This window comes from Hippocampus guttulatus, chromosome 19 (assembly GCF_054856545.1).
Source record: "Hippocampus guttulatus isolate MCC_2025c chromosome 19, RoL_Hgut_1.0, whole genome shotgun sequence".
Classification (NCBI taxonomy): domain Eukaryota; kingdom Metazoa; phylum Chordata; class Actinopteri; order Syngnathiformes; family Syngnathidae; genus Hippocampus; species Hippocampus guttulatus.
In genome coordinates this window covers 5,441,321-5,563,216 of record NC_141279.1, presented here as the reverse complement: position 1 = coordinate 5,563,216, position 121,896 = coordinate 5,441,321, and the positions used below count along the sequence as shown (strand labels likewise).

Below are 121,896 nucleotides of genomic sequence, written 5' to 3'. Positions count from 1 at the left end.
TATGAGTTATAAATCAATTCAACGTACACATAGTGTGGCGGTTTTTGACGCAGGCGCAGTATCTAACATTGCCGCGCTCAGTTTTATTTGCTTGTGCACCTCAGCTCCGAAAGTAGGACTGGCAGTTTGTGTTTGAATGTGTATCCTGGTTCAGGGAGGGTGTTCTAAGATGTATGAATGTACGCCCTTTTGATTCTAGGTGAGGACATATTTAGTTAGATGGTGAAAGCTGTATTATTATTATTATTATTTTTTTACTGAGTTCCCACTCCAAACTCCTCAATTGATATTCTTCCCATACTCCATCATTCCCCTCATCCGTCATCGCCACGTGCACTGACCTAAGCAGAGGCCGCAAAGGTCAAGACCGCGCTGTCCATTGCTGCTTCTCCGCTCATGAATAAACAAAGGCTAGTGTTTGGGTGTACACGTCCGTCAGGGCGATTACACACAAAACATACACATACTCTCACAGCCTTGGGCCGTCTCCACTGGCATAATTAGAAACATTTGGGATCATTTGCAAAGGGAGCACAAGTGGTGATGGGATCCAGATGCACTACTGGCTTTGGCTGTAATACAGGAACCCCTTATTTTACGACGATGGACTGGCTCCTCCTCACCCAGGGAGGTGTGCGCCAGTGTCCTCCCTGCCCAATTTGTCTTCATATTTAACTTGGGCTTTTTTTTTCTTTTTTTTTTTAGGAGGGGGAATCATCCACATTGAGGTCAGATTTTGGTTCAGGTAGTTTTATTTTGCATTGAAAAGAGTAGCGTCCACAAACAAAACCTTCAACATATATACTGTACCTGTATATTAAAAAAACAACAACTCTGATATCAGGATACATATTCAGAAGCAAAACCCACGGTATTATTTTATGGTCCCAAGAAGCACAGGTATCCTTAAAATAATGTCGTCTTTTTGGTAGATATTCCAGTTGCCTGTGGATGAAAAATAAAAATGACACTATCAGCACCTCCTGGCTAGTAGGTGAAATTAAAAAAAAAAAAATATATATATATAGAGATATATATAGATATATTTAAAGGGGCATCTGACTATTTTAAGTACACGTCTGCCATCTAGTGGCAGATGCTTGGAAATATTTCCCACCAACCCAGTTTGTTACATTTGAGTGAGGATGATTCAAATGTTTTATGCGCATGTGGCCGGTTATTACCTTGACCCAACTACTTCTCTGCTCAGATTTGAAAATTCAGATACTGTATAATTTGCGCAAGACTCAAATATGTATCGATACTGTTAATAATCAGTTTCTCACCTTTACTTTGGTTCATCTCGCCGCAAACAAACTCCCGTGTTTCACCTGCAGTCAGTTCATCTGTTTCTTTCGTATGCTGGGAACATAAAATGAGATGTGAATGAAGTAAAAATGAATCAGGCTGTCATGCACGCTTTTTCCCCGATAGCCTATTGTAAATTCAGCAGAGCCATCATTCCTCGATCACTCCCAAAAAAACCCCATCCCTCTGAACATGTAATTCCCTGTCCGGAAACATCTGTCTCAATCCCAAGTTAAGCCTCAAGAATTTAGAACTCCAGCTGTTTGGTCCATAATATTCGGTCACACAGCACTGACCTGCCCTCTTTGAGCAAATCCTCATATGTCATCTCCGTCTGATCAGGATGCAAAGAGAACTGCCTCCAAATGTTCTTGGTAGCCGCTGTGTGACACACGACTGACTCACGCGCCCCCTGTAAGCTGATGGATCGACGGAAGGATCCCTGAAGAAAACACAAATTGAGAAACCTGAATGTAAAACGTGCGTCTATGGCCACAAAGAGGTGTGTGTCAATACCTGGGAAAGGCCTACAGAGCGTCAGTCGGACCTCGGGGCCTGACGTCTTGAACAACTTTAGTACTTTCTAAGAAAAAATACAAAATATGAATTGTGAATAATGAAAACGACGCCAAATATGAGCTACATGAGCAAAAACATCTCGAGCCTATCCTAGGGTAGTGTCTGACATGGACGTGCACAACAAAGCCTCTGGAGAACCACTTTAGTAGTTTTGGTCAATATCACAAAGCCAAATTGTGTCCATCGCACCGGTGACGGTTGTCAGTCTAAAAACTGCAGTTATGATCAAACGTTGAAAGGTAAAAAAGATGAACTAGCAAATTTAAAAGCCTAATCCACATACTGGATAAGACAGCTCCTTGAGCGACTGGCCGTCGATGGCTAAAAGTACATCCCCCTCATTGATCCTGCCACTCATTTGGGCCGGTTGGCCGGGGAAAAGCTGCTTTATCCGGATCAGGTTGCCCAAGTCCGGAATGGGCGGGTCCAGCTCACACATAACGAAGCTGAAGCCCAGACCGTTGGCGCTCTTAGTCAGAGTCACTTCCTGTGTATTGTCTGAGGAGTTTTGGTGAGAGACGATGGAGATGCAGAGAAGATGGAGAGAATAACACACAACGCTGGTTAGTGCATCAAACGTCACACCACTCCAATTGGGGTTGCGGAGTGACAACTAACTTGAGTGTGAGGAGGGCCCGACCGATTAATTGTTGATATTAGCGCTTTTAAAATCAGTGCAAATGCGAGTAGAGATTTTTTTTTCATTGGTTGGAGTAACACACGTATATACTGTTAGTATTAAATTACAATTTCCAAGTAAAGAAATCATTAATTGCGCGTCCTCACAGCTTTTGAAGACACAACGAACGCCGAGAATAAAATGCAAAAAAAAAATAAAAAGACTCCATCAATAAGCAGGTGACAGATTACGAACGGAAATGGCCACAGGACAAATTCGCAGAACTCGCTCATTTCTATGTTAAGCAGGAGGGATGGCAGACCTTGAGGATAAGGGAGGCCGGAGGGATAAGAAGTGGAAAGGGCAGGGTCAGAAAGGAAGATCAGGAAGAGGAAGTGTGTGAAAGTTCATCTTCATGCAGTCCATTGAGTTTGCTTTTGAAACGTGTGGCTTAGTGACAACCGCCGTTGCTCTCACAAAGATATATCTTAAGCGGCGTTCCATCCAGTCTTTGCCGTAAATTGTATTGCAAAATATGTCACGACAAGTTGCGAACGTACCATCGGTAACAAAGTTGTAGTGCCTGGGCCGGTCGCAGAAAATGTGGGAAGGGGTGCTCATGGACGAGGCGCTGTTGATCCGAAACTGCCTAGTAGCTCCATCCACGTTGTGAGTGGGCTCACTGGTGTCAGTGTCAGCGCTCAGTGAAACTCTCGGGAAGCTCTTGGGCGCACTCTCCACAGCCAAAGTCACAGTCTGGAGAGAGGTGGGTGGGAGAAATTTTTCATCAGCGTCCCACTTAACTGCAGAGTGATCAGTTACACGTTGCACTGACCTCCCCGGTTTTGCACAGGCATTCCACGGCCTGTTCATAGCTGAAACCTTGAAAACGAATCCCATCGACCTCTAATATCCTGTCACCTGCAACAGAAAACAAATACACTACAATAATATTTTCACTACTTAGCCCCGGTAGACCTCTGTGTAGCCCCGATTCAGCCCCTCCAGCATTGTAGTTGATATTCTAAAATATATGTGCCCTCCCTATGTATTGGTTAAGCCCCCCTTTCGAGAAAACATTCTGGAGCCGTGCCTGGGCAACATGCTTTTGTGTTTGGGTCAGAGATATTTGCAGTTAGTCTCACTTTTAGTGTTCAGATCCATTCATTTCCTGTTTGTGTGTGTGTGTGTGTGTGTGTGAGAGAGAGAGAGAGAGAGATGGGCCTCTTCTAATGTCACAATATTGAAATGCAGTAGTATACTAGGTACAAGTGTTCATCAAAAACAAAAAGGCAGAACTTAATATAATCAATAATAATAATAATAATCAAATATAGTGCACATAAGTTAAAAAAAAAAAAAAGTTAAAAACTACTGAGCTATACCTGCACGTAGGCGACCGTCTCTTTCAGCAGACCCTCCCGGAACAAGGCTCTTGATGTAGATTCCGCCGTTGGGAGCATTAGTAGTGACACCGTCCTTGAATGATAGTATTTATCCTCGCATCAATCAAAATAAATAAATAAAATTTAAAAAATCCTAATAATATAAGTAATACATTGATTGTTGGCCAAAGCGGCAGTTTCGGTGTTACAACAAGAGCAATCTTTCTGTCGCTAATCCTATTGGACCATGAATGTTAATGAGATTGAGTCAAGAAGACTTTGTGAGCCACTCCTGTGGATGACTCGTGCTCGTTTCCGCGTCGACTCAAGGTTAGCCTCCTTAAAATCCACATTCAGTCACTTAGTCGGTACCGTAAATCCTCCGATTTTTTTTTTTTTTTTGCAAACTCACCGTGATGCTGATGCCCAGGCTTCCGGCGACCTTCTTGAGCTTCACGATGTTCTCGTCTGACCTCACGCAGTTCAGAGAGGAAGAAAGCGAAGAGCCGTCCTTAAAAATAGCACCCAACTTTTTGTTACGCGCTCAGCTGTCAAATCCTGTACCGTCACGGTACTTTGATAAAAATAAGGGGTCAGAGTTACCGATACCTTCACGGTGTTTTGCATATATTGTGCATTTTTTGTAAACAAAGGCGGCAGGGAAGAGCGTCAATTGACCATGTTAGAATCCTTTTTTTTTTTTTGGAGGGCAGGCGTACAGTGTATGCACTTAAAAAGTATACTCTACCCGCGCGTTTAAGATCCGGACTTCTTGGGGAGGCTGTAGTCTGTTGCCGGTCTTTGGCTCCATCATGACGGAGACAATCTCATCCAGGCTGTCTCCCGGCTGCCCGTATGCCATCAGCGTAGTTTGCGACTCATAATTCCTCAATGCAGAAGGCCGCAGAGTGTTTGGAGTTTGTGGGGCTGAGATTTAAAAAAAAAAGACACACAAGTTATTTTGTATGCTGACAACACGCGTCCACACGAATGCGCGCACACACACACACAGACACCCAGCACCTTTTGGCTGTGAGATAATGAGCTGCACCTCCTCCGGGCTGCTCTGCATGACCTCCGCTGCCTCGCTAAAGGTGGCCCCCTCCAGGCTGATGTGGTTCAGAGAGATCAGGCGACCACCTAAGGGGAAAAGGTCATTCCAATTGTGCTTTCCGCCAAAACCGCACCCGACAAAGTGCGCTGTTCATACAATAGACCCGCCAATTATGCTCTAACGGCCAAACAAAACCATATAGAGCAGAACAGAAATGACATTCAAAAATCACAAAGGCCTTTTGGAGGAATATTTTTCGGTGGATTGAAAAAAACAACAACATTTGAACTTAATATAAGTCACTTGGATTCGGTACCTGCTCGTATACGTCCATCCTTATCAGCAGGCCCCCCCGGCACCACAGATGCAATAAAAATGCCCAGATCATAGCGTCCCGCCGTGTCTTCTCCCACAATCACGATGCCTGCATAAACACGTGATTTGGTCCAACCGAATTACACTTGTTACCCTAAAACCTGCCGTGAGAACCAACTTTTCCGGTATTGTAGTCCAACCTTACCAAGGCCAAGCTTCGGATCTTTCTTGAGAGAAACGCATAGGACCTCTCTCTCTGACGGTGGCCCTTGTTTCGTTGGAGTTTCTGTGCAACATAGAGATCCCCGCTCAGGCGACTAGTTAAGTGAAGTCGACTAGACTCGCCAAAAGCTACTCTGGTCTTACCTCTGGCTGCTGGTGAGCCAAAAGGAACTTCAGATCCACTTCTGGGAGAACAGGCTGGAGAACGCATGCCGGTGCTGCCGCACTGACTGCTGGAGCACGTGCTGCAAATGAGACGTTTCAGAATGGCGTCGCATTCGCACGCAGTCCGACAACATAGTCCAAGGTGGAGGAGAATGTTTTTTTTAAAATGGAGGATTTTTGTACCTTTGTTCGTAAAGGCTCTGGCGCTGCTGTTTAAAGCGGGCCTCGATGCGAGCGGCGACATCTTCACAAAGCCTTGTCAGGGACTCGCGTTGAGGAGTGTTGAGACCGTTGGCATCTTGAGGCGTCTCGGAGCCCATGATGGACTTGAAGCGGCTGTTTGGAGTCCGGCAAGCTGTCGTCGCGTATTGAGTAATGTTCTCGTCTGGAGATAAATGCAACAAAATGGCCCCAACAGAGTATGGGTTTATTTGCCCGTCTTTTGAAACGAAAAGTGACGTGCATTCTACTGACCCGAGACCATGCTGTGACTGAGCTGACGAGAATTCATCTCGTTGTTGAACTTGTGCTGCGATGAGCAGAGGTTGCACAGGTATTTGGCTATCTTTGACGTCTCTGCGATGAAGGTGTGTTTCTTCTTACCGGCCCGGCACTCGATTACAAATTTATGCCTCTGGAAGAAGATGATGGGACATTCCAACGGGATTCGTTAGATTCCACATTCTAGTTTTGGAATCATTGGTTGGATAGTTTGGGTTCACCGTAACGCTCACATTGGAGGAAATAGTTTCCGTCTCCCTCCAATAAAACGTCTGGCTTGTGCTCCGGCAGCCATCTTTCACCTCATAGACAATAACGCCTTTGGCACAAACTCCGAGGATAATTTCTCCTTCCACGGGCTTTTTCTCACGTGTCACGCGGTGGAACAAAACACCGTATTCGGGCAACTGCAGACACACCTGCACGATGGGTACCAAAGTCTGTTGTTGCGTAAACTCGACGACGCGGCGTCCGCATCAAAATGAAAGGATTTCTCATCAAATGTCTTACTTTGAGGAACTCCAGCTCGGATTCATCTGTGAGCATCTGGGCGTTGTTTGTGTGGAGCCGTTGCAGTTCTCCGAGAATATAAGGCAAGGCGCGTTTCTCTATCACGCTTTTGGGGACATATTGATCGGGGCGACAGTAGTTTCTACCGTACACCTGAGGGGGAAAAAAACCCCACGGCATTGTTACTTATCGTTTTAATCTATCTGATTGAAATGCATCCCACGCATCTTTTTCACAACCTCATAATCAGAGCAATGTTTCTCCAAACCTCAGGCATGCAGTCCCCATACTCCGTCTGCAAGGCCAGCGCTCCGAGGTACAGAGCAGTCTCCTCATGGCAGGACAATCTGTTGTCCAAGAGGTCTCTTCGAAGTTGGAGGTAGTACTGGTGGTGGGTCTGTTTGTGCCTGATAGGATGAGACTCCGAATCAGTTCGAGAAGGTGGGGTGGGGTCTGTGTGTGTGTGTGTGGTCATTTTAAAATACTTACAAAATAGTAGAAATGTCATTGACAAAGAATTTGACCCTAAAGAAAAGGACAAAGGTGGTTGAAGGCACTTTCTTCCAGCTCTCGGGAGCAATTTTGGAAATCTTGGTCTCGTTGTCCACAAAAAAAACCTCATTATCTGATGATAGAGAGCGAGAGTTATGACATCAACGGAATTGTCATATCCTTTAATGGCGCCTGTTGGCGCAAATTGCTCATTTACCATCAATGTAAGCAAGGCCGAAGTAAAAGTGTTCCACCAGGTTGGCGTGAGCGACAATCATATCAAACACGTCCCCGCCTCTGGATTTCACCTCGCACTTGATGGCTATGTTCTGACCGTTTGGCATCACCACAGTCAGTTCTCGTTGCGTGCTGGGAGATTTCCCCTTTTTTGACTGCGCCGTGAAAAAACAAAATGGAAGGAAGACCGAGCGCTTTTCTCAACGCGCGTTACAAACTTAAGAGTACAAATACACTACGAGTGAATTTCTTTGGGCTCTCACCAAAATGGATCCAGGCAGCTCTAAGACAACCACGGGCTCATCTGACATTCTTATAAATTCTGGACCCATCTCCTACAGCAGAGATGCAATAATTCATCAGTCATAACCCCCCACCGAAAAGAAAATGAACTTTTTGCACAGACTTTTCCTCACCTTCATTTTTTTCTCAGTCAGACTCATTGTCGACTCAAACTGTGTGAGAAATCTCGAGTTAGCGCGTCGACCTCCGTCCAGGTATGGGCTACAAACGGTGCGATTGAATTGCTGCCAGCTCCCGTTACTCTCAGTGCGTCGACATCCCGAGGACTCTGGTGTATAGGATGCTCCTGAGAATCTTCTGGAGATCTTCTTTTTTGTCAACCATGTAGAGTTACAAAAAGACCGGCCTGAAATTGAAATTGAACCCAGTGAGGAAGGTTTGCACGGTACATTCTGTAAATTGTCAACCGTAATACCGTCACCTGCCATACCGTGTAACTTGTCTCTGATGATCTGACTGCGATCACTCAGCAGGGATCCGTTTTCTGTCATTGACACCGGATCTACCTGGGACGAGGACAGTTTGTGCTGTCAGTCAAACCCAGTGGAGAGCAACATCGTCAAAACCAATTTGTGGTCCATGAACCGAGTTTCTGTAGATGTCTTCCACCAGCTGCTTGACAAGCCGCTCCGCTGGATGGAGCTTAAAGGTCTTGTGGTGAAGCTCGCAGGTCTCCAGCACCGTCATCAGGTCTGTCCGCCTCACTACTGTGTCCTCGCACATGCTCAAGAGTAAACCCTCCAGCGCTGCACTAAGATAGACGGGCTGGGGGGAGTTAAGGAGGGGGTGGGGTGTCCACGGGAAGAACATTTCTTAAGAGACATTTTTATCATCTGCTAAATAGTTGGATAGTTGACGTTTGGAGGCGCAAAGTACCTGGTTTTGAGGTACCTGATAATCCACGCACCAGTAAAAAGTCATGCCCAGTGAGTACACAAGTGTCTGTGGGGAAAGCAGGGACAGAAAAGGCACCTCGTTGTTCCAAGTTTGCTCTAATAACTGGCTAATAACGATCACGTTATCGAGATTGGGGGTCCCGCCGCAAATTTTTTTACAACCTTTTCAGCTGTAGTTCTTGTAGAGGTGGTGTGACCCTGAATGACTTCAGGAGCCACGAAAGAGGCCACATCATCATTTCGCCCGCAGCTCTTGAAGGCCATACGTCCATTAGCGGACAGTAGCACCGAGCCTGGGCTGAGGACACTGCACATGTTGCCAGAGCCTGAACAGACCACAGCAGAAACCGTTAGGGATAACTGGTGGATCGTTTGCGGGAATTTACAGGAAGCTAATTACCTTTCTTGGAAACATCCAGTAAGGCCTCGGTGGTGACAAGCAGCAGACACCAGACCTCATCCTCATCGAGTGGTGAACCCCTGGCCTCTAGCACCTCTGCCAGGGTCACAAAGGTCCCCATCCTGATGGAAAACAGAGAGCTGCATGTCAGCAGCCTGTTTTGTGTGATTCACAAAAGCCTCCCACCTCTATAATATCAGCCAGTGATCAAATATTTAACCAAACTAAACCACATTTTTTGATCTATAGGCCTATAAGAGAACGTGAAGACCCCGGTCATATACCGTATGTTAGAAGAAGATAGAGAAGATTTTTTTAGTCTATAAACGGTTGCCTTTTCTGTGTGAGGGTTTCTTCTTTGCCTATAGATCAGCTCGGAACCATTCCCGTGAACCCATGACCAATCTCTAATCATAATAATAGACACTTATTTCTCATGACTGCATCCACATTGTTTACTAAGTTCTTGAAAAAAATGTGTCCATCTGTCAAGTGGAAATTAGCAAGCGTGCATGCCTTCTGTGACTGTGTGAGGAAAAAAGTAGTTAAAACAAGATACCGTTAGAAGCTATTTATTCTGCTCCACAGTGGAGCTAGTATTGGGTATTTCTGGTGTTCTTTTAATCATGTTTGGATGTAATAACTATTTGTTTACATGTAAAGTATAGCTTACCTTATTCCCTTTAATTTCCCGTAGACATCCGCCTTGTCAATCTAATCCTTCCTCTCACACGTCCCCCGCTGCCATGTCATCCACCTCTCCTTCGTCGCCAGGTCCCCATCTGTCATGGCAGCTTATTGCCTATCTCATCGTCGTCGTCATCATGTCCTCATGACAGATCAATTGTCTTTGCTGAGACCAAAGTCCCCAGATATCATTTCCTCTGCACTCACAACAAGTGACGTGTCGATTCTGTGTTTTCTGTCATTTTTGACTATTTTTAGACTGGAGACCTAAGCGCATAATTGGATTTGCCAGACAAGCTAATGGCAGCTGTGGCAAGTAAAGGGCCAATCCAATGGAGGCAGCACTGTGTTAATGAGCCATTTCAACAACAAGAGACTATATGTCTCAATTAGTTCATCTTCTTTGATCTATGATCACTTCACCATTATAAGAGGTGTGTCATGAAACATCCATTTCAATTGGAAGGTTGCTCCAGCACGCCATTGCATTTTGCAGCCAGGAACTGTCTGATGCGCAGGGCATTGGGAAGAAGTGAACTGGTGCAACAATTACAAAATGTTATCTCATTCCTCATAACAATTGAAATAGTGATTTATTAAATACATACTCTTTGGCATTGCATTAATGATAATTAGTAGAATAATAATGATAATAATAATAATACTGTAGTACTGTGAAGTTACTTTTATTGCAGAAGCTTAAACTTTGAGCATCTATAAACAAGGGAGAAATGTTACATGTTAGTGGTGAGATTTTACAGCCTTAAAATCTATCGTGCAATATACAGTATTACTACTTCGCGGATTTCACGCGTCTATATTGTTACGTAACACCGCGATAAAAGAGAGACCACTGTATACCTGTACAGTACGTTGTGTGACATTTTAGTTCCGTGACGAGCTGTGCTGTGAGAAACACGAAAGTAAAATGACTTTTGTCTTTAATGAAATGTATTCTTATAAGTATGAACCATACAGTCTGCATTTGTGCATATGCGTTTTATGAAAAGGTTTGGAAATTACTTTTGTAAAAGCCAAACGAAGACCGTTCGAAGTAAACAGTCGTGTTTTCTTGAACGCAGCCTGCCTAATCGTCATTTCCGCTTTTGTTTTGCTCGTCGTAGCAGCAACCGGGAACGTGCAGGAGATCTTGAACGTCCCACCCTGGTCCTCAATTGTGCAGCCGAGGAAACGTCGCAAGGTTTCGCCGACGTCGGTATGAAATGGCAGAAACTGCTTGTGTCACGGAAGCGCAAAGATTAGGTTACGCCGAAGCCACACATGTATATTGCCGGGACCCCGGCCTTTTAGTTTGAGGGGCCACCGAAGTCTCCCCGAAGAAGGATTTAAACGTTGTTTTGTCTCCATAAACCGCCCAGATTGCGTCTCCGGCGGGCGGCGAACGATCGGCGACTGCGGGTCGACGCTGTTGAAATTATCCGTAGAGGGGTGAGCTCGACTTCTGGTTATTTTTCACCGGTGAAGCGTGTTGGTGGTGTTATTGTCAACAGTTGCGAGGTGGAGGGGTGGCAAGTGCCAAATTTGGGACCGTCAAAATGTGTATGCTACTCACGCCACTACAGCAGATAGGACAGGTCTGGCCTAACTGGTACACGGCGACCAGGCTCGTGCAGTTGCCCAAGCGTAGGCTACTACTGTTTTTCTCTTTTGGTTGCATAGTAACCACCAAGTATGAACATTCAACTGTGTATAGAAACAAACAATGTTCATACTATGCACACACATACGATTAGCAGTCTGCGTCAACACATTTACACCCTGTGGCCAGATCCTTTAAAATGACAAATTGAACATGTGCAAAGATTGATGTCACGTGGTGTACAGTGGATGTAAAATATTTCCAGTAATAACAGCAAAACTTTTGATGTAGTCTAATTGACCTCACTCGCATGCCCTGCCAATTGCATTGGCAGTTGCATAACGCAGCTTGATTTTTCTGCTGCAGTAATTTTAATGCACTTTGGTAGAAAAAAAACAACAACAATGCATGATAGCCTGTCGGTGTTGCATTGCTATTATTGCTATGCAGCTTTTACTCTTATTAGTCGCACTATATCAGTGAGAGAAGCTTTTTGTTACCTCAGCCCCACCCCCTTGATCGTTTGTGTAATAAATATAAAGTAAGCTCGTTGAGGTGGACGCTCCACTGTGTTTTATGTGTTTAATTATTGTAAATGGAAGCAGGCATACAGCTTGTTATCTCAAGACACTCAGCCAAGATTGCAGGAATGTGTCATCATTCAGTTTGAATTGATACATTCCACACGTAATTTTTGGCAATACATGTAACTGCATGCACCACAATGGTTCTTTTTCCACCCCCCGCTTTTCTTTTTTGATAACAACACCGCCATGTTCATAAGTCCTTGTGGTCGAAATAACCTTGGTGCTATTTCCAATTTTTATTTGTAGAGGAAGATTCGCTATTGGGAAGAATATTGAGAACCCAACCTTAAATTCTGCGGTAAGTAGAGGTGTAACCTTTCATGGGAAAGGTGCACAAATCTTACTTTGAAATAAACTGAGTAAACTATTTGCATGATTTTTGTCATTTTGGCTGGATTTATATGGATATATATTTTGCAGTGACCGTGTTAAAGGTAGTAATGCCTCCAGCCATTGACTAAGATAAGAGCGAGGCTTGTTCACCAGGGCGAGAATTATCAAGATGGCAAGACTTGCCTCTGCGGACTTTGACTTGCATTTGGCGCGATCATCAGTCAGCGCTTATCCATTGAAAATGACTATCATTTATCAAACGATTTGATGATGATGACAATGATGATGAAGGTTGCAGCGTTTGCTGGGAAACATGCAAAGCAGACTTAAAATCTTCCTTCAGGGCAAGTTTCAAGAGATGTCGTTGATTTCTGAGCCCCACTTCTGCCATTTGGTCACCTCAATGAGAATTAATTCACCCCGTTATCATTCATTGATTTTCTTAAATACCCGCAATCCCCCGATGGGTGGTCTATGTCGGCTGCCGGGCCCCTCTGCAGACAATTAGGAGGGAGCGGGTGATGCTTTGATAAGAGTTCAAAGGAAAGGAGGCGGCAAAGCTGAGTCAGAAAGTCTGAAACAGGATTTAGAAGAGAACCATCAACATATTTGTCCTTTACAAAGATAACAACGTAGAACCTCGACTTAACAAAGACGATTCCACATTGTGTATTCAAGATAATGACGTCATTCACAAGCTTGGATTAAAAATGGGTGGCTTGTGTCAGGAAGGGCATTCGGCATAAAAAAACGTGCCAGCAAATTATGCAAAGTGACTCACTGTGGCGACCCCGTTGATAGGTCAAGCCGAAAGTGGTCCACATGAGCACACAATGAATAGTCCTGTCGTGAACGTGACCATCAGTGACAAGAAATAGAAAGTACAATGCCTGTTTGAAGGCTAATTGGCGCGGAAAGGAGGGCTTTGCTCGCCAGTCACGGAAATGAAGATCAAGTCACGGTCCGAGAAACATCCAACGATCGTAGCCGGTCTTCTCAGCACACAGTGATCCAAATCCCTCTAATGATTCTTCCTTTTTGGAGCGGGCACGAGAGGCGGCTTCCTGCTTCCGCTCATCCTTCACCTATTGTCATCGCGATATTGCTCTGAGCCTTTACCTTCACATGTCGTTGCCTTCACAGCACGGACGTGGTTGTCCGGCTACAATATTGCTAAATATATAATCTATATGATAAATGAAGAAACTGCGGGATCAATACAAACTCATGGTTCTAAAATTGTATCATTCAGAAATATGTGGGGATTCATTTTATTTTATTTTTTCTGCTCTCCGAAGGTGTCGTGCGTTCTCCTCCACTTGGATGCTCGGCCACAGTCCAAGGCAAAACCATGAACCGCAACAAGCGTGAAAAGGAATACTACAGTATAGATGTGGGCGACTCGACTTTTATGGTTTTAAAGCGCTACCAGAACCTCAGGCCCATTGGGTCCGGAGCACAGGGAATTGTCTGGTGAGTCACTTCTATTTTGGACAATTTTATTATTTGATTGTTGGGCTGACTTGGTGATAAATGGAGCCATAAGGAGGTGGTGAACTGCGCAGGAGAGACGATCAGCATTGGTTTGCATTTCTGCACGTCGTGCACCAAAAAAAATATAAAAAATAATGATAATAACAAACCCGCCGTGTCAATTTTTGGCTTGTAAGGAGGAAGGAGCCAAACCAAATCCAGTCAGAAGATGAAGCAATGTGAATTTTCAAACTCTGACCCCCCCACTCCCAACAAAGCACTCGATATGACTTTCCCACGAATTTGGCCGCCTCTTTGCGTCCCGGGTGGTTGCCTGAGTCTTTGCTTTGCCTTTTCACGTCAGTTCGGCTTATGACCACAACTTGGAGAGGAACGTCGCCATCAAAAAGCTGAGCAGACCCTTTCAGAATCAAACGCATGCCAAACGAGCCTACAGAGAATTGGTGCTGATGAAATGTGTCAACCACAAGAATGTAAGTTTGGTTTCTATTTTATTCAGATTGTTTTTTTTTCTTTTGTCCCCCCCCCCCCCCCCCCCCCACAGACTTGATTTCCATATAAAATTCCAATACACCGCATATTTAAATATTAACACACACACACAACCCGCTTAGTTTCTCACACAACATTTTTGGGAGCCTCTATTTTTCTTCCGCCACATTACATTAAAAAAAAAAAGAAAATCTTGCATCCCTCAAACGGTCCCAAATGCTTAATTGAAACGGAATAATCGCGGCCGACCATGGGTTTGGCACGTCTTATATTATTTACCGCGCTGCCTCCTCCACACGCGGAAACAAAATCTCCTGCTGTTTACGATGATAGCTCAGGCAGCTGCAACCTTTCAGATGAACAAGCCAGTATTGTCGGGATTTGCGGTGGCGGTCATGTTGTCATTTCACAAAGCTTTATCCCTCTGGAGAATAATAACCTCCCTTTTTTAAATTTTTTAAAAATTTTATTTTGACAGATAATTGGTCTATTGAATGTATTCACACCACAGAAGACACTGGAGGAGTTCCAAGATGTGTGAGTAGAACCCAGCTTATCGCTCAGCTCCATCACTGCATGTGTCAATTAATGCGGGAGCAAGCGCAAAAAGGGGGCTTGGATTCTATTTGCTGACATTTTGAGGTGCTTGGTGAGTTCAGCTGAATCTGGAATTGGTGTTGAACACTCTTCTTACTGCGCTCAGGATTTGCATCGAACTACATCGAAAAATCAGACCGAGGTGGTGTTTGTTGCTCCATCCGAATGAGTGTATCGCATTTCATCATTCCGGGGCTTGATGAATATCTTTTCAACAATTTTTGACATATAAACGACCGAGATGTGAACTGGAATGATTTAGTGTCATCCCGCCGAAGTGGAATCGTGCGCGCGCCTCTTTTTTTGTTTGTGTTTCTTGCGGTCTGCCTGATTGGAAGTCAAAAGGAAGCTGAACAAATGGTAGCTGGAGGGTCGCAGAAGAAGTCCCGGGATGAAAGAGTCGCCCTACATTAATGCGTGTGCGGCAAATTAAATTTCATTGCGTACGGATTCTGCACACTTGTACAAAATCAGTCTTGGGCTTTAAAATGTTTTCAAAATTTTTTATTTTTTTTAATCGCCCGCGACGTACGAGTAATGAGTCTTGAAGCGAGAAATGCTGTGGGCGTTCAATTATAAATCTGAAAGTTCCCGACAACATTTTCGCAGACGGTGACATAACAGCTGTCAGATCGTGTTACGTCATTATTAATGAAAATGAGAATTCTGCCTGTCAGTTCTTAAATGCCATGGGATGCACAAGTGTGATGTCTGTGGCAAAAAAATATCACCTCAACTTGATAGTTTGGGTTTTAATTTTTTTGCAGTGCTTTTCAGGGAATTTGTAGTTGCATGACTTCCCTCGCTACTACTTGCAAAATTCGCTGTCAGTTTAACTCTGTGGACATCATTGCGTGTATAAGATAAGATAACAAATGCGCCTACTTCTGTGCGCGTGCGTTTGATTAATGCACCTGCACGTCTCTGCAGATATCTCGTGATGGAGTTGATGGACGCCAACCTCTGCCAGGTGATTCAGATGGAGCTGGACCACGAGAGGCTGTCCTACCTGCTCTACCAGATGCTGTGCGGAATCAAACACTTGCACGCGGCTGGGATCATCCATCGGGTCGGTTCACACACACACACACACACACACACACACACACACACACACACACACACACACACACACTTGGATTTCTTGACATTTTCATTAAAGAAAAAATAAATAAATACCCGGCGGAGTTGTCAGGAGTTGACCCCCACAAGTTATCGGAACACACTTGAGGCGACAGAATGGTGTGCACACATACAAAAAAAAAAAAAATCACCTTCTCACACATGCACACACATTGCAGACTGTCAATCACCCGCATTGAAGAAGCAGCAGAGAGCCTCTTGCTTTGCCAAGCAGAACTAATTGAGCCACCGGCGGAGAAAAGCAGCCCCGCTCACACTGGCGCGTCTTTGCACGCAAAGCCTTCGCTAGGTGAACAGATGCGACCTGACTCATGGCCACGCATTTGGGCCATTTCAATTCTGTTAAGAACTTGAATCTAAGCTCACTCGAGAGTCACTCGAGCGTAGTTTAATGTTAGCCCCGACGGACACGCTGGATGTATCCAGCGCTGTGACTCACCGCTGCATCTGATTTGGTAGAAAAGAAGGGAAAAGTCTTTTCACTCGTGGAGCCAAGCACTTCTTGGCTGATTGGCACAGATCCGTGCATGTGGGGCATGCAGCGGACGCATCGCAAAACACAAATCTTGATATCACATGCTTCCATGAAGTTCAGCTTCATGGAAGAAACCGTTATATTCTTCTCCTGACCTTTTTTTCAACTTCTTCAATCCAAATCAGTGATGTAGCCTTCGTTAAGATTTAGTTTCCCATTCCAGGACCTGAAGCCAAGTAACATAGTGGTCAAGTCAGATTGCACACTGAAGATCTTGGACTTTGGCCTGGCCAGGACCGCCGCCACGGGGCTCCTCATGACGCCCTATGTGGTCACCCGTTACTACCGTGCCCCGGAAGTCATCCTGGGCATGGGCTACCAGGCTAACGGTGAGTGGTTAGGAGCAGATTTTTTGGGGCGGTGGAGGGGAGCAAAGGTCACACTTGGGCGGGATCTTGGCACGACTGGCATTTTTGGCTCTGTGGGGCAACCTTTCTGGAAGCGCGTGATTGATGTTTTATGGGGCCCGTCCAGATTGTCACGCAAAAAAAAGAAACAATTCTTTTGCTTGAGAATTGCTTTTCAAAGTTGTTGTTTTTTTTTTCTTACCCTTGACACCCCCCTCCCCCCCACCCCTGCTGACGTTTGTTTTGCTGATTCCTTCTTCCTTCTTTTAATGCTGCACATTGATAGTGGATATATGGGCTGTGGGCTGCATTATGGCAGAAATGGTTCGCCACAAAATCCTTTTCCCAGGAAGGGATTGTATCCTTGAACCGCTCGCAGCCTTCGCCGGAACTACGACGCCTCACATCCGATTGTTTGGCCCTTACAATGGTCGCATACCGAATCCACTTTTAACTCTCATCTCCCATTCCGACGATTGTTGACGCTCCTGAAATGTTTTCAACTGGATTATACGACCGTACCTCGATTTTCCAAATGACCGATCAACTCTTTGTTGTTACATTGCATGTATTTGATTTTTATCTCACCGGCACATCCATTTTTTTTGTCTTGGGGTTCTTTTTTTTTTGTTTTTGTTTATCATTTATTTTTGGTTGATCTATTTGTTCATTTTTATAATTTTCATTCCCGCATGCTAATGTAGTCGTTGTCATTCCATTTTTCAGTTGATGTCTGGTCTGTTGGCTGCATCATGGCCGAAATGGTCCGGGGTAGTGTGTTGTTTCCCGGCACTGATCGTATCCTTACGTCGAACCTCCTCCCCCAAGTGCCATCTTCTCTCATCCTCGTTCACATCTTAGCACGCAAAAGACGTTTATTTTTTTAAATTCCATCACGTGTTTTATTGTCTCCGATTATTTCTCGCTTTGCATTCATCTGGCTCATTCAGTCGTTGACCAAAAACTGTTGCTGGTGAGAAAGCGTATATCATGCTAGCATCCTAACAAGCAGATTAGAATAACGAGCGTCGTTGGTTTACGACGGTCCCGATTTTAAGCTTCCGCATGGCGCGCGATGAACTTTTTTTGCCCTGACATTTCTCTCTCTCCCCTCATGCCGGGGCCCAGTTCTTTTCTTAACGTTGCTCTCCAAAGATATTGACCAGTGGAATAAGGTGATCGAGCAGTTGGGGACGCCGTCTCAGGAGTTCTTGATGAAACTCAACCAATCGGTCCGGACCTACGTGGAGAACCGACCGCGCTACGCCGGCTACAGTTTCGAGAAGCTCTTCCCCGACGTTCTGTTCCCCGCAGACTCTGAACACAACAAACTCAAAGGTAAATCTGAGCTGAACGTCGCGCCTTCAAAACGATCCGTCCCGTGAAAGCTGCGATGCGGACGGTGGCTGCAGGAAACGGTCATTTACATTTGATTTTTCATTTATTTTTTTGTCTTCTCACACGCTCGAGGTGCCGAGAAATGTCAGACTTGTGGTCGTTAAGGGTGTTACGCAACAATATCGAAATGTGTTTGGACAGAAGGGGTTGACCTTTATATTTAGATAGTCGAGGAGGCAACTGTGAAAAAAACAAAAAAAAAAAGTTACATTTGTCATACCTTGCAAACGTGCGTGTGACAGGTCACCGCCTCGGAATAAGCTCTTAATATGGAAGCCGACACTTGGGCGACGAGTTGTTGACCGAGACGCAATTTAACCTCAGGCGCGTCTTCACGGAGAGACTACGACGAGAACGTTAGTGGCGAGCACCGGGGAAGGGGGGGTGGGGAGTCGCACATCTTCTTTCGGTCCTGGTGAATAAAAGTATCCGAGCGTATTTGCGTTTGACATCTGCGTTTTCCCTGCCGGAACCGTTTAGGATTGTTTGAGGATGGATCGTTATTTCTGTGGGGCTGTGCAATGGCGTGACGTGGTTGTTGATTTGCGGTGCGGTGCCCTGGAGAAATGATGTAGGGTGGGATAGTACGGAGGACTGCTGGAAAATGCGCAAGGGCTTGGACTTGCAACAAAAGTGAGCAACCCCCCCTGGGTGAAAAGGTCCACATTGGGGCTCAGCCATTTCAATATTTTCCAGCTTTGCCTCTTGCGCAACAGAGTGACGAGAAATGTACTGACGTGAGGCGGTTTGGAAATGAATGTCTGTTTTTGGTCCTCCCAAAATGGATTGCCAGCAAGTCAAGCCCGAGACTTGCTGTCAAAGATGCTGGTCATCGACGCTTCCAAGCGGATCTCCGTGGACGAGGCCCTGCAGCACTCTTACATCAACGTGTGGTACGACCCCACCGAAGTGGAGGCGGTAAGCGCCCGCTCGGAAACGGTCGTTGGAGCCCGACCGCTCGGTCTCGGTGATGTCGTGGGAATGCGTTTGAAATTGCGTTCCGTCTCGCCGCAGCCGCCGCCCGCGATCACGGACAAGCAGCTGGATGAGCGGGAGCACACGGTGGAGGAGTGGAAAGGTAGGAAGCCGCCCGTCGGCGTCTTCTCCGCCTGTCCGACTGGCTGCCGCCGAGGCTTTCGCCGCGTTGGTTACATAAGAGCGTTTTCAGGGCGTGATCCCCCATTGTTGCTTGTGGGGGATTATACTCAAATGTCGACATCTTCCTCGGGAGTTGCTGTGGGATTTGCTTGATTTTCTCCCAATACCAAACAAGTTTTTTTTTTCCTTCCCCCAGAGTATCGACATCCCCAGTTATAATAGAGATGTTTTTCTTATCAGAAGAAGAAAAGTGCTTCCTCTTGGAAATATGTCGCTTGATAAATGAACAATTGAACCAAATTTCTTCAGCTTCAAACGGATTGTATGATTGATTGTACATTTTTTCTTCCAGATTTGATATACAAAGAAGTCTTGGACTGGGAGGAGAGGACAAAAAATGGCGTCGTCAGAGGACAGTCGGCATCCATTGGTTAGTGCTAATGTACTTGATGTATTTCATTCTTATTTATTTATTTTTTGCTCAAGTATTACTTCGGTGGCATCTCGGTACCTAGAAAATCTGTATAAGTGAATTGGAAAGTTTAATTACATTTTTTTTAAGTGCTTTGTCGGTAACCATTTTTGGGGGTGACTCATGAGGCCCACTCGCAGATGTTTGCACTTTCCGCCAAAGCGCGTTCCCTGAATGCTGCAACACGGAGCACCCCAAGCGATCTCTGACCCGGCGCTCTGTCCGCTCTTGCCCATAGCACAGGTGCAGCAGTGAGCGGCGACACCCCGCAGCAGCAGCAGCACCAGCACCCCACCTCCACACGCTCCCCCGCCCATGTCGCCTCCGCGCCCGCAGACGTCGAAACGGGCGGCGCGCCGGGCCGCCGCAGGTGACCATCTGGTCAACCGCTTCCTCTTGTTCGTGACGGTCTCAAAAGACAGATCTTTCTTTTTTCTCCCCCAAATGTTCTTTTGAGTAAACAATCTCAAGCTAAGAGACAATTTGAACGATTTCACGACAAAGCGGTTTGTAACGACCGAATGTGACGACCTAAATGTGTGTGGAAAGCCCGTCAGCTCCTGCTCTGACAAGCTGTCTCGTGAACGTCCCAACGACTTTGTGAGTTTTGACACGAGATAGTCGATAGTTGCGCTCCCCTCGTCTGTCCTCCACAATGATTCAAGGCGTAAGGAACATTGTTTTGATGAAGTGGAACCTCCCAGTTAGAACACAATCGGTGCCCAACTTCAGAGTTCAAATTTTTCTCTCCCATAGAAAATCTTGTCAAGTCAATCAATTTTTTTTCTCTTCCTCAAACAGCGCCCTCCGTCCTAAACGTTTTAGGTATCCGGCAATGTTTGAAAAGCAATATTGAGTATTGCGGCGGCCATCTTGTGGAGTCTTGGTGCCCAGGAACAGTGTTGACGTGAGTTGAGGAGCTTCATTCCGTCAAAGGTTGTGCTTTGCTGTCAATTTGTGGCGGGGTTCGGTCTCGCCCACATCCCTGTGATGATTGAAAAGCCAAAAGAGAAATAAAAAACAAAACATACATCCTTTGAGGTGTTCACGGGCGGGCGCAGAGTGTTGTTCAACTTGTGGAGGTTCCACCGACTGCTGTGGAGAAGGGCCTTCAGTCAAACGGACGGAAATTTTGCATGTGAAAATGTTTCCGTTTAAAGGTTTTCAAGATATAGAATGTGACTACGACGCAAGTTATTTTTGGGCCGTTGGGAGAAAGTGAAGAAAAAAAAACATCCTGTTATTAGTAACTTTTAATACTGTTGTGTGTTCATGATGTCCCTACAGATGCGAGGCGAAAAAGTTGGATGTTTAAACAGCAGCGCACCCAAAAAAAAAAAAAAAAAAACACGACCCCTCCCCCCAATTCTACTTGATGCAATAATGTTGTCCTTTGATGTGTTTGTACCCCAAGAGAAAAGTGCCTGTTGTACTGTAACAATTCATTGGTGTTGTTCTGAAGGCATCTGGACAGTTAACAGTAGTTTCCATCAAGAATCACTACTGTGTGGTTAAAAACAAAAACAAAAAAAAAGCATTAGTTATTTTTTCCATTTTTTTTAAACTTTGACCCACGAGAGGGACACCGTAGGTGGCAACGTGTCCAAGGCTGGCAGTGTCACCTAGGTCTTTCAGCAAAGTTTAACATGCGGCTTGACAACGGGCCCCTTTTTCCAGGTAGCGCGACACAACACAAGAGATGACAGAGAGCTTGAATCATATTTTTTGGAAAAATTTATGCTGGAGTCGTTTTACATTGCAAAAAGGTGAGGATCTTTGAATGTGCAGGTTTTACCATGAATATTTTAAAGTTTTGGAAAGCTGTGGTCCGGCTCCGGCCTTCCTGTGTGGAGTCTGCATGTTCTCCCCGTGCCTGCGTGGGTTTTCTCCGGTGTCCGCCCACATTCCAAAAACATGCATGGCAGGTTAATGGAACTCTCGAAATTGTCAGTAAGTGTGGGCGCAGATGTTTGTTCGTCTTGTGTACCCTGTGATTGGCTGGTAACCAGTTCAGGGTGTCAAATACACACCAAGGGACACTTGACAGTGCCCCATTAAACTGCATGTTTTTGGAATTTACGTGATTGTTGAAAAATGCCATATGATCAATTGAAAAAAAAAGTAATCAAAGCCTGACTGTACATGGTTGAATAAAAAAAATGCCAATTTAGATTGTTCCATTTACCTTGCCATGCATGCTTTTGGAATGTGCTCGGAAAAAGGAGCGCATGCGGGATCCACAAAGGGAGACCGGAGTGGAGAGTGAACCCTTGACCTCTGCACTGGGAAATCGTCACATTTACCACAGCTTCCGATGTTGAATTTGGTTTAAAAATATACGTTTCTCAAGCACTGAATAATTGGTCTATTGTAAATGGTTATGCTAATAGAGGTCATGTTGTGATTGGTGGGTGTGGACTATTCATAGGGTCAGTTTAAAATGTTAAAATGACTGAGAATAGGGTTTGTGGACAACAGCTACAAGAACTGCTCGTGGTGGTGGAGGGGCTGGGAAGAGACCGCATTCTGCTGGAGTTCATGCCGGTGGACTCGGAACAAGGCGGCCTGGTTCTACGACTTCACGCCACCCCCCCGAAGTTTGATTTCACCGCGATCATTTGGGTATTGCAGGTTCTTCAGGCCCTGGCCCCGTTGGGTCCAGCAGAGACCACCCCGCAACTATCCAGACAAGACTTGCGTCTCAACTATTCCAGCGGAGTTGCCCTGATCAACAAATCATCTTGAAACAATGTTGTTTCCAATAAAAATGGCTTGCACGTTTGGAAGTGTGCGGATGGGTGTTTTATTAAAGCACTTTATTCACGGATCGCCAATAAAGCAAAGTAACAAAACGACACTGTATCTCTTATGATGCTCGTCTTCAATTTCAAAGCAAGTTGGCTTTGCAAAGTCCCTCCTGATCTCAAGATAAGATATCCTTTATTTGTCCCACACTGGGGAAAATTACAGCCTCCAGCAGCAAGAATGTGGGTAGAAAAAACAAACAAACACCGTTCAATTAAGTGCAATATAAATACAAAATGGACAAATCGCAGTGCTATTTACAATTGTTTTTCAAATCATGTAATTATTATTTTTATTCAGCAGCCTGACAACAGTCGGTAGGAATGGCATTATGAAGGGAGCGGAGGGGAGAAAGTGGTGAGGTTGAGGGCTTACGGGTTAGGTTCGAGGACCCTCACGAAGTTGAGGGCCGAAGTTCGGAACACAAGAGGCCACTCACCCTTCACTCCACGAACTCAAAGCTCACGTCTGTTTTACCTTATGAGTAAATTTTCGAAAATTTCACGGAACAATGGCCTAATGGTAAAAGTCGACGCGTAGTAGTCACGCGACCCGGGTTCGAGCCCCAATGTCTGCTACATTTATAAATTGAGCAAGAATCAAATTCGGGTTACCCAGGGGCCACGTCATGTCTTTGTCCATTCGACCACGCAGATAGTTTTGGTTGCAATTAGGTTGGTCGTATTTAGATGATCTTACACTTAAACACGGTTCAGTATCTGGTGACAATAATTAAACATGTAAAATCGACAACTGCTATTCTCAGTCTATAGCCGAATGGTATACGACTGGAAGCCCGGCCTATTGTACACAAGTTCGAGCCTTGGTGTTGGCACTGGACACTTTCATTTTTCCTTCACATGTTGGCACTGGACACTTTCATTTTTCCTTCACATTCAGCTTCTCTGTTATATACATTTAAAAGCATTAAAATTCACTGTCAGTCAATAGCCGAATGGTAAACGATCGGGAGTCCCTCCTGGTGAACTCAAGTTCGAGCCGGGGTGTTGGCACTAATTACTCAATTTTCCCTTAACATATTCACCTTTTCTCTTATATACATGTAAAAGCTGCGCATATCACTGTCAGTCTATAGCCGAATGGAATACGACTGGAGATCCTGCCTGTTGAACGCAAGTTCGAGACCGGGTGTTGACAATAATAGTCTTTTTTCCACCTTCACATTCACTTTTTCTGTTATATACACGTAAAGCGCCAGGATTCACTGTCAGTCAATAGCCCAATGCTATACGTGCTGGAGTCCCAATTGGTGAACACAGGTTCGAGCCCGGTCTTCTGATAAACTTTTAAATATTTTTTCTTCCCCGGAAGTGACGTCATCAACGGATACCTATTTAAACGGCGACGACGAGGCAATCATTCTTTCTCACCTTCGACAGCCTCCGCTCGTCCACATGCTGCTCCTGCTCAGCACGCCTGTCCACAAGATCACGCAGAACCCCAACAAGGTGACTTTTTACTCTTTAATCGCTTCTTAAAACACTCACATTGAGTGGAAAGCAGCACTGTAAACGTGCTCGCACCTGGCAAACATGCAAAGCAAAAATGTTTGCTCGAGCATTGCCATTAACGTCTCCCGCGACCTGACTGTGCAACGAACGCTTTTTTCCCCCCACAACTTCCTAGGAAAGCTACGTTCGCCGAGAAGGTAAGTCGACAAAACTCCTTTCTAAATTCACAATCAAACAGAATTAATATGCTTGTGTGCATACTAATTGTGTCATTTCTGTTCACAGGTTCAAATCACGTCTAAAATGGGACACTTGCTGTGTGTTCCAATATGGAATTTAAATTGTGAACCATTTGGAGCAAGCCCAACTAATTTGTCTCCTTTCTGTCCACAGGCTTTGCCTTTTCTACAGAATGGCCAAATTGACTGCAACAAGGTAAAACTGCCGCATTTGAATACATATCAGACAAAATCCCAATGTGTCGATTCTCATTTCTGTCTCCGCAGGCTCACCTCTACAAAATGGCCGCCATCCTGTGGCGTTTGGGTCTTCCAAATATCTGGGTGCCCAGCCACACGCTTGGAAGGTTTGAATATTTAAGAGTCAAGAGCTAACGTTACCGTGTCTTTCAGGCCACCGTGCTGTCGAAGAGGCGTCCAGCTCTGCTCTTCACAAGTGAAGCCAACTCTTTTATAGATGTGCACATGTGCGAGTACTCGTAATTACATCAGCACGTGATTGAGCACAGGTGTCAAATCCAGAAATTTGAAAAAAGTTTGGTTGAACCGCAGGACCTCCGACTCGACCAGCTCCTGAAAGCTGGTTGAGTAGGCGCACCTGTGGCTCTCGCACACAGAGACAAATGATCAGATAAGCTGTCCGGCTTCCGCCGGCCTTGCTGATGATCTGATCATATGAATCTGGTGTTGCACCAGGGGGAAAGGGCGGGAGAGTGGCCCAAGACGTGCATGTTTGTCCTGCTTTCATCCACCAGGTGGTGCTGAAGAACCAGGCAACGCGTTGTGAGGTCGAGTCGTCCTCGAGGCTGTCGCGAAATTCCAATCCAAGTCCTGGAACTGTTGGTTGGAGGCGGTGCTGGTGCAGACCCTCGGGAAACGTGGCATCACGATCCACCTGATATCATGCACGCCAACGGGTGACTGAAGCTACACCCAAAAAAAGCATTGCACATTGAATTTTCAAGCACACTCACCTGCTTTTTCTTTCATTCAGCATGCAGTGCAGCTTCCAGTCAGATCCTCCGCCTGCTGGGCAAAGAGACAAATGCGACAAGCTTGTGTCTGCTCCATTTTCAACGTTGCCGTTCAAAGGTACGAAAAAGGACTTGACAGGTCTCGTTTGTGACATTGGCAGGTTTGACCACCTTGGATGAGTCACTGGACCAGTAGCAGCTTGGCCTGTTGGTGCTGATCATGCTGGACCAAGTGTTGCAGCAAAAGATTCCAGTGAATCAATCAGTTGAAAAATGAAGAGCTCGTGCGGCAGCAGCTTCGAGTAACATGGAACTGCATTTTGGTTTAATTGGTGTCTACTCACCTGTACTTTGTCATCCAGATGAAGCCGGTGGAGTATGGGGCGAAATGTGACCGTCATCTGCTGGTAAGAAGGCTCATTTCAACAAGCATGTTCTCCGCAGAGTTGAAGACTATTTTATTCTTCCCCTCCTCTTCAGGCAGCAGTGAACATGCACACGGCTTCCTGCACAAAAGACCCAACAACTTGTCTCTCTCGCTGGTAAGTTTCATGCCGAAAACATCTTTGTCTGCACAAGACATTGACTTGCGTGTAACTCACGGATGTTTTTCCTCTTAGATCAACGCACCTGTCCGACGTTCTTCTCACGAGCCGACCACTTTGCCACCCAGCGACAAGCAGACTGTCATCCAACTTGCAACTTTTTCCTCTGCTTTGTGATTGTCTGTTCTGCAAAAGAAATAAAGCTTGATTACAAAGAACACTTCAACTCTCAACTTCATTCCTAAACATATCACAAATATAACTTAAAACATTAAAAAATAAAAACTTAATGTTTCTAAACTTTTTTTCTAAAAATTTTTTTCAAAATTTTTTTCCCCCGGGGCAGAAAAATTGAGGAAAGTGGGTGTGGCATAGCTGCAATGGCGGCTCATGATTGGCTGATGGCTGTGGAAGTGGGTGGAGCATGGCAATAACATGCTGTGATTGGTGGAAACGAGGGTGCGGTTATGCAAATGAGGTCCGCCCTGATTGGCTGGGGCTTTATGGGGCGTGGATATGCAAACTATGAGCAATCTGATTGGTCGAGAACTGGAAAGTGGGCGCGGTTATGCAAATCGCCGCGTTCTGATTGGTTATGCAAATTTATGTAAATGAAGGCCTCCCCGTGATTGGTGGATTCCAAATTGGGTGTGGTTTGGGCGAGCTTTGCAGGAAATTTTCTAAGTCCCACTTGAGTTTTGAGGCGAGAGCTGCACTTCGGTCGCACCAGACAGTCTTTTCACTGTTCCCGTCGGTTTCGCATGACCCAAAAGCTCAATTCTTGGAGTTTCGAGTCATGTGGAGACCAACGGGACAGCAGTGTTACACTTGTGGCCATACGAGTGACTGATGTGCAACTCTCTCCTCAAGACTTGAGTCTTCAGCTGCAGTGACCACTCAGCATGAAAGGCTTTGAGTGAGTTGAGGATGGACTTAGTCATGGAAGGCAAAGACTCCGATTCAAGTTCAACAATTTATTGGACAGAAAAGCGAACAGGACAATGTCAAAGCATTTTACCAGTCACTGTTTGTGTGGGCCAGTGCAAGTTGCGCCAACACAAACACTGACGACAGGCCCGAGATTGGAGCAGCTTAAGTCTTGCATGTGCTTGACCAGCTCATGTGTGATGTCACATCTCATGACACACCAAGGGAGACATGAGCACGTCCGACTTCTCTCACTCAGACAAAAACTAAGTGCCGTGTACTCCACAACATCATGATCACAATCTTCTGGGAAGTGCTTGATGATCTTCGGGTTGTCAATGAGCAGTTGACAATGTTGTGCAGTACACGGCGCAGAAGTTTAAGTTGAGTGAGAGACAGGCGGGCGTACTCACCTCCACCTTGTGGTGCGACGTGACATCAGACATCAGCTCTCCAAGCACACAACAAGGCTCAATACTCACATGTGTTCAAATGCAGGTTGGGCTCCCTTCAGCATGTCCTCCGAGTCTGTCGGCTGCACCTTTGGCTCAGTCGACTCTTCGATCTAGTCAGGTAGAAAGAAAAACAAAAGTGGGAAGTCATACTCTTCTGTCCCCCCCACCCATAAATAAAAAAACCCGATTTTTTTGGTAGGTTTTTGTTATGATTTGTGTTATTCTTCACAGAATAAGTGGCAGACCTTCACTTCTAACACGTCCATTTCCAAATCTGCCCGCTCGCGGCTTTCTCTCCACACCTCATGTACATTGAGCAACCTCCTTTCAATCAACTGCTCAACTACTGAAAAGACTTAACGTCGTTCAACCGTCCACTAAAGTTCCCGTAAATTGGAGACAGCAACACTGCCCCCTCCTCGCGGACGAAAACGGGATCTCAAAATCATGAGAAATGCTCACACCACAAAGAGAAACACGTGAAAATACTGAATGGACACTGAAATGACGTGTCTGTTTGTGGACATTATCAACACGTATTTTATGTAACCGAGTATTTATTTTATGAATACCACAAATATATTTCGAAAAACAATTGCAAAAAAGTCACGGATGCATTTGTGGGAATCGTTTTGAGACAAATCTGCCTTCATATGAGAACTGGCCCCCTTTGTTGTGTTTTTACGATAACTTCAATGGTTTAGTAACAATCAACAAATTAGAGGAGGGACGTACCGTAATGATGCTCCGAGATGGTCTGCATCAATACATTCACATATAATTCGTTAAAATGTTAAAATTACTCACCGTGAGCGCGGCTTGGAGTCTGCGGAAAAACTTGCTCGCTGAACCGGATGTGGTACCCTTCTTGTTATTGTCCTAGTTCTACTTCTTGGTAGGATGGATCTCCATGGTCTATATCGCCCTCTGCTGTCCAGGAAGCCACAAAGGCATTTTGCAAGCAATCAGAATCGGAATCAAATTCACCGTATTGGTCAAGAATGCAAAAGCACAAAAGGAATTGATCCCCGCCCCTCCCAGTTACGACTCGTCCAGAGCAATATATACAGAACAACAAAGACCAATATACTTGACCCCCCCCCCCCCCTCCCTCCCGACAAAGGTGGGTGTATTTTTTGGTGGGACGACACTTGTAAAGTTGAGGGCCAATTCAGTCGCAGGTTTGTCGTTCCTAATGTGCGCCAGTTGACGGCGCCCGTACGTTTCGTGAAGACTTTTTGTTGTGTTGTTGTTTGGTTTGTTTGAAGCGTCAACACTTTCGACGACGGGCGCAAGCCTCCCGCGAGTTTGCAGTCGAATTTTACAATGATTCTTCCTGCTGTTAGCTGACATTGTAAAATCGAAATCGGGTTGATTGTTTCCTCTTGCCAATGGCGAGCCCTCTGCTGGAGTTTGAGACTGAAATGTTTGTGAGACTGTCCGGCTGTGACGGGCTGGGAATTGACCGTATTGTGCTGCAGTTCATGCGGGTGTACTCGGAGCAAGGAGGCTACGACACGACCAGCGAGGCGACGACATGACCAGCTCCGAACACCTCCCCTCCCTTCCAGCAGCTCAACACCACCACGACATTTTGAGTATATTCAGAAAAAGATAGCCTGCGGTCATTTTATACAATACATCAGCGCTTTCATAACAGCTGTCATCAAGCGGTTGACAGAATTTTGGCAAATGATCATGTGCCGGACGGTCAGGACGTCGCCCCCCGCCCGCCGACATTACAAGCCTCTTGTTGACGCATTGTCGTCGTTGGGTAAACTTTGTTTTTGAAGTGGTGGTGGCGTATTGATTTTCGTCGTTCGGTCAACTTTGTTTCGGATGCGGTGGTTGGTGGGGGGCGTATTGATTGGCGTATACTGTATTCCCGAAGACAGCGAATACTTGGAGGGAGTGGGGGATGATTGGGGCCCCGCAGAAAGTTTTCTGCCCAATATGAAATGAAGTTTGATTTCGGCGTGATTCCTTTAGTGTTGCAGGTTGGACCAGCACAGACCAAAACCACCCCGACGAGACTTGGGTCTCAACTATTCCAACGGAGTTGCCCTTTTCAACAAAGCATCTTGAAACAATGAACAAAGTTGGCTTCCATTTTTTGAAGTGTGTGTTTACGAATGTTTTACTTGTGACTGAAGCAGACAAGAAACGTGTGTTTTAATCAAGCACTTTATTCACGATCGCCAATAAAGCAAAGTAACAAAACGACACTGCCTATATCTTTGTGATGTTCGTCTTCAATTTCAAAGCAAGTTGGCTGAGCAAACTCCCTCTCCTGATCTCAGGATGGTATTATGAAGGGAGCGGAGGGGAGAAAGTGGTGAGGTTGAGGGCTTACGGGTGAGGTTCGAGTGCCGTCACAAAGTTGAGGGCCGAAGTTCGGAACACAAGAGGCCACTCACCCACTCACTCTACAAAAGATGCCAACCACCTCAGCTCACGTGTCGGTTTTAACCGATGATTAAATATATTTTTTCGAAATTTCCGTGGCAAAATGGCCCAACGGTCAAAGACGACGCGGAGAAGTCAAGCGACCCGGGTTCGAGCCCCACTGTCTGCTACATTTATAAATTGAGCAAGAATCAAACCCGGGTTACCCGGGGGCCACGTCATGTCCCTGTCCATTCGACCACGCAGATAGTTTTGGTTGCAATTAGGTTGGTCATATTTAGATGATCTAACACTTCAAAACGGTTCAGTATCTGATGGCAATAATTAAACACGTAAAATCGACAGTCACTATTCTCACTCTGTAGCCGAATGGTATACGACTGGATGTCCGGTCTGGTGAAGTTAAGTTCGAGCCCGTGTGTTGACACTAATCTTTTTCCCTTTACATTCACCTTCTCTGTTATATACATGTAAAAGCAGTAGGAAGCACTGTTAGTCTATAGCCGAATGGTTTACGACCGTGAGTCCCGTCCGGTGAACACAAGATCGAGTTCGCGTGATGGCACTAAGCTCTTTAATTTTTTTCACCTTCACGTTCACCTTCTCTGTTATATACATGTAAAAGCAGTGGAAATTACTGCCAATCAATGGCCCAATGGTATAAGACCGTGAGTCCCGCCTGGAGAACTCAAGTTCGAGCCCGTGTGATGGCACTAGGAACCTGCGTTTTTCCTTCACATTCACCACCTATTCTGTTATATACACTTAAAAGCGAGCATAGTCACTGTTAGTCAATAGCCCAATGGTATACGACCGGGAGTCCCAAGTGGTGAACTCAGGTTCGAACCCAGGTCTTCAAATCCTATTTTAAATATTTTTTCTTCCCCGGAAGTGACGTCATCAACGGATACCTATTTAAACGGCGACGACGAGGCAATCATTCTTTCTCACCTTCGACAGCCTCCGCTCGTCCACATGCTGCTCCTGCTCAGCACGCCTGTCCACAAGATCACGCAGAACCCCAACAAGGTGACTTTTTACTCTTTAATCGCTTCTTAAAACACTCACATTGAGTGGAAAGCAGCACTTTAAACGTGCTCGCACCTGGCAAACATGCAAAGCAAAAATGTTTGCTCGAGCATTGCCATTAACGTCTCCCGCGACCTGACTGTGCAACGAACGCTTTTTTCCCCCCCACAACTTCCTAGGAAAGCTACGTTCGCCGAGAAGGTAAGTCGACAAAACTCCTTTCTAAATTCACAATCAAACAGAATTAATATGCTTGTGTGCATACTAATTGTGTCATTTCTGTTCACAGGTTCAAATCACGTCTAAAATGGGACACTTGCTGTGTGTTCCAATATGGAATTTAAATTGTGAACCATTTGGAGCAAGCCCAACTAATTTGTCTCCTTTCTGTCCACAGGCTTTGCCTTTTCTACAGAATGGCCAAATTGACTGCAACAAGGTAAAACTGCCGCATTTGAATACATATCAGACTAAATCCCAAATGTGTCGATTCTCATTTCTGTCTCCGCAGGCTCACCTCGACAAAATGGCCGCCATCCTGTGGCGTTTTGGTCTTCCAAATATCTGGGTGCCCAGCCACACGCTTGGAAGGTTTGAATATGTAAGAGTCAAGAGCTAACGTTACCGTGTCTTTCAGGCCACCGTGCTGTCGAAGAGGCGTCCAGCTCTGCTCTTCACAAGTGAAGCCAACTCTTTTATAGATGTGCACATGTGCGAGTACTCGTAATTACATCAGCACGTGATTGAGCACAGGTGTCAAATCCACAAATTTGAAAAAAGTTTGGTTGAACCGCAGGACCTCCGACTCGACCAGGCGCACCTGTGGCTCTCGCACACAGAGACAAATGATCAGATAAGCTGTCCGGCTTCCGCCGGCCTTGCTGATGATCTGATCATATGAATCTGGTGTTGCACCAGGGGGAAAGGGCGGGAGAGTGGCCCAAGACGTGCATGTTTGTCCTGCTTTCATCCACCAGGTGGTGCTGAAGAACCAGGCAACGCGTTGTGAGGTCGAGTCGTCCTCGAGGCTGTCGCGAAATTCCAATCCAAGTCCTGGAACTGTTGGTTGGAGGCGGTGCTGGTGCAGGCCCTCGGGAAACGTGGCATCACGATCCACCTGATATCATGCACGCCAACGGGTGACTGAAGCTACACCCAAAAAAAGCATTGCACATTGAATTTTCAAGCACACTCACCTGCTTTTTCTTTCATTCAGCATGCAGTGCAGCTTCCAGTCAGATCCTCCGCCTGCTGGGCAAAGAGACAAATGCGACAAGCTTGTGTCTGCTCCATTTTCAACGTTGCCGTTCAAAGGTACGAAAAAGGACTTGACAGGTCTCGTTTGTGACATTGGCAGGTTTGACCACCTTGGATGAGTCACTGGACCAGTAGCAGCTTGGCCTGTTGGTGCTGATCATGCTGGACCAAGTGTTGCAGCAAAAGATTCCAGTGAATCAATCAGTTGAAAAATGAAGAGCTCGTGCGGCAGCAGCTTCGAGTAACATGGAACTGCATTTTGGTTTAATTGGTGTCTACTCACCTGTACTTTGTCATCCAGATGAAGCCGGTGGAGTATGGGGCGAAATGTGACCGTCATCTGCTGGTAAGAAGGCTCATTTCAACAAGCATGTTCTCCGCAGAGTTGAAGACTATTTTATTCTTCCCCTCCTCTTCAGGCAGCAGTGAACATGCACACGGCTTCCTGCACAAAAGACCCAACAACTTGTCTCTCTCGCTGGTAAGTTTCATGCCGAAAACATCTTTGTCTGCACAAGACATTGACTTGCGTGTAACTCACGGATGTTTTTCCTCTTAGATCAACGCACCTGTCCGACGTTCTTCTCACGAGCCGACCACTTTGCCACCCAGCGACAAGCAGACTGTCATCCAACTTGCAACTTTTTCCTCTGCTTTGTGATTGTCTGTTCTGCAAAAGAAATAAAGCTTGATTACAAAGAACACTTCAACTCTCAACTTCATTCCTAAACACATCACAAATATAACTTAAAACATAAAAAAATAAAAACTTAATGTTTCTAAACTTTTTTTCTAAAAAATTTTTTCAGAATTTTTTTTCCGATTTTTTTTTTCAAAATTTTTTTCCCCCGGGGCAGAAAAATTGAGGAAAGTGGGTGTGGCATAGCTGCAATGGCGGCTCATGATTGGCTGATGGCTGTGGAAGTGGGTGGAGCATGGCAATAACATGCTGTGATTGGTGGAAACGAGGGTGCGGTTATGCAAATGAGGTCCGCCCTGATTGGCTGGGGCTTTATGGGGCGTGGATATGCAAACTATGAGCAATCTGATTGGTCGAGAACTGGAAAGTGGGCGCGGTTATGCAAATCGCCGCGTTCTGATTGGTTATGCAAATTTATGTAAATGAAGGCCTCCCCGTGATTGGTGGATTCCAAATTGGGTGTGGTTTGGGCGAGCTTTGCAGGAAATTTTCTAAGTCCCACTTGAGTTTTGAGGCGAGAGCTGCACTTCGGTCGCACCAGACAGTCTTTTCACTGTTCCCGTCGGTTTCGCATGACCCAAAAGCTCAATTCTTGGAGTTTCGAGTCATGTGGAGACCAACGGGACAGCAGTGTTACACTTGTGGCCATACGAGTGACTGATGTGCAACTCTCTCCTCAAGACTTGAGTCTTCAGCTGCAGTGACCACTCAGCATGAAAGGCTTTGAGTGAGTTGAGGATGGACTTAGTCATGGAAGGCAAAGACTCCGATTCAAGTTCAACAATTTATTGGACAGAAAAGCGAACAGGACAATGTCAAAGCATTTTACCAGTCACTGTTTGTGTGGGCCAGTGCAATTTGCGCCAACACAAACACTGACGACGAGCATGTGCTTGACCAGCTCATGCGTGAGGTCACTGACATCTCATGACACACCAAGGGGGACATGAGCACGTCCGACTTCTCTCACTCAGACAAAAACTAAGTGCCGTGTACTCCACAACTACATGATCACACTCTTCTGGTCAACTTTTTAAATGACATTGAAGTGGGCCAGGTTAGTCATATGTATGTAGATATTATATCTATGCACACATAGACACATTTTTAAACTAACTTGGTCAACTTCAAGGTTTAAAAACATATTCCAGAAGTGCTTGATGATGCTCGGGTTGTCTATGTGGAGTTGACACTGTTGTGCAGTACACGAAGCACAAGTTTAAGTTGAGTGAGAGACAGGCGGGCGCACTCACCTCCACCTTGTGGTGCAACGTGACATCAGACATCAGCTCTTCAAGCACACCACACAGCTCAGTACTCACACGTGTCCAAATGCAGGTTGGCGTCCCCTCCGCATGTCCTCCGAGTCTGGCGGCTGCGCCTTTGGCCCAGTAATCTGACTAATCTGGTCAAGCAGAAACAAAAGTGGAAAGTCACGCACTTTCGTCTATAAAAATGTTGTTTCTTTTTAATTTGAGTCATTATTTGTAAAGTGGCAGACTTTTACTTTCAACCCGTCCATTTCCAAACGTGCCCACAGTCGCAATGCATCTGAGCGATCCGCTCATGGCTCTCTCTCCACACCTCAAGTACAATGAGCAACCTCCCTTCAATAGACTGCTTAACTCTTGAAAATACTCAATATCATTCAACCATCCACAAAAGAAAAGCGATTGCGATATGCCTACTTTGTTGCATCGAAGTCGGAAACACAATTCGGCTGTAGCTTGTTTAGCCTTGACACGGGGGACCTTCACATAGTTTGTTTGTTTATTGAACATAAAACATATACAGTAATAATTTGACAGAAAAAAAGGTAAATAAAATACTAAAAAAGTAAGAAATCAGTCTTTATTCAACACACTTATGTTCAAGGGAGTAGGACAAAGTAAAAAAACTTATCTAGTCCTACCCCGTGATGTGTTTATATCAATCAGAAAAGAAAGAAAGTAAGAAGAAAGAAGTCTCCATTAAGGCTCATACTTTACCCTTAACCGTGATATTTTGGTTTGTATCGGGATTATATACTGTACATCCACACCCTGGCACTCTTGTGTCAATTTTCTCTTCTATTCATAATGGATATTTCAATACTTTTCTCGATTTATCATTATATTTAATGTTTAGAATTTATCATTTTAACTCTGATTGATGTAGGTTGTTTGTACTATTTTTTGAATTTGCATTTGAACTCAGCAAGCGATTTACTCATTTTCAGGTCTTTCTCGAAATTATTCCACAGATTAATACCTTTGATAGATACACTTCTTTGCTTGATGTTTGTTCTTGTTTTGAGTTTTTTGAATAAGTTGGTACCTCTTAAATCATAGCTGCTTTCTCGAATTTCGAAAAACTTCAGAATGTTTTTGCAGAGCAGGTTATTGTGTGCTTTGTACATTAATTGGGCAATTTTAAAGTCTACCACGTCATAAAATTTCATCGTATTTAATTTGATAAATAGTGGGTTCCCTATATTTTGATCCATTAATAATTCGAATTGCTTTTTTTGTAGTGTTAGAATAGGGAGTGTGTTTGTTTTGCAAGCATTTCCCCATATTTCCACAGAGTAGGTCATATATGGTAATAATAATGAAGAGTATGATGTGTACAAAGATCTCTTATTTAGCACTTCCTTGGTTTTGTAGAGGATCCCTACGGTTTTGGCTATTTTTCTTTTTACGTTATCGATATGTGGCTTCCAACATAGTTTTGAGTCTATTACTAATCCGAGAAACTTGGTTTCATACGCTCTATCTAAATTGAGTTTACCATCATTTTAGCTTGGTGTTTGATTGGTCTTGTGCCAAAAACAATTAACTTCGATTTTTTTTTCAGGTTAAGTGACAGTTTATTTCTGTCGAACCAGTATTTTAATTTGTTTAATTCGTTTTCTACGGTTGTCAGGAGCTGTTTCAGATTTATTCCAGAACAGTAGAAAGTTGTATCATCGGCAAATGTGCTGCCACATAGAAAAAACCCACTTGAAAAATGTGGGGAAAAACGAGTATATTTGTGGATCTTTTCAACACATATTATTTTAAATTTAGGATTTAGCTTGGGAAAACCACAAATATATTTCGAAAAACAAGTGAAAAAAAGTCACGGGTTCATTTGTGTGAATAGTTTTGAGACAAATCTGCTACCTGATGTGAAGCCATCACACTTCCACTGTTCGACAGCAGCTGTGGTCTGGAAAACATACAAAACAACATTCAAGTCAAACGCTCTTCTCGATTGCCTTTCGATTGACAGGTGAGGTCTCCTTGTTGGCGGCGTGCTAGCTTACTGCCCCCTATGCTTACGTTGCTTTTTACGATAACGTCCCGTGACATAACAACAAAAGGAGGAGCAACGTGTCGCAATTAATTATGCTCCCCAATTGTCTACATCAAAACACTCACAGATAAACGGCGAAGTCCGTTTAAAATGTTAAAATTACTCACCGAGAACAGGGCTTTTGGACAGCAGAAAAACTTCCTCATTAAACCGGATGTGGTCCCGTTCTTGTGCTCGTTGTTATTCTTCTTCTTGGTAAATTGTATGTCCTTGGTCTATATCGCCCCTTACTGTCCGGGAAAGCTGTTGCTGCTTCCCAGTGGTATGAAAGGGTACTACATGATTACATTTTAGGCGACAGACCGCACAGACATACAAATTGGATATTTTACCGCGGCACACTGGCATATAGTTTGAAAAATCTTGCCATAAGTGACCACTCCACGGCAGACACCAATCGTCTCAACAATCATCTTTTTTTAACCTTTTCGTGGTTGATTGCTCATTAACGAGTACATATAAAAATGACGAAATTCACTTGCCAGAATAGCCTAATGATAAAAGGCATCTCGTAGCAGTCAGGTGAAACGAGTTCGTTCCCCACCATTTATAAATTTTGCAAGAATCGAACCCGGGCTTCCTGGACATTCCTCAAAGGCAAAGCTCGTCCCATAAGTGACCTCTCCACGAGAGACACCAACCGCCTCACCAATTCTATTATTTTTTATACCTTCAAAGACGGACTCGTGTTGTTTCATGCCAGTTATGCCACCACCCACGCCAAGTATTACTCCTGCATGGATTTATGAGTGAAATTCATGTCGGCGCTGAGTTAATTGGCTGCAGTGAGCTCGCGTCACTCGTTACGAATTGTTTTCTCCATTTGTACACTAAGCAGGGTGCATGGTGCAATCCAAGTTGAAGTCTGGATTGCCAAATGTGTTATTCGCTGCAGGAACAGCACACTGTGATTTGCTTTTTTTTTGGTCCTTTCAATGATCCTGAACTGAAACCAATACTTTTGAAATTCATTCTTCCCACGACCAGTCAAGTCAAGTCAAGTCAAGTCAACAGTATTTATAGAGCACTTTCAAACAGCCATCGCTGCATACAAAGTGCTGTACATGGAGCAATTTAACATGCACAATAAACAGTAAGACAAATCGGTAATAAAGGCAGTAGAAAGCACCAAACAGTAAAACCAAGAACAAATCTAAGTCATGCTGAGTCGAATGCCAAAGAATACAAGTGAGTTTTGAGGAGGGTTTTGAAGATGGGCAGCGAGGAGGCTTGCCGAATGTTTAGTGGGAGGTCATTCCAGAGAGAGGGACCAGCAACAGAAAAGGCTCGATCCCCTCTGAGCCTCAGTTTAGTTCTTGGTACTTCTAATAAAGTCTGGTCCACAGACCTGAGGCGCCGGGCAGGTGTGTAGGGGCGGATGAGCTCAGAGAGGTAAGGTGGCGCGAGATTATTCAGAGATTTGAAAACAAATAAGAGGATCTTGAAAATAACTCTAAAATGAATGGGGAGCCAGTGAAGGGATGCCAGAGTAGGAGTTATGTGCTCCCTCTTACGAGTACCAGTCAAGAGGCGAGCGGCGGCATTCTGGACCAGCTGAAGGCGCTTAATGGAGGACTGGCTGACTCCAAAGTAAAGGGCATTGCAGTAATCGAGCCGGGATGTGACAAAGGCATGAATTACCATCTCAAAGTGTTCATGTGAGAGGAGAGGTTTTATTTTGGCCAGCTGTCTAAGGTGAAAGAAGCTGGATTTAACAACGGCACCAATTTGCCGATCGAGTTTGAAATCACTGTCCAGTTTAAGGCCCAAGTTTGAGACTGTTGACTTAAGATAAGGAGACAGGGGGCCCAAGTCTACAGGATGGAATGTACAAGGGCCACTGGGACCAAACAATATCACCTCTGTCTTCTTTTCATTGAATCTCAAGAAATTTTGTGCCATCCAGGTTTTGATTTCTTCCAGACAGGATAGGAGTGGCCTTAATGAGAAGGCGTCTTTCTTGCTCAGTGGGACATAGATCTGGCAGTCATCTGCATAGCAGTGGAAGGGAATACCATGTTTCCTTAAGATGGAACCCAATGGGAGCAGATACAGCGAGAACAGCAGAGGCCCCAGAATTGAGCCCTGTGGATCGACTGGTAAGCACATCGGCCTTACAGTGCAGAGATCCTGGGTTTGGTTCCAGCCTTCCTGTGTGGAGCTTGCATGCTCTCTGTGTGGGTGTTTTCCTGTATTCTACAGGTTCATGAAACACCAAATTCTCCCTAGATGGTGTGAGTGCGGACGGGTGTTTGTTGATCTGTGTCTTGCGATCGGCCGGCAACCAGTTCAGGGTGTCCCCCGCATACTGACCAAAGGCAGCTGGGATAGGCTCCAGCACCCCCCAAACCATTGCGAGGACACGCAGCTTGGAAAATGGATGGATGGATGCATTTCCGCCACAGCTTTTTCAATTAAAAAAAAGTGTATTATGACTCAAAGAATACTTTGGTTCATGGTTACATCTTTTTCTTTCCACACTGATTTCATTTCATTGAAATTCAACATATTAGATTAACTTGATGTCAGCTTTATTTTCCATACATGTTTCATTCATTACAATCTTGTGTATCCAAATAAATAAATTTAAAAAAAACCACCACCACCAGTGAAGACATTTAGGCTTGGTTGTGACACACACGCAGATGAGGAAAATAACAGTATGGGACTGCTGTTAACACCTCGGGGTCGTTAAGAGTGGTCTTTCAGGAGATTCCTGTGCAATAAAAACCCACATCTGCCTCTAAAATGCAGCATGTTTGAAATAAAGAATAGCCACGCGATTCTTACAAACGCATTTTTTTTCATTGTTGGGCCCTATTGTGGAGTCATTTTTAATCAGCATGCAGCGTTCCCTGCGCAAATATGCACAAACGTCATTTTCTTCCCGAGTGTGTTCGGTCCAAAAGACACGAAATGGAGGAAGCGCTCAACAGTGCATTTCCTCTCATGCTGGCTTCATCAAACAACGATTACATTCACGACGAGGATACATTCTTTTCCCATTCAAAAGCACGACATCACTTTGACAATAATTGGCACCTTCTAAGTTATCGGTCATCGGCACTTCTATCGACATTTTCAAGAGGAAACGCAACGACCTGGGCGAAGCAATGCACACCTTTTTCTTTTTCCATCTGAATGTTTCAAAGGACGTCCCTGAAGGCACAAGCAAGGAAATCCCATTGTTACTTGAAGGGCAGTGTTGAGCTTCATGCTGCCAAAACGCGGCTGGCAGGTCAGGCGCACTTTGAACTGGTCTTCATTTGAAACCGCAACACACGGAAGGGACGACCTGGAAATCATGTGACTCGAGAGGCACTGGAAGGGCCTCGGGGTTGTGTCTGTGGCACCTCTCCTCAGCTATTCGTGGAAAACAAACCCTTCCGGGAACAGCGGTTACTACAGTGGCCGGCTAATAGGAAAGTAGTAAATTCGGTCGGAGATGTAGAACTGATCGTTCTCAGACTGTTATTCAAGATCTTAATTTGCTGGGGCGTAGCCAAGATTAGCCTGGGTTGTTTGCATAAGCCACAGAGTGTTTGTTACCTCAGGTAAGACATGACAAGAGGTGTCATTTTTATTTTATTTTACAATTGCTACATGTAAGGTTTGGTATTAAAGTGTTTTGGGTTCATAGTTTATGGAATTATTTACAGTTTAACATATCATTTAGAGCCGTTCTAAACATTTTGGAAGTGGGAGGGGGTTCAATTCCTCATGAGGTCTTGGTCCCGGTTTCCCTTGGAAAGGGGATTGTGGCGTTTACTGTTTCCGAATATTTACAGCAAACAGACATCATCATGTGAAACAGCAGAGACATGTATCGCATTCGCCCATCATTTGACTTGCAACGGTTTGGTCAGTGCGCACCAGTGAGAAGTGACTGCATTCCCAGTGTGAAGCTTGCCAAACAATGCGCCGCACACATTTCACCTCAAGGGCCCCCCCGTTTCCTCCCGCGCTTGCCTTCGATGCGCACAAACACGGGCGAACGTGCTGCGGCATGGAGAACGGCGTGAGCCCTTTTTCAAAAATGAACCCCGACGTCGGGTCAAATATCGCTGGTCCTTGTAGTCATGGTGAGATCTCCCAGGGTGGAAAAGAAGTCCTCCATCTCCTTCTCCAGGAGTTTGTTGCGGTTCTCGGCGTCCTCCCGAGCTCGCTCCGAGTTGCGCAGTTTGATCTCCAGCATGCGCTGCCGCTTCTTCTCCTGCTCCATCTCCTGCTCCAAACGCTCCATGTGGGCACACAGGGCAGCGCTGGAGTCCTCCAACCTGGACATGGCCATCCACACGCGCCAGCGTTTATGTTTTGAGACTAATAGAGCGACCTCGCTTACAACTTATCTGCCGACGGAAATCAAAATTCCACTAGTGCACCTGTTCAAATGCCAGGTTTTTGTGACATCGGAAATGAGACGAAGACAATTCATTTCAAAACTTTTACCACTCTTAAGTGTTCAAACTTGGATCAAATGGAACTCAGGCGCCCATTTCAAGTACCTCAGATTGACCCGAATTTTTGATTTCAGGCAGAAGCTGCAAGGTGTTTGTTCTACTGCTATTTGGAACTGTTCATAATTCCCTCCATTCCACTCTACCTCGGGTCTAAGATGAAAAACTTTGACCCAAAGGATTTGATTGGCAGTTTGCAATTTTGCAAGTCACTTCATATCTTTATTGATGTAAGCGTTGAAGGACCCAAAACGTTCATTTATTCATGATAGATTTTTTTTCACAGATGAAATCAATTATTGGAATTTAATAATGGTGGAAAAAGGTTTTGAAATGACTTATGTCGTTCTCTCAACTTACTGTACGTATAAGTTATTAGCTTTTCACATATCGTCAGCTAAGTTGTGTACTCACTTTTGGATCCTGACCTCGTAAGCGGCCTTCTGTTTCCTGAGCTCGTCCTTGAGGCCCTCGACCAGACCGCTCAGCGTGACGCCGGCTCCGTCTCCGTCGTCAGACGTGACGACGCACGCAACTCTGGCGAGCACGCCGGCGTTGTCGTTCTCGCTGCCGTTGCCCAGCTCCATGGCCTCGGAGCTGTCCTGCTCGGAGCTCATTGGCTCCGTGGCTGCTCCTCCGTGCCGTCCTCTATCGGGTCCCCTCTGACTCTCCGCCCACTCCCCCTTGTCCCCGCCGTCGCAGCTGTGGTGGGCCGAAGCATCGCCGCTCGTAGAGTCTGGCGCCGAGATCTCACAGGAGGAGGTGGACCAAGGAGTGCTGCCGACACTCTGCACGCTACCCATGCTCGACGAGGAGGTGACGTTGTCATAGGTGGAGAGTCTCTGCGAGGAGCCGGTGGAGTCCCGGTCTCGGGCTGACCTTTCACCCGAGGAGGTACGTCTGTGCCCTCTCAAGGAGGACAAACCGTTCATCAGCCAGTTGCCGCTTCCTCCTCCCCCACCGGAAGACACGGCGCTCGGTTCCACCGCCGAGCCGCTCTGCTTCGGCTGCGGCTGACAACGAGGCGTCGAGGAGCTTTTAAAAGAATACTTCCACGAGGGGATGCTCTTCGCTTGTTTACTCGGGCTCACAACTGTCTCCCCCTTTGCCGAGGAAGACCCCAGTCTCGGCCCGGGATTCGGGGTCTGCGCGGGGGCGACGGCGGTGCACAATTTGGCTTCGAGCGATGAAGCACTGCTGTTCAGTTCTTGGTCTGGGTTGGAGACGGGGCAGCTCTGCAGGTCCTCTTCCGAGATCCAGGCACCGAGGCTTCGATTGAGGAGCAGGTGCTCCGCTTGGGGGGCAACGAGGTCCTCTTGGTTCCTCCCTGAATACAAACGCTTGTGTTCCCTGATAAGGACCGTCATGAGGTGCTGCACCAAAGAGGTACCTAAGGCAAAAGGGATCAACATGGACTTTCACGTACTGTCCCGTTTTCACGTTTTTGACCGATCCATCCCAGTCCTATTTGAAGAACTCTTGTGATTTCATTTCAAATTCAATGATAAATTTAGCCCCCCCTGATACATGCCGTTTTTGCACCATCAAACTAAAATGACACAGAGAGTCTACAAAAAAACATGACAATCTCGTCTCCTGAAATCTGGGAGGAAGTGGATGCTCGTCATTTTCGACATTGTACCTTCCATGATAGTGACCGGGTCTTCCATCTTGGGTCGAAGGATATTGGGCCCAAACACTGTGGCCAGGTTCTGGACGCTCATCTTGTTTTCATTACAGTGGGACTGGACTTCATCGAGGAACCTCAAAATGACGACAAATGACATTTCATTTCGCGGCTGCACTTGCGGTGACGCAATTGCCATCCCGACTATCAACTCACTTGCATATATACTTGAGGAGATTGTAATTAGGCAGAGGTAGCGTGTTGACTTGCTTGCCGAGCTCCTGAACCCCCTTGTCGAAAAGGAAAATGTTTCAACGACTGGCAGCTCGTGTCAGGACACAAACGCAAGCGGCGGCGAAATGCGCACTTACCTCCTCCTCATCTTTAGCCAGAAGCTGCGCGCATGTTAGAAAGTCTTCGTATTTGCAGAAGGGAATGACGGGTTCAGGCAGCTCTCGCAGGTACAACTTCAGCAAGGAGGCCACCGTGTGAACGTCTGTGTTGCTGCAGGGGAATTCGCCAGAAGGGATGCCATGCGTCTTCAGTCAACAGGTTTGTTTCTCCGCTTCTTCGGAATCGCTTGACGTCGCCTACCTGTCAAAAAGAGGTTTGTCGCCACAGTCGAAAGCCTCTTGCAGATCTTTGACCAGGTTGGCCTGGCCCGGCATCCGGAAGAGACCCTCCTCGTCCAAGCCCCTCTCCCTGATGAAATCCACACACTGCTCCACCAGCAGCGGCGCCAGCCGGGGGCCAAACTTCTTCTCATACTGCACTGTGTCCTCTAATCGCTGGCCGAATATCCCTGGAGAAACAAACAACAACAACAACAAAAGATTATTCTGTAGTTTAACAAGACCATTTATCCACTGAAGATAAGCTTGACATTTTCCTATGTTGTGGCGTCTGGGTGAACAAAGAACTATGCAGAAGTGAGGTTGCTGAGCTTCATTAAGAAAAGCGGTGCTACCGAGTGTCTTTGTTTCAACAAATAGTTCAACAAGTCACGACGCGACTGAGAAGCAGAAACAAACCATGTTGCTGTTCAAAGCGAGCCAAGTTTGGCTCGACTTTTCAGTACCCCAAGCCCATCGCTTTGCTCATGTCACAAAAAGCTGCATTAGCTAATAACAGAAAAATATAGAAGGAATAACCGTGCAATCAAGAGACTTGTGTTCAGATTACAGTTGTTTCGGCAAGCGGCTCTCGCAGTGATGACCGCTCGACACTCGAAGCGTTGGCTTTACCTCCTCCAAACGGTGCCCAGATGACCCGCCGTATGGCCTTGACCCAGTCATCCATGTCTGTCTGGGAGTTGGCCATGAGCAGGAAGGATTCATGGCTGATCGGTGGGCGGTCCTTCTCCCCCGTACCACCTTCAAACACATACAACGGCTATATAAGGGCTGTGCATGTATTTTATTTTTATTACGCACACTCTATTATACACATTAGGATTGTAAAACTGGAATTCTTATTTTACACTATACGTGGTCACTTAACTCTGAATTAAAAATAAACTGTGTACACGTTGCAAAATGTTTAATGTGTGGAAAAAAATAAAAAGGGGACTGGACCGTCTGTCTGAATGTGACATGAAACACAAGCAAACACGCTGTGAATGTTTCTCACCACTAGACGGCAGCAGAGCTCAAGCAATTTAATTCAAGGGTCACCATACGTCAGCTTTTACTGAGAGCAGATTGTGTCTTTGAAAAGATAAATAAGTAAAAAAAAACAATCAAGGTCACAACAAAACACTAGATATCTCGTTTCTTTGGCCAAGAAAAAAAAGATACATCATGCAAGAAAGCAAATTAGAATTGGACAAAAAAAAATAAAAAATCCATTCTGTACTAAACAGCATTTTGATCTTAAAAAAGTGCACTTTATTTCAGAATCACGGGGTAACGGTGCGACCACATTCAGTCATTCATCTGTGAGAGTCGGAGTCCAAATATAAACAGTAGTGCCATCAAGCGAAATGCTATTGTCACCCAACTTTGCAATCTCACACCATCGTGATGATCACACCGGTTTGTCTTTTGATGTACACTTGATATGGTCAACTCAACGCTGATTATTTATTGTTTTGCCCCCAAACACGATGCACAAGCTTAGCGTGGGAGATATGGATTGGCACCACAGGCAGCCCGTGGATTTGCCTGCACAGCTGAGACAACTAGAAATGAGACTCGAAATGTAAAGACAAGACTCAGACATTAAGGAGCCTGGACATCTTTTGATTCCGCTCTGCAGAATCACGTCCCGATAACGCGCACAGACAGAGATAGCCCGCACAAAATCAATGCGCCCAAAGCTAGCGGACAGCAAAAACCACAACAGCATCTCAGCTGGAAGTTAATGAATGTAGAGTACAAAGATCCCCGTCGGAGCGAATTAAGATAAGAACTGGCAGGCTTTGGAGACAATTTCCAAGATGAGCTCCTCTTGAGGTGAATGGAACCTATTGCGGTGTGTCGACATGGCGTCAGGCAGACGTTGACATTTGGGCTCACCGGGAGGCTGATTGATAAACAGTGTGTGTCAGGCTAGAACATTTGAGTGTTTATCGATGATACAGCCTCTATTACAACTGCACTTTTTGCCAGACAGTACACACAGGCGGTGCTGGCGGGAAGCAGGGAGGCACTGCGGCGTTTACGGTGCCGGAAATGATTTCACAACAAACAAGAAAGTCATCCTTTTATAATTGCCTGAAAGCAAAGGTATGTTAAAAAAAAAAAAGTCCTTTGAAGGAATCGCACCCACTTTCTAATTGACCATAGGAGGACTTTTTGAAGCACTCTCGAGATCAAGTGTGCAGCTGCCACAAGTTAAGACAACAATGGAGCTGTCAAAAAGTGAAGCATGGAGAGTCTGTGTCATCGAAATGCACAAGTGCAGTCAATGAACAGAGGGGCGGGGGGCTATCATTTTCAACAGCCTCTGATATATCCACACCTACTCCTTTCTTTTCTGCGATGGATGTCCTGTCTTTGGGTGGGTGTGCAGCAAGAAACAACATAGTAGTGCAACCAACAACAGAAGATTGTGCTTCTCCACGATGTGACAAAGTTAGCTTACATCGAGTGAAGTGCTCGGCTGCCCCAATGCCTCCTCTCATCGCTTTACTACTCTAGTTAAAAAGCTCCAGCAGCTGTTTCCCGTTACCTTGGAGATGTTGCTTCTTCAGCATGTCCGGTTTACAGCAGACCGGCCCCATGTCTGCGCCAACAGTTCGGACCAGAGCTGGAACCGGCTCCGGGTCTCCCTTTGCACCTAAACCCTGCAAGCATGGAGCGCCTTGGCCTCCGCTTGGAAGCAGATCACGACGCAGGTAGCAGCAGCGACGGCCTGCAAGCTGCAAGCGCGGCACGCTCGGTGCCAAACGGGAATGGAATCCATCCAAATGAGTCCCACTCCTACAACTACGTCTTGCCTCTTTCCATGGCCCGCTTTCTTCCTCTCTTGCCTATTGAGCATTGTGGGCCGCAGGTCCTTTCCCTCAGCCCCCCTGGGGAGAAGTAAATCCCTAAAGGGGAGTGTGACGAGGCTCTCTCTCTTTCCCCCTCTCTCTCTGTCTGTGTCACTTGTGTGTGCTGGAAGATGGGTTGTCCTCCAATCTTTGCCAAATAAACTTGTGTGCACACTTTAAAAAAAAAAAGGACTGGGGAGGGGATGTGCCAATCAATTACTGTGAGATACATTCTGCATAGACTTTGGGTTCTTCTGCGCCGACTAGTTCATGCAATGCAAATTATTTTATGGCCAGTTGCGGTCTTTCCAGCAGCATGTTTATGAGATCACCAACCCACATTTGAAGAAAAAGATGACACAGCAGTGTTTAAGGTTAAATGCCGTGTTCGTTTGCACTTTCTAACGCTTGCATCCATTTCTAACATTATTCAGCATTACCACCGCGGTATTACACAGATTTCAATGCGACAAAGGTCAAACAACCTCAAACCCGACAAGTCGGTACGTAGACAGATTGTGTCGTCGTGCAGCCACAGCTCTCGGATGCCGCTTCATCCGAGCACAACAGAACTTTACGCCCTGTCAGCTACTCTAAAAAAAAACAAAAAAAAAAAAAACTAAACTGCTGCTGTTTGGCCGAAATGCTTCCAGGATTTCTTTTCCAGACAATAACTACGATTGGAAAACAGTCAGTTATTTGTGGTATATGTTGGCGTCGGTGTGGACAAGGAAGGCATCTCACCGTCTGACGAGTTATGCAAGGTCATTGTTCTCAGTGACCTTGGATAGGTGCAACAAGGCATATGGACAGACATGAAATAGCACAGGAAACAAGAATGATGTGCTGAATTTATTTCAAAAATAATGACCGTCACTGAACGTATCGGGGCAATATAAACGCTGCAGGTGAGTGTCCAGATGTGCACGCTTTGCATCAGTTTCCGCCTGATGACATTTCCAATGGGGCTGTGTGCCCGTGGCGAGAGGCTCATTGGAGTTCACACCCTTCCGCAACGTTGACCGGCCATAAACTAAACACACAGGAGACTCACAAGTTGGTCGTCCACTCCAAACACAAGGAGAGGTCCTCCGAGCAAACACAGCGTGCCACAGGCAGCGAGAGCGGACTCGACATTATCCCGGTGCTCGGATTCAACAGCACATGGTCTGATTGTAACTCGCTCATTGCTTCATCTCAAAATGTATCCCTGCAGAATGGCTATTAGGGCAATACTAGACTCCTGAGACTCCCCTCTTGCATTACATTGGTGTTTCACCATGACACATTGGACATGTGAAGGTACACAAATAATATACGATTACAAACCGCCCCCCCCCCCCCAAAAAAACCTGATTAGCATTGCCACCGATGAGATGAGAATGTTACTCTGACTTGCACAACGGTGCCACCTGTTGTTTACGTCAAGAAATCTTACTTGGCACAATCTCAAAAAGATGTCTTCCTGGTTCATCCGGGTTCGCGGTGAGCTCGTTCACTTGGCAGGCCTGCAGAGGGATGCAGCCCTGAAATGTACAAAAAACAACACTGAGCTTCAACAAAAGCAGAAAGCGCGATTTGCTGTCGTTTGTGGCTTCACCTGTGAGAGGCACAGAATTCATTTCATATTTTTCCCCATTTTCTCACCCATGTCATCCAATGGGGAGCCACACAGGTGATCAGAATACTTGATCAAGATCAATCCCCTATCTAGGTACGACAAACTACGGCCAAGTGAGCTGTGAAGAGATGCCGGCGTCTGTGAATCTGCTGACTGGCATCCTCCAGCAAGTCTGGCGAATTGCCTCAGTCTGTGGGCCGGGCCCTCGCCAACATTAGTAGCCGTGGCAACAAATGGAAGAGGCGGGTGCTGGTTGCGGCACAGGGGAAGTGTTGGAACTGGGGGATTAAAGGTTCCGGTCGGGGGTGCGGCGGAAGTGGGGGGGAGGGGGGGTTCCCTGGGGGATGCCCAGCGCTGAGAACAACGCAGGCAGCAGGGGATTTTAAAGTGCTCACCTCATCGCAGACAATCACACCATTTGGGGTGGGGGTGCACACAGAAAATACTCGACGAGCCCCTTTGAAATTGATCTGGCAAACAGAAATGCAGTGAGGTCACAATTTTCTTTCATTATTTGTACTGGGGGAGGAATTCTATTGCAACAATAAGCGGACATCTCCCCCTCCTCTCGCAGAGCACCACTCCCAGTTTCAAATATCCCATCGATTAGAAGATCAGAGAGACGACCACGGCAGGATGACACTTTTGCACGCATCCCGTTTTCAGACGGGGAGGCCGCGTCGATGCAGATGACCGTTCCCCCTCACTATATGTGCGCCAGAGACCTGAACCCATCGGTGTTTTCAAATCAATACAGCTCGGATGAGTATTGGCAAGCTGTGATGAAAGGGCAGTCTGTGGACCCGCTCCGTCATTCGGTCCCCATAGGATAGAGCAACTGCAATGAGTCGAAGACGTCATCCGATGTGGTGTGCGCTCTTTGTACGTGGGTGTGAAGGAAAAGACAGCCATGGCAGATGGGCCTCTGCATTAAATAAACAGCAGTCATCCAGAATGAAAAAACAAAAAAATCAATACAAGTGTCAAGGTTTCAGTCCGGAATTCGCAGTGATGATGATGTTTTAAATGGCGCGTGTGTATGTGTCTGATGAAGATGGACCTGCTGTCTATTTTTATTGTTGGATTACATCATCCCTTCTTGTTAGCCCATTGTAAACCTATTCAGCTAACCTGCTGCAACACCCCCTTTCCCCCAACCCGAGCAAGGCCAGTCGAGTGACACGCCCACTCCATTACTGGTAAGTGGTTATTAAAGAGGGAAAAGATGAGTCAGCGCGTGACCACAAAAGGTGTCTTAAATTGAGAAAGGAATCGAATCAGTTAGGGCATTTTTTTCCCCTTATAAATATTTTTAGGTTGATGCACTAATGGAGGAGGAAACCAAGCGCTCTGCTGTGTGTACTAGCAGCACTTAGACCGGAACTGTCGGTCTCAAGTGTCTTGAGCCATTAGCATAGTGTTAAAACCTCGTGTTGAAGCTACATTATTTGGTGTCGATTGGTAATTTTATGATACCAACTCCAGCAAAATGGGGAAAAAAAAGGTTAAAGTGTGACTAGGTTCCGAAAATTAAAAGACCCCGTAAAGTGAATTCAGAGATTTTGTCAGAAAATAAGTTCAAGTAACAGCTTCAACGTGCGTCTCGCTTTGCAATTACCTGTGGTTTGGTTTCATCTTCGTCCTTATAGAAGTCGAGCTGTTCTGAGCGCAGCACGAACCAGCGCAGTTGCCAGTTTTTCATGATGCTGCGCTGCTTCTTGAGCCAGCCGGCCTTTAGCGCCCCCTCCTGGAGGCTGGGCGAGGCCGGCTGGCAGGAGCCCCGCGTCACCTCGCCCATCACCATGCTCTTGGACCTGGCTGCACACACATTTCCATTTTCAGTGGGCGCACAAAAGTACAGTAGGCAGTCCGGATTTTTGGAGAAGCGCAAACACTTGTGAAAAATGTCTCTGGTAAAAATGCTCAAGTCGAAAAAAAAAATTGGAATTTTGTTTGTTATATAAAATACCCATTTGATAAATGGGCACAAAAAGGAAAAAAACCTGCATTCAGTAAACATCTTATGCTGTCACCATCTGTTGAAAAAGGGCCAATTTTTGTTTCCAAATGAACAGCAAGTCAGAAAAATAAATGGCCAAATAAAGTACAGATTTAAATACAGTAACACACACCGCTGAATGCAGGCTCGTCAATGATTGAATTGACAAAGATTAGACGACTCCATTATCCATCTTGGCCCGTTGCCCTGTTTTAATTTTTTTCCTTTTCTTCTCCATTTTCACCCCTGCAGTGTTATCTTTCATTGCGTATGCCGCTCATCACTCAGGAACACACAACCTTCTGCCCCCCGGGCAAGAACACCTCAAGATGAGATACAGAGGCAGCAGGGCACAAATATGAATTGAACACAAATAATGTCGAGACAGTGATGGGGGCGCACACACAACACACATGCTTCCTGAAGCCTGGGGTGACAGGGATTGTACCCCCCCCGACCCCACCCGCCTTCCATTTGGAAGGTCCTTGGGAGAGAGACTTATTGCCTCGCCACAAGCCAAAAGACAGGCAAACAGCTTTGGCTGGAGATAATAGGACCACGTGGGACCGACTGATTCATTCTCAACAAATGCGCGAAACCTGAGCTGGCTCCGCGGCGGTTTCAAACCAAAGGGGACGGGCGGGCGGTATAGCCGTGTCCCAATGCGACATCCGTCTTTCCACGACGGCGAGAACACACGTTGCCCTTATCTTCAAACGAGTTCACGAAAGCAGCAGGGGTTCAAGTTGCAAGGACATTTGGCTGCCAACTGGGCCATATGGATTTATGGGACACAGGTATGAACTCCTGGCAGGCTATGCAAACAAGGCGATGCAATTTAATGATCATGAATAATTTACACGACTCGACTGCGCAGACGAGTGTGCGTGTAGACGATATGATCAATGTTGCGGAGGGAATATGGCGATGGAGAAATTATCAATTGTATTTGATTGTCTTGTTTTCTTTTTCAGCATACATGGGATGTTTTATAGGCACCACTGTTCCATTTATAGAAAAAAAATGATCGGGATACAGTTAGATTAGATTCAGTTAGTCGCTCTTTGACCTTGTCTCCAAGGTGGGACGTGTTTGATTCATTTGAACTGCCATGGTTCAATGGCTACCCAGTTAAAAAAAAATAAAAAAATCTGTAAATCTAACACCATGACAAATGGATTAATACCCACGGTTACAAAAGTATTCATGTGGGAATATGCTCCAAAATGCGGCTGTGATAAATGCGCACTGCTAACGAGGTGTTTTGAATACGTCTTTTTCTTCTCGCAAAAAGGCCAAGTCATCCAAATGGCCGAAAGAAATCTCAGTGAGATCACTTCAAGGAGGAATTATGAGACAAAGCCGACACAGTTGTGGCACCGCATCACTCAGAGGCTTGACTGATGTCAACGTCCGCTCCGCAAATACGTCACATTGAAGAATGTACTCGGCACGCTTGGCCATAGACGACGTTATTCGTTAAGTGGACGTTTCGGGCTCTTTGGAATTTAGTGGAAGAGTAACACCAACATTACATTTGAGGGCTACTCGTTGCTTGTCAGAATGTGCCGAGGATAATTTTTGCAGCAAAGTTCAATGAAAGAGCTATGTTGGAACACGAAGATAAGGTATTTCAGATGAGGAACACTGACAAATTTCTCTTTGCTCATCCTTCTTTTGATAAGACTCTCGTTTTTACCAAACACCACATCCATCATGTCGTAATCGATGAAGTGAAGCTCCGTTGTCATATTTCACGTTAATGACGCTTATCCCGCCATGAGTCTTCCTTAGACGCGGTCCAGTTATCATTCCTGTGGCGCTGTTTTTCACCGAGAATCACTCGTTGCTCTGTTATTACCGAGAGGATGCAGACACATTTATTCTCATGAAGAACACACGCGGATTATTGAAAACTAAATTCGATACTCTACTGCTGTAGATTCCCTTCAAAAGGCGTGGAAATGTTTTTGCTTCTGACACATTTCTATCTTTCAATGTATTATCATACTTAAATTTTGTTACCTGAGAAATCTAAGAATGTCGAAATATTTTTTTCCCCCTACACATAAATCCAATCTTCACGCTTACAATTAAATTCTTAAATTGGCATCATCGTAAAAACAAAACAAAAAACAAACTGTAGTATTGTTTACAGTGTTTCAAAGGACTGCCTTTGTCTTCACATTTTCTTGTTTTGAACGCAAAAAATAAATTATCGTATTTTCTAAGATCACCAAAATAATCCCTATAATCGACCGCAGTGTCATTAGATCAGCGTCTGTCATTTATGTTTTAGGCAGAAATCGGCGCCTCGATCAAATCTGGAGGATGGGGTGGCTAAAAGGAGCTTCAAGAGTGACAGGGCGCTATGGACCTGTGGATGAAAGCTCAACGGTGTGGGAAGAGAAAAAGTAGAACCAGTTTAAAAAAAAAATGTCTGCATTAATATTTTCATCTCTTTTCGCCTTGCCAGTGTTCCCATAAAATAATTCCGGCGTTAAACACGTCAGCTGCGTGTGAGTGGAACACACACACACACACGTCTATGATTCACACTTGAGTCACAGAATTTTTCTTTTGTGGGTCTGAAAAGTGCCAAAGCTCCAATTTGAACCTCATGCTCAGGGTGATTCAGACCTTCCTTGGCTCTGGGGGGCTGCACTGTGGCCATATTAGCCTCGGTGTCAAATTTGTTGGAACCGAAAGCATGATTAGCATTTGTCATGAATTACATTTTAGGAAGGGGAAACAGCGAGAGGCTTTGCATAATTTCTTCCAGGACGAGTCAATTTGTGAAGCTTCAGGTAAAGCCGACACTCAGATATCCATGTAAGGATAATCATTGGATTCAAATGTCACCGATACATTTTCCAGGAGGACAGACATGTTTTCAACCTGTGAACATCAAGGGTAAAACAGTACCCTGGAGGATACCACCCTTGCAACGAACTTATGACACTACTATTGTACCTGCACGGAAACGCAGCTATTATATAGTGTGCATCTTGGGGGTCCGTTGAAGGCATTCATTTCAGTCTGAGAATATTGATAAACCTGAATTTTCGATCAGGGAATGTCGTTAGCTGCATATGTCGGATTGTTTTTGTGAAATGCTTTCACTTCGTCCGACTCAACAAGCTGATAGATTGTTGAGAAAATATTGTAATAATATTGTATTCTATTCACCGGCCATAGCATTAAGCACACCCCATACAGTAAATATTAGGGGTGCAGGGAAAAATCAGAAGGAAAAAAAATACACTCCATGTAGTCAGACTTCCTCTTTGGGTGGTCAATAATACAGTTTGAAGCGGCACTGGGTTTTTACTATGTCTGACACGTACGGTCAAGCTATACATACACTTCATTTCATACACGCAACCAAGGATGCGCCGGCATGCCGGAGGAATTTAATTCCATTAATCTAGTCGTTGTGTGATGATTGATGGTGGGCAGGCATAGTTACAGGTGCATCAGCGCGGAACTCGCAGTAAGGCTACCACCGCTGATAAATTACCTGGTCGGTTTGTGTGTGTGTGCATTTAAATCTACGCTCTGACAATCTGCTGGGGTTGGGGGGGTTAAATCATCTTGCGCCTGTATGTGGAACCTGTGGCAAAGTGGAACAGATGCAGCATGATGTGCCTATCTCATCATGTTATGTCCACGTGTATACGAGTACGCCATTGGAGGGATTGCCGCCGGTTGGCGCATCCTGTATTCATGCGGAATGGCAGCGCTGCCACGTCGCCTGACTTTGATCGTAAAACCATGGCAACGCACATCAAGTAGATGCTGGAGGAGAGGGAAGCGGCTTATATGGAGGCAATTAAAACAGCGACGGGAGCACCGAAGACAGAAGCCGAGCCACAATGTATTTGCATTTTTTCAGAGCAGGACACTTTAGATATTTGCTGCTAATGGTTTGACCCAGCACGGTGGGTCAAGACGATCCAGCAAGGAGCAAAAACTACCCGTAGTGATGACTTACTGATTGGTCACCAGGTTATGAGTCTGTTGTCAAAATGAATATTAATTTTATCGCCAGCTTTTCTCATATTTGTCGGCTCAAGAAAGAAAAAAGCAAACTCAACTAGCGAGATGACGGGCGTCATGCAACCTCTCAACAATTTTCTGTTTCAAAAATTTACTAGCCGTTCGGCAAGGCGAAGTTCCAGTTGAACAATTTGGGTTTTTTTGGTTTTTTTTGGACGGATATGAAAATACAAAACTTGACACACATCATCATCATTATCGAGATGCTAGCAGCTAATGTGGCAATTCATAAAACACACATGACCAATGTCTATTGTCTGATAATCTATGCAAATGCATGGCTGAATCCTCTTTAGGAGCAATTTCACGCAGCTCCAGGAGAGGATTTCCGCATCGCGCACCCATTATCGGGAGCTATTCATTACATCTTAATCACATCCAGATGAATAATTGGGAATCGGGATGGAACGGAGGACACGTGGACTTGGACACACATGCACAGCAAGGGCTTATTAACGCATCCTTTTACGAGTGCAAACACATCACAGGCTACGCACGCACGCAGGCGCAGGCACACGCGCGGCACCAGCTGACAGCCGGCGATGAAACTCGAGATGCAATTGCTTCCTGACAGATTTTACACCGGCATCTTCGTCCAGTTGTAGTATCTTTCAATGTTTTTTTTTTTAAACGTTTGAAATGTTCTGGTGTCGGTCACCATAAAGCGCCATTTCTATTGAGAACAGTCGAGAAGGAGACAAAAGTGTCCTACCTCTTCGGGTCTGTCGGATCTTGGGACTCAGCATGGTTGTCATGGCTTGTGCGCGCACTCTCCTCTCGGCATGTTCGTGTCCATCCAAGCACCGCGCCCCTCGCCTGCGCCACCCTCAGCCTCCTCTTCCTCTCCTCTCTCTGACCTTCTGCAGTTGCAGCCGCCAGCTGGGGGTTGGGAACACAGGGGAGGGGAACAGAACGAGAAAAGAGGGAGGGGACTGGATGGAGAGGAACTACCCCGTTTTTTTCCCCTTGTTCCATGCACATGGCTAGTGGCCTCAACACCCCCCCCCCCCCCCCCCTTCTGTATTATTCATAGCGTGGCATCCGCCTCGGGTGGATGGAGCTTTTTGATTCGAACAATCTATACCTGATCAAATTGAATCCTGCTTTTAGGTTTCTGGAAGTATGTGAATGCTTTCAAAGTGAAAGGCAATTGAGTGGGGGAGGTGGGTCATGTGGCAGGTGTCAACACTGACTCCACCTCATTAAGACTTTCTGAGCTTGCCCCCCATAATCACTACCCGCCACCCACGATTAATCCCCCTCCTTTATCATGTACTCTCGCTGTTCTAAGCTCACTGTCCATTTAGTCTCGGTAGAATTCCCTTCTACTGTAAATCCGTGGGTCTATTCAACCACGTTCCTAAAATATGCCATCCAGGCCTCTTCTGGTTTTCCTCGAGTGACAGTGCCTTTCGACTCAAAAGTCAAAATTGCGGAACCCTCACATGCTACACCCGCTCGATAATTACTTGCATTCCAACGGCACAACTCTGAAAAACCCACGGAGAAAAATAGGGTTCCAAATGGGTCTGACAACATCCTATCCCGTTCGAACTGCAATGCAGTCTACATTTGACATATTAGGAATGTGGCATCAGAGGCAAAACAAGTCGAAATGTGGCTATGCGTTCCGGTTATAAATATTTGGTAATCGCCGTATGCTGTCATGTTGTCTCATACATTCATTTTGAGAAGTGTGTTTTACACAGACTGGAGAGTGGAAATGAAAAGTCAACCCCGCCCAGGCTTCACCTGCAACGCAACACATTTGGGAAGAATCCATGGTGTGAGTTCATACAGGCTAGCAGGGTAGCCTCGTAAACGTTAGCGTGTCAATATCGCTGCATGATTCGACTGTCACCAGTCACCTAAAATGACCCCCGAAGTGTCATCATAATCATTTCAGGAACTCACACTACTGCACTGTCAAAAAAAACATCCTCCACTTCATTAAAAAAAAAAAAAAAAAAAATTCAAAACCGCAAAGTCAGGTGAAAAGAAACCTTATTCCCATCAGTGTCTCCCCTGCAACATTTTTTGTTGTTGTTTTTGCTTGTGGTACGTCTATGTTTACGACTCTCAAGTCCGTTTTCTGGCGTTGTTGGAGGCGCAGCTGTGCCACAGCAGCAGCAGCCAGTCGACACTGGATAATAGCCATAAGTCCTGCACTGCAATTGAATCAGAGCGGCCACAGCTGCTCTTATTACAGAGCAAAGAGGGAAGGAGGAACTGAGAGGGTGGAGGGCCCCCGACCCCCCCTTTTTTTTAATGTGTATGTGCACATGTGTCCTTTTTTGACACATGGTACATGCACCGAAAAGCCAACAAGAGTCTGAAATGGGGCGGCACATGCTCTAAGACACACGCACGGCTCAAAGTCAAACGCACATGCAATGAGGTCAAATACGGACGTGAACGTGAAAAACCAGGATCAAAAAAAAAAAAAAAGTACAATTAAAAAAACAGAGCCTTCAATGCCAGCCTGGGTTTTCAAAGTAAAAGGAGTGTGGGCACTCCCAGGGTGTGGCATTGAAAGTTGTTTGTGATTCTACCACCCAACCCAATGTTGTTTTTATCCCGAGTGGAAATATTCGGGGCGGGGGAAACCACACAAAAACCACCTGATAGTGTGCAGCTGAAATCAAAAAGGTTAAACTGCCCATTTTCATTTTTTCCGGACCACTCCATCTCCACTAACAACATGACTGCTTCCTTCTCAGAGTGCCAGAGCCCAAGGTGATCTTGAGCGACAGCTGTCCCCGTCGAGTCCGCCCACAATACAGCAAGAAGTCAGCCCGTTCTCTGTTCGCCACTGTAGCCGAACGCCATCACTGAATTTGAGAGGACGTTTTGAAATATTGAAACGCTGCGTGATTAAAATTTCATTGCGACAGGGAGGGGCAAAACAAACAGGACAGTCGGGGGGGGGGGGCGGGGGGGGGGGCTGTTGAAGGTGTGACTGTTGACTTTGCGTTATTTATTGTTTGGGGCATGAGTGGCTGCAGTGGTCCTGTTTCAGTCATCTGCTGCAGGCCAAAAATACGACTGGATGGTTGTGTGACTCGATATTTATTCATTTTTAGAACCGATACCAATATGTGACTATTTTGTTATACAAGTATATACCAAAGTGATTTAAATTCCTTTGCATGATTGAGTAGGTGACTTATTTTGCTGTCTCGTAGTTAACACGCACACGTCGAATTTGCTGCGAGATGTAATGGCATCCATTTTAACAAATTTAAAACGGCAAAACAAACAATATCTCACTCTGACGTTGCCATGAAGAGAAAATGTCTTATTAATTTTGACCAGACTAAGGGGACACAAAGTAGACCAGTGCTGCTCTTTCACCCCTTTTAGGTCACCTCCCACTCCTGTCATTCCCTCTAACAAATGCGATGAAGAGAGCGGGCAGGATAAGCAGACTGTGACAAACACGAAAGATGCCAGCCCCCCCCCCCCGAAAGCTTCAAAGTCGTAGAAATTTTTCCTGCTATAAAATGGGAGTACGGTTCATACTCATCACTTCTCATTGACCTATAATTCATGTTTGTGGGGGTCCAAAAAAAACCTCCATTTGTTGAGTTTTGATTTTCCAGGTTTTCAACTTGAAACGACAGACTAATCCTTGAACTAACATTTCATACGCAGACACGGCATGTCTTCTTAACGTGCAAGAAAGGGCTTGCTAATGTGTCTGTTGATATTATCTCATTCAGATAATGGAAGTGACTCTTGTCGAGTCATCGCAGCACACGACAGATTAAACTTAAAAAGAATGCCGCATTTGCTTTTTGGACTTTTCACTTTCGTTTCCTACAGTCCAATTAGCCTCTCAGCCGATACGGGAAACAAAGCCAGGTTGTTGAAATTAATTCGATTCTATTTGTGGCCACGGATGGGCTTGGCTGTGGCATCAGTTTTATTCATCCTGCCTGCCCGTATGTATTAAGGCGACTGACACACTGAGTGGGAGAAAGCAAGCGGGGATGGAGAGCAGACTAATGGAATAGCCGAGTGGGGAAGCGAGAAGCCACAAAAAGACAGCCCATCCAGAGGTGTGTGGATAGCTGTGAATTGATTTTCAATAGCAACGGCAGAGCGCTTGTATCGGGAGCCTCGTGCAATGAGCATTCGATTGTCAAGGGCCCCCTTCACCCCCCAAAAAGGCTACAGGGTCAACGAAGGTCTTGGTTTATTGGTGATTTGTATTCAAGCTGGAATATGGTCAGAGCTGTAGGCTTGCAATATTTTGGATATGAGTTCTAAATGAGAGAAAAAAAATCCAAGTATATGAAATTGGAAGCGTCTTACGAGTCTCTTCTGTCACGTTTCGCTGTAACAAAGGTCGCAGCTCGGCTGAGTCAATATCGGACGGCTCGCATCCTAATGAGTGTATCTGATGAGATCTTATTTCTGTCCACTCAGCACTCCTCAGCTCAGCCGTGTGGCTTAAAAAAAAACGAAACGCGGAAGTGCGTTGCGAGGTTATTTGCACTTTTTCATGTCTTATCGACCGCTGGTGAGTCACAATAAATTGGCGTGAGGGAGAGACTTAGGGAAAAGTTATTTAATTATTCATGTCGATGGAGATTTATATATATATATATATATATATAATGAAACCTAGAACAAAAAAATAATTTCAGATTAATTTCCTTTCTACAGTGGCTAGTGAGTCATCTTTGAGCAATTGTCTTTGTCGTCCTCTAGTGGACACAAATTGATTTTCTGCTGCTTGAGGGTTACTTTATCTGCAGCCAGGGGGAGAGGAAAATAAACAAAATCAGGTACCACCAACAATCAATGTAGGCTTTTAGCAGGTTGAAGGAAGACAAATTTGAGACTTTGAAATACACTCATACTCTGAAGGCGATGAAGAGGTGTGCGCTAAAAGCTCAACATTTCTGACATTTTGGATATCTTGAATTGTACATGTAATATGAAATGCACTTTTTGAATTCAACACATCACCTAAATAAATTATTATAAAATAAAATGACAACCTCATTTATTGAGAATACCTGTAAGGTTTATTTTTTAACATTTGTTTGGGTCCAAATTTGATTGAACTTGGATTTAAATAACCGTCTCCACTCGTGGCACAAGCCCTGCCGTGGCTTCCTTCATTTGTGTTGTTTCCTCCATCTTATCTCTGTCTAGTTTGCAATTTTTACGGCAGTCTTTACAGAGGTCGCGCGCATGAGCCAGGAAAAACTTTCTTGGGATTTCAACTTTCTTCTCGTCCGGGGGCGGAGGAAAGGGATTTCTGTCCAGGTTAACTTTTTCTAGCTTTTGGAGATTTGCGAGGCACTTTGGCATCGAAGAAAATTTGTTATCAGACAGGCCGATATAGATGAGCTCCTTCAAGTTACCGATGGCTGTGGGGAGCATTTGAAGCCGGTTGAGTCCCAAGTACAGCATCTGGAGGTTCTGGAGCAGACCCAGCTGCTTGGGGACTTGCGTTAGGCGGTTGTTGCATAAATTTAGAATGACCAGGTTCTTTAGGAGGCCGATGGTCGGAGGGATCTGCTCCAGCTGCAGTCAAAAACATAAGTTGTCCATTTTCTTTGCAATTGATTGACATGCCATACCCATGGGGATGATTGAGACTAACAAGTCACTTGTGATGTATTTGGGACTGTGTAATTTTTTTGCAGTGAGTGAAGATGAAGCTAATCAAGCACAAATAGTCTACATTATACTCACATAGTTGCTATGCAGGTCCAAAACTTGGACGTTGTTGAAATCATGAATAAAGTCGGGGAGGCTCATGATGAGGTTCCTGCTCAGGATCAATTCGTCGACTCGACTCAGCTTCTGGATGCTAGGTGGCACGGCGTCCAACTCTTTGAAACTGAGATTGAGGCGCTGTCTGCCATCGGGTGTGAGCTGAATGCAATTCAGGGCCATGCCTGAGGTGAACGCCAAGCTCCGTGGAATGTTGGCTTTCTTTTTCTTTGGCATGCTTCTGCAAGGTCATGTTAAAGCCTGACAATGTTAACGCGTCAGCTTTGTGTGCACGACCTGTTCACACGCTGCCATAAAATGATTGATTTCGAGCAGATTACATACAATATGCTTCAATTTATTTGTTGGGGGTGTACATTTGGAGTAGGTATTTTTACCATGAACCATGTAGGAAAATGGATTGAAGAGGTTTCTTACCAGCATTAAGTTGGTCCCCGAAAAGGTCAGTATCATCAATTCAGCTGCCCAACTGCAAATGATGACAAATAAAAGTCAACCTTCAACATATTGTTTCTCCAAAGTAGTCAGCAATATCACCTGTCGTTATATTGTGTGCCTGATTCACCTGAACAAATGTTCCATTTGTTTTCTTGTGTCTCCTAGCGACTGTCGCAGGTGTCACCGAGTAACACCACAGTTGCAACTTTCTATGTTGAAATGTTTCAAAATCTGTCACCATTACTGGGAAGGTTCAGTTGCTGAGTCGGAAAAGTTCCATTAGGTAGATTTAAGAGTTCATAAAGTATCCGCAACACAATTACATTTTGAAATAATATCACAGCTCCGAGGAGACCAAACGAGTGTGATTCCTTTGCCTAGCAATGAGCCAACATGAACTGGATTAACATTTTAAAACACGGCCAAAAAACGACTCCCAACTCATACTTAAAGTCTCTTTGATTTATTCAGATTTATGCAATGTCACTGTATTGTGCATCAGTCTCAAGGTATTAGATATTTTTTCGGAACGACGTTTTCAAAAGGCTTTCATGAGACAGAGAAAAGGGAAAGTCCTTTTTTGTTTTTTTGCGACATTACAGGTACTTGTTTTTGCAGGTGGAGAAATCGCAAATGTGACCCGACAAACACGAATAGGTGCACGTTGTCAAATAAATAAGAAAATAGCCCACACACGACACAGTTATGGCAGTGTTTCAGTTTTACGATACCCACCATTTTGAGCATTTCCCTTCACTTAACAAGCCTGTAAATCCACAATCCAAAAATACTGACATTTTGGCATATTTTCATTATGTATGTATTCTGTGTCATCTTTTTTTGAAGTGGAATGCAACTCCAACAGTAATATGTACTCACAGTGCCTGCCGTACGCTTTTAATTCGGCTGTGTTTCGTCGACCGTGGCCTTGGCGTCCAAGGGCTGTCCCAGGTGGCTGAAGCTAATTAGTAGCTCCCACTATAGCTGGCGTAATGGCATTTTAGGCTAAACGAAGGATTCTAGACATAAAATTAGCAACATACGCAATTAACTAGATGTGGTTAAAGGCTGGGAAATGTGAGAACCGCCGCTGACGTAACGTTATTCTATGTGCTCATCCATTGTTTTTAATTCAGAGACATGTTCTGTACTTTAGTTGTGTGACGTCATAGGCCAGCGCGAGCATCTCGTGCAGGTAAATGTTTTCATGGCACGAAGAAAAAGTTGCACATTTCAAAACGGACTTTAATGTGAATCAGCGCAAAATAGTCGTTACTAAACATTATTTAGGTATTTGCACTCTGAAGAGTGTTTACATTAAACATTTACACATAAACATATACCAATATTTGTTGTTTACTGTTCATTAATGTCCACAGCTCACTTTGCGCACTTTCCCTCATTTACTTATTGTTTTTTTTTATGTTAAACTTTTTAAAAGGACTGCACAGTACTTTGTTTGAGATGCGGTTGTTTTTAGGTGCTCGATAAATTAAATCAAATCGTATTAAATTGGGCTGGATGCTCGAGAATAGTAGTTTATGACGTCGTCGTCATTTTGGGGTGAAACGGAATACGTCACGTGACAAAGACAGTGACACAATCTTACCACCAGACGGCAATGTAATTCCCCAAATCGTTTTGAGTGGGCTCTTGACAGATCCGGTTATAGTTGCATTTTCTCCCCATACATGCTGTGCAAGTTAAACATGTGTTTATTATGATGCCTCCATACATTAAAAAACACGCCCAGGTACCAATGTTGCTGAGTTTTTTTTTCCGACTGTAGGACTTAGTCACTGCACAACGCAACACATGATCATCTGAGCATGTTGATGAAGTACTGTATTCTTTTTACACAAGAATTTACAAATTTGCACAACACTCACTAGATTAGCACATGTGAATTGACCTGCCTTGACATTTTATTGTGGTCTGTTTTTATTCACTTTTTTATCCTGTCATTTGTACTGTACAGTATGTGTTACAGCCCTCATGTAATGTGTTATGGTGTCTCTACATTTCTTGTATGAAGTTGAACAAGCATTTGCATGTCTCAAATTTAATGGCTTTTGAATCCAAACAAACAATTTAAGTGGGCAGAAGAATTATAGCCTGCTGGACGTGTTTAGGAAAGCAGGCACCATGGACGCAGCCCTTCATGTGTTTGTCTAAGCTTCAAAATGGTTGTGGCTTTCCCGCCCTCAAACTATATGCCTGGTATGTTGTCTTTGGTTCAGTCGTGGCGGTTTCAGAAGGCCGTCCCTTTTTGTGGACGCTTGTTTGCCTTCCAGTCAGGAATGCTGACCATTGACAACAAAATATTTTTAAAGGAAAAAGTGGAGCAGCCTCTGTCGACAGTTGTCAGCTGCCTGCCTGTGATAAAAGTTGGGGAACAAAACATGGTACAATTTTCATAAAATCTTTCAGTCATCTTACTTGAACATTTTTCCCCCCTACTCTGGACCAAAAAGTCATTGTCCATATGATGTAATTGATATTACAGAGTCGACATACGCCAATCTGTTTCGCTTTAGTCTACTTGGACCTGAGATCCACGGGAAAGCAGATCATAGCAATGGCAGACGAATAAATCTTTGCTGTGAAACGCTTCAACACTTCAAGTGGCTCCATGGCAGCCAAGTGTGAGGCAACAACCCCCTTCCACAAATAAAGATCTGACTTTTTCATCTACATTTTGTGAGTATGCTTCATTCCTTCAGAGAAAATAATGAGCGAGCATGTTAAAAGTGATGGTGGTGCTGTCCCTGGTCAGGAATGTCAATGAAAGGGATGCTGGTAGATTACTTTTTTTTGGGGAAAAGTTATTCGCTATCGGTCAAGCTACAGAACTGAGTTCAAAAGAGGAGGCAGCGTTACTTGTTCCCAGGGTTAAACATAAGGGATTGCCCTCAACTGGACACTGTGTTATCCGGCGTTTCCAAATTTGAAATCTATCTCCTCCCTCCATCCTGTGATTTAGCTCTACGCTTTCATTATGTTTGTTTTTGTCCTCTCAAAAGGCTGCACGTTTGCGCAACCACACAGGATGTGCTTTTCGTGCACGTAATGGGAGGAGATGATGACATGAGGCATAATGGTTGTTGAGACATGTGGTGGTTTCGCCTCCAACAATAGGTTTTGTTTTCCTCTTTTGAACCGGTGACATCACTTGTCTATAAGTGAAGTGGATGTGCACGATGTCCGCTGTTTTGTCCTCACGCATGGGGCACCACTTTGTCGGACAATCCCTTTCCTCGCCGTTGACAATCACTGTCGGACTTGGCGCTGCCTCGCGCACGTGTGAGCATCAGCTTCTTCTGTTGTCTCAAATATGTCGGGAGGACGCACTGTCAGTAAACTAAACCTTATACTTTTCTGCCCTCTCATTGCCTTACCAGCCACCCACACTTCCTATGCCAGCACGGAGATAACTGAGGCATGACTCGGAGGGAATGGTCCAAGTCGAAGAGCAATATCATGTACTGTAGACAAAACTTCATTATCCAAAGCAATACAGGAGAATGGTTTGATCAAAATGCAATTAAGGGTTTTGGTACGATGTATTTTATATACTCGTGTTGGATACGCAGAATTTCCACATTACAAATCTGTCTTTTTTTTTTATGCATTTCCTGGCTGTAGCCAGTTGGGTTGCATCGACACGCAGCATTACTTTTTTAACTCAACTGCCAGTCGGTTATTTGAGATTTGCCACACATGGGATTCATTTTCCTGTCAGGGGGGGGGGGGGTTGCTATTAAATTATAGCATGAGAAGAAGAAGGTGCGATGAGATGGTGTGGCTCCAAGTGTTGACAGTTAAACGGCAAACAGTAAAATGCAACATAGCAAATTGGAATGGGGATGGGGAATAGGAGTCATTTCATTTGCGTCTTTTCAGGGTCGTGCCCTTTGGAAGTCCCAGAATGTTTTTGCAAAAATGCAAGGTGAGGAAACGGTGGAGCTGGAGAGTAGTTGACATTTTTTGGGGGTGAGAATCGGGTGGGGGGATGGAGTAGAAAGCAGCGACAATTTAAAGCATACCTTGCTTTATTGACTCTTCTACAACATACATGACAAAACAAACAAGGAAAAGTAACAATTGAGGCCATAAATACTTCACATGAAAAAAAAAATATTGAGGTAACAAATCAAATAAGAAGTGCCATTTAAACTTCTTATTGCACTTCCTCCCTGCTGGATGGTTAAAAAAAGTACACAAATTTATCGGCGACAATCCATACGCAATCACACAAAAAGTAAGTATGATACATTTTGACCCACTATTGGATTTCGAGGTCGGGGTAGGGCAGCGAGAGAGCAAACTGAGAAGCGGAGAGGCGCCAATCACACACATGGTCCTTGTTAGGCGATTCCCATGAAGGGCATTGTGGTTGGGAACCAACTTGATATTTCACAGTTTTAAAACGACATTTGAAAAAGGTTTCTGCTCACAACTGGATTTATTCATTCAGTCTTTTGTCAAATGAGTGCATATTACTGGCACACAGTTGAAAAAAAAACACACGCACACACAAAAACAATGTTGGGGGAACTGCAATGCGCGCACACGTCACCAGTTTTCATCTCTGGAATTGTTGTCATGTTGTTTTGCGACAAAGAGTCATCAAATCATTAAGTGTGATTTGAAGCAACAGTTCAAATCACATTATATACAGTGTAAATCAACTGCCATGCATTCAGCCAAGACCACATACAAATTATTTCATTGTCCTGTTCATTTTTATAGGCCAAAAAAAAAAAAAAAATGGAAAGTCAGAGTTGACAAAATTTGAATCAACTTTGTTAACTCTTGTGATTGGGCAAAATAGAACACAATCACCCAAAACTGGAGTTTGGAAAAAAAAATCAGACACTCACATTAAAGATAATATCTCGTAATCATTTGGATAATCGTGCGTTAATTTATGAGTTTTCCGTTTCAAAAGAAAGGTTTTGTGCAAAAAAAATAAAAAATCATCATGCACCCAGTTAGACATAAAAGAGAATTTAAAACGGGCCCAACTGCATCGATGACACTCTGAGTCCCGATAGTTGAAGGAGTGGAGGCAGGGGAAGGAATGCGTTGCCTTTTGCGTCCAGGTTTCAAATTCACACTTGCTGCTTTTCCATGCCTCAATCCAAAGACCAAAATGGAAATGAGAGACCAAAGCACTCTGACACCGTGAGCCTACAGCACAGATCGCTTATCACACATTCGGCGAAAAATTGGACATCAACGACTCGGATTAAAGACACATTGCCGTTGGTTGGCACGTCCTTTGCCGCAGACGTGGCCGCAGGCCTGGATTGATGAGCTCTGTCCGTGTGTGTGTGTGTGTGTGTCGCTGGTTAAATTGGCTGTTAAAACGCACGATGAAAGCCCCTGGCAAACTTGACAGTGCGAGGGTTGCAGTCTCAGGGCTAATCGCTACTTTAAAATCAAACTCGTCTTGTGTTGTGGTGAGTGTAAATTGTAGAGTGACACACGGGAACAGACGGCGCACAGATGTTGCGTGGCGAGATAAGGCCGGAGACACACTGGGAGCAAATCACAGCAATGACATCAGGTCGCATTCATGTTTGCGTTTCTTGTGTCTTGTCATGACAAGAGTTTGGTACGATCAATTGGAATGAGACAGAGCCATTAGATGTGAAAGCAGATCACAAAAAGCCCCAAATATGAAGATGTGATCGCCACAATGGGCAAATGACGCACTGTCGGAACAAGTAGTCAACATGCTGCCTCATCCCAATGTAAACCTGACCGCCGTTGCCTTTGAAGGCCTCGTTAAAAAGTGAAATCAAAGTTTGTATAAAATTATATGTACAGTCATTTCAGATGGACAGCATTTTGCCATTAAAATACGAAAAGCAAACGATAAATAGAAAAAAAATATTTACAAAAAGGGCAAAATTTGAATTCTTTTCACAGCTGCTGTTCCCCAAAAAGTATCTGAGCGTACACCGTGCCATTCCGCGACGCCTTCGCTTCCGGGATCGGCTTCACCAGATCCAACTCTGCGTAGGTCAGATTCTCCTCCACTATCCTCGGCTGAGGGGGGTCAAGGCCAAGTAAGGCGAGGTATTAAAATGGAGGAGGAGATTGGAAGGAGACAAGGGGGGGGGGGGAGGAAAAAGTGGTACACGAATAAGCAGAGTCACTCAGGATAGGACAACATTGTGCTATTTTGCCAACGATATCAATCCTATCACAATTACAGGGAGAGCATTAACATTAAAAGACTGGGAGAAAACGATACCCGGCGATATCAACTTCACGCGACATCTCAGTTTATCGGCGCAAGCACGCAAAACATAAAATATGAAACAATGGAATGACATAACATATAAGGAGGGTACAATAATCGGAATATTACTGACGGTTACTTAAGAATTTTGGCTTGTCTGATATCAGACATCACGGCGGAATCGCAAGCTGGATGTGATCCTTTTGCCGTGCATTTGGCTTCGTATACAGCGCGATGGCGACCGAAAGCAAATGGAAGCGATTACTGGAGGGTTTTTGGAGTCATTTGGCATCAATAAGAAAACTGTGAAGCTCAGCAGAAGAGAGCGGTGTTGGAAATGGGATTTGTACTCACCAAAACTACTTTCCTTGGTTGTGGTTTTAAAAGTTTGGGTTTGCGTGCTTTGTCTCCGATGGGAACTGCAGGGGTGAAATAAAGGTTTGTGGTGGTTGTTTTTTTTCTTTCAGCAAATATGATGAGTGTTTCAAACAGTGCCGGCGTAAACAGAACAATAAGCCGTGGCTTCGAAAAAGAGCTACAATCAGCATTCTCTGGTCTGAGAAAAAAAACAAAGGCCGGAATTTTTTGAAGAAATACAGAGCCATGTGCCATCATATGTCATATTTGCTGTCGTGAACACCGCTCCGAAATGTGGTGAAAGAGCGACACGGGATTGGATGTGATAGAATTTGCATTCCAGCGGCGAATTACCAAGAGCAGACCAAGACGTGGTCGGCTTGGATTGAGAATGTTAAGCTTTCACAAAACAACATGACTCCCATTTATACTTGAAAATGCTGAATGTTTGCTCAGCAAAGCAGAACAGAATTTGATACCTTTTGCTGGTATCTCTGGTGGTATTTCTTCTTGGTAATCTCTGCTCCTTTTCTTTCTGTATCTCCTCTCCTTCTTAGGCAAGGCCGGAGACACGCTGACCACACTGGTGACGGTTTCTCCTGAGCTACAATGAAAAAACAAAACAGAATAATAATAACCATAGTTCCAGGTGTACCAAATCGGGCCGTACGGAATGATGGACGCCTCCGTGGCTCAATAGTTTACCTATTCCTGGAGCTTTTGACCAAGTGGTAATTATCTACAACGAAACAGAGAAGAGACAAGAAAAAAAAAAAGCCAGGTCAATCGAGTTGAGCTGGTGAGCATCAGAGTTAAAATAACAGAAACGGAAGGCCCGCTCGAGAGGTCAAAGGTCCATCGTGAGAGGTCCCTTCTCGGTCTGCTGACCTTTTAACCGCTGCTTCCTCTGTATACACTGGCAGGTTACCGTCACTGTGAACATGCACATGCACAGCAGGCCCACGGAGCAAATCAGTACAGCACAAAGGTACACATCTGAAACACAAACATAAAAAAAAAAGGGGAAGTTAAAAAAAAAAGGGATGTGGCTGTGCTTTATTTTAGGAAGAAGTTCATCCTTTTGGTTGGGCTATTTTTGACACACACATGTGCGCACACTTTACAAATATAATAACTTACCTTCAAACAAGCTCCACAGGCTGTCTTTGGCCTCGGTGGCCGGAAACACGTGCACTACACGGAAGGGAAAACGCACAGAGAGAGAAAAGAACATGTCATGTAAAGTCTCTAGTCATCACTGCGGCTTCCGTTGCTGCCAGACTAAATTGACTGTTGAAACAAAAACGACATTTAGCACCACGGGCTACTTGCGGTTCCATCTTAATATGAGACTGGTGTTGACACAGAAAAAGGTGTATATGTGACAAGTGCAGACCGTTCATCAACAGTGGTCCTTTGCGACATTTTCACCAGAGAAATGTTGAGTTGGAAGAATTTAAAAATGTCCCAGAAACCGTGAAAGTAGTCATCTGAAATTCTATTGGGGACCCCTTCACACATCCGCTGTTACAGAAATCTAATTCCAAAAAGACTTACAAATACAGTAAAACAGTCTGGGAGGATTTAAAACATTTTTTTTGGCATCGGTTTTCTGTGGATGCGCCGTAACAACACTGCGTCATCCTAAAAAGCTATTTCTGATCTTCCTCGTCACTTTTGTGCAGCTAAACAGGACACCCAAAATGTGTACAAGGTTAAAATTAAAAGTATTTAAAGTTCAATCAATTGCCCAGTATCATTTAAAGAAGACATGAAATGTAATACTTTCCTCGACCCCCACCCGCCGCGTATGACAATGCTGTAGGATATCCTTTCAAAGTGACATCATTTTCACAATGCCCATCTCATCACAATGATACGATCATAAGCGATGATGTCATGAAGCCTTACAAACAAATAGCGAACGATGCCATAGAGTTGCATTAAAGCTACAGCTTACCGCCGCAGCGGCACGGCACAGTGTCCGCTGTTGTGGACCCGCCCTGTCACGAAAACTGTCACCATAATGCCACAAGTGACGGTACTTACACTGTGATCTCAAAACTGGGCACGATTTTGTGAAAGCATCATGGAGCTGCATGCGAAATACACATTTCACCACCAAATGTTTTGTAAACAGGCCTTTTATCGACCAGTTCCTTGAACCCAAGGTAAGCCGATACAAACTACAATTCCTTTTATCCATTTCATGCACCAATAATGATAACATGTAACCTGATCAACTGTCCACTGTAGTAACCGCTCTCCCTGAAAGGGTTAAAGACAGCTGTTGTGGAGTAGTGGCCACGCAACGCCATGTTGGAAGGTGATGTCAGTCTCTGATGTCATTGCATGCATGGCTTTGGTGTGTGGGGGGGAGGGGGGGAAAGCTTCAGTTTACATGATTGAAGGTTTCTGTATGTTGTGTATCCACCACAGAGCTCCATAAAGATGTCGCTTTGATTAACCCTGTCAGGGACAGCGGTTACTACAGTGGACAGCTTATCGTGTTATCGGGTCACAGGGTGCATGAAAAGGGTTAAAAAGGTTGTGGAGCCTAACCTACAGTATGCGCTTACCAAGTTGGTCAGAGGTGAACCGGTGCCTCTGAATGGACTCTAAAGGTTCCACACTGTTAACCCCAACCTGCTTCACTCCCGCTAGAACTAATTCATTGATTGTTTTCAGACAAAAATGGAAGTACAAGGCGACGGCCAACACAACGGTCCAATTCGTAAGTATTTCACTGCTTACCGACAACATTTTGAGCTGGAACTGTCACGTGTCAGGCTCGTTTTCTAAATATGACCGTCTCGTGCTTCAACTACGTTCCAGGCCGCCGTTTCCGACGAAGATTAGGACAAGGCGCACCAAACGTGGGAGCCCTCAGAGTCAATGTTTGCGTCTCCAATCAGGAGATCACTATCTCCTTTCAGGTGGTGCCGAGGCCAGCTGGAGACGCCGACAATGAAAACAACGCCAATGATGCCAATACAGAAGAAAGTGACGGGAATAGTGAAGACATCGACCCTAATCGTGATAGTGAAGACAATGATGGTGAAGTTGAAAACAATGACAGCGAGGCTAACGTTGAAGAAAGTGACGGGAATAGTGAAGACGTCGAACATCATCCTAGCAGTGAAGACAACGATGGCAATATTGAAAACAATGACAGCGACGCCAATATTGACGACAGCGTTGCCAATAATGAAGACGGCAACGAGAATAATGAAGACGCCCTCGCCAGCGTCGAAGACAACGATGCTAATAACGAACACGATGACAGTGTAGTCAGCGTTGAACGCAATGACAGCGGTGTCAGTGTTGAAGATCATAACAATGAGGCCAATATTGAAAACAACAACATTGATGCCAATGCCGAAAACGACAACGATCCCAACGAGGACGACAGCAAGGCATCAACGGAAGAAAGCGGCAGCGACGCAAGCAGCCTAGAGAGTGACGATTGCTCTGGTGAAAATCCCGAATTCAACATTTCAATGGGCATCATGCCATTTGCGCGCGGCAATATCGCGCAGAACATTTTCGTTGAATTTCACGGGACGAGTACAGACGGCTTTGTAAGTTACAATGATAGCGACAGCGACAGTTCGCTGGAATGAAATGCAGAATAATAATAATAATAATAATACTTCACATTTGTAAGCGCCTTTCATAACACTCAAGGACACTGTACAACCAAGAGCAATAGTAAAACACAGATAAAATAATAAACAAAGAAAGAAAGATTTAAGGCGGGTAGGCAAGTCTGAATAGGTGGGTTTTGAGCTGGGTTTTGAATATGGAAAGAGAGTCAATATTACGAATGTTGGGAGGAAGTGAGTTCCAGAGTTTGGGGGCAGAGCGACTGAAGGCTCTGCACCCCATTGTACTGAGACGGGCAGAGGGTAGAAAAAGGTGGAGGGAGGATGAGGACCTGAGTGAGCGAGAGGGAATGGAGATTTGAAGAAGATCTGACAGATAGGGGGGCGCAAGGTTATGGATGGCTTTGAATGTATAGAGAAGTAATTTGAAGTTGATTGAAGTTTGACAGGAAGCCAGTGGAGCTGTCGGAGGATGGGGGTGATATGATGGAAGGAGGGGGTTCTCGTGATGATCTGGGCTGCTGAATTCTGAACAAGTTGAAGTTTATGGAGGAATTTTTGATGGACACAGAAGAGGAGTGAGTTACAGTAGTCAATACGGGAAGTGACGAGACTGTGAACAAGGATAGCAGTGGTGTGAGGAGTGAGTGAGGGACGGAGGCGGTTTATATTGCGAAGGTGGAAATGAGCGGACCGGGTAATATTATTGATGTGGGAGTGAAAGGATAGTGAACTGTCAAGGATGACACCCAGACTCTTCACCTGGGGGGAAGGAGATATAGTGGCATTATCAATTATGAGGGAGAAACTGTCGGCTTTGTTTAGAGTGGATTTGGTACAGACGAGTAGGAGTTCAGTTTTATTGCTGTTTAGCTTGAGGAAATTATGGGTGAACCAAGATTTGATTACTGAGAGACAGTGAGAGAGGGATGAGGGTGGGAGAGAAGCGTCGGGTTTGCTGGAGAGGTAGAGCTGGGTGTCATCCGCAAAGCAGTGAAAGTGTAAGCCAAATTTGCGGAAAATGTTTCAGAGCGGAAGGAGGTAGACAATGAAAAGGAGCGGACCTAGGACAGAACCCTGGGGAACACCAGAAGAGACGGGGAGGGATTGTGAAGTAAAAGAATCAAGTTGAATGAACTGAGAGCGGCCAGTGAGATATGAGTGGAACCAACATAGAGGGGTGTTGGTGATGCCTATGGTAGAGAGTCTGTTGAGGAGGATGGGGTGAGAGATTGTGTCGAAGGCTGCACTCAGGTCAAGGAGGATGAGGATGGAGATTAGGCCAGAGTCTGCTGCCATGAGAAGATCGTTTGTGATTTTTATGAGGGCTGTTTCAGTACTGTGACGGGGACGGAAGCCGGACTGGAATTGTTCATAAAGACTATTGTCGGTGAGGTGGGAGTGGAGCTGAGAGGCGACAGTTTTCTCCAGAATTTTCGAAATGAAGGGAAGATGGGAAATGGGGCGTAGGTTATTGAAGTCATTGGGATCTGAACCGGGTTTTTTCAGAAGACTGTCAAAAGATTGAAAACGACGTTTTCAATAATAGGACTTGATCATCATTCAAAAGATGACACGAGTTTGAAGTCTACGTAAGAGCATTTTGCACAGAATACAATTTAAGGACATTGCAAAATCGCCATAATTGCCGTCATGTGACTTATTTTAGAGTTGAGTGTGAAGCTGCCCAACCTGAAGCCATCGTCAAATCAATCACAAGCCTGCGATGAAGCTGCAAAAAACCCCTCCAATGCCCATATAGAATGCACCCTCTATTTTAAAGCCCTTTAAAGGACTACAGTCGCCCAGAATGAATGAGTCAACCATGGGAGGAACAGAGTTGCATTGAGGGCAGTGTCTTGGCTCTTTTTGGTGCCCCAACAAACCCAACACCAGATGCGGACTGCAGTGAATGATGAATCTGTGCATTCATCACTCGCCCATTCAACCGCTGTTGTCTTGTGTTCCAATAAATTGGTCTCACAGTTATCCAGTATTCAACTTGCACACGTCTGCATTCGGGTACATGTCATCGCTCGATAACATGTCTTTTGGAATGATGACGAGAGTACCCAGAGCTTTCAAGAAACCGCCCTAGCTAAGCCGCTAAGTCGCTACTCCCATTTACCGAGAAAAACTGCACAATCTCCGTTTGTTTATGCCAAGCGCAGTCTCGGCTCTGTTTTTACGACCAGAGATGTGTTTATTATTGTTAGTGCTAGCGGGTCTCGTGTGAGAGACGGACTGAGGAAACACCTGGCCACCTGATGTCATCGGGGCCACAGGGATTCCATGAGGCCGCCCTCAACACTCCAAAACACATTAAACTACCGTACTTGGTCATCCTGAGTAGTTTCGGTTAATGTACAGGTACATGCGTGCCTGTCCGCTGCCAAGCAGACTGCCCCCTAGATAGAAAAATATAATAATACAATCTTCAATCAATTCACACATTTGTGTTGATTCAACATCATGCGATCATCCGACAAGAAAAATATTAAGTTAACATTTTGGACACTTTTATGCACCCTGTGACCTGATAACATGTCCACTGTCGTCACCGCTGTCCCCGAAAGGGTTAAAATTTTCCATCAGAAATACAGCTCTGCATGAAGTAGAAAATGTGTTCGGGAAAAGAAATAAAAACATAACAACATGATATGGCAATTCACCGCTCGTGCTCATGCAGAGTGGCTTCCCCCTTTCCTACAACATTCTATTGTCCCATTTCTACCAAGCCTGTCTGCTCTCTGTGCCCTACATTGGGAGGAAACTCTTTGACGTGGCCAATGTAAACAACTCGCGTTCAGGTCCGCGTGTCGGCCCAACCCACACTTGGCCCGGGACGCGGTCACCCGAAAGTCACAGCCCATAGGATCACGCATCCATGGAAAAATGTGGTGACTACCCCTGCAGTGTTTTTGAAGACAGGAAGTACGAAAGGGGGAAAAAAGTGAGAGGTTTTGTCGGCGCTCAGCTAATGAGCAGACAAAGTCAAATGAAAGGACAGGACTAACCAAAACAGCTTTCCTTCCATATCTGGCCAATCTGGGTTCATTTGTTTAACTTCGCAACACCACAATTCTTTGTTTGAATGCTGAGAGCATCCAGAATCGGGGAGTGGGGGGGGGGGGATATGATAAACCTGTCACCACACGATAAGCTGTCCACTGTAATAACCGCTATCCCTGAAAGGGTAAATGCTATTTCATCCCTCAATTTTAAAAGATTTCTGTTCGGCATGTGCCACGTAGTAACGGGCTGTTGAACAGAAGTTGGGATAAAAGCGAGCGCCACTTTTTTTTCTTTTTAATAAAAGCGAAAAAGGCTCCTATGCCACACGTGTCATCCGCTCCGCTCAGTGAGTCAGTCAAAGCCGCACGAAAACCTCACACTGCCTCTGGTCTCCACTTCAAGTTGATCTCCTCAGTCAAAGCCGCAGCTTACCGCCGCGAATGATCCTTTTATATGCAGGCTGGATCGCAACCAGCGACATTTCTCCCTCCGACTGGAAAGCAGGAAAATGCTTTTTGCTTGCAGGAGACATCATGATTCTTGTTCTGCCGGTTGTGGACCGACATACATTTGTGTAACCTACTGTCTCATTTGAATGATTTTCAGATGTTTTGCTGGTAAAGACCGCGCATGGCACACGGTCAAAGTCATCTTTAGCACTTTTCGCTAATGGGACCAGATTTTACACTGCACAGAAACGTCCTATTGTAAAACCTCAAACAGCTTCATCACATCTGGGAGCTGTTGAGCAACATCTGCGGCGCCGCCGACCATCCCTGCGGAGCAACCTGCGTAAAAATGCGGTTTAACTTCTATCACGGCAAGGTTTGACAGCGCTTCTGTTGCGGACGACTGAAATAACTGTTGAAGTCTCCGCCCAGCTTAGCGAGGTCATCGGTGTGCAGTGAGGTCGCAAGAAACGACAACCGCTACACCGGGTTCTCGTGAAAATGCAAGTTAGCGCGATAGAAAGGTTCTCGGCCAATTTTGGACATTTCAATATATTCTTAATCTTGGGAAAAAAAGAGGCGGAAATAAAATGGCGTTGCTGCTCACCTCTCAGTTCAGTTGTAGCCGTCGAGTTGGACGAGGCCTTCCAGCGATCCTGCTGCTTTTTGAATTCTTGAACCCGACAGATGTAGCGACCTCTGTCCCCCTCGGACACGTTCAAGATCACCAAGTCGAAGATCTTGCCCTGCTTCACTACCGTCAGCTTCATCTTGGGCCACGAGAAGCTCTTGGTGTAATTTCCGTAGAAACGGGCCTTTCTCATGTTGACCCGGGCGATGAGGTGTTCGTCCTCCGGCCTGTCGGAGCCCGCCGGCAGGAAAGTCCATTTCACAACGGGCAGCGCGGAATTGCGACGGCGCTGGGACACCAAGCAAGAGAATGTGACGTTTTGGCCTTCCTGGGCCATCGTGAAGGGCGACGGGGTGATTGTAACGTTGATGGCGGAACACAAATCTGTCAAATGCAAAATTTAAACAAGTAAAATTTCATTTTTTTGAAGAGAAAACAGTTTTTGCCTTCATTTTCTGTGATGTTTGTAATTGCCTAAAGATGCCACAAAGTGGTGGCAAAGTACTTATGTCTAAATGAAGCTCCTTAACTCACTTCTAAATGGTTGGTCAGAACCTAGATGCCACTAGATGGCGCCAAAATAATACTGCCGAGGAGTTTTTGGATCAGAACAGAGGTTCTGTTCCTTTCAAATCTGCCAAGAAGCAAATTTGTGAATACGTCAAGTGTTAAAATCTATTCTGAGCCGCTACAATATCAAGAGCCTCATCTGTGCAACCAATTCAGATCCAAATCAAAACTTGTCACATTCACTCAAGTCAAAGTTTGGACGCTGTCAGAGCGCAATGAATTAATTAAACAACAAGTCATTATTGCAGTTACTGTGTTTGTAGTTGTTGATCTGCACCACATTTACTTTTTTTTTGCCATGACTTATGATGCAGAATAGGAAAACCCTGCATTTCTCGCCATCAAACTCTCACATCTTTCATTTAAACACTGACAGGAAAAGCAAAACCACAGCCCATCGACAAACAGCTGCAACATATCGTTTTGCCCTACCAGTCGGTGCGCCCACAAAGAAAAAAACAATCAACAAATTGGTTGATCAACTGTTTAAATGAATCTCTCCTCTCCCATTTATCCGATGTGCTCAGCCTTTGCAGCATCCCTTCCAAAATGTCTTAACATTTGTGCATCTTTCCTACCTCCAAACAGCACTTGAACCAGGAGAACCAAGAACACAGAAGAGAGCATTTTCCACAACTGCAACCTCCATAAACCTTCACTTGAATGATTCAGAGGAAAAGTTGCCCAAAAGCTTCCTCCGCCTCCCCCCCCCCCCCCCCCCCCAATAGAGAAGTGTAATATGAAACACTACACTCTGCTCAGAACCTCCCCAAGCCCTCCCCTGCACAATCTCGAAGCCATTGAGGGAACGTTTGGCCGCCTCGCACGCACACGAGCGGAAGGTGAGCGCGCGCACCCACACACCCACATGCATTCTTTGCATCTGGCAAACGAGCGGGAAACGTGAGTTCCTGCGTGCGGTGGAGTCCGACGCCGAGAAAATCACACTTCCAGCTGTGGAGAGCGGTCGGCCCTCACTCAAGGGCTTTTATTTTGGACAAGGGAGGGGGCGGCAATGGGTGAATTAGTCTGTGCTCGTGTGTGGCCCTTGGTGAGGCCGCGAAAGAAGTTGGCTGATGGGCACAAGGGTCACCCGGGGCCCACATGAGGAGCCTGCGGGACTGTTAAAAAAAACAACAAAAAAAACCCCGCAGCGGTGATGGCACATAGTCATTTCCTGGGAATATCTAAGAAATTATCATTTGAAAACGTAAAACACTTGCAGAGGATCACACATAGTGTTGCCGATGATGTTTGTAATTGCCGAAGGTCCCGAAACATACTTGACAGATTAAAAAACAAAACCAAAAAACACCTGTTGTGGAACCTAAGACATCATTCAAAAAAAAAAGCCCTCAAAGATAGTGACAACGCACTATTTTTGTTAAAAAGAGGCTCCTAAGCTCATTCCAACATAATTCTTTGGCACCCAAATGCCACGAGATCCTAACAAAGCGTTACTTTTGTCTTAATGAAGCTCCTCAACTCACCTCAGTGTCATTCCTTGCTCGTCGTAAAAAGGCTGGACGCATTTTCACATAGTATTGAAAGAGAAACAGTCTTGCCTGGTAATTTCTCTGCACGATTGCCGTCAAAAAATAATCACGCCGGATGATAAACTTTCTCTGATTCATCACTATAATATTTGTCACGATTTATAGCCTGCTGATGTCGGATGAGGGGGAAAAATAAGTGAGGCCAGGGCATAAAAATTTCTAAATGGCGAATCAAAGTCTTCATTGGTGTGAAATGTGTTCAACAAAACTCACGCAACAACCATCAATGCTTAGCAGTCTTCTAAAAGCTTTCCATGTGGAATGCTGGCCTCTTGTGGCAGACAACTTTTTTTTTTTTTCATGGTGGGGCCATGTGCTCCCTAAATAATGAAGCTGCAGTATGTGTGTCAGTAGAGCAGCGGGACAGTGAGACACAAATACACGTGTATCTATGGGCTCTTCAGTAGCTGGTTCATTTTGATGCCCTTTTCAAATGATCCCGCTTCGAATAAAAGCAGTGTGGTCTTCAGACCTATGGAGAAAGAATTGAGAAAAAAGAAATCATGTAGGAGTGATCAGGCAGGACAGCATGTTGAGTCGTGAAGCCGTGTTGTATCATGTGAGCAAATGACAGGCCGCAAAAAAGCAGTAAAAGAAAGTATGGAGGTCAGTGAGCATCTATTGTCATGCCATGTGAAGATCACAGCGTCGCACTACTTGGTACAAAAACACAAATGTAAAGGATTATAACCAGCGTACCATGACAATGTGTATTGTACTATGTTTTTGTTTTTATAAAATGGTCCTATTATTTTGAAAAGTGCTCGACGTAAATAAAAAATAAGAGACTTATCCCATTACAATCATTGTAAAATGCATCCATGCCCCTCCCACCCAAAAAAAAAAAAAAAAAAAAATCTGGTATGTAAAGTCACCAGAATGTTATAAGGTGCTAAAATTGCGAAATGAACACATACGGGAGAAAAAATCAAAAAAAAAAAAAACAGAACAAAGAACAAAACAGAACAAAAACATACGATTTTTAATTGCCGCAAGCTCACCTTTTCTCTTGCATGTGTTTTCGGATGATGCAGTACTTGATGATGACAATGAAGAGAGTCAAAAACAGGCCAAGGCCACATCCGATCAAAATATATTCCATCTCTGAAAGGAAAATCAACCATTGGGCAACATCAAACAAACGAACAGAATGCACCATCACGCTTACAAATTGTACCAGCGAAGTCATCTGTGTGTTTTTTAAGACTTTTGTTTTCCATTTTTATGCAGAATAAACCAAAGGGGGAGAAAAAAGATTCCTTGCAATCAAGACGCTAATATAACTGACCCAGTTTCTCTTTGGATTCCGCGCCTCCTCCTCTTCCTCTTCCTCCAACCACATCCGTCAGCAGCATCTCTGCCATAAATCATAATCAGGTCACAAAACAGGCCGTGCAAAGCAGACAGGAAGGACACGAAGGGCACGGAGTTGCGCTTAGACTCGATTAGGATCCTTTCCGTGTCAAGATTCTGCACTACATTCAAAAAACGAACGAGAAAGTATCATGGATGGATTTGTCGGGTGCAGGGGCATGAACACGAGGACGCACTCAATGGGGTCAGCAAGCGTTCACGTGCTTATTTTAGACACGGCGTGACATGTGGCGGTTGTCGCAAGTGTCAGAGCCCTCTGAATTACTGTGTCTGACCCGACACCCACTTACATCAATTTATCAATTCGACACCCCTGCAACCACAATAATGAACATATTGTGAAATGACTGAATCAATAAATTGAGGAAGATCATCTGATGGATTAAATGAGTCAAAACGTGATGAAAATGAAGGCACTGAGGCATGAAAATGTGAAAATCAGTGAAATATTCAGATGAAAATATTTTAAGGGAATAAAAACTTAACTTAAATAATTTCAGCATAAAAACATTGAATTTTACAACAATCTTCACAAAATCATATTACTGAAAAAAAAAAAAGACTACATGCTCTGAATTTTTTCCCCCTCGGGCTGGGAACTATCCCGACCAGATCTTATTCAAAGTAATTCATCAAAAGCTTTTGAAATCTTGAAATACGGATGGCATTCAACTCACCGACGACAATGATGGCGCTGATCATGGAGTGCATGTCGGATATTCTTCTTACTTCTTACTCTTCTGCGTGAGGTTCAAGGGCTGCCGCGGGTGTCCTCATTTCCTGAAATACAACCTTTCGAGTGTTGCTGATTAAATGATCAGATTGCAAGTTCCTGACGTGGTCCGCACAGTTTTGGGTCATTTAAAAAAAAAAAAAAAACTGACACACTATGACATTTTATAAATACGTACAGTACATCCATCAAACTTTATAGTGGTGATTGATTAAATGGAATACTAATAACACTAGTGTGAAGGTAAAAGCTCCCATTTGAATAATTATACGCGTCACTCATGTCAATAAATGTTTTGTGAAATAACGGAGAGCCGTTGAATGTTCCAATTGGGAGTCGGGCAGCAGTCGACCGCGGCTGCCCTCCTTGACTCGCGTGTTGGGCGCCGAGTCCACTTTCATATCTTCCAACCGGGGGTGTCGAGTCCTGAAGGCCACTTTACCCATCCGCCTCCGCGTCCAAGTTTCCCTTCCTGGCGCGAGGCCGGCGGCTTTCTCGCCAGCCGGCTGGAGGCCCGACACATGCGGGTGTCAGTCACAGCGGCATAAACAAAAGGCTGGAGGGGCTGCTCTTGCTGAATTCTTCACCTCCTTTCCTTCTCTGGGGCATTAAGCTTTGCATCAACTGAGATGTCATTGCTGTGCCACTACATTTGATTTCTATTAGTGCACATGGGGGCGGCCCGGTAGTCCAGTGGTTAGCACGTCGGCTTCACAGTGCAGAGGTACCGGGTTCGATTCCAGCTCCGGCCTCCCTGTGTGGAGTTTGCATGTTCTCCTCGGGCCTGCATGGGTTTTCTCCGGGTGCTCCGGTTTCCTCCCACATTCCAAGAACATGCATGGCAGGCTGATTGGATGCTCTAAATTGTCCCTAGGTGTGAGTGTTGGCGTGGATGGTTGTTCGTCTCTGTGTGCCCTGCGATTGGCTGGCAACTGATTCAGGGTGTCCCCCGCCTACTGCCCGGAGACGGCTGGGATAGGCTCCAGCGCCCCCCGCGACCCTGGTGAGGATCAAGCGGTTCGGAAAATGGATGGATGGATAGTGCACATGGAACACACGGTGTGAACGCAGATGCGACTGGGTCCGTAATCCCGAGCCGGAGCCAATAAATTATCACATCGATTATCATTAACTGACTACTTGCTACTGCATTCCCAACAAAAAAGTCACACACAGAAAATTCTCTGTGATCTATTCATCACAATCCTTGAAAAATAAAATCATCAAATCATTTATTATTAGTAAGTCACGTTCAAAGGTGGCAGTTGACCAACTACCAGATGTGCGGAAGGTGACAGAGTGGTATGCTGTTACCTCATGAGATGCAACACGACAAAAATAGATGAGCTTATGTATAGAACGGCATAAGAACGGCACCTTGAGGGAGCACAGCTATATGTAGGCCCGAGGGGGCCGGAGAGCTGTTGGGTCATGACAAGCCTCAGCAGTCCATTATTATTTTTTTCTTCTTCAGGCCTCCCTCCAGCTCATTTGGTCACCATCGGATGAACACACAATAGCCATAAAAATAAAAAGGGCAAAGCGCTAGTTGGCACTAACGATGACGGAGAGCGTACGGCAAAGTCATTCATGCTGTTGAGACTTCATGGCACTCCGCATGTGAGCTCATCTATTGCCTCGGTGTGACTCACGAAGGGGAACAACAAGTGGACAAAACATTGACCCCCCCATCCCCTCCAATCACAGCAACAACAGCTGTGTGAATCCTAAAACCAGACAACAACATCCCCGGTTACAACACGGCTATGTAAAGAGAGCGTCACGTCGACACACTTTAGCTAATCTCCACTTTAGGTGGCGTGGGACCAGACTGGTGGAGATGCTGTTGAATACATGACAAAGTTTTCCGAGATAGATTCACAGTCAGCGGTGTGATTATTAAATAGCAATAAAATTGAACAAGAATGAATCCATAGTATTGTGAGGAGAAAAATACGTCACAAATATATTGGTCAGTTTTGGCTGACAGTCAGAAGTTTATATTAATGTAAGTATTTTTGAAAAAGTGAATCATTTTATCATCTCAGGAGCAATATTATAATTTATTAGGACAGTGAAGTGAAAATATAAGAATGAATTAGTCATTTCACAAGATAAAATTCAAAAAAAAAAAAATATATATATATATATATATACGATCCTACTATTGACATTTATTCTCATAATTGTATCACACTTGTACGTAAAAGGTCTCAATCCAAACGGTTGAGTCTCTGTGTTATCTTCTCAAAAGGTGACCAACAGTAGAGAGGAAGTCCATGTGGCAGTCGACCACGCCGTGCTGCTTGCTTTCAAAAATAACCAATGACAGTGTCCATTTCATCTCGCTCGGCCTGTCTTAGGCCCTGCTACTCGACACCCCTCGGTTATTTCAATAGGAACGAGCTGGATGTGTCCGAGGGTCTCTGCTCGCTTTGGCCACACTGACTTGTGTGTCTATTTTGGTAGATTCTTAGCTCGCTATCAGAAGCCTGGCCACGCCGAGTGCATTTGAACATGGAACATAAGGCCTAACTCGGTGGGCTAAGAATTTTCTCCGTTATTGAACTGGATTTTGCGCTGAGGATTTGTGCGACTACTTTCCAGATGGAACCTTTTGATGCAACATGAAAAAAAACCCGCCATCAACAAGGTGAGAGCACTGGCATCGCGTGTGCGTGTTTTTTAAAGTTACATAGTGAACATTCAGTGACTTAAAGGTTACCATTTGAGCGACCTACTGTTGCAGTAAAAACTTGAATTGACGTGCCAAAATCAATGTGGAAATGTAGAACTATGGAGAAGGCTATTAAATCATCTTCCAAAATGTACACATGCATACAGTGCATTTAAAGGAACAGTGTTTCATTGCTCGGGTATAAATACTCAAACAGATGCTGGGAAAGTACCGTGGCCTCTTACTGTCTCAGGTTATGAGAGCACTTGTTGGCCACAGACATCTCGATGAAAAGTCAAAGAGTTCACAAGTGTATCATCTTTGTTGGGGCCTCAACATGCCTGAAAATGCAATTTTAGGGTATATCCTGGTGAAATTTTATCTATCGTATTTCCCGCACTATAAGGCACACCGAAAAGCATTCAATTTTCTCAAAAGCTGACAGTGCGCCATATAATCCGATGCGCCTTATATATTGATCAATATTCTGATTTCTTGGATGTAGTCTAAATCATAGCTGTATTGTATTGTATTGCCTGAAGCCTACAACCAGCTTGACTGACCAGACAAAATTTGGTGCTTTGATTTTTGGCGACGCAACGGGGCCACAGGAAAGCATCTAAATGGATTATTTTCAGGATCAAACATCAGTCATGGCTGCATATAAGGAAAGCTGTGGTTCCATGGCTAGTTGTAGAGTACAATAATAAGCCAAGAAGTGACCATGTTCCTGGGTCAAGACATAGAAATAGGTTAAAGAGCTATTCTAAGAGCTCACCCAGATAGCTGAAGTAAGATACAGCAGAGCAGCTGCGGCCGAAGGGGGACACAACGTTAAATCCAATGCTTTACTTCCGGCGTGGCCGGGAAAAGGTTTTTGAGTGTTCACCCCTGAAGTTAAAAAATAAGGTCTCATGACTACCACAACAGTACGATGGGTGTTCTGTGCCTTGAATAGAAAAGTGCATGTGAAGTGCCCGCTGGTGCGACAGAAGCCTGTGCATGTCATGCACCGTATAGCAGTGGTTACCAACATGACGACAGCGGGCACTCGGTCGCCTCCGAGTACCTCATGAGTAGCGCACAGGCCTGTTTTAAAAATAGCGGAGTCAAATTTTTTACTTCAAATAACATCATTAAATGTGATGGGAGGACATTTGCTTTTCCAAAAGTGTTTTATCAAACAGTGAGCCTTTTGGTTGACATGGTGTAAATTTAAGCATTAGTTCTAGATTGGCCTTCAAACAAAAGCAATCCTGAACTATTTTCCTTCTTTTTCTTAGGAGGTTTCTTCTGCCTGATGTCAACCTGAGCACGAGGGGATCTACTCGTGTATGAGCCAGCCACACAGGTGATGGCGCAAAACAGGAAGAAACCTGTTGACCTCATGGGCTGCGCGGAAAAGCGTCACGTCAGCCACCGGGGAGGCAACATGCTCCATCATCGCTTCCCGAATGGCTTCACCGACCTGCTTATGGACGAGACCGACCGTGAGGTCAGCACGCTCACCGACCGAGCCTTCCGGAGCCTCTGCGTTGGAGATGACGCCATTTACAACGATGACTTCTTGTATGGATATTCACCTTTCAGCTGTCATAAACCGTTGGCAGGGGAGCCGTTGAAAAAAAATCACCAAAAGGAATCCAAAAAGCAAAAGAAAAATGACAGAGAGAAAGAAAAGAACATCTCGAGCATGTCATCGTTTCTCAAGGCATTAAGTACCACGGGGGAGAACTGTGAACGAATACTCCTCAAAAATGGCGACATGGCAGACTCCAATGGGGAATCATGGGATAAGTCTGCGCTCCGCAGCATCCAAAGAGAACTGTCGGAATTCTCCTCTGACTATCACAGCAATCTCGTGGGTGGACATGATGACAAACGTACTTTTCATCAATCTGGGTACGATTCGTCGAGCAAAGGTCTGTTTTCTGGAAAGTCATCCAAGATGAAAAATGGGAAAGCCACAGTCAAACTGAAGAAGCTCAATGTCAAAAACTTTTTCCTACACAGTGAGTTCAGCCCTTTCCGGACATGGGAAGGTATGAATCAGTTCTGCTTCAGCCATGAGAATGCTTCTATCCTCCCTGCAGAAATTACCCCAAAATGGTATGACCTACCATTTTACAAAGAGTTAACAGAGGCTCATATAAAAGAGGCTCTGCATACACAAGAGATACTGAAAGAGGTAGATGAGCCCCCTGCTCCCGCTTCCCTTCCTCCTTCTGCAACTCCTCTGGCTCCACCCCCACCTCCTCCTGCTCTACCTCCACCACCTCCTCCTCCCGTTGCCCCTAAACCTGTCACTTCCACTTCACCACCCAAAGTCCTGCCAAAGCCCCAGAAAAGGTGCTCTTCTGATATAACTGATGCAAATGTTGTCCCCTGGAGGCAGACGCATTTAAGTGTGAAGACTGCGGTTCCACTTAAGCAAGAGCCCCAGGACGAGAGCTCAACAGCAAAACTGGACAAAAATGTTTCACTGATCCCCAACACCACAAGGCCTATGGAGGCGAAAGCGGTTGAAGAGCTCAGCCCTCCGGTCTCAACTCCATTCAGCATCTGCCAGCTGATGACACCCCTCATTCCCTCCAGACAACCAACAGAAACATCGGAAATCCTCTCCGCCATCCTTTCACCTTCTGTACTGGACCTTCCCCAAGGACCTCACTCGGAGGCCAAACTGACACCCGAACCTCCCATCAAGAGGGATGGTTACAAATCACTGGCGTCGAGCATCCTCTTCAACCTCAAAGACAACAGGAAGCGGGTCAAAAGTCGCTACAGCCCACCTAAATTCAAAACTTTAGAAGCACCTGGAAACGACACCCAATCTCCATTGTCGGAGAGTCTTAAGCAACAAAATAATTCAGAGGGCGACACGTGTGGTTTAAGCACTCCTGCTATTTCAAAAGAAGGTCAGACGGTACGCAGTCCAGTTTTAGAGTCTGTCAACCCCCCAACTGTCGGCCTTAGCGAGCGTGCAGCCGATGGGTCGCGGTCTGATGATTATTTGTTATCTAATCTGCTACACAACAAAAGGGAGGCTCTCAGTAATGGAAATCTCGGTGATGAGAATGCAAACTCCCAAATTATGGACACAAAAAGGAACAAAAGCCACACGGCTAAAAAGCAAAGTTATCCGTCGCTTAATCTGTACAAGAAAGCCAGCCCTCCCGTCTTAATGCATTACTCCAATGAGCCACCAGGGCTTTCACCTAACATCAATTGCGGTCATTCACCACTATTTGCAGCCTCGGAACATGATCAGGAAACCCTTCCGTTAAGTGAATCAATCAGGAAAGAGCCACCAAATGTACGAGACAAAACAAACATGCCCGTGAAATCCTTAAAAGAAAACTATTTTGGAGAAGAGAGCGCGAGTTCTAAAGTGAAGGATAGCAAGGGCCAAGCTATGAGCACATTGGATGTCATCAGGGCTGCAAAGGACGCGATTAATGCAACAAAAACTAGAGTGCTCCACGCGCCTCAGTCGGAGAGCATCAATAAAGCCATGTCAGACAGAGAAGAATGTAAAGACAAAGATGACATGTTTGTATGTTCCAATGTTATTATTGAGAATAGAAACACAGCCGAAAATGATCAAGTCAGAAGTGAGTCCGAAAATGTCGTCAAGAAAGAGCCCCCACCGGTTCCAAAGAAAAACCTTACCAAGGAGGATATTCAACGGTCTCCGTACAAAAAGAAAACACACCTCACGAATGAACTTTCTAACTGTGACTTAGGGGAAACCGCCCCAGATAGTCAAGACAGGCTAAAGCACAAATTCTCAGACAGACTGAACAATTACATCAAATGTCAGCGGCATACTGCAACAGATGAGGAACACAGAGAAGATGAAGATGATACGAAGGTGACCTTGAGAATCGGAAAGGATGCCACGACTGACAGCGAACACATCATTCATGACTTGCACGCTCTGAAAGAGCTGGAGAGGGCCCGCCTAAGCGATCGGGAGCACCAAGCGGGAGGTTCCAACCTAGACGAAGTGGCCAGAGCGAAAAATGATTTGATCTCCCGGGAGTTAAAGAACATCAAGAAGGGAATGTTGTCCATGAGAGGGAACACTTTGGCAAAGAGGGAACTATTTACCATGAAAGAGAAGCAGCCGAGTAAGCGGGAGGTTCCCACTAAGAAGGGTGGCAGCGTCATGATCAACAAAGCACTGGTGAATGATAATTACGACAAGGCCAAATTAGCACTGGAGGAGGTTATCTTAAGTAGGGAGATGACAAGGAATAAAGCCATGAATCAGGATGCAAATACGGCATTTGCCGCATATGCCACGGATGGAAGTTACGGATCAAGGGTAGAGGCAAGTAAAAATGTGATGAAAGACTCAATTGCAGAAGCCGACAAAGACAAAAATTACATGGCAGATAAAGAGAAAGACTTCAGAGAAAGATTGGGGGATTTGAGAGACCATAAGCACATGAGGCAGATCCTCTCCCAGACTGAACCCAGACAGGATGAGACTCAGAGATCAGACGAGAGAGTGGCGGCCCTGCCAGGTATGAGCAATGTTGACAGCGGCTTAAATTCACCTTCACGATTGGACTTCAAGTATGCCAATGAGAGACGAATTGACAGTTCCGCTCATTGGCCTGAGAAGGATCTAAATTTAAAGCAATTCTCGGAAAATGTCGCCGGGAGAGGGATTTGTGACAACCAAGCATTAGAAACACCCTCTGTTCCTCCTCGGAGTAAAAAAGCCGGAAACAGAAGAAATGAGAGCAGTGATAAAGAAGATCTCTATAACAGAGATGTGGAAGTGAACAGAATACAAAATATAACAAGCACAAAAGTTGCTTTGCCAACCAACTCCAATGAAGAAAATAGCAACGTGGCAATTAACGACGCAGTTACCCGCGACCTATATTTGCCTTCCAAGCACAGCCACGGTGAAAAACGCTACTCTTTGTTGTCAGACATTGAAGCAAATACAGAGACAGTTGAGAATGCCCCCGAAGAAGCCACAGGCAGAAATATTGAGAGGTCTTTACAATCCGACAGTGCAGCAATTCACATCCTGGCGGAAGATCTTGGCAAAATGCCTAAAGGCAAGAGCGATATAGATGTAGAGGCTCTCACGAGGACTATAATATCCCCTGCACTTCTTGTAAACGGCGTCGGCATTGACGACCACACCAGCATGTCCTCCAAATCTTCTTACTTCTCTGTGGAGAGTCCACCACAAAGGAATGCTGAGTCAATCCTTTATCACTCTCTGGAGAACCTAGATAAGGTTGGCCTGGACAACAGAGGAGATCATCTTCTTGGACCCGTTAAAAAAGATTCAGACAAGCCAGGGATTGAATATTATTCATTCAATGATCTGGAGGGTGAATCGTCGATTGCCAGGGAATCAGTCAAGCATGAAGAAGAGAACGTGAACCAAAAGGAAAGCAAACAACATACCACCAAATGTCCTCGCCCATCCCAAAATGAAGATATCCAAAATCCGATGTCACCTTCGAACACCTTAACTCCAATGTTGGATATCCCTGCTTTATTTAAAATAAAAGACAACACTTTCAGTAACAAGATGAAGAAGACTACACAACCCTGGACACCGCAGGGCCTCATGAATAACTCAGAGAAACTTGTGGAGGACTTGCATCCATTAAATGAAAACTCAAATCCACCATCGGCAAATGAAACAAGCCCCTCATTTACAAGTGAAGTCTTCCAGCCTGAAGAGACTTTGTCAATCGTCTCACCGCCATCACCATTGATTCAGCAACAGAAGTCAGGGAGACCCCGCAAAGTAGTACTAACTGCTCCCCAAAAGGAGAATGACAGTTTTTCTGTGGTGAGTCCCATATCAGAAGGTGTGGAGACTTTGACAGTGCCAACAACGGAGCGAGACATATCAAAGGTTCCGAGCGAACGCTCCGGGTCCACCTGCAGTTTTAACGACAGCCAATCAGGGTTCGCCAAACCTCCAGCCGTCTTACCCAAATCCGAGCGGGCCGTTCTCAAAGCTATGAAGCTGACAAACCGGCGGATTAAAAAAGCCGAGGCTCAGAAGTCAACTCCGAGCAAACATAGAAGTGACAAATCCGTACCGAGGAGCGGCGAGAAAAAGCATCACAGAGAAGGTCAGAAACGTGGCGGAAACAGCAACGATGCGGCCGTTGCCGACGATGAAGAATTTCCTCCGAAAAAAGCAGAAATGAGCCAGAAGACAAGACAATCCAGCCACCATTCAATAGAAGGCAATCACCTTACCGAAGGACTTGCAACTGAACGAGGCCGTAGTCGTGGCAAACAAACTCGAAATAAACCAGAACAAAGACACTGCAGCAGCGATCGTCTCATCGGTACCGCTCCTGTCTACAAACCCAACGTTGGACCAGTGCCGAATATTCGCTCGCAAAGCATCGACAGATACTTAGGCGACAGAGTGGGTGGCAGGTATAGCACCGGCACGTCTGTCAATGAGAGACCTGACCCGAGAAGTACACGCTTTGAGAGATCCATCGTGGACGAGTTTCATCAGCGGGGCCGAGCCAAAGAAAAAATGCTCAGAGAGAAACCGCTGAGGAGGAGTCAGAGCATCGACACGCACAGCCTGCAGCCCGCCCAGCCGCCGAGCTTGTCCCGCCAGCTCAGCCACACCGGCCAATTCTCTCGCCAGTCCAGCATCGAACACACTGGCGTCACGCAGTCCATCCCCGCGACCCAACGAAAACTCCTCCAGGATCCAGACTCGGGACAGTATTATTTTGTAGACCTGCCCGTCCAAGTCCAAACAAAAACCTTCTTTGATCCTGAGACTGGAAGCTACGTGCAGCTGCCCGTCCAGCCCCCAGACGGCGCTGTTCTTCAGGCATCCCCCATGGAAGTTTTATCCCCTCCGTTGGTGGTTTACCATGGCTTTGTCCCAGTGCCTCTGACCCCCATGGCCCAGAACGCTACCATCCAAGTACCTCACGTGGAGCAAGAACAGCAGCAATTGAACATGTCAAGGCAAGTCCATTGCAAGGACGGGCATCCTTATTTAGAACCTGTCTATGGGGAGCATGAACATATTTTGGGCGAGTTCCTCGGCACCGAGGAAGTGGACTCTCCTAGTTGATAGGATAAGGATTTTGCACACATTTATGTTTCTTTCACCAACCTTCTTGTGGTTATGAATTCTGTTTTTTTTATGGGTTTGAAATGACAATCAACATATAATTGATGGCTTTCAATCTTCTTTGATTCACATCGGTACACGATGACTGCCATTTGACGTGTTCTATTTCAATTCATTCGAATACGTAACAGATACATTTTTGTTCACCCCATCCGTCCACATTAGGTTCGCGGGCTAGCTGCAGAGTACCCAGTCTGATTTTGGGCAAGAAGCATGCTACACCCTGGGTCGACTAGTTGCCAGTCAATTGAGGGCCACGTGCAGACAAATAATTCAATCTGATGGAGAATTTAGCCTCAATTTAGACAATATGCATGTGTGGAAAGCAGCCAGAGTTGGTTGGAGTCTAGATTTGAAACCCAATACTCAAGCACACGTTGCAACCACAATATTCCACCGTGCTGCCTACATGTTTGTTTTCAGTTGAACTCGCTAACCCTGGTCATTTTATTGATTTACTTTTATGCCTTATGACTTGAATGTACACTGAAAAGAGATGCATGGTCAACTGCTGCTGAATATAAGTTGATAGAAGATAGTCTTTTTTTTTTTTTTTTTTAAAGAAGGGCGTATTGACAATGCATCCATATGTAAAAAGACAAATGTTTGAATGTAAATGTGGAATATTTATTCTAAATGCAGTGTGTTATTAAAGGATGAATGTGGTATGAGTTTACATTACTTCTTAAACGATGCCGCGCTGAATTCAGAATGAACACAAATGAATGTCAAAACATTTTGCATACTGATGAAGGAATGTGTTGGAGAATTATGCTCACCTAATTTAGATTAGGTAGCGCTAAATTTTTTTGCTGTGTGTTTTGAAATAAGCATGAATATGAAATGGTTTTGCAAAACAATTTGGTGAATTGGTAATTTTTTTTCTTTTTAAATTAGCATAAACCAGGTCTGCGTTATGTAGATCATCCTTCTCCCCCGCCCCCCCAAAAAGCAGTAATTTTACATTTAAGTTTTTGCCTGTGTTCATAAAGCATTGCTGAAAACAGCCACTAGGGGGCATATTTGCAGGGTATTGGGGGCTGCTATGATTCACTGCGATGAACAGAATTCATCATGACCGGTCTCATCGGCAATTCATTTCTCATTCAGTCATCGTGCTGATGTAGGTCTCTAATAAGAATAATCTTAAAACATCTCCCTGTCACTTATTGTCCCATTTTTTTTTGTGAAACATCAGTGGCAGCCGCAGCTCAAAGCCACCATGTCATCATACTGTTTCAAAACCACATTCTCTTCGTCATCAAAATATAGCAAACTGATGGACTGAAGTTTGTCGGGCACACAGCAGGGCGCTTCGACTTCGTCCACGGACAACTTGAGCGCGTGCATGATGGAGCGGACGGTGGCGTGGTTGGTGGCTCGGAGGTTACCTCCCAGCGGGAAGGGACAAGAGCCCTTGCAGTGGTAAGCGTTGTAACCCCGCGGCGAGATGATCCAGCCTGACCAACCAATCTCCTCGAAGTCTACAAAGAGGGAGACCCTCTGGCAGGATCGGGAATGGCCACGAGGTAAGAGCCCGTTGGCGCCACGTCGCTTCCTAGTGGGGCGGTTGTGGAGTTCAGCAGCAGCAGGTGAAGACTGGGCTGGTCCTGGACGAGAGAGAAGATTAGAAACAAGGTTCGGCACATTTGTGTCGTAGGATGTTGGAAGTTCATTTTGAGAGATGTATCTAATTTGAGTCTTTCATCCAGTTGCAAACAGATCGCAGTCTCATGCAGCACATTCTTCACTATTTTGAATGTGGGGCCTTGAGACTTTTCCATCAGTCCTGTTTGGATAGATGTGACACTAGATTTTGTGTGGATTGGATCAACCGTTTTTGGGGGCGGGGCAAATTTGACATGTTACATTCCACCGTCGACTCACCAAAGTACGACTGGTTGGATGCTCCTGCCCTCCCATCATCAGAGAATATAACCAAGTAGGCGTTGGTGTCTGCTGGCTCCCCACGAAACTTAGATGACATAACCACAGAGTCCATCCAAGTCCCAGATGGCAGCGTGGTCACTATCAGGATGCCATTGTTATCTTGGCTGTTGCAGATCCACTTAGCCACCTAAAAAAAAAAAAAAGTCAACCAGGTAGGCCTTTTCCCAAATTTATTTTGCTGATGAGGGGTAAATGAAGAATACCAACTGTTTGTGTGACATTGAAGACTTCCCATCCCTGGGTGTAAAGAGGAACCAGTCTGGAGGAGATGAGGTTTCCTCGCCAAGGTTTCACTTGACTGTCCAGTATTTCATACAAATCCACCTGAGTGGTAACAAGACACAGCCATAAGTTTGATCTAATGCCGCTTCATAGGTGAAGCGGCATGAGCGATGGCCTCTGTTGGTAATTTATTATTTCAAAATTCAACTGTCAAAAAACAAAACAATAAAATCACATTTGAAAACAGACGGCCCCTTTTGGAAGGTATCCTGCTGCCATACATAACTGCGCCCTCCCACAAATACGGTTGACCTTCAAGAACACAGATCATTATTTTACCTTGTAAAAATGGGGCCTGTAGGACTTTTCTCGGAAATGCTTCTCTTTCCTTCGAAACCAACGGAACTCAGCTTTAATCATCCTCTCTTCTCTTCCGAAGGAAGAGAGGTTGAAAAAGTGAAACCTCTCACCATAACGACCTAAAACACAAGAAAAACAACTTCAGAAAAAAACCACATACTGTTATTTGCAGAAGCCTGACTTTTTGTTGTCAAAAGCAAAAAAACTTCTCTGCACACAAAACATTTCCCCCTATTAACGTACAGCATGAGGTTGCTTGACTTGTGCAAAAAAAAAAAAAAAAGTTTTTCAACCTGCTAAGTCGCGAATATCTCCATCAATCAAAAGAAAACGTGCAACTGTAAAATTAAAAACGCGTCACTAGTGATGCGCAATTACGCATTTGAAAAACAACTGCGAACCTGAATGAGTATTATTCAACGCTGTTATACACAACACAAATCAATCAATCCCGTTCTTCAAAGTGCCACCAACCTTTATCCTTGAAGCTCCTCACCACATTTCCTTCCAGAATCTCCTTCTGACTTTTTCTCGTCCCGTCCGACACGGACACTGCGTGAAACAAATCCAACATGAACTGAGGCGCCTTTTTGTGGGGGGCCTGCCCCGCTGCGCCCCGGAGCAACTCCTTCCAATTGAACAAAACGTCGAGCTTTTCAGACAACATCCTGTCGTGGTCCGAGTCCGCCCGGGTCCCCGTCGGCCCGGCCAGCAGCACCGTGACGCAGCGCAGCTGGAGGGCGAGGACGAGCCAGAAGCGCACAGCTCCTCTTGACATATTGGCAAGGGGCGGACTGAGCTGGACACCTGCCGGACTGCGCGTGATAAGGAAACACTCGTGCCATTTGATGACACTATTCAGCTAACATCAGCGGATGATTGGACCTTGATTGATGAAGATGATGGAAGGCGGGGGCGAAAATAACCTCGCAGACACAAAGGAAAGGTGAAAATGACCCAAAGGTGAGTCGTAGAGATAATACCCCTCCGGCTTCCCACCAAAAAACTAATAACTAATATATAACAGACGATTATGGTAAATCTTCATCATTACTGACATTAAAATACGGTAGTAGCCCAAGTGTTCATTGGACAGTGGTTTTATTCCACAGCAACCCAATATCGTACATATGGATAAGGCTGAGGGGGGAATAAACCTGCGCCTGCAAATTCAAATTTGAAAAATACCAAAATAACAGTAATAACAGTTCTAGGAGAACAATAAATGTAGGGGGAAAAAAAATAAATACAACTGAATTCGATTCTTCCATGTGCCACTAGATGGAGCACACGAGCAACTGGTCGAGCCATGGCAGGTCACTTCACATTGCGTTTTAGAAATACATTAAAGATGTAATTTTCATGATAACCGAATTAAGTAAACCATGGAAATGAATCTATTGTTGACACACACAAATAAGTAAACAAATATTTCATATTCTTTTCAATCAAGAATTATGGCACGCACTAAACGCAAACGCGGAAAAAAAAATCACGAGAAGATAAACATGTGTAAAATGTATGCAGATTTCTATTGATGATCATACCAGCTACATTTTTGCTACAGCATCTCAATGGAGCGCATTTTACACCGGGGTGAGGAGGGTTCAACCAAAGTAAAGTTTCCCCATCATCATGTTCTTTTTTTTTTTTTTTAATGGCCATCTGTCTGTTATCAGTGTGAAGCCAGTTGCAAGAAAGCAAACGAAGAGCGAAAGCCATGACGCACATGATGCGCATTGTTAGCGTGCACATGTGCCCCCCCCACCCCACCGCCACCAATCGTGCACACATTGGCTCTGTTTGGACAGTGACTGAGCATGACGCTCATGACCCCCCCTACGTGAGAATTAATCTCAGACAATCTCCAATCACATGGAACAAAGGGGATCAAATTCTCCAGACCATCAGGTTGATCAAAAGTTCATCTGATTACAGAGGAATGACGAGGCCGTATTTGGGAAGAACCGTTACTCATTTTTAGGCTCTTCATATTGAATGGGACTTGTCTGATAACTCTGCTTGGCCAGGCTGTCAGATAAGGCAGGATACATTCTGTAGTCATAAATTAAGCTAACTAAAAGGTCCCTGCTGATTGGATTTGATGCGACAAAGTCAAGGACACATGACAAAGTGTGGTATGGAAATCCATGTGTACTGACAATAGGGATGTGAGGATTTTCCTTCTCTTGCGGTCGGAGTCGGCAAAGGCCTGATTGCCTGTGGTGGTGGGTGTGTTAAAAATGCTTTTTATTTATTTTTTGCAACATTGCTTGATGATTTATCTTGGTTAAGGAGTTTGATTCTCCTCTCATTTCGTGCATGCAAGCACCGCACATGTCTTTCAACGCTGCCATGTTGGATTGGGCCAACTCAACACAAGCCACGACATTTATTGCCACTACAATTTGATATGATCCAACACAACATCTCTCAGATGATTAACAATGGATATATGATTACAGTTGTATCTGCAATTATGTAGATTAATACTGAGACGGATGAATTTGCCCAATATTGCAGGTCATAAAAATGTCTGCATTTTGACTCATGGAGCAAAACAGTGACCAGCCAACTGTGCACATCACAGAGACTGGTCGCCCATATTTGGTTGCAGGATTTGCAATTGAACACCAGGTGGCAATGTTGACCTTGATATGGCTATTCACAAATCACAGCATGTTAAAAAAGAATAAATCTTCCTACAATCAATCCGCCTGATGTTTTAATGGGACATAATTTACTATCCAGGGCGTCATGACCTATTTTAATCCAGAATTTAAAAAAAAAAAAAAAAAGACCTTCTCCCTTGGCCTACAGCCTCGTCATAGGTCAGCTAATGGCCGAAAAGCAACAAAAGACTGTTCACATTCTAATTGGGATTGGCTATGATTTGGCCTTACGCACCAACAAAACGGATCGGAAATTAATCAATCAAGATGTGATGTACGCGGGGGAAGTTGCGCATACAGAGTACAGTCATATGAAAGATTAAATCGCGGAACCTCACCACTTTGTGACGGATGCCATCATGACACCATCTTCATATCCATTCATGATCTATATTTTGGAGTGAAAATCAATAGCCAAAAAGGGTTGTAGGTGAATGTCACATTCATTTTGGTTGCCCACGATCAGCCAAGGGCCACCTGGCTTCACATCTGACAAGTGTGTGCATGTGTTAATGACTTCACCTTGTGTTAAATACCTGTACTGAGACAATTAGACACACATGGAAGGCATTTCACCTCAAGTGCTGGCCACCACCGCCGCTGCCGCGATCTCTGAATGAATAATGAAGAGGAATACAATCACAGTAAAAGTGGAACCACATGACATGACTTTCAATGTGACATTCAAAATGGCCCCCCCTGCTCCCCTATTGCCACTGACTGCAAACATGTTCGGTTTAGCCTGTTTGTTTTTTTCCATCCCCCGGGAGTATTTGGTTACTTTTGAGTCTTGTTTAACTATCAAGATTTTGGAAAGCTCATGTTGACTGTTGAGGGATTGAAATTTTCACTGCTTACATGTGACAGACCAGCGTAATCGAATGACACAATGCTATATGCCAATGACGATGACACCGACTGCAATACTATCGTGTGCATAAAAATAATCCTCAAAGTGCTGTGTGCACCTAAAAAGAAAATATTGCTTATTTAGTCCAATCGTAGAATTTGAAAACAATTATCTAATCAGAATTTTAATATAACGTTGAGGTCGCTTAGCCGTATATTTGTCGTTCAAGCTTTCTTTTTGGAGCACCATCAAAAGAGTATTTAGTTTTGGTTCAAGCTTCGGAGTCAGCTAAATTACTGTATATGTGCTCATTTCCCCCCACGGCGCGCTCACCACACTGCACGAGTACCTCACCTTTGCGCTATTAAATCCGCCAGACGCTACTTCATCTGGCAAGTTGTCGCGGTTTTTTGGGGTGATATTCATAATTGCCGAAACATACTTGTTTCCCTTCTGACTCTCCGTTCATTATTATCCAATATTTTGCAGCACTAAGTGACATATGACGTTCACCTGCTCGTAATTATGCTGTTTGTTATGCTGGTGGGCCACCTGCATGGTCCGCTTAGTATGTGTGTGTGTGTGTGTGTGTGTGTGTGTAGGGTTTCGTCTGTAGAAATCCATTCACGTTTAAATGCTTGTTTACCTAATTGGACTCCACTTACTCGAGTATAATTAGAATTCAGGTTCAACTCCAGTTGTGTGGCTAACTGGATGGAGCGTGTGCACGCGGATGATGGATTTCCCAATGGCAATATTCTGTTGATTAATGACAATGGGACCAAAGCGAGACTTTCCAGCGAATTTGGAGGCTCACGGAATCAAGGCATCATTTGCCACCCTGTTTACCGAGTTTATAAATGTCATGTTTCAGACAGAAAAGTGAGTTTGTGACATAAAATTAAAAAAAAAAAAAAAAAAAAAAAGCACGAGACAACTTTTTTTTCACTCTGTATGAGGCACAAAAAGAGTAGGAAAGAAAACGGGAATGGTGTCTCAGATTGGGTCGTCATAAAGGTCACAATATTGTACTGTACCAAAAAAAATGAAATGCTCCTGTGACTTCAGGTGTTAGTTAATGCAACATGAGCTCCGCGTGATTAAACTTCCAAATCATATCGCATGTTTATGAACGCTCCTAGATGATTTGAAGGGATTAGTCTGCTATTTAAGTTGGCTCGTTGGTCATGCTTGCAGCCCATTATTGCTGAGGTCTGTTATCTGGATCGCACATCTGCCGCTCCCTTTTTGTGGTCTTTATTTGCATAAACTGGTCACCGCTCTGAAAAATGTTGATGATAAATGATGCGAGGAGAAACTGGAGCCGGGCCTATCTGCTTGAGTTTTTTTTCTTGGATTGCCATGATTTTTCTGCCTTTTGACTCTTGTTGTTGTCCCTCGCAAAAGCCTTGACTAAGCACTCCGACGACCAACATCCAGTCAATGTGCGTCGACGTTTTTGACAGCTAATTTCCCCATGACAAAGCGAATATCTACACTGCTTATAAATTGAATTTCATTCGAGGGATTTTTGGGGAATCGACAATTAGCAATCAGGCTGATTGCTAATTGTCGATTCCCCAAACATCATCTTTCTAATTTACATCATGGCTCCCTTGCACCTAGTTTCTCCGCATATGACTAGGCACCTGGTCTGAGTGAAGATCTGCCACTTTCAAGCGATGACCAAAGTCCACTTCAGCACTATCAGGCCGAGGCCAAAAGGTAAGCAGAGCTGCGGGATTACCACAGATAAGAATTAGATAACAGCAGTGACAACTGATGCAGGCATGCCTTTTTTGGGAAAGTTTTCATTGTTCTCCTGCATGCGCCACATTCACAGATCTGCAAACGAACTCACACTGCACACTTGCGCAACCATGTTTGTTTTTACTTCCCCTCTGGAAAAAAACATTTAGAATAAATATTTATCATTTCGAAAAGTTTTGAAATGAGTTATTTTTGACTCTTTTTTTTGTGTTGGTATATCATAAACCTGGCATGTTAACAGGGGTGTGTAGACTTTATATTCACTGTACTACCCCAGACTTTAGATTTCGAATGAAATAAGCATATGTGGCTACCCGGGCCCACCAACTGTAGTCATTCATTGTAACAATAAGTCCCCCCAAAAAAGTGTATTTTTTGGGACATTTTTCAAATCCGCTGCTCTCGAAAATATACCTTGCGGCAGAGGCGTGAGGAATTGCTGCTCAATGCTTTCAGACGAGGATTTGCGATAAGTAATCCGATCCAAGACTCCCGTCTGAGACGAGGGCGGCATATGGAATTCATCCAGTGCACGCATCCATTTTTCATCATCACCCTCCTCCCGTTACCCTATTGTAGTGTCTAATGGTGCACCCGTTGGCCGTTTAGACACGCCAGATACTCCACACGCTTTCATCTTCGTCACCTTCGTCCACTGTCTGGCTTCAGAAATATCTTCTCAAGTGTACTTAAACTGTTACAAAGCTCCAAGGGGTCTTTTTTTTTTTTTTTTTAAAGAATCCTCCTCTCATTGTGGTTTTGGAGACAGGCAACGTATGGCGATTCTATAAGTACATGGATGAAGTAAAGGTTTCATTTATTTCCTGCAAAGACTCCAAGAATAATCGCAGACAAGGCTCATTTCTGCAGAAGAATCTCAATTGCTTGCGTGGCGCTAAGGAGATCACAGATGTGCGCTTTGTGCAGCCACACAGATCTCCAAGGATTTATGAAGTGTTTTATAGTAAGTGCAAGAAGCCGATAACCGTTTGGGCAACATGTAATTACGTTTAATTATTGAGTGAAAAATAAGAGTTTGCCCCTGCCAGCCTGTCATTTTTTTTTTTAATAGAAACTGATTCTCCCATGCACAGAAATGCATGTAATTCTGTGTAATGCTTGGCTTTGAGGGAGTTACTCCTTTTTTTTTTTTTTTTTTTTTAATGGGCCATTATGATGGCGGAATGTTTATGAGCACTCAGATTGCGGCGTCGCCTTTATCACGCTTTGTCAAACCTTCCAATGCAACACCTCTTAAAATATTCAATCTTTTGAAAGAGTCAAGGTCAGGGAGGCGATGCTTTCTGCTTTTCTCTTTGCTTCAAGAGGTGTTCCGAGCCAACAAGTAGCAGATGTAACAAATTACAGAGCGCATTGTTTCATTTGGGTTTAAGGAATTGGACTGAACTTGTTCATGTTCCAGTGGCGGAACTGCAGCCCCCCGTAACCCCACCCCAGGATGGCCTCCAATGTGCGGTCAGTCCACACCACTAAGTTATATACAGCGGTACTTCTGAAGTCAGAGTCGATCCGTTCCAGGATGCAGGTCCACATCGGATTTGGAAATCATCTTTTTTCATGAGAAATAATATACTGTAAATAAAACTGTCACAACCACAAAACATTTCAAGAGGGTTCCCCGGTTTTTGATGCAGTGCTGTTTCTGTTCCTCTAAGCCAGTAGAAAAGGCATAACTACAGCAATATTTGAATTAAAAACACTTCCAGGTCCTACATATAAAACCATCAATCGATAGTATGTCGGCAAAAAAAAAAGTGTGCATGCTTGTACACACAACTAAAGTAGCAGGGACATTTTTAACCATCGTACAAGAGTTAAAAAAATAAATACATTTAACATTGTTAAATTTTAAATGTTTTGTATGTTTAATGTTAACATTAACATTTAAATAATAATACCAATGGCAACAAATGAAGAGATGGCACGAAAAATGCTGATAATTTGCAAACGGCTTTAAAAATAGGAAGGCAAAACTCTCTTTGCAGCAACCAAGTCCTCCCTGTAGGCCTCTATCTGCCCTGACGGGGGGCAGTAGAGTATCACGTATAAGCTCAACTGGGCCCTCAGCTCACTTGCATTTGCAGCTGACTGGTTAAGCAACTAAATGTGCAACAAGTTTGCCTTCAATACAGAAATGAGCGTGAATGTAAAGAATATGAGTTGTCTTCCTATTTGCATCTGCTCGGATGTAAAGAAGCGGAGGCGTACAGCGTGTTTACACCTTCCTGTGCGTTCACATCCTACTCACAATGTGTCATCTGAGTGCGCCGTGGGTTTCTTTTGCGCACAAAGGACGCTCACGAGTGTGTTACAGTACACGATGCAAAGGGGGGTTATCAAGCAGCGATATTTGGCCTCGGGAATGACATCATCACCACGGGACCCCGTGGGCATGCTGAGGCCAGTTGGGAAAGGATATAAAGAGCTTTGGTTAAACATTCGATTTGTATCGCTAACCTCCTTTATTGGCATTTGGGAATAGATTAGCGTGTTTTTGGGAGGAAGTCGATCTTTGAAGACTTGGCTGTGGTTCCCTTTGCGGTTCCAAGTCTCGAGCTTTCTAATGGTGGGAATGGGAAGATAGCTGCAGTGAGGGATTACTGTACTCCTGAATACATTTGGAATCGTTTACTCTCTCTCATCCTAGTTATACACAAGTGGTTAGAAGAAATGAAAAATTCAGAGAAATCAATTAATTGAGGACAATCATGTTGGACAACTACATAGTGGCCAAACTAAATGTTTCTGAGATTTATGCCATGATCACTTGCAAACATGACGGGCCCTATTGCGGTAGTATTGGGGCGTGAGGGGGCGTTTGTGTCTTTGTGCGCCGTTGCGGGATTGCCAATCCGAGTTGCAGCCCTCATTTGCGTCAAAATCAGGGCGGTCGGAGGCAAAGCACACACAAGTACGCCGTACTTGACATTGCATGATCACTGGCTGGTTAACTGCAAGCTCTCCCCTTGCTGATGATGTCGTTGGCCGTGCACGTGATATGCGCAATTGTGTGTAGTTTTCTCTGGGTTTTCTGGGTCTGGCTAGTAATGTATATATAGTGGATCAAATTCCATCCCCAAATTAATCTAAACCTGTTTTGAGACTTATCTTTTTTTCTTCAATTATCCCATTCATCCATTTTCTACAGCACTTGGTCTCATCCTGGTCGCAGAGGTGCTGACCGCCAATCACACATTGACAAACAATCATTCACACTGACAGTCACAAAGCCCGCATACTGTTGCCACATGATACGCTCTCACTGAGACGATGTGCAGACAAAATATGGCGAGCTGAGGGGAAGTCCCAGTTGATGCTATTCTCTGGAGCTGCACTTTTGCCCGAGTCAGCAAGTAATCCCCCCCGACTTCACAAATATGGCAGACGTAGCAGCACCTTTCACCATCCACGCCAATCCTGCGGGCTATATACAATATGCATGTACAAAGGTGTGTACGTGCAGGTGAACCTCGCAGCTGCAAGCCTCACTGACATCACCCGCCGAGTTCATATTTTTAGCGCGATCTCTTTAATTAGACTGGAGTTGCCCTGTCATCACTTCCTACTGTTATCATCCAAGCAGCTGCTCCAGACAGACACTGTCACACATGCGGCCGCAATTACACAGGTGTCCTAACCTGAAAAAGCCATCATAACAATCTTAGGAGAAGAGCAAAGACCAAACGGCAACATCAAGAGAGATTTTCAGTTCCTGTTGGCAGATCCCCAAAAAACAATAAAAACATTAATACAGTATACGCACCAGGCCATAGCTGACATCGAAGATGGGTCATGATTATGCATGCTTCCATTTATTTTCAAAATCGCTGGTGTCAAACTCAAGGCCCAGGGGCCAGATCTGGCCGCACACATCATTTTTTTTGTCACACTCATATTTATATCCACAATTTACATTCTTCAATGAACCTAACATACATGTTTTTTTTGTTTTGTAACTTGTAAGGAAGCCAGAGGAGTTCACAATGGGCCTAAACGACGATTCAAAGCCAGCACCACTTAGTTATGAGGCAGACATGCTAACCACAAGTCCACCATGAGCCCACCCCCCTTGTGTTGTGTTATTCTGGGTATTGTCAGCGCATGACCGAGCTGGCAGGATGCTGCTTGTTGCAGCTGCTAGTGATTTTGACAACACACAGGGAGTGGTGTGATCAGGGCAATGGTGGCTCGTTTCGGCCAAATGACTTCAAGATTACAAAAGCTCGGTGTGAGCTCAGTGGACATTGCTTTTAAATGGAGAACCTGGTGACACAGAGAAAAATGTTCTTCGCACTCCAGTGAGGTCATTTCTTTACTTGGGAATGAGAAAGGAGATGCAGGGGGAGATTTATTTATTTTTTTTCAATTTTGTAGCAATTTTGTCTCTTCTTTCATCTCGTTTAAGATGAGTACTGGGGAGGTCAACACTTATAAGGTTACATTGAATGTTACAAAGATGGACCGCATGCCTCCCTTTTCAACTTGCTTCACTTTGTCAAGTGAGCAGCGCCACCTGACGATTCTCTGGGCATCCCCCCCATCCCATAATTCTGTTTCTTACCAGATGTCAAGTAAATGATTATGCCACTGAATATAAGGAGGTTGTTGCTTCCGTCTCCTCTAATACACAAAATGCCTCTGTCTCTTCTTTAATGCCATGCCTGTTGATATTGCATTTTTATTTAATGTATTTATTATTTTTGCAATGTGATGGTGGATTAGGCCACTTACTGTAAGCCTCCGCCGGAGGCCCAGGCCCGAAACCACTGTGCCACTGTGGCAAATCAGCCACATTTAACCCCCCCCTGAAATCTCACTTGGGCACAAATGAGTCTAATTATGCATAAATAGAAAATGGCCGTGTTGAATTTACCTCATTTTGTTTGTCTAAATTGGCCTTGTTTTAGTGTGACATAAGCAGCCCAGACCAGGACCTGATCCGTGACTTCACTGATGCTATCACAAACATGTGCTGCCCAGGCTTCTCCTAGGCCACCATTAGGATGGATTTAGGCCCGAAAGCAACGGGGAACAGGGAGAGGGGCTTGTGAATTGCGTCATCTCTGTAGGGGGGCAAGGAAGTTAAAAAAACCCCCAACAACAACAACAACAAAAACCCTGATACGTGCTTGCTCAAAAATTCAATTCAATAGATTTTTTCAGGCAAAAATAGTCAGTCCTCAAAATACAAGCATCACCGCATCTTCATGTTATAACCATACGGCGTACATGAACATGGCGTGCGGCCTGCTTCCGCATGAGACCGAATACAAATGTTGCTGATATACAGGACAATCGCGGCCAAAAATAACGATGACCAAATCTCAATATGCCTACCTTCGAGTGAACTTTTGATCTCGTTTTGGGAGTCCGAGCGCGAGCCAAGAGTTTTGTTCAACTCCCTTAGTTCTCAAGTCTTCCCAGGTCCGTCTGCTGCTGAAAGGGGAAAGAAGACCTTCGTCTAATTCGGAACATCTTGAGGTTGCTATGCAGAATAAAAACATGACCCCATATTTGCCCAAGTATTCCAGAAATGACGTTACAAAATAAAATGAATTTAAGATCAAATATCAACCCGGTGGACGCGGCCACCTTCAATTAGGCTTTGCAACTTGTGGCCTACTCCCTTTTCTCCTTGTGCGTGCGCTTGTGTGTCTTTGTGTGTCTTTAATTCTCCACAGCAGCGGGACGAATGGTTCACGGACGTGCGAGAAAAAAATAGGCTAAAAAGGTGATGGTGGGAGGTTTGTGGGATTTAAGTGTGTCAGCAACTGTCTCAGTTTGACTCTCACTTCCTGTGAAATCCTTTTAGCACCAAGCTGAAATAACAGACAATGAAATACAGCTCCTCCTGTAAAATAGCCATGATAGGAAAGGGTGGGTGGTTTGGAGCGGGCAGAAACCCTTTTTTTTTTAATGGTGAAGCTCCAGATCTCATGTAAATAATACGCGCAACATGTAATTCTGTACAAATGCAAAAGCGTCATGACAATACATCAAATAATGTGTGACCAAGGGAGTTTATGGCCAATAAGTAATGGGCTGGAACTATGTCAGGACTCGCAGGACCCGCCAGAACAAAACTTGGCTGGGATTCAAAGCTGCTAAAAAAAACAAAACAAAAACAAACAAATTTAAAAGAAAAAGCCATAATAACAAAATCTTGGAGGGCTGATAGCCGAGGGAGCAGTAACGCTGAGGTCATGTTATGTGTTGTGTCTCTAATCTCCAATCGGATAAAAAAATAAACGGAATCGAATGCAATGACGCAAAACCGACGTGCAGCTTGGCAAAAAAAGGGAATTAGGTGCAGTTCAAAATGGTAGTTGGTGTTGGGAGAAAACCTCGAGGTCTCTGCAAGACGGAAAAAAAAAGTCAACGAAAGCCTACCAGAACATCTGAAATGTATTTGGGGTTAATCAGAGGCATTTTTCTGGTGGCATATGTGCGCTGACTTCCATTTAACATGAATTCGAGGGTGTTCACACATTATTTCGGTTCTTTTTTTTTTTTTATGTCGGTCTAAAAACAAAACCAAAAAAAAAAAAAATTCCAAGTGATTAATTGGGGTCTCGTTCTTTTACAGCACAGAAACCTGCCGTTTGAGTAGGGGTGTGTCGACTTCTCAGGTCCTGCGTACGGTTATGTGTTTGTTGGGCTGTGTCGGTCAACTCAAGTACACCAAACAAGTACACACTTGTTGTGTTCTTTATCATCACGTGTGCGGTCGCTGAAAAGGGGGACAAAAAACCCCCCAAAAACACCACACTTAAGTCGACATATGTGTGACCTCCCTAATTAACTCGGCAACAAACTAATAGGGGTGAAAACAATTCCTCTCAGATTCTGGCATTTCCACTTTGCAGGCCTCATAAAACTTTGAGGGATTAGTCGCGTGAAATTTGGTGACAGTCTCACAACAGCAAACCTATTTGGCCCTTATTTGTCACCGTAGTTACTCCCCGAGGACCTCCACATTGTTCTCAGACGTGTTGGGGCCACATAAAGTTTGAATTAGACCTGGCGCCCGACTAAAACCACTTGGGTAAAATTAGGTATGAGGGCCGCCTTTCTCTCACGGGCTTTTTTTTTTTTTTAGGGATTAGATGACGTTACTGGTGGACTGATATGCGTGATTAAATCGGCTGATTAGGGTGGCGAACGGACGTGTGTTTTACGGGCTCACCTAAAGGGGTTACATTCGGTGGAGGGGGGGCGGTTTAAAGGTCTTACTCGTGGCCAAGGTGAGATTATGATGGTGATTTAACACTAGATCACCGGACGGCGAGATGTGAACTACGAGTGAACCTGGACGGTGAGCATTGGAACAATGTGTGAGAGGAGCTGCCGGTTATTTGGTGGGGTATTTATTTTATTTTATTTTTTAGAGAAACCTATAGGCCAGTAAAAGGTAAGGTCTTGCAAGTCATTCTGGATATCAAATAACTGAAAACTAAAAATGAAATGGGAGCCACTTCTTGATTGTGAACCCCGCTCGAGGGCTCTGCAAAGAAGAACGTTTCTTTCCTTTTGATTAGGAATTCGCCAAAACATTTTCAAATGGAAACTTGGAACAAAGGCCATGAATTAACCCTTTCGGGGGGGGGGGGGGGCAGCGGTGACTACATTGGACAGCGTATGATGTTGTCAGGTGTATTTACAGGGGGCATGAAAGGGTTAAAAGTGCAGATGCACGGAAAGGGACACCCCGCTCATGCTGGTGTCTGCAGCAGCGCAAAAAATAAAACAAAACCTTAATTTAGATGTCAAAAAGGTTTTGTGGCTCCCATGTTTTCATTTCTGTATGAAATGAGTTCTCCTGTCAATATGTCCCTCCTCGCTTGCTGTACTCTGCATGTGCCCGTCTACCCAGTGTCCCCTTTCAGCTCCCGTTATTTCAAATAGGCACATATTTTGCAGACAAGTCACTATTCCATTTACAGACTCTTTGCAGATCCACTTTACAAAATGTGCAAAACATCGACAGGTTCGTCAGTGCACCACGATTAGAAGATTTCGGAAAAGGCGATTGCAGATTTGACTGGCCATTAATCAAACATAATCGCACCCTCTTAGCAGTCGACAAACGAACAAAAAAACCCCACTTTCTTAACACATAAATAGTAATATGAATAAAAATACTAATTTAAAAAAACATAAATTTTTCTTTTTAGAGATGTGGAGGGGCGCAAGCATCTTGGTGGACAGCCCCCCTCTTAAGGTTGATAATTGCCTATGCTGGAAATGCCACAACATACAGTAGTAGCTTGACAGCACTTTTTTCTATTAGGCAAGGCTGACTAAGCTCCTCCCATCAGTTCAACACAGTTCCTTGACACTAAAATGATGCCAAAGGAATCTTTTTAAAAATAAAACAGCAAATAGGTGAGTTTTCATCACAAAATGGTAGTTCGAAGGAAATATCCTCAAACGGGCGAATTGGAGCTGACCCAGTTCTCTTCCTATTCGACAAGCTAAAACGAACGGTAAACTTACTGCATATGAACGTTGTTTTGCTCAGTGACGCTATACCTATTCTCAATATTGTCATGCGTACCCAAGTGACAACCACACGCCGATGATCTATCAACATCACTGGAGCGGAGGGATGCAAATCATCTCGTTGCTGAATGGTCACACCCTTATTTTCAATTCGGTTCATATTCAGGTCACCATGGTGAGCTGTAAATCCTCATTTCTGCTCGCCATCAACAATAACTGTTAACACGTCTGATTGGCGCACCTCAATGAAAAAACAAAACAAAAAAAAAAAAGCACAGGCAAGGGAAACACTTCTGTTTACTAATTGGACCAGTAGCAACAGTGGCAACAGAGTGACATCACGTCTTCATTAACAGGTGCCTCATCCGGTCGGCCGTTCATGGGAAAGTTTTAATTAAAGGTTCCTCGTTCCTCACCACGTCCGCACCAGCGCAGGCTGGCGATTAGTCGCTAGTTAGGAGCTGTTGTCAATGTTTACGATGTGCCGGCAAGAAGGGAAGCAGAGCCGTTGCTGGTGCTCGGGGTCAAAGCCAGCGGTCAGCCAGAGGCAATGGCCTGGAGGGGGCAGGGGGGGGGGGGGGGGGTACGATGCTAACCAATATATTCCAAAGATGTGAATGGTCCATATATAAATTATTGTCGTGAATGTGAGCAACATAAACAATAGTCGATAACATTGTATGCCGCAATATAAATCAATGTGCAGTCTTCATGTATGTCATTAAAAATAATAAAATCCACACAAATGTTATAATATTAATTTAATGGACATCTGTTTTGAGGCGAAATTTTAAGTGCACCGGCATTACTATTATTATTCTAATGCAATCTATTCTAAAATGAATTGACATTTGACGTGACTTTGCAAAACCTGCGGCTCTCCGATTCATTTCAACCTTCAAAATAATGTCCCAATATATGAAGACATCTTGCACACACGCCCGGGGAGGTCCACTTGAGCAATGGAAACAAACAAAGTTAGTTTAAGACAATTAGAGACCTGTTCTGAACGTTGCCGTTTCCAGAACTTAGCGGATAGGAATAATTAATCACGACTGGGTGACACACAAATACGGGCGGGCACGCGGGCGTGCATGCACGCAACGCGCGCGCACACAGCTAATGAACAGTAATATTCAAACATGTGGGAACCATTTGTCCACCAAACCTCCCGCTCTCTCTATGACAACAGAGAGGAACACAGCAGCAACAGAAGAGGGGGGTGGGGGGGGAAGGAAAACATGCCTCTGAAGAGCGTGTGATTAGAACACAGCGCATGTTTCAACTGGACCAGGTGCCATCGAGATAGAGAAAAGAGAAGCGAGGATGTCAGTGCCTGGATTTTTCTCTCCCGAAATGACGATTTATTGCTATCAACCCGACGCGCGTACATATTTCTCACAAAGGTGCTTTAAGTTCATGCATATTACCAATCGCGAAGGAAAGTGATCCACGGCGCATCGCTTTACTAATACGACAATCAATAATTCCAAAGATTGTGGGAAAACGATTGCCTCTTCAGGAAGTCATAAAACCACATGCATCGTCATATGGCTAATTTGTTCCGCATTCGATAACGCCGGGCCAGGAAGTCGCGCGCTCGTTTGCACATACGTGAACGCGGTATGAATATGCTTATGCAAACACGGGTCTTTTAAGGAAACGCAGGGTCAGTTGGTTTTGCTAACCTTTGCCCTTTGAAATGAGAAGCCTTGTTTCAATGGGGGAGCCCCCCCCCACCCCCTAAAAAAAGGCAAGGCGATTCATATGCACAGTCATGCGTTTGCGCCCTGGCGACATTCAAGCTTGTGAGGTCGATCACCCCAAATAGTCTAATTGTGCCAGATTTCAAAAACTATTTCAGATTTTTTTTAAAAATATATTTTGAAAATTCTATCGATGTGGCTTGATAGATTATCAGATACGCTAAAAAGCTTGAAAAAGTCTACACACCATTTTTCAAATGCCAGGTTTCGAGACTCCGGGTCTCAGCATTCCAAAACCCTTTCCCACAATTAACGCATGCAAATCAATAGAAAAGGGGCGTGAAAATAAACAACTGTGCTCTTATAACTGGGATGCGGTTGCGTTCCCAATTAACCAATCAAATTCAAACGGATGCTCAATGGACGTCACCGCACAAATGCACCATTTCACCCTTTTCACCGACAGCGGTTACTACGGTGGACAGCTTCTCATGTTATCGGGTTACATGAAAGGGTTAAAGTATATATATATACTGTATATATATATATATAAAAGGATGTTTTTGCACCAAATATAACTTTGGGCTTGTATTCGGTTTTATCAGGCCATAAAAAAATCATCCAAGTGCATGTAGAAAAATATATGGAGTGATACGTGGATGGATGGATGGATGAATGACGCGTTTAGATTTCATCCAAGCGTACTTTGAACTCATTTTGGGGAGGAGCATCACAAGATCTCCCTTTCACGTCATGTATTTTTAACATCCAACCGAACAGCCAATACGCCGCCTATTTTCTCTTGCACTTCAAACTCTTGCACGTAAGCGGGCGTACAATCACACACACGAGCCTTGTTGAACTTTTTCCTCGCAGGTCAAGCGGTAAAGGAGGACAAAGTGGTATCTATGCTCGGCCGTTCATATTTGTGTTGGAGGCGCCACGCGGCCTGAGCTCCGTGTTAGCTTGAGGTAATTACGTCTGTACACCAACAATATCCCCTCCCATTACGACGCAGTAATGGGCCTTGCTACACTCTCAAACGCCAGCGTGGGCTTGAACACACACACACACACGCACACACACACACACAAACACACACATACACACACACACACACACACACACACACACGCAAGGACTCGCTCAAGAACAAGCAGCATCACACACGCCATTTTGTGGAGTCCAGTGACAACATCAGTTCGCCTCGATACGTCAACGTCATCGTTGGTCAATGTTTTTGCGCCAACACGCGCAAACGTTACGTCGTGCGTCGTGCGTGTTTTGACAAGATGGACTTCAAATCAATATTGGCCACCCTAGCGGTAATTATGCAATCATTTTGTATGCTTTGGCAATTATTTAAGATGATTTACATAAGATGATGATGAGACGGTTTGGAAGGCTTGATAGGCGCTGCTGTTTTGGTTAGCGGCTGGGTTCAAATGGGATCAGCTAGTCGTCTTTAACGTCCGTGAGGAAACAAAAAAAAATAGATATCGTTTAAGAAGTGACATGTTGAGTTTTTTGATGGAAGAAGAAATGATTTGCCATTTTCAGGGGCAAAGTAGATGTTACACACCAGTAACTGAGGGCCACACAGTAGCGCCAATGGCCTGGCATTGACACTTCAACATAAGTAGTCTGCCGCCAGTGCGGCAGCATATACAACAAAGTCATGGGCCCACATTGAAAGATCGGAGCCAGGAAGTAACATAGTAGCTTTTTTGGGGGGGGGGGGGGCAAGCATGAGAAAAAGTCTGACAGAGTTTGATCTTTAATGGCCATCTCATGTAAATAACGTCCACACATTAGCGACGAAACTGGCGAGCTTTCTCCTCTGGTCTGTTTAGTCACGCGTCCTTTGCTGTGAGCTCTGGTTAGAGTCAAGAAGGAGACGGTGATGGATGTTTAGATTGCTATCGTAATAATCCTCACACATAGTCGTGGAAAACGCATTAAAAAAAAATTGGGAGTAAAAACGTCACTTTTTAAAGCTCAGTTGAAAAGCACAGAGTAGTGACTTCACCTTGATATTTTCGAAAACAGACCACTCAAGTAAAATAAGTCGGCTGCTTTCACATTCGGCCAAATAAAGTAGATTACAGTGGCTCATTTGCATAAAATAGGACCGCCCACTCAAAACAAGCTCAAATCAGCAAGGTTCGATCATAAAAAAAAAAAAAAGAGTGTGAAAGATGGAATTCTTGATCCTTTTTAGAACTGCTTTACTTTGCGAAAAATTTGAAGTCTTTAAGTCACAAAGGCTAGCTAACATTCAAATGAAGAAAACAATCCAATGTCACTTGTTTTAAACCAGAATTGCACACAGGAAGGCTGGATCTGGGATTCAAACCCTTAGTCCACCAAACCCGCTCACCACTACGTCACCGCGATGCCGTAAACATAACGCACCATTAATCGAAACGTAAGGATACTGACATCTGGTCATTTGCATAGCGGAGAGTTCACACTGCAGCTAATCAACAATGACGAATCTTTCAATGTAATGTTGCGTTTTGGCAAATAGGTGTTGATGGATTACAGACAGCGTCAAACTTTTCTCCACCACAGCACCGCGCCAGAGCTTGGCATCATGAATTTTAATGGTCAGCCACTCTCTGCCGTTCTTAGCGGAGGTCACGTCATGGTATGGAACCTCTCACAGCGGCGCTGTTTTAGCGCCCACCCCCCCGCCCCCCCCGCCCCCACCCCCGTCTCACTTTTCCTCATTACTTTCAGCGGCAATAATATTCTTTTACAGACGCCAAGCGCATGTAGTTAACAGATACGAAGCGCCGCAAGTCAAGTTTTTTTCCAATAGTTCTTCGGGAAAAGGAGCAATGGTTTATTTCAGAGCTTATTTTGGAGACGAAAGCAAGTGGGTGTGTCCAGCGGAGTTCATCAAAACCACGATGGTCAAGGTGTTTTATTGATCATTATTAATTCCGAATGAACCAACACAATGGACTTGTTTATTGTACTGTTAATGGACATTTTGGTTTACCATATTTTCCGCACGATGAGGCGCTTTGGAGTATAAGGCGCACCTTCAATAAATGGCCTATTTCAAAAGTGTTTTCATATATAGGGCGCATAGAATAGAAGCTACAATAGTGGCTGCGGTTGCATGATGCATCCACTAGATGGAGCTACGCCAAAGGAATACAATACAGCGATGATTTATACTACGTCCAAGAAGTATGAATATTGATCCATTTTTTAGACGCATCGGATCATAAAGCGCATATCGGCTTTTGAGAAAATTGAATGTTTTTAAGTGCACTTTATCGTGCGGAAAATACGGTAATTCAAATACAGTTATGCTGGCCATCCCATTCTCATGCTCTGACCACCTTGGCCTTCGTCTTCCTTTTTTTGTAGCAGACATCCAGATTCACCCCGTTGATGTTTTCTTTACATAAGTGAGCCATGCGGTGACTTTAAGCAGAGGGGATAAAGCGTGCACGTGTGTTTCATATTGAAGCTTGTTCATTGGCTTGCACACACACACACACGTATGCAACCCAATCCCGCAGGATACCGCACTGTATTAGAGAGGATCGAGACAAGCGACCACACGCTGCGCAGGCAGAAACCTGAGCAGCTTGCACAGGATCCACCATGGAATTTACTGTTAGCATGATAAATAACATCTGCGTTGGCAGTGACGCCGGAGGTGTTACAATTCCAATTTTGATTGATCCACGTCTTGGAAATCTAAACACTCCCAACTGATACCGCTGAGCAAGGCCCGGTTTGTCGGTTTGCAGAATGACGCGCTTTGAAGGACATTTATAACGAGCGTGACGGTCTTGATTGGCATTTTCATACACGCCATCTACGAGAGTGGAGCCTCATAGTTTGAACACAGGCCATTCTGGGATTTGTTAAGATTTGGAAGCCAATTTTTCCAATTGGCAGTAATGGGGAAAAACTCAGTTCTAAGGTCAAACTACTGCCGTCGTAAAACTTTTATGAACCATCGGGATTTTTATGTAGCATTTTTATACTCTTACCATTCAGAGAGCTATAACCCCTATGACCCCTAAAACCCCCAGGGCATGTGTTCCCCTGGTTGGAATACCCAGCGAAAACCCACGCAAGCACGAGGAAGCCATAGATGCTTTCCAAACTCTTAACCTTTGAGGCAAAAGTGCTAATCGCTATCCACTGTACGTCTCTCTTTATGTTCGTGGCAGCTCCGTTTGCCCGGAATATAGCACGTTGCGGGATTTGGCCACTTTTTTTTCTCCGTATTCAAGCCTCGCTAGGTTTGAGCTATCACAAATCCAAACATGCTAATGAGCTTGTTATTCACCTACACACTGCAGAGTGCGCTCGTATGTGACTCTCGTTCTCTCTCACACACACGCTCAACATTCAGCATTATAAATAGGCATGCCACAGCGAGCATTTTAAGTAAATTAAACACATGGCTTAGCTTTAGAGTCATAGGCAGCGGGTGCCAGATTCCAGGGAATAATTATGCTTCCTGTCCCACTACGGACCACCTCCAAGTTGTGTTACGGCTTATTACGTACTGTCAGGTTTAGTTGCGTGCGCCCCCGTTTGACTACGGCTACAACTCGGATCCTCATCAGTACCGTGACTGCTGTGGCAAATGTTTGACCGTTTCAACATCTCACCGGGCATCCATGGCAATCACGGTCTGTCATGATCCGTTCCGTTCCGCTCCCCCCTTCGTGTGTTTTATCACAATGATCCTGTTTTGTCTATGGTGGCCTTAAACAGGGCTACTGTAGCTGCTGGGAACGTAGGCTAGCAAACACAAACGATTCAAATATCGACTATTAAAAAAAAAAATCAAAAAAACACACAAGCCTCCAATGAGACCCCCCCCACCCCCCTCTATTTCACTCGCTGACAAAGTCACTCTTGAGACGGCAGCTCTTAATGTCGCCAGTCATTCCAAAATTAACCATATCATATTCGCTATCTGGCTCTGCTGGCACGAGTCAATCTTGCTTTGTGATTGGAGTCAAAAGATGTTTATTTTCATCCCAGGCCGCGCACGTGGAAAAGGAGAGGTCAGTGCTGACACGTTGTAAACACCCAGATTGGATGTGGGATTGAATGGTGTTAGTGAAAGGGGACCTCTAGGTAATGATAGGTAATCATTGAGTTAAACATGGCGGACGCCAGTGGAAGATGGCGAGGAAACCCAGAGCCAGGTGGAGTCAAAACCAAATATATACAAATGGATACAAAGCTTAAATGCATGCACGACCATTTAATATGGCCGCCATTACGGATGGAACATGTGCTGCGGGGTTGAGTTAACCTCCAACCTCTCCGTGGATCCACCTTTATGCTTTCAGTAAATGGCCTCCCCTTTCCAGTAAACTCACGCCTTTCTTCCCCGTTATGACCGACTTGTGTTTGCTTCCAACCGCAGAGCAGCTTGTGACGCAAACTTGTTAAAAAAAAAAAAAGAAGAAAAAAAAACCCGACGATGGAGTGACTAGTCATGTATTAACTGGAAAGTAAGTGATGTGAAACATCTTAAAATACAATGGTTAGACATGGCGAACATGCTGAATTGATTAGAACTGTGGTACCGCATGCATTATTCGGGCTTCGGCTTTCTTTTCGCCAATCAAAGTTAGGTTGGATTTATTTATTTTTTTTGCCCGAGCATACCTGAGAGCTGTCAAAAAAAAAAAAAGTTTCCATCATTTTCCAGTTAGGCACCGAATAAAGACTTGGTATTAAGCAGCGGTGCAACCTGGACGGTTGGGTCATTATTAAGCTGCGTGGCCATTGGCTGTCTCTGCCAGCAGCGAAGGGTTACGGTTCCTACTGAATCCCCCCGAGAGGGCTGGAACAGTGCAGAACAACAATAGGGGTCGGCCGCCGTGTTTAGTCTGCGTCTGTGCCGGCTTACAGCAGAGTCCACGCTCTGAAACCAGAGCCCGACTTTGGACCAAATACTTTAAGACTCTCTTGCGGCGAGCTTATTACAGCTCAGTGGAGTTTTCATGCGCGTCCAAGTCACACACAAACACTAATATCATCATGACCACGCCTAAACAGAAGGATAACAATGCTTCAGAATGTCTACCGGATACCTATTTGTTATGAAAAGCCGTTTGAGCATTCGATCTAATGTCTGAGGTGAGATTTCAAGACGCTTTTTTGACCAGTTGGTCTTAGGTAGCAACCATCGGTCCATATTAGACTGCTTATCCTGTCATGGTTGAGCCGAACAAAACTCGTGTGACTTTGTGCGAGAGGCTGTATACGCTTTGGATTGTCATCGAAACCAACAATTTATCGTCTACATTGAACAACTCATGTTGTCGGAAGCACAGTTAGCATGCACCATCTCCCTACAAGAAGTGAAATTTTAAAAAATAAATAAAAATGGAGAATCAATGATTCTCGGGCAAATGCGCTAGCTACCATTCCCCAATTCTTCCGTGTTTTCATATACTGTACGCGTATGTATGGCCGAGACGTGCTAAAGATGCTCAGCTTCAGTTTTTGTATAACGAGGATGGGAAAGTAACAATATGAGGGAATCGGTCACAGGTGAGGCAATAGTTATCGAAAAGAGTGAGCAGGCGCTGATTGAGGAATAACAATAACATGGAAAATAAACAGAACATGGTCAGACCAAGACAGGTTGCAGAGAAGTAGGAAGACAGAAACGTTAAAGCAATAAAGACACACAAGGGGGTTTCCTTCGGCCCTTCAACACGTTATTTTGTTGTCAATGAAAACAGATCTGGAGAGTGAAACATCCCGGCCTGTCGTTCAGTAAACCTTTCTGACGTTTATCAGACGTGACGTTTTGACTTTAATTAGATGGTGTGAGCTCGCAGCCTTAGTTTGTCTGTCCACATGTTCTACTTTATTGGGAACTTGCTGACTGCACATTCAAAAAACAAAAAAAAAAAGATGGGAGGGCACAGCAGTGGGGCCATAAGCAGCATGCCAAATAAAATGTGGCTCAGGTGGAGGGAATGTTCGAGAAAGTAGCACACACCACCATGTAGACAGCAAAGTCTCTGGACGTTCATTAACTTTGAAAACGTGACTCACCATTGTCGAACTTTAATCTCTTAAGAGCTACAATAAACATTTTGAGAGTTTCTTAAAAGTCATCATTTAGGTACATTACAACTATTCTAACTTCATCCATCCACCCATCCTTTTCAATTTTTTAAAAATACTGCTTTTCTTCATTTGGGTCACAGGTGAGCTGAAGCCACTCCCATAGAAGGAAGAGTTCATCCTGGACTGGTCACTCAATGGTGGAAATCTGCGCAGAGGCAGGCCAGACTGAGTATTGGTATTTTGGTAGTTCCGCAGGTGGAATATTTAATAATGGACATTTTGCGCGGTTGTTGGCATTAAGAGTCACAGTCGGTTCCTTTTAAATGCCGCACGTGACCGGCCCACTGATAGCCACTGGCATGGTGGAAGAACAAACCGCTCTCATCCTACGGCAGGACGAGGCGTGAAAAGTATCTTTGTAAGGAACTGACAGCAGATCTTCATGGGTGGATGACTTATGGGGGCTAGGGAGAGAACAGATCTGTGAATTGGGCCCTGCGATCGTGAATCAAAATGTATCCCCAAACTTCTGAACTGCGAGGCAGACATGCTAACCACTAGCACACCGTGTTGCCCCGAACGAAATACCACAACACAAATTTCAACGTTCACACTCACTGATGCCTGTCTCAATCTAATTTGAAAGCCTTTCGTATCTGTGTTTGAAATCCCAAATGCGGAATAGAAACAATTCGATAGGAACCGAGAGAAACATAGAAAGGGGAGAATGAAAGAGAAAGTGTCTGACCAAGTGAGGTTTGGGAGGAGGCGGGGCAGCATCAAGTAGGAAACCTCTGGTAAATGTCGAATGCGTGACGTCGGGCTGGGAGGCGACACCTTGAAACCAATGAAAGTTTCCATTACACACACACACACACACACACACACACACACACACACATACACACAGTGCTGATGTTTGGGTTGCTCCCTGTTTGTTGTGCAGGTCGAGGTGTGCGTGCCCTGCAAAAGGAGGGGCGCACTCATCGAGAAAATACACGGTGACCATGTCTGCGGTGTTAGGTGGCGACATGGGTGTGTGTGTGTGTGTGTGTGTGTGTGTGTGTGTGAGGGTGTGGTAAGTCAGAAAGTGTGTTTATGGTCCTGGTGGCACGTAGTGGACGCCTGTACATAAATGAGAACATGTCAATGGCCGGTAATGCGATGGTGATGTCATGGTCATTTATGCGATGCTCCATTTTTCTGTACGGTGTGTATCTTGGCTGCCATTATCAAAAGCATGACCGTATATGGGCATGGAGGTGGAAATTGCTTGAAACTCATATTTTCTTGTCATGTTAGCTTTTTTTTTTTTTCCAAGGCTCAGGTACAAATTGAACATGCGGTAAAAGTAAATTGGGTGGAAATAAAAGGCGAGAGCGGACAGGCATTTCCAGAAAGGCGTACTGCAGGTAAATATTGCTAATCCCCCTTCTCCAAACCGTGGTTGACTGCTACCCAAAGAGGTTTCTGTTACTTGTTTACTGCAGAGCGTCCGCGCGAAATTCCACAACACAAGGTCATTACCTTTCGACTCTGTCGTGCACTCTGTGGCAGCTCATATTTCTCTTTGGGGTTTGCTTGTGTCTGCTCACAGCTAATTATTTGTGTAAACTTGAACAGGCTACCGCTGGTGGGTTTTATGGGATATATTAGTTATTTTAAATTAACGTGGAGCCCAGCAGGAAAACAGTAAAGTCGCTAGCTACAAAATAAAAAAAAATAAAAAGCCTGACTCATATGCATGTTTGTCGTTGACCTTTAAGCAAAACCACAGACACATGAGGAGGACTCACTCATTTCTTAAAACATTATAAATAGCTCTTTAAAATCAATTTATAGCCGTGGCGAGAAAACCATATGGTATGGCCATCATTCATTTTTATAGCTTACTGTTCAATTAAAATAATATCAGAAATGATCGGAAATGAAGTCTAGACGAGGTGGTACATGACTTTTACCTGTAAATGGGGTAATTGCAATTACTTTTTGGCAATTATTCGACAACAGTTACTCCTGTGGGCCAAATCCTATGCAATCGCTAATCCGTTTTAATAGTCCTATAAAAAAAAAAAGCCCTTGTGAAACCAAAAATTGTTCTAAAGCTTTTAAAATTTGATTTGCTGTAGATTTCATTCACAATACTGCCAGAAACATGTCAGTTGCGTCGGAAGGCTTTCGAGTTAAGCAAAGAGCCTTTTGCAGTACTCCTGTGTGCACTGTTAGCTTTCGGATGCTAACGCTTCATCCAAAAGATCTTCGGGCTGCATTCATCATCTGAGGAATCAAATGATATTCAGTTACGATGACCAGATTATATTTTCTATCCGTTCTGAAAAAACAGGACAATTAGAGAGAAATATCATTGCGAAGTGTGCATGTGACATTTTTCAGGTATTTTGTTGCCAGGTCACCTTGTCCAAATCCTGTTCATTATCCCAGCCAGTGTGGCTTTATGGGGGGGCATGTGGCATCCCGAGGGAAAAATAACATCACCAGTTTTTGTACTACATAAATAACTAATATAGAGCGTCTTATTTTTTCTTCTTCCCAATTTAGTTTTACAATTAAAAAAAATAAATCGAAATACATCTTTCCATTTACATACAGACTGAATGTGCACATGCAAACACACACGTCCTCAACCCCTCCCTTAAAGATACACACTATCAGAGGATTATGCTGAACTCTTGTCCAAACACCGAAAAAAAAAAAAAAAAACGCGGTGGCAGGCGATCACCAATGAACATTAATTGCGTGTGTCGTTCCTCTTATAAAGGAGCAGTTCACGGATGCATGTGGTGCTGTTATTAAGCGGCAGGCGACCCTTGTGAAAATGTTATGGTAGCGAGGCTCTGGATTAGGTGTCAGGATGGCGGTCCACAGCTACGGAGGGGGTGGGAGGTGGAGTGGGGGCGGGGGTGGGGGGGTGACAGGAGGTGTGTGCGTGTGGCTCAACAATACTGATGAATGGACTGAATGAATGAATGAGTGTGTGTGCGTGCGCGCATTGGAACGATGCCCTGTTTCTATCACACAATCGGCACCTGATTCTGATTTAAAAGACATCAGGGCATATACAAAATGAACTTTTCAATCATGTTGCACCCTGACATCCTCTTTGAATCGTATTGCGATGACAGCCATGGTGAGCGTGTGCAAATCATGACCGTTTTATTTCAAAATGTTCAAGATCATGTGTCTGTCTCGCATTGGGGATATACAAAAGCCAAGTAACGTTTCCTTTACTGGCACATTTTGACTGAAATAATATTCCCGAATAATATTCATTGGATTTTCTTTTAAAATCTGATCCTCACATCAAAATTGACACACAGTCATGATATACGTTTGTGTGGCGCATCCCCCCCCCCCCCACCCACCCCCGTCGAAGGCAATTAAATGTGTACCTGTCCCTGTGCAAAGTCTGCTCTCAGTGGCCTCCCTGTTCCGAGTCCACATGGTGGAGATGTGCCGTCAAAAATCTCCTCTCTCACCTCGACTCTGTGACTGATTTAAACCCCGGAGGAAAAACCTGCATGAACCAGCCAGACTATCAGACTCCAGGAACCCCCCCCCCCCCCCCCCCCCCCCCTCCCCGCCTCACCTCCCTTTCCCCCCCAAAGCCCCTCACCCTTCCTCCCTTGACACGAGTCAAAGAGGCCTTCTTCTCGATGCCAGCTGACGGCAGAAGTGGGGAAAGGAATAAAGCGAGGAGTTAACAGAAGCAGAGAAGTAATTAAAGACTTTGGAAGAGGAATCTTTGATCACACCGGGTGCCTTTTTGATAGTCAGGTCAACATTTTCCGACCACTCCATGACTTGCATGCTGACTCGGCAGATAGTCGAACTGCATTCTTGAGTTAAAAATAAAGGGTACACATTATATGAAACAAATTTACTCCGATCTTTTCACATAAGACACGTAGGACTAATCATTGGACTCCAAGCTTATTATTTGGGCCTTTTCCAGGAACAAGACAGTACAGTCATTTTTTCTGTTAACTGTAAATTGTACAAAAGAAGAACATCGAAGGGGCGCCACATCAGGAAATACTGTACAGCTATAATGAATCAGTGCTGGAAACCAAACGTCATCACGCCAAGATAAATCATCGCATCAGGAACGACCATGCTGACGGGTATGTGCAGGCCCGGATTGATAATCTGGATAGTCTGGCAATTTTCCGCTAGGTTTGGTTTGCTCAACGCACTGCTCGTCCACACATTAACATCCTCCTCTCTTTTTAAAAAAAAAAATCATAAATTAAAGTCCACTTGGCGTCATTTCAATCGATTATTGCTTTCGCGCACAATTGTTCGACCTATCCTGAAGGGACTGAAGGGTGAGGTGACCAAAACATATCCATGCTTTTATCTCCAGTAGACATGATTATTTTAACGGTGTTGTTCTATGCATTCCAACAGGCAAGAAGTACATTTTCCAGTCATATAATGTCCCCCCCCCCCCCGAGGGAAACGATGACTACGATGCGAGTAAAACACCCCCGCTGAGCACATCAGTATGTTAGGTATCAGTATCTATTGTATCGGGTGCATATCAATTACTCAATTCCAGTCATTGCATGTGGCACAAGTTAAAACGCTACATTCAAGTAGCGGCCATGAAAGCGTACCGGTTGCTGACCTTCGCATCCCACGCCCACGAACACAAGATGCACCGAGCCTCCATTTCCAACCCCCCCCCCCATCTTTACATCACATCACGCCTGAAGTTCTCATGCAAACAAACACGCACGTCCAAAGTGTTAAAGACGAGTCCCACCTGCTAATGGCTCAGACAGTTCGGCTACTGTAATCAGAGCTCTGGCGCTATTAATGAACACAACGGTACACACACATGCGCTCACACAAACACTGGAACTATCAACACCAGATTTGATTAACACTAAGCTAACCTGCCCGACCAATCGGCGGTACACTACAGGAAAAAAAAATAATTAGCTTGACCTTCAGCCCGCTTTTGCCCGCTTTTGCCACGCAACCCTTCGGTAAAGTTTTCAAACTGGTGACTTTGATTCATGGGGAGATGGGATGCGCCGATAGAGACGCTGGAAGACTGACCCAACAGAACTGGACTGGTTTCTGAGGTGTTTGCTCGATGGAACGGCTGGCACGCGCGGCGTGCGCAACAGCAAATGGGCGCACTTAAGGAAATCCAGCAGGAAATGCTGCTAGACGGGCAGGCATCCATCACTCCTTTTGCTCCTCTCTGGCACTGGCAAATTAGCAGGAATTTGTTGGGGAGGGCTGATTGTTTTCTCTTAAAACGCGCCTTGTTTTTGCTGGGGGAGTTGCCCTGCAACGTGAATATTGTGTGAATGGCGGTGAAAGGAGGCGTTCATAAGCAGGGAGCTGGTTGCGGTCGATGCAGACGCGCTGCCAGCCACGCGACCCCTCTCCCGCTGCTCTCGAGCTGATTGGCTCGTCTGGAGGTGAGACTTTTCGGGGCCTTGGCTTGTATTCAGCAGTCATGATTGTGAGTGGTAAGGAATAAAGTTTTTGGAATGAGTTCTCGATGAAAGGTACAGAAATAATCCAGAAATCCACCCTCCTCCCTCCTCCCAAAAAGTCTTCTCTTACAGACTCCCCCGTGATACAAAGCACGACTATACTGTAAATGCTTCCCAAGACACCGTAAGCAAAGTCAATCATTGCGATGACAACATTGAGAGTCGAGCATGCACTCTAATGCAAAAAAATAAAAAATAAATAAAAATAAAGTATTTTAAGAGCACGTGATTCCATTAGAAATGATTTCTATTGAAACGCACAGATCAAAAGAGGCAAAACTCAATCCAGACAATTGTACAAAAGAAGGCCTTACAAACTCACTGATGTACTCCCCACATTGCTTACAGTTCCCTAGAGTAGATCTAAAAAGTCTACACACCCCTGTTCAAATTTGTCAATAAAGTTCAGCTGTTCCAGTAGGCCTTTCCTGACAAGTGATTTTTTTTTCTTTTTTGTTTTTTGGTCAGATTAATGGTGAAGAACTCCGAAAAAGCCTTTTTTCCCCTTAACCTCACGATTTGACTGAGAAACGTAAACATTTTATCCGAATTTATAGTTTGTATAGGTGACGAGATGTCCAGGCAGTGCCCCTTTTTGTCTCTCAAAGATGTGCCCCAAAAATTCGTGACGCTGCATATTTCCATATGCTTCCATTGTCATTACGGTGCATTAACCGCTACCTCTGCGCATGGGAAGAATGTCGAGAACTCACTTTTGACTGACTATATCCTCTTCCTGGTTCTTTTCTCAATGAGAAATATAATCAAAGTGCACATTTAGCAACTGGCCTGTTTGAACTGCGTTCCAGATCTGTTATTTTATTCCAGAGTGGCTCTGATCATCTTGACAGGGCGCGTGCCTCCAGGTGTTTCAGTTAGCTAAGAATGGCAGCTGCTGCAGCTGAGCCACTGTCGGAACCAGCTGTGCGCGCGTTTGCACGTGCGCGCCTGCAGCCAGCTGGAAGGAAAAGTTCAACGTCTTCTCCACACTAGTTAGCACCACCTGGGCCAGCTCGGCTTCAGTCGGTCGTCAGTACAGTAGCAGTTGACCACGGCTGTGGTTTAGAATCGGCAAGCTCGTAAACAATGGCGGCGCCAGACTTTCTGCCATGCCACTACTTGCTTCAAACTAGCAGTCGGTTTGAGAGCTGATTTTGAGTCCATATTCAACCGGACAGAGTACAAGTAGCTCATTATATCTCGCGAAATAATCCCAGGCCATACCCCCCGCCTGCCCCCATGACGGCATCTGAGCTGCAGCGGAGCTCATCCATCTGTTCTGTCAACATTTATTTTCTCATGTTGTCACCTAGCGTCAGCAGACGACTACCAATCGCCACCAAAATTCATATCTACATTCCTACTCTTGTCCTATTCAACCTGTGAAAAATATATCAAACGTGATCGGCACAATATTTTAGATTTTATTGACATTAACTCATTCAATCCCAGCCATTTTCACTGGAACAACCCCCTCAATCGTAGCGTTCGGCCGCTAAACAGGCGAGGCTACCGGGAGGAAATCAGTTTTTTTTACCAGCCAGACATGGAGCTCGGTGTTGCAGACGCTCGCTGTCCACGCAACTGGAGCGAGGCAAAAAAATTAAATAAAGAAGCATGTTATTTCCTCAGCTCGTTACTTTAACGGTTAAACGCATCTCCGCTCCCGCACTACATCTTGATGAAGTGCTTGTTGCCGACTCCAGTGCTGAAGTTCCGACAGTTTAATCAGATTTCTCGACAAGCGGGGCATCGCCCTCGTGGAAGCTAAGGCAGATTTAACATCATCAACAAGCCATGAAAACACTCGAAGGGGGAAAAAGCGGCTCCACTGCCAAACGCAAGGCCATTCGACTGAATTTCTCGCCCGTTCTTCTCTTACCTTAAATAAACACAACACAGCCGGCTATTCACCTCACATTTTGCCAGTAGCCAGCACCGCGATGGGATCCAGCGCTCGGAAAGCGCGCCGGTGTTCGATTCCATCAATAGGGACAGGTTGCCGGCTCCCACTGCCAACAATGTCCATAGGGTGCGTGTGTTTATTTAGAAAGTGATGTCCAAGTATTGATCCCCCCCCCCCCCCCCCCGCCCCCACCCCAGCCCCTTCTAGGGCTGCCACTGCTTGGCTCAGGTACAGTAAAGTGCCTGTCTATCATACGCTCGTCCCACCGGAGCCCGGAATGTTGTCCATAGCTTAAAAACGGCAACCCGAGGAGAATATAGCCACCTTTCCTCTCCAAGCACGCTGAGCTTCGACGGCAAGGGATGTGTCTGTGTGTCCATGTGGTGTTTAGCTAGTGGGCACCGTCCAAGAAAAATATCAAGAGACATCCGTTCTTATAATCGTCTGGTTTGGAGAATATGTCACCTACTACGAGGCAAAATATATAATATAACAGTCAACCTTGTACGCTGACCCTGTGTTTATATTCGGTTAACCTTCGCCGTGTTATCTTATGGATGATATATGAAGTTGCACTAATATTTTGCTCCCCCGAAAAGGTGAAATAAAAAGAAAATAGATTACATTTCAGGCTCTGCGTCATTTTTGCCTGCCTTCAGTTGTGATAACACTGTGCGGCGGCAATTTCAAATGGGATGAGATCGTCAGCGTGAGACATTTCGTTCCTGTACAACCGTTACACAGAGGATCATTTCAAGAGCTGCAGTCAAGCCGGCGAATATCCAAATACAGAAAGCCGTGCTTAAAAAAAAAAAAAAAAATTAAACTCACCGGGGTCGTTTCAATCTTTTTCTTGGAGGGAATAATTTCAGTTCGTCCGCAAACGTAATGGTTTAACAAACAATATACTTCCCGAGAAATATCATTAGAGAGCTTTACATTTCCATTTGTAGAGCCACTTAAGTCTGATGACTTGTTTTGACATAAATATGGAGCACAATGCGCACACGCTGTCATAAATTGCCAGAGCAATTACGGTGGTCCAAATTGCTGTTTGGTCTGCCACTCAAGCCTGTAAACTCATCAAGCCGCGTATTAAAGCGTGCGTTCTGCTTTCTATGCTTCCCATCCAGCCCCCAATATTTACAGTTGAGAACTCGGCCCAGAACAATTCAACGGTAACCTTTGTAATATTCACAGGAGCTGAGGCAATGTCAATGTTTCGCCTCATTTAATTTGTCCAACCCGTTCTCCAGACAGCATGATGAGATTTGAAGAGATTAGGGCTGAATGAATATTAATTTGCAGAAAAAAGCAAAGGATTAGTCGCAAAGTGATTTTATTTTTTAGTGCATTTTTTTTTTTTGCATGTCAACATCAGCACCACTGCAACAATTGCTTTCAATACACTTTGGCTTTGCAAAGTACGCAAATTAAACTTTCTCAGACAAGAGTCAATAAAATAAAACTGTAAACAGGACTAACCCTAGTCCGTGTTTGTCCATCTTTCTGAATCTTCTTAGTTTGACTGCAGTTTTTTTTCCCCACTTGTCAAATTTCAAATTAGGTGACCTTGACTGTATTCGGCATACGC

At 44.8% G+C, this 121,896-nt stretch overlaps 8 protein-coding genes and 4 long non-coding RNA genes across 41 annotated transcripts; 4 read left to right on the top strand and 8 right to left on the bottom strand.

The window, feature by feature from the left end:
• Positions 1 to 734: 734 nt before the first annotated feature.
• Positions 735 to 9,911, bottom strand: frmpd2 (FERM and PDZ domain containing 2). The gene is made up of 29 exons (XM_086099520.1): positions 9,660 to 9,911; positions 8,987 to 9,108; positions 8,749 to 8,912; positions 8,567 to 8,632; positions 8,276 to 8,455; positions 8,121 to 8,196; positions 7,804 to 8,036; positions 7,651 to 7,722; positions 7,368 to 7,542; positions 7,148 to 7,283; positions 6,927 to 7,065; positions 6,659 to 6,811; positions 6,382 to 6,567; positions 6,122 to 6,281; positions 5,831 to 6,032; positions 5,627 to 5,727; positions 5,466 to 5,546; positions 5,262 to 5,369; positions 4,915 to 5,031; positions 4,640 to 4,818; positions 4,304 to 4,402; positions 3,892 to 3,985; positions 3,342 to 3,427; positions 3,067 to 3,262; positions 2,171 to 2,385; positions 1,825 to 1,891; positions 1,605 to 1,750; positions 1,287 to 1,362; positions 735 to 945 (listed from the first exon to the last, which is right to left on the bottom strand). Exons 2-27 carry the CDS (start codon positions 9,105 to 9,107, stop codon positions 1,710 to 1,712), a joined length of 3,447 nt encoding a protein of 1,148 aa, XP_085955646.1. The 5' UTR covers position 9,108; positions 9,660 to 9,911; the 3' UTR covers positions 735 to 945; positions 1,287 to 1,362; positions 1,605 to 1,709.
• An 802-nt stretch (positions 9,912 to 10,713) lies between these two features.
• Positions 10,714 to 22,550, top strand: mapk8b (mitogen-activated protein kinase 8b). Of its 5 annotated transcripts, none has more exons than XM_086139202.1 (13): positions 10,714 to 10,889; positions 11,053 to 11,122; positions 12,107 to 12,158; positions 13,492 to 13,666; positions 14,031 to 14,160; positions 14,658 to 14,716; positions 15,707 to 15,845; positions 16,618 to 16,783; positions 17,528 to 17,599; positions 17,957 to 18,139; positions 18,993 to 19,277; positions 19,650 to 19,727; positions 20,013 to 22,550. In XM_086139202.1, the coding sequence occupies exons 4-13, from the start codon at positions 13,545 to 13,547 to the stop codon at positions 20,141 to 20,143; spliced, it is 1,365 nt and encodes a 454-aa protein (XP_085995328.1). In that variant the 5' UTR covers positions 10,714 to 10,889; positions 11,053 to 11,122; positions 12,107 to 12,158; positions 13,492 to 13,544; the 3' UTR covers positions 20,144 to 22,550. The 5 variants fall into 5 exon arrangements, with proteins under 5 accessions (XP_085995328.1, XP_085995327.1, XP_085995331.1 ...); XM_086139204.1 differs by lacking the exon at positions 17,528 to 17,599 and adding an exon at positions 17,088 to 17,159 and having other exon boundaries at positions 10,776 to 11,122; positions 18,993 to 19,117; positions 19,214 to 19,277; XM_086139203.1 differs by having other exon boundaries at positions 10,779 to 11,122; positions 18,993 to 19,117; positions 19,214 to 19,277.
• A 1,374-nt stretch (positions 22,551 to 23,924) lies between these two features.
• LOC147189754 (uncharacterized) lies at positions 23,925 to 26,024 on the top strand. Of its 8 annotated transcripts, none has more exons than XR_015104157.1 (9): positions 23,925 to 24,043; positions 24,222 to 24,243; positions 24,332 to 24,481; positions 24,553 to 24,609; positions 24,679 to 25,202; positions 25,280 to 25,377; positions 25,622 to 25,666; positions 25,740 to 25,801; positions 25,880 to 26,024. It is a non-coding gene; the product is annotated as an uncharacterized LOC147189754 (long non-coding RNA). The 8 variants fall into 8 exon arrangements; XR_015104161.1 differs by having other exon boundaries at positions 24,553 to 24,632; positions 25,041 to 25,202; XR_015104155.1 differs by lacking the exon at positions 24,222 to 24,243 and having other exon boundaries at positions 24,440 to 24,481.
• On the bottom strand, positions 24,045 to 28,117 carry LOC147189753 (uncharacterized). Of its 5 annotated transcripts, none has more exons than XR_015104169.1 (7): positions 27,994 to 28,117; positions 27,214 to 27,296; positions 25,890 to 25,990; positions 25,604 to 25,765; positions 25,431 to 25,482; positions 25,260 to 25,314; positions 24,045 to 25,180 (listed from the first exon to the last, which is right to left on the bottom strand). It is a non-coding gene; the product is annotated as an uncharacterized LOC147189753 (long non-coding RNA). The 5 variants fall into 5 exon arrangements; XR_015104168.1 differs by having other exon boundaries at positions 25,260 to 25,311; XR_015104167.1 differs by having other exon boundaries at positions 25,260 to 25,482.
• A 2,385-nt stretch (positions 28,118 to 30,502) lies between these two features.
• On the top strand, positions 30,503 to 32,582 carry LOC147189752 (uncharacterized). Of its 11 annotated transcripts, none has more exons than XR_015104150.1 (9): positions 30,503 to 30,621; positions 30,801 to 30,822; positions 30,911 to 31,060; positions 31,133 to 31,189; positions 31,259 to 31,760; positions 31,838 to 31,935; positions 32,180 to 32,224; positions 32,298 to 32,359; positions 32,438 to 32,582. XR_015104150.1 is itself a non-coding variant. In XM_086139209.1 (9 exons), the coding sequence occupies exons 1-5, from the start codon at positions 30,568 to 30,570 to the stop codon at positions 31,476 to 31,478; spliced, it is 288 nt and encodes a 95-aa protein (XP_085995335.1). In that variant the 5' UTR covers positions 30,503 to 30,567; the 3' UTR covers positions 31,479 to 31,760; positions 31,838 to 31,935; positions 32,180 to 32,224; positions 32,298 to 32,359; positions 32,438 to 32,582. The 11 variants fall into 11 exon arrangements, 4 of the variants coding, with proteins under 4 accessions (XP_085995335.1, XP_085995334.1, XP_085995333.1 ...); XR_015104154.1 differs by having other exon boundaries at positions 31,133 to 31,222; positions 31,599 to 31,760; XM_086139209.1 differs by lacking the exon at positions 30,801 to 30,822 and having other exon boundaries at positions 31,019 to 31,060; positions 31,259 to 31,332; positions 31,418 to 31,760.
• Positions 30,623 to 36,118, bottom strand: LOC147189751 (uncharacterized). 2 transcript variants are annotated; one of them, XR_015104164.1, is made up of 7 exons: positions 36,022 to 36,118; positions 35,722 to 35,767; positions 33,901 to 33,983; positions 32,448 to 32,548; positions 32,162 to 32,323; positions 31,818 to 31,872; positions 30,623 to 31,738 (listed from the first exon to the last, which is right to left on the bottom strand). It is a non-coding gene; the product is annotated as an uncharacterized LOC147189751 (long non-coding RNA). The 2 variants fall into 2 exon arrangements; XR_015104163.1 differs by having other exon boundaries at positions 31,818 to 31,869.
• Positions 36,119 to 38,423: 2,305 nt separating this feature from the next.
• arhgap22b (Rho GTPase activating protein 22b) lies at positions 38,424 to 55,580 on the bottom strand. Of its 2 annotated transcripts, XM_086139122.1 has the most exons (10): positions 53,865 to 55,580; positions 48,713 to 48,912; positions 46,912 to 46,999; positions 43,243 to 43,371; positions 42,593 to 42,800; positions 42,370 to 42,502; positions 42,215 to 42,288; positions 42,014 to 42,135; positions 40,786 to 41,761; positions 38,424 to 40,191 (listed from the first exon to the last, which is right to left on the bottom strand). In XM_086139122.1, exons 1-10 carry the CDS (start codon positions 53,905 to 53,907, stop codon positions 39,969 to 39,971), a joined length of 2,196 nt encoding a protein of 731 aa, XP_085995248.1. In that variant the 5' UTR covers positions 53,908 to 55,580; the 3' UTR covers positions 38,424 to 39,968. The 2 variants fall into 2 exon arrangements, with proteins under 2 accessions (XP_085995248.1, XP_085995249.1); XM_086139123.1 differs by lacking the exon at positions 53,865 to 55,580 and having other exon boundaries at positions 46,912 to 48,019; positions 48,713 to 48,843.
• A 2,250-nt stretch (positions 55,581 to 57,830) lies between these two features.
• On the bottom strand, positions 57,831 to 60,470 carry lrrc18b (leucine rich repeat containing 18b). 2 transcript variants are annotated; one of them, XM_086139125.1, is made up of 4 exons: positions 60,224 to 60,470; positions 59,324 to 59,375; positions 58,865 to 59,146; positions 57,831 to 58,693 (listed from the first exon to the last, which is right to left on the bottom strand). In XM_086139125.1, the coding sequence occupies exons 3-4, from the start codon at positions 59,120 to 59,122 to the stop codon at positions 58,235 to 58,237; spliced, it is 717 nt and encodes a 238-aa protein (XP_085995251.1). In that variant the 5' UTR covers positions 59,123 to 59,146; positions 59,324 to 59,375; positions 60,224 to 60,470; the 3' UTR covers positions 57,831 to 58,234. The 2 variants fall into 2 exon arrangements, with proteins under 2 accessions (XP_085995251.1, XP_085995250.1); XM_086139124.1 differs by having other exon boundaries at positions 58,865 to 59,126.
• Positions 60,471 to 63,378: 2,908 nt separating this feature from the next.
• On the bottom strand, positions 63,379 to 74,910 carry vstm4b (V-set and transmembrane domain containing 4b). Its single transcript, XM_086099360.1, has 8 exons — positions 74,803 to 74,910; positions 73,631 to 74,038; positions 67,095 to 67,148; positions 66,843 to 66,950; positions 66,660 to 66,693; positions 66,434 to 66,558; positions 65,952 to 66,016; positions 63,379 to 65,401 (listed from the first exon to the last, which is right to left on the bottom strand). The coding sequence occupies exons 1-8, from the start codon at positions 74,849 to 74,851 to the stop codon at positions 65,276 to 65,278; spliced, it is 969 nt and encodes a 322-aa protein (XP_085955486.1). The 5' UTR covers positions 74,852 to 74,910; the 3' UTR covers positions 63,379 to 65,275.
• A 315-nt stretch (positions 74,911 to 75,225) lies between these two features.
• On the bottom strand, positions 75,226 to 77,138 carry LOC147189747 (uncharacterized). The gene is made up of 3 exons (XR_015104145.1): positions 77,069 to 77,138; positions 76,782 to 76,884; positions 75,226 to 76,252 (listed from the first exon to the last, which is right to left on the bottom strand). It is a non-coding gene; the product is annotated as an uncharacterized LOC147189747 (long non-coding RNA).
• Positions 77,139 to 81,918: 4,780 nt separating this feature from the next.
• On the top strand, positions 81,919 to 88,360 carry LOC147189746 (uncharacterized). Its single transcript, XM_086099463.1, has one exon. It carries the CDS (start codon positions 81,919 to 81,921, stop codon positions 87,664 to 87,666), a length of 5,748 nt encoding a protein of 1,915 aa, XP_085955589.1. The 3' UTR covers positions 87,667 to 88,360.
• A 192-nt stretch (positions 88,361 to 88,552) lies between these two features.
• LOC147189745 (bone morphogenetic protein 2) lies at positions 88,553 to 91,093 on the bottom strand. Of its 2 annotated transcripts, none has more exons than XM_086099324.1 (5): positions 90,733 to 91,093; positions 90,238 to 90,377; positions 89,884 to 90,000; positions 89,614 to 89,803; positions 88,553 to 89,336 (listed from the first exon to the last, which is right to left on the bottom strand). In XM_086099324.1, exons 1-5 carry the CDS (start codon positions 91,034 to 91,036, stop codon positions 88,921 to 88,923), a joined length of 1,167 nt encoding a protein of 388 aa, XP_085955450.1. In that variant the 5' UTR covers positions 91,037 to 91,093; the 3' UTR covers positions 88,553 to 88,920. The 2 variants fall into 2 exon arrangements, with proteins under 2 accessions (XP_085955450.1, XP_085955451.1); XM_086099325.1 differs by having other exon boundaries at positions 88,553 to 89,330.
• Positions 91,094 to 121,896: the final 30,803 nt, after the last annotated feature.

What these genes read in the sequence shown, in the direction of transcription:
- LOC147189752 (XM_086139206.1), top strand. Translation starts at nt 30,706, where the DNA reads ATGCAAAGCAAAAATGTTTGCTCGAGCATTGCCATTAACGTCTCCCGC. An exon ending in AAGCTACGTTCGCCGAGAAG is followed by an intron (nt 30,823 to 31,018) that starts GTAAGTCGACAA and finishes TTCTGTCCACAG; the next exon opens with GCTTTGCCTTTTCTACAGAA. An exon ending in GCCAAATTGACTGCAACAAG is followed by an intron (nt 31,061 to 31,132) that starts GTAAAACTGCCG and finishes CTGTCTCCGCAG; the next exon opens with GCTCACCTCGACAAAATGGC.
- lrrc18b (XM_086139125.1), bottom strand. Translation starts at nt 59,122, where the DNA reads ATGCCAAAGAAAAAGAAAGCCAACATTCCACGGAGCTTGGCGTTCACC. An exon ending in TGGACCTGCATAGCAACTAT is followed by an intron (nt 58,694 to 58,864) that starts GTGAGTATAATG and finishes TTTTGACTGCAG; the next exon opens with CTGGAGCAGATCCCTCCGAC.
- arhgap22b (XM_086139122.1), bottom strand. Translation starts at nt 53,907, where the DNA reads ATGACAACCATGCTGAGTCCCAAGATCCGACAGACCCGAAGAG. An exon ending in TCTTTTTGAGATTGTGCCAA is followed by an intron (nt 43,372 to 46,911) that starts GTAAGATTTCTT and finishes ATGTGTTTGAAG; the next exon opens with GTGGTACGGGGGAGAAGGAC. An exon ending in TACGAGGTCAGGATCCAAAA is followed by an intron (nt 40,192 to 40,785) that starts GTGAGTACACAA and finishes GGCCATGTCCAG; the next exon opens with GTTGGAGGACTCCAGCGCTG.
- LOC147189745 (XM_086099324.1), bottom strand. Translation starts at nt 91,036, where the DNA reads ATGTCAAGAGGAGCTGTGCGCTTCTGGCTCGTCCTCGCCCTCCAGCTG. An exon ending in GAGGAGCTTCAAGGATAAAG is followed by an intron (nt 90,378 to 90,732) that starts GTTGGTGGCACT and finishes CTTGTGTTTTAG; the next exon opens with GTCGTTATGGTGAGAGGTTT. An exon ending in ATCCAACCAGTCGTACTTTG is followed by an intron (nt 89,337 to 89,613) that starts GTGAGTCGACGG and finishes TCTCTCGTCCAG; the next exon opens with GACCAGCCCAGTCTTCACCT.
- vstm4b (XM_086099360.1), bottom strand. Translation starts at nt 74,851, where the DNA reads ATGCTCTCTTCTGTGTTCTTGGTTCTCCTGGTTCAAGTGCTGTTTGGA. An exon ending in GGCTACAACTGAACTGAGAG is followed by an intron (nt 67,149 to 73,630) that starts GTGAGCAGCAAC and finishes CCTTCCGTGTAG; the next exon opens with TGCACGTGTTTCCGGCCACC. An exon ending in ACCAGAGATACCAGCAAAAG is followed by an intron (nt 66,017 to 66,433) that starts GTATCAAATTCT and finishes TCACCCCTGCAG; the next exon opens with TTCCCATCGGAGACAAAGCA.
- mapk8b (XM_086139202.1), top strand. Translation starts at nt 13,545, where the DNA reads ATGAACCGCAACAAGCGTGAAAAGGAATACTACAGTATAGATGTGGGC. An exon ending in GTTGTTTCCCGGCACTGATC is followed by an intron (nt 17,600 to 17,956) that starts GTATCCTTACGT and finishes TGCTCTCCAAAG; the next exon opens with ATATTGACCAGTGGAATAAG. An exon ending in CACGGTGGAGGAGTGGAAAG is followed by an intron (nt 19,278 to 19,649) that starts GTAGGAAGCCGC and finishes TTTTTCTTCCAG; the next exon opens with ATTTGATATACAAAGAAGTC.
- frmpd2 (XM_086099520.1), bottom strand. Translation starts at nt 9,107, where the DNA reads ATGGGGACCTTTGTGACCCTGGCAGAGGTGCTAGAGGCCAGGGGTTCA. An exon ending in CATCAGAGACAAGTTACACG is followed by an intron (nt 8,037 to 8,120) that starts GTATGGCAGGTG and finishes TTTCAATTTCAG; the next exon opens with GCCGGTCTTTTTGTAACTCT. An exon ending in CCGAGCTGGAGTTCCTCAAA is followed by an intron (nt 6,568 to 6,658) that starts GTAAGACATTTG and finishes CCCATCGTGCAG; the next exon opens with GTGTGTCTGCAGTTGCCCGA.
- LOC147189746 (XM_086099463.1), top strand. Translation starts at nt 81,919, where the DNA reads ATGGCGCAAAACAGGAAGAAACCTGTTGACCTCATGGGCTGCGCGGAA.